Here is a 144,179-nt window from a genome sequence, read left to right on the forward strand (position 1 = left end):
TGTAAATGTCAATAAGGCAATGCTACATGCTAAATATCTATGTTTTAGACATTGTAGTTTTACGCATTGTAACATAAATGTTTACCCTATACAAGTCTATATATATCAAGTAATTCACGGTGCGGTGACAATTTTGATCTTGGGAAGTCCAAACTTGATTCTGCACATCGTATTGTTTTAGGTAATATTCCTGCCAAAAAGTTTTCATTTCTTTCTATTGGTTCAAAAGATACAGAGCGGACACAAAATTTTGAAATTGATACAAATGACTTAGTGTGGCCATGACTTTAGAAAGGTCAAACCTGCTCTCTGCATATCGTATCATTATGGTTAATATTTCTGAGAAGTAGTTTCAATTTCCTTTCATCGGTTCATGTAATACAGACCGGACACGAAAACTGCTAATAGACGGGCGGTACAAAGTATAAGGTTCTTTATAGGAGTCTGGATACATCAGGTGGTCTTAGGGTGTTGCGGTGACTTAGGCTAGGTTAAAGTAAGTTTTAACTCAGAAGTCTGTAGTCTACCAAAGAGGTAAAATGTATTCCTTCACTGTCACGACTCTGCTCTGGGTACTTTGGCTGCTGTTCAGCGATTTATTGGGGAGTGGCAAAAGCCTTTGATATGTGCAATGCAAACTTGTCTTTGGAGCTGGCCGTTGTTGAACAGTGCAAAGATATTACCCAAGTTTAGCTATGTCAAAAAACTTGTCAGAGATATAGAACAGGCATTTGGGAGATTATCTGTACTGTTTTTGTAAACAGGCTGATATCTGCTATTGATAAATCTGTATTTACAAGTGAAGCCTGTAAAGGCAGTTCTGTACTAGTTTGAAACCTGAAGGTACAAGATCTAGTACGGGCAAGACATCTTGTAGGAAGGTAGTTTAGAAAGGCAAGATAAAATCTCAAGAATCTGAGAGAAAAAGTCATATGTATAGAACGAGTCTTATTTTTCTCTATTTCAGTGTACGTAGAACAATCACTCCTTCATCAAACTTCATTTGTAGGGTGTAAAAATACGAAAGCTAGCATTTCGTGAATTTTATGGCATACTAGGGACATCTCGGAAGCTTAAGACCCTGAAACGTTTTTTCAGTTTGTCATTTCTTAACATCGCATCGCAAAATTATTTCTTGAACAATAACATGGGTGCAAGTTAAAAATTCTGAAAAACCTGAACTATTTGTTTGTTCTTTTCTCTCTCTTTTTCTTAATTATATAAACAAAAACATTTCAACACAAAAAGAAATGTGCATTCATATATTGTTTCCACTATTTAATATTGTGGTTCCAACAGTAAAGAGTGATAAAACAAACCAATATATAAATAAATTTTCAAAATTGAGTTGATTTGTACCGAGTTTACGTTTTAATTAGGGCTGAGCTGACCCTGATTCCATACAAACAATAAATTGTTTTCAAAAAAGATAATTAAAACAAGCCTGGTTATGTTTCACAGTAAGTTTGTTTTTCATATGATTTGGATCGTCTGCGTGCATTTAATTCTTTTTTCCCGCTGGATCCATACTTGATGGATTTTCTACATATGCATACAGTGCAGAAAGCTACGCCGGGAACGTCTGGCTTTTCCAGCCAGTTAAACAGTTTCCGTAGTTATCCCCGTTTCGATCACATACAGACAACCATTCCCATCTTCATTTATTTTTTGAGGTCTTCTCGATATCTTTTGTATTAAATCCTTCGTGTAGAAACTTCTTTTTGACTTACAAATTGTACAATTACTTTCTGTTTACATATTACTCTGTAGCCGAATCGGTAACGAAGCCGCTTTTTCATTGGATGATTATAATTAGCGCGCCAATCTAAATCGTTGTAATAAATTCACGGATAAAATTGCATGCTGGGATTAATAATACATGTTTTCGTAAACATCTCGTATATCTTCGGAAACTATCGGCAGTTTCCGCGAAAGTTTACTATTGACGCTTCGAGAACAACCGTGAGCATCCGCATGTTATATAGCGTTCTCGATTATGAACTTCTAATCGGTGGTACTTCTCAGTTCGAAAGAGTAGACCCACACCATACCCCTCCAAATATCTCAACGGATTTACGTGATTTGCAAAAAGGATCTCTCCGACACGTGAAAAACCGGAACTTCCGGCACATGCCGGAAAACTTGCACCCATGACAATAATACAAATGCTAATACATCAAGAAAACACTTCTCAGATGGGCATATTCTACATATGCGAGTTTGTATTATAGTAGAATCATTGAACTCTATGTAAATAGAGGGTAAAGTAACAACAACCAATTTACTTTTTTAAGTATTTTTTATTCCTGGTAGAATAGGAGCTGGCATTTGAATACCGTGAACACTTGTTATATTACACTTCATATAAGTACTTGTTGATTTTACAAGTGTCTCTGCGTTTTAAACAACGTCATATACCAACATTGAATGCTCTTTCTCATACATGTTTTTATCAATAACCTGCAATAACAATGGATTCTATTTAAAAAAAATTAATTCACAAACGTCACGTTATACATGTATGGTATACAAAAACAGATATAGAGCTCTTTCCACATAAACTCTGACCATATTTAACTAAAATCCTTTACATATATTTTTTTGTAATTGATATAAAAAATCTCATTGTACACAGGTTTATGGGGGAAAATGCAACAAGCTATTACATCAAAGTTTGTAAAACTCGTCTATATGTGTGAACATCTATCCATATTATAACAAAAGTGAACACAGTATTCTAATAACATTGGTACAGCAAGTGTTTTCTCAAACACTTTACAAATATGTACTTCATTTCAATCTGCACTATTTCAATAGTAAGAGAAATTTCAGTGTGATAATTTTGATATCATAATTAATGCTTGTAACAGAATGCAGCAATCTTTTATGTTACTGCAAGGTAACAGCATGTGGTTCTAAAGATATTCAATTAGTATTTCTAACCAGAACATGAAATATGATAAAGGGGTATTTATATGACAGAAACTGCCCAATTTGGTCTCCAAACATCAGATGTTACTCTACAAGACTTGGCAGTCTTATTTAGGATAAAAACCCTATATTGACAAAGTACAATTTCAAAAATAAACACTGAAGTGCAAAACCATTGCACATATACAAAAGGTCTAGCAAAAAATAAAATGTGGGAAATTAATGTTGTAAATACCCTTTTATCAGTAACTAGAAATTCAAAATTTAAACTTGTTTAATTATGACTTTAGACAGAGGAATTGTAAAGCGTTATTTATTTTGCTGTGATATAGTGTGAAATGAAGGGAAATAAAACACAGCTCAGATCAACCAAGAAATATTTAACTGAAATAATTAAACAGCTTAAAAGACAACATCTAAATGCTGTGCGACTAAATGTAAACATACTGGGTATATCCATCTGTTGATATAAACAAGTCAGACAGTATCAATTAAGGTAACAATCTATGTTCTCGATTTCAGTTTTCTTTTGCCAATTTACTACATAATTGCTCCAAACTAACACCATCTAGTCTTAAAGCATGTAAACACTCAACTGCCACATGATTTTAAGGTACATTAAGGTAGTCTAAAATAGAATGCAAAATCTTTCCCTCCCATTCTTCCATAATTTTGTATCAAAATGCAACAAGTTCTTCAGAAATGAATGTTAAGTAAAAATTCAGTTGTTTATTTTTCTTTTCTAATTCATTACAAGTAAATTACATTGTCAAGTTTTCAATTGAAATCACCCCTACTCCGTTAATTTAAATGCATATTTACCAATATAATATAATATGCAATAATATATCTGAACTGTAATCAAGAGTATACCTTGTGAAAACTACAAAGAAATAAAACCCAGAAACTAATGCTTTTGTTTAAGTAACCATGAAACTTAGCTATTTCCATTTTAAGTTATGGCTTTAAAAACAAGAAGAAATGCCTTTTTTTCAAAATATATCAAATATTACCAAATGAAAGCTGAAATATATACCCCCAAAAATTACCCCCACCCTTGGCAAACATTCTTACAAAAGCACAATAACTACTATATGTATATTTACTGCAGTAATGTTCAACCCATCTGGTTGAACTATTCAACTGTGTCAAATAAATGCAAAACAAAAGCAGAGGTACAAACAAAATTTTGTGTGACATCTAAATACGATTTTTACTAGGAACTTCAATCAGAAAGAAACATAAAATTAATTTGTATATCCATTGATTATACATACAATATTATTTGAAGATATCAAGTCAATAAACAAATTTCTAAACTATTTATCAACATTGATATGACATAGCAGTTTATGTTGAAATCCAAATCGTACCGACAAATATAAAAGCAAAATCAGAAATTTTGAATGTTCAAATTTGAATCCTACTACTATATTGTAGGTAAATATCTAATATTCCAATTAATATGATACCCTCAAACTGCTAAGCAAAATAGTCAATATTCTAAAATAAACAGTAAACCAACACAATGAAGGGTAAAATCATCAATGTTTATATATAACTGGTATTATATAGTATATGGTTACATATTTAATGGGATACATGGTCATGTATCAAACTAAGAGTAATACTTTCATTGCAAACTTCTTAAGATTCAGCATGTTTCTCAAGAATATACAAACACTTGTATCACATGCCAGAAAAACGCGAGAATTTGTCTCTTAATACTTCTTTAAATACATTGTTTAGAAAATGCAAAAATATGCTGAACATACCTTGCTTTTTAACAATCAGATTTGGATGTTTTTGTTTGTACACTAACTAAGTTTTAAAAAGTAAATTAGTTACAGTTTTATAGCATATTATCATAAATAACTTATTCAAGACAACATAAAAATCAAGTTTTTTTATAGTCATTTTTAGATCACTTGCAAGGTTTATCTTCCAATTTAATTTTGCAAGCAAATTACAGAAAGATCTACTTTTCTGTTAAAAGTTTACTGGAAAATATAGACATGACAAAACAATGGTAATTTAACAACACAGTTTTGGCTTGCCTTATTTTCACAACAAGATGCATACATAAAAACCAGTACAGAAATTAAGCTGTAAACACACTCACGACCTGTTGAAAAACTTAACCAACTTATTCAAGCTTTGAGCAGCAGCCACAAATATGCATGGGCACAAAGTTGAGAACTTTATTGTCTTGAAAATCGTGAAATACAAGAATTATGATGAAAACTAATCCCCATTTATACTGGTGGTACCCAATGTCAGCAAACCACTGATAATTTTTTGACAATCGATGACTTCTGTATATTCAAACATAAACACCAATCCATGCACGTTCTTTTTGTCTGAATTGTCTGAAGCTCGAGTTTTGTACTGCTTTTTTTACAAGTAAAATCAAAAAGGAACAGTTTTATATCCAATCTGACAGGCAATACACTGCATGAGTCAAAATAAATACAAGTCTGTCCTTTACAGAATATAAATTGAACATCAAAGATATTTTCATATATTTTTTTTTTGGTACTTGCAACAATTTTTTTCAAATAGTCACAACATAAACATCATCATCATATTGGTAACCATGAAAAATTGAGTTGCAAGAATTTTGCGGACAACATTTCTTCATCAACAAAAGCATAAAAATCTACTGAGCTATTTTTCAGGAAAAAAATATTTATGACATACTAAAGAATTTCACTGCTTTAATGTTACTACATGTCATTAAAAATATTTGAAAATGGAACAAGTTTTGACAAATGAAGCATACCAATAGTTTAGTGGCCACAAAAATATTTTCTTAGGATAAGCATGAAGTTATTTTGCCTCAACAATACTGCCTGAAAACTCGGCAGCATCATGCTGTGCTCATCTGAAATGATCTTTTACACAGAAAATAACAATAAATAAATTGTGTTTTAAAACTTTTACAATAAAAGAAGCAACTTATGTCCTATTTATGCTACTGTTCAAGGAGAAATCTTGCATTATATATTCTTTGTTAAATGTAGATTATATGTACAATAAATAGCTACATATGTAAACATTCAACTGGTCAAACTTACTATGTTTTTCATGTACCCAATCTTATTTCACCTTGATAAAAAAAGGTGTAACAATTTATATCGTACTGGAACTTACTAAAGTACAGGTGTCATGCCTGGAAAAAATGGTTACGACCACAGTAGGTTTGTTTGTTTGTTTCATTTTACGCCTTTTCCCCCCCAACAGTATTTCAGTCATATAGGCAGGTAGTTTCCTAACCATCGTTCCTGGAGTTACATCAGTACTAAACTACCTTCCTCCATGCTAAACTACCAAAGCATCTCCCTGGGATCAAACCCACGCCAGAGAGGTTACTAGATTAGAAGTCATCCACTCTAACTCCTCGACAAAGGAGGCGGTCGGCACAAACCCACAAATCCTAGCTATTTTATAACCCACAAATAGTAATCATTATCACATCATGTACACAAGTATCAGAAATATATTCGAAATAACAAAGCTCGAGTTAACCTACAACCAAGATGATGTTTACAGAGATAGCTATTCTATGAAATTTCTATAAAAGTAATGCCCAAATTAATGTAAAATCTTTAGTCATTCCCATTTTATCGACCTTTCAGTGTGCGTGTGAAAAAAAAAAAATCCGAAGAAATATCATATTTTTACAAACCAACTGAAAATGTTAACAATTAAATTTTTCAGTATATCAGATTGTATTCTAAAGAGAAAGAATTATAAATTAAACACGATGTACGGTTATATTATAAAGTTGGACAAATATTTCCCTAAAAATAAAAAGACCATATATTTAAGAGCATGAACTATTCAATGTGAAAAAATGAACAAATTCTGTTAACAGTAAGTCAAATAAAATCACCAAACACTATCCATGAACAATATTGAACTAATTTGAGCCGCATCATGACAAAACCAACATAATGGGTTTGCGACCAGCATGGATCCAGACCAGCTGTAAGCGAACAGCATGGATCCTGATCAGACTGCGCGGATGCGCAGGCTGGTCTGGATCCATGCTGGTCGCAAACCCATCATGTTGGTTTTGTCGTGACGCAGCTCATTTAAATATACATATATAGGTGAATGACTGAGAAACCATAGGTTATAACAGTAGCACTATTACACCTATCATTTCACAATCATCTACTCAACTTATCTACAGAAATAAAATTTTGTGAATAAAAACACCAGACAAGATTTGTTTTAATATAAATCTTTGTTGGAGGAGTGTTGAACCATAAATGTTGCACTTAGCTCAAGTCTTGACTCCACAAAGTAAATGATCTACAAGCATAAGAGTAAAGTGCATCATTTGATGGCCAAAGTTTTGACATATTGTACCAGGTAATATTACCAACAAGACTGGAGTCCATAAGATCCATAAAATAACTGTCTATATAGTATCAGACCTTAAACTTAACAGCAACTTTTAAATATATCTTATAAGAAATCTTGAAAATATTTTACTTTGTAAGTTACCTCCCCAGAGTCATTTAAACCAAACCAAAAATTCCAAAGATAAAATACAAAGAGTTTGCTTAAATGTTATTTCCTAAAGAAACAATATTTTAAAAAGTAAAACGTTCAATACTATTTCTCTCAGTCTGTTGCTTTAATACCTCATACAGTATATCAATAAAGGAATCTGAAACTTATTTGACAACTTTTTCAATCTATGTTGAACCCATATGTAGAATTCAAAGATTGAGTTAGTTATCAAATATACAATCAATCAAATCAATTCAGTTGAACCAATCAAGAACTGACAGGCATCTTGTGTAATAGATACAGAATATCTGTAAACTTCATCAAATCAGGTTTTTTTGTTTTGTTTTATTTGTACAGAGTGCTAGGAGCCAAGTTAAATGATGCCTGTTTTATAATAATGGGGAGTTAACGGGGACAGCACAATAGTTTCCCCACTGTTCCATGGTTGATTGCTTGTTCACCTTTTAAATAAACTTGGGTCTATTATAAATTTCTAGCAGGCAAACCAAGTTCTGCAGAAGCATAAAAATGCCTTCCCTTACAGCGATGAGATTGACCTGCAAGAAACATATTATCTTCTCCCATATATAACACAGGCGTCATTCAAACACACAATAATACTGTATACAATCTTTCTTACACCTAGTTACTGAGTTCTCAGTAACTTTCAGAAATAAGTAGATAATTCCAATATAAATCAGTATTTCATTATTTCTTGCAATTACTAGACTGTTTACTTAACACGAATTCCTTGTACTTTAACAAGTACTAACAGTTAGAGAGTTGATCACACTGAACAAAGAAAATCTGTGATTTTGAGGGTGTATTGAACAGAATTATGTATTTAATGTCTTTAGAACTTCTTTTTCGTTAATTTGTCAAGTGTAACTAATGTGTTGACAAGTTTATACACTCGGAAAATAAAACATCTTATACAATTATCATGGTTAAATGCCAGTTAATGCCGCTCTACCAGAAATTGCCAGGTACTAAAATTTAGTATCCCAGAATACTGACATGAAAATAAATAATATATGGCAGTTTACTCGTAACGCAAGGGCCTAAAAAACAGTACCCTCGTTTATCTCATTTTTTTTGTAAAAATAACAAAATAGTAATCAACAAGTATCAAAAATAAATTCTCACAAACTGGCCACGATCTGAACGTATCAACAATGACCTTTTCTTTGTTCTTTCATGTCTCCAAACCCCTTATAAATACACTTGTCTGGGGCCTCCGATCTACAAAACCTGATATAGATGCCCTTTAACAAACAACTTGATCTTAATGGTGGAAAATCTTTTGTAAAGATGCTTGTAAATAAAAAATAAAAAAGTCTTGGTCTTTACAAAAGAGTTTCTCAAATCTCATTAAAGCACGACTCCACAAAATAAGCAAGGACGAAAAACCCAATCTTAGTTTCCATTCATCGGTCGGCGCTGGTTAGGCGGTCTTTCCTGCATTGGAGGGCCCTGCATGGCTTGGCTGAGCAAGGCACGTATGCGTCTCTGTGCTGATTGGCTGGCATAAAAATGTCCATATATAGAAACAGGGACTTCCTCATTGTCTGGGAATGACTTTGTATCTGGTGTTTTCACTATGGCTTGTGTTACTCGCTGCATCTCCTTGACCTGAATTACAAATTTACACCCATTTTAACAATCAACAGTAACACAAATAAGTGAGAACAAATTCATTCATGAAAAACTGATAGTTGCAAAAACAAAATTTGCTGATAATCTGTTAGTTGGTTCAAAGGTTGTCTAAAGACCTTTATTATTTACCCTCCAGCTGCACTTCAAATTTAAAGGCCTATTGTTATACCAGTAAATAACAGAGGCCTAATCCTATACTGTACATGTAATTTGAAACTGAAACTGTCAAGTAATAAGGAATAACTTTATTTTTTACAATAACCATAATGTGCAATGTAGCTTGTCCTTAGTATACAGTACACCATAAAAGTACACCATATGTGGAAACAAACCAGTTTCTGTAAGCCCTAATTATGACACCAAAAGAACAACAAATTTCCATGGCAACACTAAGGCATCTCTCATATAAGGCAAACAACTTTCTTTTTACTACAAAACTGTTTAAAATGTAGATTGTCCTTAGTATACAGTACACCATAAAAGAACACCATATGTGGAAACAAACCAGTTTCTGTAAGCCCTAATTATGACACCAAAAGAACAACAAATTTCCATGGCAACACTAAGGCATCTCTCAAATAAGGCAAACAACTTTCTTTTCACTACAAAACTGTTGAAAATGTAGCTTGTCCTTAGTATACAGTACACCATAAAGTACACCATATGTGGAAACAAACCAGTTTCTGTAAACCCTAATTATGACACCAAAAGAACAACATATTTCCATGGCAACACTAAGGCATCTTTAAAATGAAGCAAACAACTTTCTTTTCGTTATGAAACTGTGTAAAATGTAGCTTGTCCTTAGTATACAGTACACCATATAAGTACACCATATGTGGAAACAAACCAGTTTCTGTAAGCCCTAATCATGACACCAAAAGAACAACAAATTTCCATGGCAACACTAAGGCATCTCTCAAATAAGGCAAACAACTTTCTTTTCACTACACAACTGTTTAAAATGTAGATTGTCCTTAGTATACAGTACACCATAAAAGAACACCATATGTGGAAACAAACCAGTCTCTGTAAGCCCTAATTTTGACACCAAAAGAACAACAAATTTCCATGGCAACACTAAGGCATCTCTCAAATAAGGCAAACAACTTTCTTTTCACTACAAAACTGTGTAAAATGTAATTTGTCCTTAGTATACAGTACACCATAAAGTACACCATATGTGGAAACAAACCAGTTTCTGTAAGCCCTAATTATGACACCAAAAGAACAACAAATTTCCATGGCAACACTAAGGCATCTTTAAAATTTAAGCAAACAACTTTCTTTTCGTTATGAAACTGTGTAAAATGTAGCTTGTCCTTAGTATACAGTACACCATATAAGTACACCATATGTGGAAACAAACCAGTTTCTGTAAGCCCTAATTATGACACCAAAAGAACAACATATTTCCATGGCAACACTAAGGCATCTTTAAAATGAAGCAAACAACTTTCTTTTCGTTATGAAATTGTGTAAAATGTAGCTTGTCCTTAGTATACAGTACACCATATAAGTACACCATATGTGGAAACAAACCAGTTTCTGTAAGCCCTAATCATGACACCAAAAGAACAACAAATTTCCATGGCAACACTAAGGCATCTCTCAAATAAGGCAAACAACTTCCTTTTCACTACAAAACTGTTTCAAATGTAGATTGTCCTTAGTATACAGTACACCATAAAAGAACACCATAAGTGGAAACAAACCAGTTTCTGTAAGCCCTAATTATGACACCAAAAGAACAACAAATTTCCATGGCAACACTAAGGCATCTCTCAAATAAGGCAAACAACTTCCTTTTCACTACAAAAATGTTGAAAATGTAGATTGTCCTTAGTATACAGTACACCATATAAGTACACCATATGTGGAAACAAACCAGTTTCTGTAAGCCCTAATTATGACACCAAAAGAACAACAAATTTCCATGGCAACACTAAGGCATCTCTCAAATAAGGCAAACAACTTTCTTTTCGTTATGAAACTGTGTAAAATGTAGCTTGTCCTTAGTATACAGTACACCATAAAAGAACACCATATGTGGAAACAAACCAGTTTTCTGTAAACCCTAATTATGACACCAAAAGAACAACATATTTCCATGGCAACACTAAGGCATCTCTCAAATAAGGCAAACAACTTTCTTTTCATTACAAAAATGTGTAAAATGTAGCTTGTTCTTAGTATACAGTACACCATAAAGTACACCATATGTGGAAACAAACGAGTTTCTGTTAGCCCTAATTATGACACCAAAGGAACAACAGATTTCCATGGCAACACTAAGGCATCTCTCAAATAAGGCAAACAACTTTCTTTTCATTACAAAAATGTGTAAAATGTAGCTTGTCCTTAGTATACAGAACACCATAAAAGTACACCATATGTGGAAACAAACCCGTTTCTGTAAGCCCTAATTATGACACCAAAAGAACAACAAATTTCCATGGCAACACTAAGGCATTTAAGTGCACTATGAAGTTTTTCTTTATAGTGACAGAAGCTTGTTCTTAGTATACAGTAAGTGGAATTTACCATTTTTTCAGGCAAGTAAAAGACATCAAATTACATCAAAAGTACATTTCCTTACACTTTAGTCTTTTAAGCATTTGCAAATCACGAGTCCATTGATACACTTAGTCTCAATATATTCAGACACGTCACCCATCTTAACATATCTTTATTTATAAGCTTCTGGAAAGACTTGAATTACCTCCCTTAGTTCAAGAGTGACAGTGTAATATTTGTACATATTGAAAATATTATATTCTTAGTTTTAAGCAGATATCCTCTAAATACCTTGAAAACTTTCACATACAAAACATCACCTCTGAAGGTAATTAAACTGTGGATTGTAACTATGTCATAATGATACTGAAATTTCTGAAATTGACACTCAACCTACTGGAGTTTTTTAAAAGAAGAGTAAAATAAAGCCTGGTCAGACTAAAGATGTCTAATCATAATTTGGTTCCTACAAGTTAAGGATAAAACAACATATTCTTCTTACATGCTGTCCCCCTTTGCCAATTATTCTGCCAATCATTGGTTTAGGCACCAGGATTTCTGCTCTAAAATGGAAGTCTTCTAAATTTGGAACCATGGTTTCTGTTTTGATCTTCTCAGCTATGTAAAATTGAGCCTGAAAAACAATACATAAAAATTTTAATAGCTTTTTTAAAAGAAAAGTGGCCTAGGGGACAGTTTGAACTAGTGTTGTATTTTAACATCAACTATCGAAGAAATAAAAAAAATGTCTTACATCTGTTCGCACAATAAATATGAAGATGTTCAAAATGTGATTTTGTTAATACAATTTTTATGTTCGTCTTTTTTTGCAAATAAACTGAAGAACAGAGTGCCTATTAACATCAGTAAACACATCCAAATAAGTGTTATCAACATAGCACTTCAGTACGGCTACCAGATTGTCATCATTTGTTAATAGATCACCAACTAATTCAACAAAATGAATATTTGACTATGAAACAATTTGAGTGCCTAAAGAATAGTGTGTGCATGTCAAAGGGTCTTTGGGTTCAAGGCAAGATGAAAAATCTAAATTATGATGCTGATTGTATGGAGTTTGCAGTTTTTCTGTTGTACAAGACAGCTTTCTTACACATACAAAACTAGAAACATACATGATCACAGCAATATGTTTTCTACCAGTTATCAATTTTTAATCATAAACTTGTTTTTCTGTCTGTATATCTAGATATTATGCTATAATAATTATCATAATGAATCAGAAGAATATATTTTACGTAAAAAAACAACAACAAATATTACTATGACATCAGTAAACACATCCAAATACAGTGTTATCAACATAGCACTTCAGTACGGCTACCTTGTGTCATCACATGTCATAAAGCACAGAAGAAAAATATTTACATCTTACTTTTAGCCAAGTATTTTTCCTTCATTTATAATAAAATCCAATTGATTTCATTACTTCAAGAACAAGGCATTGAATCTACAAGAAAATTTAGTACTGACCTTCCACTGTGCCTCGGCATTTCCAGTTATTATGACTTTACGTTGTTCTTCATTTCTGTGAGGTCCTCGGCCTTGTTTGTCACCATTATCCCCACCTTGATTTTGATCTAATATCTGTAACAGTTTTTATATAAGATTTACTTCATAAATCTGCATGTATTTCTATTCATTTATGCTAAGAAAAATATAATGAGTATCTAAATATTAGGTGCAATATGGATCTATCTTCTATTATTATTATTGGGTTTTTATGTCAAACAATGCACAACTGTACAATAACCATCTTACTTCATTTAATTGTCATAATTGTGTTTTAAGTCACAATGGGAATTTTATAAGTCACATAACAACTTTGCTGCTTTCGATGGTTGCATTATCTATGGCATAAGCAAGCAATTGGTGTAGAACCATAAACCTGCTTTAAGTTAGCTTTCTAACACACAACCACAAGTCCTAGGCAGAATTCATACACATAGCCTATTACGAAACAATGGCAAGTACTTCGGAAGCTAACCTTCACCACTCTGGCATTCAGTTCCTCCGGAATATAAAGTAACCAAAACTAATGCTCCATATTCAAAAACATGGGGAATTTTTTTCAAAACCTTATTTGAAGTGAGTAACATATCTGGGTAGTTCTCAAACCAATATTATTTGAGCAGACCAAAAATATTCATATATATTTTCTTTTACAATGTGTCTTTAATTAATACAATTCAATTCAACTATTGCAAATATTTTACTCCTTTACTTTCATCTTTTAAACTCTACTTCTTTATTATTATTTCAAGCTGATAATATAGATGAAAAGTTAACACCTGGCCTTGAGGTTATAAATATTTTTTCTAAGTTCTGTCTCAAATCTCAGGCTTTTCATTGGTCGAAATATATTCTACACCAGTGTCTCACCAATCAAATACCTGAGATTTGAGCTTAAGAGAATTTGTCTATAACATTGAACCCTGATCACGACAGAGTGTCTATTAACATCAGTAAACACATCCAAATAAGTGTTATCAACATAGCACTTCAGTACGGCTACCAGATTGTCATCATTTGTTAATAGAACACTTGAGAGAAAATCATTACACAAATTCTAATAAAAAATTAATCTATAACACAAGATATTCACTGTTGTTTAAAATTTATCAAGTGATTTTTACGATATTTTTAATAATAATACATCTACAGAACAAAGTTGTGACAAACAAGTTACCTTTATTCTAGCATTTGATAATCTCATAATGTTTTTTATATTGACTCCTTTTGTTCCAATGACAGCACCAACTGTAGATTCTGGTATATACAGGTATGTTATCTCTAACTGTTGAGGGGGCTGGGGAGGAGCTGCCCCATACAAGCCAGGTCCGCCCTGGTACATCCCTGGCCCACCCTGCTACAATAAAAAATATAACACAATAAAATATTTTACTTTTCATTTTTTTTTTTTTTTGGTTGGGTTTTATGTCACACCAACACAGAAGAGGTCAAATAACAAGACAGGGACAGTGGGAGAGCGAGACGAATTTACAAGTGCAATATATACATGTATGCCACCATTGCCTCCTGATTGGGGGCATAAAATCAGGAATGACATACCCCAATGTAATATCACATAAATACTAGTGCAATTCCTGACAAAAGCAAAGCCTATTACTGTAAAATTGTACATAATTATCATCTTGAACAGTAATAAATACCTTTATAATAAGTTTCTATTAATAGAATTGTCATATTAAATAACCAGAGAAATTTCATCAACATTAATAGCAGGAATTGAGAGATATTATCACTTCAAATGTGGATAATATTACAACTTAATAACTGGCTTGGTTATTCAGCCCTATACTCTAATCCTAGGAGAATGTATAATAGAGCTATGTCAGTACGGTGTACAACAGATTATTGACATGAATTAAGTTGTTTTACCATTTGGTATGGTCCTTGTTGATATGGTCCACCTCGTCCTCCACCACCACCACCAAACATAGGACCCATAGGCCCTCCAGGACCCATACCTCCATACACACCCATATTCTGTTGGGGAAAAAAAACAACATTATTTTAATATCTTTTCAAAGCTTACCTGTTAGTAAACATTTCAAGTCTTGAAAGACTTGTTTATCACAACAATCGAGATTCATACAGAAAAAAAATTAGTGATATTCTTTTTTCGTCAGAATATTTACAGCTGCCCGTGATTAAGGGCTATATAATATGACCTTAACATAAATGGTAGAGATAGACCTAAGTTGTTCTCTGTATTGTTTATAAGGCATTGATGTGTTTCTAGAACTATTGTCTATTGTTTATAAGGCACTGATGTGTTTCTAGAACGATTGTCTATTGTTTATAAGGCATTGATGTGTTTCTAGAACTATTGTCTATCATTTATACACAAGATGGCTTTATACCACAAAATATCAACTACAAAAGATTTCAAGACAGCTGAACAAGTAGAAACATAATTAAATCATGAAAATGCTGACATGTGTAGGCCTGTAGTAGTACATTTAACACCAAACTCATCAATACCTAGGTCACTTAGGTCATGACATTGCATTTTTTCCCATAACCCCGTCAAAGTGGCAAGTAGAATCACATACCTGTTGGTAGTTCTGTTGATCAAGCTCTGCACATTTTCTCATTTTTTCAAACAAGAGTTCTCCCCCTTTCTTGCAACTGTCAAGAGGACCAGTGATTGTTACGACTCGGTCAGTAAAGTAGGTAGCATCTTGTGCACTGGAAAAAAAGACCACATAGTACATAAAGAGTTAAATAGAATATTAAATTCTGAAGATTAACATGTATATTCCTGGCAATATATATGATACAATTGGAGATTTGTGATTTAAACAAAAATATGTTGCTTGAAATGTGTATTCCAGACACAGTATTTCAAGATCATGGTTTCATTAATCATAGAAACTTGGCTCTATTGCTATGCTAACCATATCTATGATATTAAATGTATAATTTAAGAACTTTAAAGCAACAGTGATACACACAATATATTGGTAAAATCTCATTTTGTTATATACTAAGAAATCACCACGGTGTTATCCATTAACAATACAACACTTGTCATATATAATAATATAATGAACAATTCAATCAACTAAAGCATCCCTGCATGTAATGAACAATGTAAAGCGTCAGACTGGGGTGGTACATATAATGGTTAAAATCTTCATTATACATAAGATATTACCAGATCATCATTGCTTTCAAGGTCACTGACTTAATTACATCCCAAATGAAAAGAAAAGCCGAAAGTGATCCCAAACAATAAATTAGTTTTATTCAGAAAACATCAGACTGGGGTGGTACATATAATGGTTAAAATCTTCATTATATATAAGATATTACCAGATCATCATTGCTTTCCAAGTCACTGACTAATAATGCACCAATAACAAAACTACATCAAAAATTCCAAATTAACGAATTACTTTACCAATGTAAAGCATCAGACTGGGGTGGTACATATAATGGTTAAAATCTTCATTATATATAAGATATTACCAGATCATCATTGCTTTATACATTAAATTATATACACTTGATAGAAACCAGCCACAACAGAAAATTAAGTGTACAAACTTCAGATTTGTAAGAGAAAGAACTTAACCAGTCACAAAAGCACAGCTTTTATGGAAAACAATTAAATAAAAGAAAATATAAAAGTCGAAATATCTCAATATGCCTTCAGTAGAACAGTTGTCAGTACTTTGTGGTGTGAAAATAAAACAAAAACGTTCACTTATATAGAGGTGCTTATTACAAAATTTACCATCAAATTATATTTGCAAGAATCTATGCTTCATTTCATGTTAGCACCTTAGTACACATCAACAAAGTACTACATACATATCATTTATCAAAAGATTAAGCATCAGACTGGGGTGGTACATATAATGGTTAAAATCTTCATTTTATATAAGATAATACCAGATCATCATTGCTTCATTATTCATCATTAAACTGACTTTTCTTTTCTTTTTTTACAGTGAGTAATATGTGACATTACAACATTTCAGGTAATTTTACTTCTTGCCTCCTTTAAAAGTGGGACAATACCTTCTTAGCCCCCTCTGTCATTTGAATAACAGTATGAAAGGAAAGAATCACAATTCTTCATCACAAAAAGAATCTAAGTACCCAGTGAAGTATAAGACGACATGCAACCAAAAAAACAAGATTGCATTTGAGAAAAATGCTATGCCACCGCATGGTTAAAATTTCATAGCTGTACATCAAAGGACAAGAAAGTAGGTCACATCATCAAAATCTAGGTCAGACAAGAAAGTAGGTCACATCATCAAAATCTAGGTCAAAGTTCAATTTTACAACTAAAACTGTGTACATGGTCAAAATGTCAATGCTGTACATCAAAGGACAAGAAAGTAGGTCACTGTCCCCTTGGGCAAGGCATAATTTTGACCAAAGGGTTTAATAACAATCTTGATACAGGTCCACCAAACAACATTTCAAGTCAAATATCTAAGCTATAGCTTTCTCCCATTCAGAAAACATTCGTTTTATTTTCTGTTTTTACTACGTGTACATAATGAGAATAACTGCCCCGGGCAGGGCCAATTTTTGACATTTGAACATTTTTGGTAGAGGACCTATAGATGATATTAATTATCAAACATCAAAGCTCTATGCCTTGAACCTTCAGACAAAAATTTTTTTTTTCACTATATGTACATAATGAAAATCAATGACCCCGGGGCGGAACCAATTTTGACCCCCAGGGCTATAATTTGAACAATCTTGCTAGAGGTTCACTACACAATGTTTCATGCAAAATATCTTAACTCTATCCTTTGTAAATTTAGAGAAGATGATTTTTTAAGTTTTAACTATATACATATAAGATAAACCTATGGCTCCCAGGGGCGGGGCTAATTTTGACACAAGAGGCAAAATTTGAACAACTTTGATAGAGTACCTTTAGATGATATAATTTAACAAATATTAAATCTCTAAGCCTTGTACCTTCAGACAATAAGATTTTTTGATTTTTTTTACAATATGTATATATTGAAATCAATGACCCCAGGGCGGGGGCAATTTTGACCCAAGGGCTATAATTTGAACAATCTTGCTAGAGTTTTACAACACAATGTTTCATGCAAAATATCTAACCTCTAGCATTTGTCAATTGCTAGAAGAATTTTTTTAAAGTTTTTACTATATACATTTAAGGAAAACCAAGGACCCCTGGGGCGGGCCAATTTTGACCCCAGGGCTATAATTTGAACAATCTGGGTATAGGTCTACCAGACAATGCCTTATGCAAAATATCTAACCCTAGGTTTTGGGTCTTTACAAGAAGGTGTTTTAAGTTTTTTCTTACTATATGTACATATAGCTAAAATCAATGACCCCCGGGCCAGGCCGATTTTGACCCAAGGGCTATAATTTGAACAATCTTGGTAAGGGTCTACCAGATGATGCCTTATGCAAAATATCTAAGCTCTAGGCCTTTTGGGTTTTTACAAGAAGGTATTTTAAGTTTTTACTATATGTACATTGTGAAAATCAATGACCCCCGGGGCGGGGCCAATTTTGACCCCAGGGCTATAATTTGAACAATCTTGTTAGAGGTCTACCAGACAATGCCTTATGCAAAATATCTAAGCTCTAGGCCTTTTGGATCTTTACAAGAAGATTTTTTAAATATATTCTTATAATTCCTTTTGGTTGCCATGGCAACCAGATTTCTGCATGGAATGAAATTCTTTGAACAACTCAGGAAGCCTTCACCCAAGGAACAATCCTGCCAAGTTTGGTTGAAATTGGACAAGTGGTTTTTCACAAGAAGATTTTTTAAGTTCACTATATAATCTATATAACACACACACACACAAACAAACACACCAACACACACTCGGGTGAATCGCTATATGCCACCGCATCGCAGATGCTGGGGTGGCATAAAAAAACACCACTAGAACAAGACTTACGGCAAAACAATGACACAAATTTGAAGATCAAATCCATTATTTTACCAATGTAAAGCATCAGACTGGGGTGGTACATATAATGGTTAAAATCTTCATTATATATAAGATATTACCAGATCATCATTGCTTTCGAGGTCACTTATAATGCATCAATAACAAAACTACATCAAAAATTCAAATTATGATTAACTTTACATATAATGGTTAAAATCTTCATTATATATAAGATATTACCATATCATCATTGCTTTGCACATTGATTATATACATTTAATAGAAACTCCGATTCGCTTGCAATTGGCGAAACAGATTTGTAAGAGAAAGAACTCAATCAGGCACAAAAGCACAGCTTTTATGGAAAACAAGTAAGTAAATGAAAATATAAAAGTCAAAATAGCTCAATATGCCTTCAGTAAAACAGTTGTCAGTACTTTTGTGGTGTGAAAATAGAAAAAATAGAACAAAAACGTTCTTATTTGGGAGAAGGTGCTTAATACAAAATTTTCCATCAAATTATATTTGCAAGAACCCATGCTCAAATTCAACTTAGTACACATCAACAAAGTACTACATCAATATATTATTTATCAAAAGATGAAACATCAGACTGGGGTGGTACATATAATGGTTAAAATCTTCATTATATATAAGATAATACCAGATCATCATTGCTTCTTTATTCATCATTAAACTGACTTTTCTTTTCTTTTTTTTTTACGGTGAGTTGAGTGAGGTGACTGAAAGTTGCAGATCAAATCTAGTATTTTACCAATGTAAAGCATCAGACTGGGGTGGTACATATAATGGTTAAAATCTTCATTATACATAAGATAATACCAGATCATCATTGCTATTCAAGTCATGTTGATTACGACATATTTTGCAATAATGGTAATTTTCTTAAGACTTAATATTGTAAAGTCAGCTGACAAATTTTAAGCCGTTACTATGGCTAAGTGACAACCAGGCAAAAATATGCAAACCAGATCCCAAAATACACAAAGCAGAGGATATTTGATTTGGCAGTAAGTAAAACAATGTAAAGCATCAGACTGGGGTGGTACATATAATGGTTAAAATCTTCATTATACATAAGATAATACCAGATCATCATTGCTTCATTCCTCACAAACTGTTATATCACCATCAAAATGAAAATTACTCTTAAGAGTTTTGAATAATATCACATCATAAAACAGGGATTGTCAGGAACCCAATCACCTTCGTGGTCAATTCCTACACATCTAAACTCCAAACCAGTGTAAAATAGCCGATAAACACGACTCAGACCAATGTTATTTCTAAATCAATCTTTTTTTAAAACTATGTCTAAGTGACAACTATGCAAAATACGCAAACCAGACCCCAAACAAGATTGCATTTGAGAAAAATGCTATGCCACCGCATGGTTCAAATTTCATAGCTGTACATCAAAGGACAAGAAAGTAGGTCACATCATCAAAATCTAGGTCACCTGATATCAAAGTTCAATTTTACAACTAAAACTATGCACATGGTCAAAATGTCATTGCTGTACATCAAAGGACAAGAAAGTAGGTCACTGTCCCCTTGGGCAAGGCATAATTTTGACCCAAGAGTTTAATTCAAAACAATTTTGATACAGGTCCACCAAACAACATTTCAAGTCAAATATCTAAGCTATAGCTTTCTCCCATTCAGAAAACATTTGTTTTATTTTCTGTTTTTACTATGTGTACATAATGAGAATCACTGCCCCCGGGCAGGGCCAATTTTGACACCAGGGGAAAAATCTGAACAACTTTGGTAGAGGACCTATAAACGATATTATATATCAAATACATCAAAGCCCTATGCTTTGTACCTTCAGACAAAAATATTTTTTTATTTTTTCACTATATGAACATAATGAAAATCAATGACCCCCGGGGCGGAACCAATTTTGACCCCAGGGCTATAATTTGAACAACCTTGCAAGAGGTTCACTACACAATGTTTCATGCAAAATATCTTAACTCTAGCCTTTGTAAATTTAGAGAAGATGATTTTTTAAGTTTTTACTATATACATATCAGGAAAACCTATGGCCCCCGGGGCCGGGGCTAATTTTGACACAAGAGGCAACATTTGAATAACTTTTGTAGAGTACCTTTAGATGATATTATTTAACAAATATTAAAGCTCTAAGCCTTGTACCTTCAGACAATAAGATTTTTTTATTTTTTACTATATGTATATATTGAAATCAATGACCCCCAGGGCGGGGGCAATTTTGACCCCAGGGCTATAATTTGACCAATCTTGCTAGAGGTTTACTACAAAATGTTTCATGCAAAATATCTAACCTCTAGCATTTGTCAATTGCTAGAAGAATTTTTTTTGAAGTTTTTACTATAAGTTTTTATACATATAAGGAAAACCAATGACCCCCGGGACGGGGCCGATTTTGACCCCAGGGCTATAATTTGAACAATCTGGGTAGAGGTCTACCAGACAATGCCTTATGCAAAATATCTAAGCTCTAGGCCTTTTGGGTTTTTACAAGAAGGTATTTTAAGTTTTTACTATATGTACATAGTGAAAATTAATGACCCCCGGGGCGGGGCCGATTTTGACCCAAGGGCTATAATTTGAACAATCTTGTTAGAGGTCTACCAGACAATGCCTTATGCAAAATATCAAAGCTCTAGGCCTTTTGGGTCTTTACAAGAAGATTTTTTTAATTTATTCTTATAATTCCTTTTGGTTGCCATGGCAACCAGATTTCTGCATGGAAAGAAATTCTTTGAACAACTTTGGAAGCCCTTCACCCAAGGAACAATCCTGCCAAGTTTGGTTGAAATTGGACTAGTGGTTTTTCACAAGAAGATTTTTTAAGTTCACTATATAATCTATATAACACACACACAAACACACACACAAACACACACACACACAGGTGAATCGCTATATGCCACCGCATCGCAGATGCTGCGGTGGCATAAAAATACAAAGCAGAGGATATATAATATTGCATAATTAAGTAAAACAATGTAAAGCATCAGACTGGGGTGGTACATATAATGGTTAAAATCTTCATTATATGTAAGATATTACCAGATCATCATTGCTTTCAAGGTCACTGACTTATTATGCATTTATAACATGAACATCAAAATGCATCAATAACATCAAAAATTCCAAATGAACAAATTATTTTACCAATGTAAAACATCAGACTGGGGTGGTACATATAATGGTTAAAATCTTCATTATACATAAGATAATACCAGATCATCATTGCTTTCAAGGTCACTGACTAATAATGCACCAATAACAAAACTACATCAAAAATTCCAAATTAACGAATTATTTTACAAATGTAAAGCATCAGACTGGGGTGGTACATATAATGGTTAAAATCTTCATTATACATAAGATATTACCAGATCATCATTGCTTTACACTAAACTAATCCTCATGTACTGAGTTACGTATAACTGTAACAGGAATGTCCAAATAGTGCTTTTGGTTTTTACAACCACAGAGACCGTGTGAACAAATCAAAATTACAGGATACCACACTATCATAACAAAAAATTTTGTATTGAACAACAAGAATAAGGACCAATATTTACGATATATACTTTTACCTATTCAACATCAAGTACTTCTACTTTTTCAACAGGTCTGAATCATCTTCATCTGCAGCCAACACACATTTTTCCTATAAAACTTACATTTAATTATAATTTTCCTACAAAAAAAATGTCATACCTGGAGACCACAATATGAGTTCCAGATTGCTCCATGAAGTTCTTGATCACAGAGCCCCCTTTTCCAATGATTCGTCCACAGATGTTGTTTGGACACAGTATCTTCATGGGATGATCTCTGAAAATGCAAGAATATATCTTAAAACAATATCTAGGGACACTTATTTCTATACAATATTAATACACCCATTCAACTAAATAACTTGTATATGAAAAAAATATCATGCAAAAAAAATAATTCAAAACTCTAACCTATTCAAACAACTTCTTTATATTTTGATCATATCCATTTCTTTCCACAAAAAAACTCTAATTTTACATACCAATTTCAAACATTTTCTAAGTCATGAAGTATATTACTTCCCAATTTGAATAACATTTTAAAAATTGTAGATTGTAAACTGCCATCTCCATTAAAATCTATGAATTTATACAGTGTTTCTGCCAGCTAAGATTTTCTGAGGGTCTTTTATGACCCTCTGTATGATATTTTAGGGGTCATTTCAAATTCATAAGGGTCATGCCAATAAATTTAACAAAAATGTAAAAAACAACAGGTAACACTTTATAAGTTTTATTTTCTAAGGCACTTTACTTCTTGCCAGAGAACATATATGTACCATCATGTAGTTCAACTATATGTGAATAAAAATATTGTTAAATACTTGTTTTTGTGTTATATTTTTAAATAGTTATTTTAATTTTTTTTGTCAATTTATTCACCTGTATATATCATCAACAAAATTACACCATTTATAATGGATTGTTTTTCTTTCGGGGAATTAGGGTCATTGTCAACATTTTTTTATATGATACTTCTTTTTGGTCATGGACAACAATATTTTGTGTATTTTTCGTAAAGAAATTGGTCAATCTCCGCTATTTTGGAGCAGACGGCATTTTCCAGCAGACAGTTAATTCGTTCGCGGAATATGACGACAACAAAATAAATAATTTTGTCTGGGCGCTTTCAATATATGCAGTATCGTATAAATGCAAGCGTTTATTAACTAGTTGAAATTGGCTAAATGCCGGACCACGGACCCGGTAAATTTCATTTCTCATTAAAATTATAGTGGAGCCCACGGTAAACATTCCGTACATTTTTATACTGAATTGACAGTTTATAGTCTGTATATCTGACTCGTGTTGAAATCAGCGACGGGGAAATTATTGCGTCACAAAATACGCACTAACTAAATTTCATTGCGTCATGGCCAAAAATAGTGCGCCAAAAACGCGCTCTGGCAGAAACACCGATTTATATAAAATCTTCAAAACACACCTTTCACATTACTTGAAAACTTTCTCAGCCATTAAGAGTATAGGTCACTTTTTTCTAACATTTCTGGTTTGAAACCTTATTTTTAAAGAACATTAAAAGCCCTACTTTGAGTATGTCACATCATATACATGTATATAATGGGATATGTACACATCAAATACAGTGTACTTTACCATAATTGTAAAATTTTTAAACATTTAATTGTACAGGATGTATATAGGATCAATATCAATATGAAATCATTATAACACATTTTTAAACAATACCTGTCATTCCCCAGTTGATCTTGAGGTCCCTTTCTGCAATAAAAATGACAACACTATGCTAAACACTACAACACAAAAGCTGCTGCCATGCAAACAACACAAACACACACATTACACGTTATCTATAAGATGGAAAACTGCCCGACACTGCTAATTCATTCGGCCACTCACCTGGTCAGTAACAAGATGATTAAAAATCCCATTATGTCAATGACAAAAAATAAATACATCTCCTTACATATACTCTGTTCTTCAATCCTATCTAGAATATCTTGAATATCATAGTCAATGAGAACTGTAATCCATAACCCATGCAATTATTTCATGCACATATGATCAATAGAGGAAACATCTGTATAAAACATGCTTATCTCCCTTGTACTTATTTGCAATGAAGTTCATATCTATAAAAACACACACATTCTGAGGAGTTTTCTCCCTTCCACCAATTTGATTGAAAATTTCATGCTGCTTAACAGTACAACAGAACCATGCTAGCCTTTCAAAATGAATACATCTACTTACCCTTTGACAAGGTTTTGTGCTTCAGCTTGAACAATTTTCATGATCTCTACACATGCATTCATACAGCTTTCTGGACTTCCTTTAATGGTGATAACCTGAAAAGAACAACATGTCATTGGCCCTTTAGATGTGCTATCTGAATAATGACTTTACCATTAGACAGCTTGCATGTCACCTCACTTGGTGGACCCAAGAGATGTATAGACTCCAGTAATTTGAACCTATTTAGTCGTTGAAACCATACAGGGTTAAACTGTGGCTGAAGTTCTGATGCCTCAACCCATAAAAGATTTGCCTATTCAATTCATTTGACTATCGTAGTATGAAACTCGCGAAAGCTAAAAACGGAGTTTTTCTTAGTAACTAATCATTAAATGAGCAATACTATAACCACAGCATCCCCACCCACTTTAAAAGAATATCTCTGCCAAAACACCTAGCTCCTTCTGAGCTAAAAATTGATCTTTCAAACCTATACTCAGTCATGTGAAAATTATTTGCAATTTGAAGAATAAAAGTGCTTTACAGAAATGGATAGCATTGAAAGTACACTTTGATAAATGATTTGAAAACAATCAACTAAACTGATAAATCATTCTTACTGTTTCTGGAGACATTGCCATTTCAGATCTGTGAATGTCCACTCTGAAAAAAAATAAAATAGAACAGTCACTCAGAGACTTCACAACAATAGAATGGCATTAACTTTATCAATTATAGGCGAACATTCCCAGAATCGGTTTTGTTATTTTTTCCTAGCTAATTGGACCTTGTGATGCCTGTGTTATTTATTCAGCCGGACATACAAACCTCAAACGGACTGTGGAAAGTCTGTGGCCTGCAAGTTACCAACTTGCCTCTTACCAACAAAGTTCTTAAATCTAGCAGACAAGATACTGTTTTTTTCAAGTGAGATCAACCTAAAAAGTAACTTGTGATAGCATTACACATTAAGTGTTTCCAAAACAGAATCTACCTGCCTCTACATAACAAAAGGATGTCTTGAGCCTTCCATATTAGAAAAGTTTTACTCAATATGTGAAAAGCAGGTGAAGTAATGTGACTGACCAAACCCAAATACCACACAGGGTTTACCGTCTACAGAAAATTTGAAGTGAAAATGATAAAGAATCTGGCCAACTTTAGTTTGCAAACAACATGAATGTTCTTTATACACTAATCAGCTAGACAATAACTTAATTCTTTGTGTATAACTTTACCTTGCTCTGCTCTGTGTGGTTATGTTATGAATGGTCTGCCCTTGTCTCCCAATAATAGCACCAATAAACTCACTGCCAACCACAATCCTGAAAATAAAACAGTATTTTCATTAATTCATCTCTCAAGTCTTCATCTATTACTCATGCAACAGAAATATATATATACTGTTTTAAGACCCTTCCATTTAAAATTTCAAGAAAATTATTACTATCAAATTTTTAGCAATGATGGTATATTCGATATAAACATTATGCAGGTTAAAATGCATCATACTATCTGTTATTTAAGGAGTTATTAACATCAGTAAACCCCAAAGTAACTCTCGCCTACTTTCCTGTTTTCATAATACCCATTTTTTTTTCATCACTCCTCACCCCCCCCCCACACTGTTACATCATTATTTCAAAATACCAAAATGGCAACTTATTAATGTGTTATCGAATGTCTGCTATCTTTAGTTGAATTAAGTCAGAACATGTTTATAAATATTACAAAATTAAGTGGAGCTGTCTTTCTATTTAAAACCATAATATCTTGAATTGGTATTAAATCTAAGGTCAAGAGGTCTTTAGCACAGAGCTAACCATACCACACACAACTTTACCTTAAAGGCAATTCTTGTGCCCTATTGTTCTGACCCCCCTGAGGGCCTGGTCCTCTCTCCATAGCCCTATCCATGTTTTGCCCGCCATAATTTGGTCTTGGTCTGCGCATTGTCTTGTTACTTGCAAAGTCAACCTAAAGGAAATGTTCAAATTAAAGCTAAACAAGAAAATGTACATCTATTCACCAACAAAATTGAAACCTATTTCTATATACACACTAATGCTGGCAAGACAGCACGCGCAAAAAATGACACCATTATTCAGTCATAAATATCATTTTCTACTTGTATAAAAATGCAGATTTTTTTTACAAGTTATATGGTTAATGATTTATAAAAATTTATCATCGACAGATTCTGAACCCATATTTTCAGTGTCTATTCTAGGAGGGGCAATGGGGGTATTCACCCATATTTTTGAGAATTCACCCCTATTTTTTCAGAGGAAGGGGGACAATTTTACATAGACAAAGAAGGAAAAAGATCAACAAATGTAATAAATTCTCACTTTTCGAGAAAAATCCCCCCTGTTTTTCAAATCCTAGAATAAACACTGTATTTTACAATATACATAGTTTTAACACTCCCATGTGTTCTACACACAGAAGATCTGAAGAAAAAAATGCCAATTTTTAAAGGCATACAGGCCATAACAGGTGATTACTTTCAGACAAAGGAAAAAATTTTCAGGTGGGAAAGTAGCCTTTGAACAGCTTACAGTTATATAGCATCCCTTACACTTTAAGTGGACAATCCTAAAATCAAAGCAGGACATAGTAGAGCTGTCATCGATATCGACAATATCGATGTATCCTTGATATTTTTTTGTCGATCAATAATCGATACACATTTTAAAAAATCGATACTTTTGACTTATAAATTAAATGTCTAGAAATTATACAATTCACTCAAAATATATGCAGAAACAATTATTTATATCAAATGTGATGCTTTTGTTATATAGTGGAATTATTTCATAGCAATGGTGACAAAAAATATTGTCTAGAAAAAATCATGCAGTGGACAAGACACTGTACAGAACATGTTTGTGACTGAAATCATTCAAACAGGTATGAAAATGAATGACAGACAAGTGAGTATAGGATATTATCGATATATCGGTGTATCGTTGATTTTAGTTACTTGATATCGATATATCGTTGATATGCTTTGCACTGAATCAATGACAGCTCTAGGACATAGCGATATCAACAATTCAGCAGGTTACGGGTTAAAGCTATATTAGTCAACATACCTTGATTGATGATCCCTGAAAGTCTATGCCATTTAAACTTGTAACAGCCCTGCAAAAAAATTAATATTGTCAAGTCTTTAAATCGAAGTGAAAACATTTCTCTTTGAAAAAATGGACATCAACAAAAGGTTCAGTAAAGCCAATGAGAGATCAGGGTTAAAGATTAGAGCTAAAAATGTTCAGCTGATTTCTAAAGCACCTTCACTTTGATAAATTGGTAATAATCAAGTAAAAACCGGTCGAGATTATAATAAATATTTGATTAACTATTATTTGATAAACTTGTTTACATTGCAATACTAGAAATACTTATAAAAGTTTTCGTAAATAGGTCTTTTTATGGGACAATAAAAAATAATCTGTATGTACAATTGTACTGTAACATACTGTTACTATACAATTACTTACATTTGAGCAGCTTCTGGATTATCAAATGTCACATACACCAAACCCTCTGCACCAACTGCAAACATAATGAAAATATTAATTTTGAAAAGTAATAAATTTCTCATTATCTGGAAACCAAAATTTGCTCTTTCTTTTTCAGTTAAGTCACAGCCAAATGCAGCAAATATGTTGTGACAAATTAGCTTTTAACTTGAAAAAAAATGTACTTAATTTTCTTAAGAAACAAAACTTGAAAGAGCTACCCTGTTCCTTTTCAAAGAACACATTTTGTCAGGCGATGACTTTTTAGTCTGACCCAATAGGAACTTATCTGACCAATGCATCATGGAAATTTAAGGTGACTGAAGAACCACAGACATAAATTGTTTGAAATCGACCAATGTTTCTTAATTTTTTTTAAACCTCAAAGTAAACATGTCTGATACTGCCCAATTTTAGTAGTTCTAGTACTGTTATGTTTCTCAATTGATTACAATGTATGAATTTTATCTGCTCACCTAATTCACACTTTTGAACAGGACCATATGAACGTACAAGCTCCTGGATTTCTTCAGCACCAATATGACTAGGAAAGTTGCGAATTTGAACTTTGTTTGAACGCCTGAAAATATAATGTAAAATGCCTGTAAGATATTTCTTAGCTCTGATGGAGGAGCTAGGCCTTTTTTAAGCCAGTTTTTATTTGGATTCTAGACGCACTACCAGATTTTCAGTAGAAAGCATTCATGACTTTAAAGGGACTCCACTGAGGTTAAAAAGCCTAAAAACATAACATTTGAATTTCTTACATAAATGAGCTGGGACACTTTAAAGTAAAACAGAAATACATGCAAGGATAGTTAAGAAATATACTTTGAAATTAATTGAAAATTGTATTTTTATGCTTTTCTAAACCCGATTAGAGTGAAAAGCGTTTAAACGCTTTTCATTTTGGGTCATCTTTTACAATTTGAATAATTATTCTGGAAAAACGAAATGCGCGAATGATCTGAAATTGATTAGTGGTCTAAACCTAAATCAAATGGTACATTTACCTGGAAAAAATATTTTCAGTCCAATCATGTCAAAAAACCTCAGTGGAGTCCCTTTAAGAATTCTTAGTGCTTGATAGTTAAACACAAGCCTAGATAATGTAGAATTTTCCAAGTTCAAAAAGGGACCAGATTCTATTCAAATCCATGTTAGAGTTATGGGCCTTGGAAAGTGACCTATGATGCTCTCAAGTGTGTGAAGTTTCTTTAAGCTAAAAAGAGACAAAAACATGTCACAATTTAATTGTTTAAGATGTATGGTTTGGGGAAATTAATTTTGTAACAGTTTTGGTTTGAAACTGAACCTTATAATCAGCGGGTAAAGTTAATCAACATTAAAAAATTTCAGACATGCTCATAGAAACTAATGGTATGAATAATTTACTTAGAAATTCATACAAATGTATGAAATCTTTGAAGATGTTTAGAAGATTCCAACATGGGCAGGAGATCATGGAGGACAGAGTGTCACTAAATGTCTGGTGTATTTTGCATACAGTTTCAAACATAAGGCTTTAGCTGTAATGTTGTAAATGCAAGTTTACCTTCTTCGTCCGACTGATGGCTCCACTTGCATCATATCTGACCAAGAGAACTTATGACCTGTAATAAAAATTTAATGTCGAGTTATTTCTATGGTGTTTAATGAATTTTGCACCAAAGCTATTAAGAGTTTGGCACTCTGGGAATGTTTATGCAATTTCCTGCATACAACTGACAGAGTGTGGCAGCGGAAACATAAAATAACTGCAAAAGACCCTAGCTGGCCATGCACAACCATTTGGATGGAAGAAAGCCAGAGCTTTATATAAGCATTATTCAGAATTGTATTTTCATTAAAAACATAACCTCACTGGCCTATTTCCTGGGTAAGATCCAAGGGTCAAAAGCACAAGTATAAACAAAGTTCATTTCTTTTGTATAGTTTAATATATATAAGATAAACAGTGATCTCCTGGAAAAGACCCCTATGTTTATCAGGTCTAGTATATCGCCAGATGAGTGTGTGATGCACAAACATGTATGATGCACCAATTTGTCTATTTTACGATGCACCAATTAGTGTTCGAGTATATCATGCACACAAGCAGTGTGTCTACACTTACCATAAAAGAATATTCCTAGAAATATCCCAACACAAAAAAATATCTTTTACCATCAAGTCTCAATGGTAAAGGGTCAACTCGGCCCTATACCAACTCGGCCCTCTATTAAGAACATATGTTAGGATATAGATTGTTTAGAGTGTTAAGTTAATAAAAATTTTAAGGAGAAAATTAATATAAAGTTTTTCAGAAATATGATTACTTACAAACAGAAATTGAAAAAGTTGGCAGTGTACCTGTACATATAGTCCAATAGAGGTCTGTTAGTGTGAAAATGTTTAACCATGAAAGTAATGATGAAAACATATCAAAAGTAATCATTACCAGTAATATATAATCATGGGCAGAGTTGACCCGTGTCGATTTGGAATAATTATTCTGACCCCGATTCGTCACAATAATGTAATGATTTGCGCCTAATAACCAGGTAACATTTCAACTTTTAACAATTTTACTTAACAAAATTTTCATTCCTAATAACAAGACCTATTCAATATGGAGCATAAAATATAACACAATTTTTTCTTTTCAAATATTATATTTCCAAGTTAATTAAATTCTACTTCAAATTCTAAGATTCTGGATGCATTAGGTGAAAGAAGCAAGCAAACTTAAAAGAAAATGTATCAAATTTTTTATCTCCACCCACTTAGCCACTACAAAATTCCTGATTTTCTACATAAATAAATTTGCATTTTATCAACATAGAACATTTCTGTAGGGAATAATTGGTTTAAGACTATTTGCCCTTGAAAAATAAGCACTTTCAAAGACAATGGGGCAGTCCCCTGGAATGTGATGTTACAGAAGCCAGTCCAAGCACGTGACTAAAACGTGGATCGGCCATCTTGGATTTCGCCGGTAAAAATGTTGTTAAAGAAATCGTTTTAATCAGCATTGCAGGCATGTGCGGGCTGCAAAAGAACAAATGCATTTCAATTTTCTCTCACCGTTTAATTTTTCGATAGCTTTGTCGACGTTAGCCTGATCCTCGCAATCAACGAAGGCGTAACTTCTTTTCACCAAAATGTGACCGACCTCAACACCGTGCTCTTCGAAAAGGAAGCGTAAAGTGTCTTCGGGACAATTTGGCATTAAATTCCCTACATATACTCTAAATGACGTTTCTTGTTCTGAAAGTAAATATATATTTCAAAATCAATTGCATTATGGCATACAAAAAGAAAATAAAGAAGAATTGCAGGAAAAAATATACGGACTATGTTAACGCAGACAACTTTATGGCCGCGGATTAATTTATTGATAAGTACCACTGTCAATATAGTGTAAAGTTGGTTTGATAATATAGTGCTGCAATTTCTTTTTTTACTCAATTTTACCATTATTTAGGTTATATAACCTTGTTTTATTAAACTATATTTATACTTTTTAATGTATAAATCGCTACTTGATATATTTCGAGGCGAATGAACCAGAAACATACATCGTGCAACCCCTACGCTAAATTGAATTGTGCTGAAAATAGTTCTGACTGGACAGCTGAATGCGCTGCCTCGTAAGGTCAGATGGTCCTATTGATTTTCCACAATCTAACACTGTATAGAATTTGGCCTAAAATTAAACAGGCCTCTCGTATATAGGATATACATTAATGTATGAGTAAAAACGGCTTGTACGCAAGTTCCCGTGGACGTGTCAAAAAGACTTGTATTCATCCAGGATCGGGTAAATTGTATATCAAAGTGCAAAAACAGTTTGGATTTTAATTAACATTCGATCAATGTTGGGTACTTAATTGCTAGACCAAAAAAATATTTTTATCTTGTCCCATGGCAAAAAACGGCGCGCATTCCTTTCAGGTAATCATACTCAGGTTTTATGTTATAAAATCGGCCTGCACACTTTAATTAAACAATATATAATCGGTGCAAAACACCTTGCACTCTAAGATTTAACCTGGATCATGCATGATCTGTTATTGTATGTCATGTTGAGATTCTATCAATTTCAGTTATATCTGTATGAACAAGTAGTACTGAACAAACAACTCAGACACTTTTACACCCGCCATTCGGACAATTTTAATATCCTAACCAGTTAAGCAAATATTTCAGGGGAGACAACGTACGTCTGTCCAAAAACAGCGCACGTTGTTTATAATAATTATGTTCAGGGACATATATGTATTTTACCACGGACTTCAATTACTTGTAATTAAAGTCCATGATTTTACCAGGTAAAAAAGAAAAATAAGAGGAAAAAAGAAAATATTCAGATTTATGGACAGTCCACTTTAATAATGATTTATGTAGGATAATATATGTTTTTCTTCTCGCGCACGTTCTTTAAAATAAATGCTTATCGCTTTTGTATTCCTCTACAAAGGGAAAGAACTGCGCAAGTTCTGTTGTACATTTATAGATACCAATTTATCGTTATGTTAAAATATGAGATATCAGAGAAAAGTTCGCACTACCTAGACAGTTTAAAGCACCATGCCGCCAGATTTTCAAGAAAATTTAAAAAAATGTATTTAAAAGTAAAATATTGTAAAGTGAACAAAGAAAATAATTTACATTTTGCAAACAGCTCTTGCAATCCACATAAATTACCAAAAAGAGGTCAAAATTAGCCCTTACTGCGTTAGTAACGCAATAGGAATATGGTGATAAATACCGCAAAATCAGCCCTTAATCGCATATAACATGTAAATAATTACTTGAATCTTAAAACCTTTTCCCTCATATAGACGTGTTTTGACGGCTTTTTGTCCCCATCCCGCCCTTTTTGAGGCCTCAAACAGTGAAAAAAATGCTCTATTTAGGTCCCAAACACTGTTTTTCGTATGAGAATGTTGTTAAAAAAAGTGACACTTTTTCGGCGCGGCCCCCATCAGAATAATACATCAGGAGGTTGCCAGAAGGGGGATATGCCCCTTCTGTTTGGGAGATTTGAAGAGGAGCGGTAGTCCCCCTCATCGCCAAGAAAAATTTTACATAGTGACAGGCAAAAAACTCTTAAAGTGTAAAACGCTGAAAAGCTTTTAATCTCTATATCATTGCATTGAAAGTAGACATTTGAAAATACTTTTTTGAAGAAAAAAAATGCCAAAAAATTTTTAGCATGGGTTTCAGTAAAAAATTTTAAGAACATTTGTTCAATTTTGTTTACACCATATTCCAAGTTTCAAGATTAAGCAATCTATTTTATAAACATGCGTAAAAATTTCTAAAAAGATTCACATAGCATGGGTAAAGGTAAACAATTTACTTTTTTAAATTTTTTAGACTTTTTCTTAAATTTATTTTACGGTTTAAAATTTGGTTTCCCTATCATCCTTTAGTCTTTTTAGCGCCAAACAATGAAACATGTCGCCTAATTTATTATACTTGTTTTGCATATTATAACATAGCTGTTCACAGAAAGAAAGGTATAACAAAATTTCTAAGGTAGAAAAGACGTAGTGAAGAGAATTACCATGCAGTCCGATCCACTTTATTATGTTGTTTGAAACGTTCAAGCTCTAGGACATGTTGTTCTAGAGAAAAATGAATTACCACGTGCAAGATCTCTTAGCACTGGGCATTAAAGTTTCGCACACATATATTTAAATGTGTTTTCATAACTATTGCTATGTTAAATAAGCAACACTCAAAATGCAACAAATTTTGACCACAAGGGCATGATTTATATAAATATTGTAGAGTACCATAAGGTGATGCTGAATGCCAAATATCTTAGCTTAGGGAATTGCTCTTTATGAGACGTCTTTTTTTAAAAGATTTTATTATAAAGTATAATTATAGATCCTTTGACATTCTAGTGTATCAGACTGGAAATATTTAAATAACACGTAATGATCAATCACGTGAAGTTTGGTCGAAATCCACAAATGTGGTTTATAGAAATTGTGGATAATGACGAATGACGACCGCAGAACGGCAGACGGAATGCCATCAGAAAAGCTCAACTGAACATTTTGTGCTCAGGTAATCTAATGAAAAAATGTTTAAATAGTCAAGAATAACGTTTTGAAATGTTACATGAAAATGAATAATTCTTCAAATACAGAGTTATGTTTATGTGCTTGTGGTTTAGAAACTATGAGGTAAAATCTTATAATAATAACAAATATGTTACTTAAAAATGATTCGGGCAACTCCTTGTTTGCTTCATAATATTTAGTCGAACAAAATTTACTGATAATCAAAGTAAAAAAAACCCCAGAGGTTATGAAAACCGGTTTGTGTACCTACATGTAGTTTGTAATAAATGTGCGCCTAAACCCAATACTTTCTGTATGTAGCTTAATCCCCCTTATCCCTGTATGTGGCTCAACCCCCACTACCTGTATGTGGCACAACCCCCTATTGCCTAAATGTGGCTTAATCCCAACTACTGCCTGTTTGTGGCACAAACCCCTTTTGCCTGTATGTGGCACAATCCTAATTACAGCCTGTATGTTGCTACACCCCCCCCCCCCTACTACTTGTAAGTGGTGCGACCCCTTTTTTCTGTATGTGGCTTTATACCGTATTACATGGATGTGACTCAGTCCATTTATTACCTGAATTGACCCCCATACAACCCTCCACTACATGAATGTGACTTGACCCCCCTGTTCCCTAAATGTGACCCAGTCCCCCTTCTTCCTGTATATGACTGAAAAATCAACTACCTGTATGTGGCTCAATCCCCTCTACTTTCTGTATGTGGCTCCATCCCCTATTACCTATATGTACTCAAAACCACTACAACCTATATGTGACTTAATCCCACTACTCCCTTTATGTGGCATAAAACAATAAAAATTCAGGGTAAGAAAATAAGGCATTGCTAATTAGCCATATTCCTCAATAAATAAAAACAAATAAAGCCCATATAAAATATATATTTACATTTCTATTGGAACAATGTTAACAGTTACATAACAACAGTCATAAAGAACAAATATGAAGATAGAAATGTTTTTATGCTTGAATCATTCAAAAGTCTATACGAATGTCCATAGGCTCGGTCTCTTTATTAACCAAGATCTATTTGTAGTTCAGGAATGGTTTATATTCCTATTTCAGAAAGGTTCTCGAATTACAGCAGGGTGTGTCGGAAAACATAAATATCTCGTGTCATACATCAAATGTTTATTTCCTTGTTCGTGTTTTTTTCCATCCATTGATTGTATATTCAACCTGCAACACAACGCTAGTAATGGATATAAATTGAATTAATATATGTTGGCAGTGCTTAGATGATCATAGATCTTTATAAATGTCACGGAAAGTGACGATTTAAGCCTAATATTCACAAGCCTATATTAAAGATATTGCAATAAACCTTGTCATACAAAATTTACGCCGGTACATTCATTGTCTAAGTGGCATATAATATTTTACAAGTTCCAGGTGTCAAATGACCTTACTCCGCAGCCACTTTTGCTACATTGACAAATGTGATTGTAAATCATACCATTGGGAACAAAATTTGACCATTTGAAACATTTCGTCGGCGCTATTATTGTACTTATATTTCTATACAACTAGTCGGCGCTATTATTGTCCATATATAATGATATTATGTAATACAACTGGTCGGCGCTATTATTGTCCATATATAATGATATTATGTAATACAACTGGTCGGCGCTATTATTGTCCATATATAATGATATCATGTAATACAAATGGTCGGCGCTATTATTGTCCATATATAATGAACTAATTAATATTCCTGTATCATGTAATACAAATGGTCGGCGCTATTATAGTCCATGTATTATGTACTAATATTCCTGTTTCATGTAATACAAATGGTCGGCGCTATTATAGTCCATGTATTATGTACTGATATTCCTGTTTTATGTAATACAAATGGTCGGCGCTATTATAGTCCATGTATTATGTACTAATATTCCTGTTTCATGTAATACAAATGGTCGGCGCTATTATTGTCCATATATAATGAACTAATATTCCTGTATCATGTAATACAAATGGTCGGCGCTATTATAGTCCATGTATTATGTACTAATATTCCTGTTTCATGTAATACAAATGGTCGGCGCTATTATTGTCCATATATAATGAACTAATATTCCTGTTTCATGTAATACAAATGGTCGGCGCTATTATTGTCCACATATAATGAACTGATATTCCTGTATCATGTAATACAAATGTCGGCGCATTATTGTCCATGTATTACGCACTTACCCTGTATTATGTATTAATATACTTCTCTCATGAAATGCAAATTTATGTCGACGCTATTATTGTCAACGTGTTATGTACTAATACTTCTATACCATGGAATGCAAATGCCGTTGCTTTCGTTGTCTATAATGTTATGTACTAATATTTTACAATTATGAAATGCAAATTGTCCATATTTGTACTCATATACTTATAACACAGAATGCAAATGTCGACGCTATTACTGGTATTGTCCATGTATTATGTATTATTACCTGATACCTTATATCATTTGGTAGTTTTTACTGTTTTCTGAAATTCCTAAAACGTCGCGTGCTCTGACGTCATAGAGGATTCCCCTTTGGAGCGTCATAAACCAGAACGGGATGTGACAGAGTTAAAAGATTGTAAAATTCGGAAAGTTTAAATATTAACATATTTGAAAAAACTATTTTCTTGTTCCTTTTTTCTCCTGCAAGTACTGTTAAAACAGTAATTGATCAGGTAATAAAAGTTATTAAGAGTTATTTCATATGTGATTTGGGAACAGTCAACCAGTTGTCCCTCTGTACGGCCTTGGGCAACAGTTCAAAACACTATCCCCTCCACTGCGGGCCAACAGTTTGGTTTCCTAACCACAAATAAAATAACTCATAAACTGTATAATAATATTCATCTACATTGAAATGCAAATGTCCGTGTTGTAGTAGTCACTTGTGTTATGTTTTATATATTTAACTACAATCAAATAATAATACTAGCGCTTTTATTGTGTTATGTACTAAATAGCACAATGAATACTATAAAGTTCACTTGATAGTTCATACCAACAAGATTGTTGTAACTACTCCATGAATCATATGAATGACTGATGGTTCAAGTCATTCATTCGTTTAAAAGTTCATAAGCCAAGATTTATCTAAAGGCGTGCATTGTAACACCGCAAAACGTCCGTACCTCAAGACGTTTTGCGTCGCATATCGTACACATGTGGACGTTTTGCGGTGCATATCGTACTTGGTACGTTTTGCGACGAGAGTGTGTATTTGCGCCGCATATCGTCCACAATTTCTGTAGTAAAATATATTCACGAATACTTCAAGGACATTTATTCATCTTGAATTATAATTCTACTAGAGGTATTGCATTGAAATTGAATAAATGTAGATTACGACTTAATGTAAGACAGTGCTTCTTTGATCGACGTATTATCACCAGACGAAATTGTTGCAACAGCTTCAACATTTTTGGACAGACACTTGAATGAAGTTATGGGGTTTCCATGACTCGGTTGCTTAATCCTTAGGCCATGCTAAGAAGGCAGTGATGGTTTGGCAACAGATATAACAAGTAAAATATAATTACTAAACTGCGTCCGCTTTGCCGCTCTATATTTCTTTCTTTCTTATACATGAAAATCTTTTCCATCAACGCCGTTTATCTTTTTTAAAGATATTTCTTGTTACTTGCTGTATTAACATATTGTCACGTGGTATGGTCTCCCTGGTTATGCTAAATTACGATGAGGAAGGTTTTCGGCGTGATAGAATCGTTAAAGGGTTAGATACCGTTATATACGGTTCTGTGGGTTGAGTCCCGTTATGGTTTCCTACAGAACCGTGTATCCCCGTATCGGGTCAGTAACTAACCCTGTAACTTTTAAAATATTTTCTCAAAGATGAGATTGTAATTTTTGAACATCATCAATATGTGGAAAAAAATGACGATAGTGCTTATTTCTGCTTGACGCAGCTCAAATATTTTGAACTACAAATCTAGTAAATGCAAGTTTGAAATTGTCATAAAATATAACTTTGAAAAATGATTTAATCTATAGGTTAGTCGGAAAGTCCGTCCCTTTACTAAAACCGTATTATTTTATCGCCTAAAGAACAAAACATTTTGCCTATAAGTTACATAGATACTTTGTAATAGAGTATATTATAACAAGCATTCTTCCGCATAGGAAATGATGAAAAAGAAGTTCAATGTGTTCTATTGATAAAAAATAAAGCATATTTTAAAATATCGTAATGTAAGCGTTTTGTTTGAATGCCATAATGTAATTTTATAATTGAACAATGTAATTTTATAATTGAACAAAGCAAAAAGGTCATGGTGGCCTTATATCGCCCACCTCCCTATAAAGGCTCCACATGACAAGGGTAGATAGCATTGAATATTACAAAAAAGCAAGTACATTTCATGTACTTGGTCAGAATCTGGGTAACTGATATCAGTACTCAATTCTACGTATGAAATGGTCATCAATATCCAAATATCTGTAAATGACAAATATATGGTAATTTAAGCAAAATTCAATAGTGACATTGAGGTCAAGGTCATTTCAAGGTCAATATTATATATGGAACAGAATTAATGCATTTATTCTATCTTGCTTGATGACATTGAAACTTGCATTATTCTTAATTCCATCTTGCTTGATGACATTGGAACTTGCATTATGCTTGATTCCATCTTGTATGATGACATTGGAACTTGCATTATGCTTAATTCCATCTGGCTACATGACATTAGAACTTGCATTATGATTGATTCCATCTTGCTTTATGATATTTAAACGTTGCATTATTCTGGATTCCATTTTTCATTATTTCATTCAAACATTTCGTAGTGACCAATTCTTCCATTGAGTGATAACTATTAAACTGGAACAAGCCATTTGGAATACTAAAATGTTAACGTCTTATACCTTTATGTATAAGCTACCTTTCTTCATGCTGTATACAAACTTTTTACGGTTTATTTTTTTTGTATTACTTTTATGTAGAAGTCATTTAAAATTGACTATTTTTTGTTCCCTGATGGATTTTGTTAAAATGTGACTTATTTGATTTACAGCTCGCATGGCGTGATTACTATTAGCTTTCGCTTATATCCATTATTCAGTGTTTATGCTTAATAAAGCTCGGTGTCTGAGGCTTTGTGGATTATGTTTGATCATCTTACATTATGATAAACAATTTAAACAATGTCTAGCGATTTGTGAACTGTTAAGGGGCGAGAACTCTGTTATCGATATCAACGGATTTTTTCCATGATTCGCCTATCATCGGAATTTTCCGTACATGTATATATTACGGAATACCGTTAGGGCCATCGTGGTTATACGTTAAAATACAGAGGGCGACAATGCTATAAATACGTACCAAGCGCTTAATACATAAATTGCAGTTGAAAGAATATAAATACAAGTAGTAAAGGATTATGCAATATAATTTTATATATGCACATGTATACAGTCTAATAGAAAAAATATGCTCGTAAACAGTTATTCAATGGGGCAGTTATACGTACAGTGGCGGATCCAGGCCTTGGCTTAAGGGCTGCACACTTACGAACTTTCGCTATACGTATATGCAGTATTTCGATAGAGCGGAAGTAAGTGCGCGAGCATGCGCTTTGCCATATCTCGTTCAGTTACCGCTCACGTTTTAAACTCGGTTGCTATGAAGCGACCGTTTTAAACTCGGTTGCTCTGAAGCGACACTAAGTGTACATGGCTTTTACAACTAAAATATCAGACAAACACATTAAAACAATACACATAAACTACACATAGCTGTTTCCATATTTATATTTTCCATTTGAAACTGACAGTCAAACAAATATCTCAATATTCTTACCGATTTAATGTATTGTTTACATATGTGATGACATAGATAACTTTCGGTTCAGAAAATTCATTTGTTTACCATCAAAACTCATATGTTTACCATAGGAACCATATATAGATAGAAAGCAAATTAAACAAAGGTAAAGAAAAAATTGTCCGTTTCTGAACAAAAAATCGATTAAATAAATACAAAGTCTTTTTAAAATGTCCCTTCTTTGAGTTCATTTGAAAGGGGAATAATTTGGTGGAATTTTAGACAGGGAGTTATCTTACATGGCTAGGAAAAATGGCCGACTGAAATCATGCAAGCAAGTTTGTAAGTGCTGCACCTACCCCCAAATATACGTTCATGAGCTGGGATGGAATATAATTACGTGTCAGTTTCATGCAATAGTCTTCTTAGTGTACTCCCTTACCAAAACATATTATGCTGTCATCCAGTTGTTAAGCACCGGCCTAGGTACTCCGAAGGTCTTTATCTAATGACTTGGACATCAAAAAGCAAAAATTATTGGCCTTTTAACTTAATGAATGCCTCAGAGTCACTAATAGTGGCGAATAGGTAACACATTAAAATATACATGTATAATAAGGAAAGAAGGAAGTTGTTTATTTTTGTAACATGTGCATAGTCAATTACAAATTCGCGCGGTCTGATCAGGATCCATGCTGTTCGCTATCAGTTTCTCTACTTGTAAAAGAGTTTGAAAGCGAACAGCATGGATCCTGATCAGACTGCGCGGACGCGCAGGCTGGTCTGGATCCATGCTGGTCGCAAACCCATTATGTTGGTTTTGTCGTGACGCGGCTCAAATGTTGGGCATATGTGTGTCTGATTATAGATCAGACATCCCGCACACACCACCACATTCACATACATTTTTGCTTAATGATATTCTATGCACATCTTTCAGTAACATATTTTTATCACAGAAATTTATTGAAATCTATAAAATTCTTACTAAAATATGTTTTATTTAAATAAAAACACATACACATAATGTATAGGAATCTGCTTTTCTTATTACGGGTCAAGTAAAGTTGTGCCTGTCTTTAAAAGAAACTTCCATACTTTTTTTTTGTAATAACACTATACATGTATATTCATACTGCCCACTTACAGTGTAAAGGATTTAAAGCACACATATTTATTTTATTTTACAGAAAAAAAATCAAGTTTGTACTGTACTAAGTCGTGGCCACGAGTTACTTATTCGTGGCCACGAGATAGTTAAGTCGTGGGAACGAGATACTATATCGTAGCCACGAGATACTATGTCACGGTCACGAGCTACTAAGCCGTTTAAGTCGTGGGAACGAGATAACTAAGTCGTGCAGACGAGATAATTAAATCAGATTACACCATGATTTTTTAAACTTAGAAAATTTCTGTTTAAAGATTAACGTGCAACATTAATCTTTGAAAATACTCAAGTGTTCACTTTGAACTTGATACATGTCTTTAGGATCATAAGGCCCATAAATCAGACATTAATTTTGACTAAGTTATAGCCCTTTGTTGGGACAATTCTATGATAGAATTGGTCATTTTGTACGTACAACGGCCTGTCAACATTGTTTGTACCATAACTTGAGAGGGACTTAGTCCTGGTTTATTTTATTGGGTAGGGACATTGCCCACGGACAGTAGATATCCTATAACGATGTTTGAGGTCACGGGTCAGATAAACATGACACTTCATGTAAATTCCTTGTCTGATGAATGATTTAGAAAGAATAAGCCGTAGTTTATATAACCTCAAAAAGATCAGTAGATGACACCTAATAATTTTTAGGCAATTTGGTCAGAAATCAGGGTCACAATGACGCTAAATCTTTGACCAATCATTAACTTTTATAAATGGCACTTTTACGGACAAGAGAAGTAGGGGCATCCTTGTTAGGAAAATTCATATAAATAGTGTAATTTGATTGGTTATTGTTCTAACGACTTATTTATCTCGTGGCCACGACTTAGTAACTCGTGGCCACGACTTAGTCATCTCGTTCCCACGACTTGATTATCTCGTGGCCACGACTTAGTAACTCGTGGCCACAACATAGTATCTCGTTCCCATGACTTAACTATCTCGTGGCCACGACTTAGTAACCCGTGGCCACGACACAGTATCTCGTGCGCACGAGATAAATAAAAACACACACATGTCACCTTTGTGCCACCGTAAGTTTGAGCATAGTATATCTTAAAATTCAATTTCACTATTGCTCATACGACTATCACACACGCTCAAAAAGAAGTGTAAACAATTGTATAAGTATGGAAGCTTGAATTGACCCCCTAGAAGCCATAAGCGTGATAACTCGTGTGTCGGCATGTCGACACATTTTCACGCGACATGACGCCTTCTATCATTGTTTGGTGGGATATTAAAGACGTCTTGACAACGTCTGTTTTAATGCATGTCGACATATAATCTTCTCCATTATGGAGTTGATGAGAATTGTGAACAGCTATGTCAACCTGTTTCATCTCGACAAGCCTTGTAATATCTCTGCTTTTGGTAAATATCACAACATCATAACACCATGGGTACTGTCGGGAAGACCTTATTAATATTCGGAAACTTAATCCCTCCCACCAAACCAAACTCTAAATACATCGAATGATTCATTCTTTAAAGAACATTTCTGTAGTACTATTCGCTACAGACTTTGAAAGGTCTTTTAATCTTAGTATGTGCTAGTTTGTATATGCGTGTTTAACAAGCAGTTTTACCAGTTAATAATTTCAGTCAGTGTTTGCTAAGCAACCTTCTATATTTTATATATGTATATACATATAACCTTCAAAAATGTTCATTTGAAAATTTTAGCCGAAAGGTTATTTAAAGAGCACTTAAGTAATTTAATTTGTTTTTGTTTCCAGAAAGGTTATTCAACAAAATGCTCTGCGCGTATTATACATGAACTCAATTGATATACATGTATAAAAGAGAGTAAATAAACATCAGACTGATATACTTTAAAGCTTAATAATAATGAAATCAACGATATAGTTATGCAGTACGTCAATCATTACTCGATGGCGGGTTTAGTTTCCGAATAATAATTAGGCTCCAGTCCTCTTTTATGATAGACAAAAGTAAAGTCGACATGCTCTGATACAGGTGTTGTCAAGATTATATTTTTTTCCCATCCAAACCATGTAAAAACAGCCATGTCGCACTAATATATGTCAACATGACCACATACAATTTATCACGGACCACGGCATCTCGGGGGGTCAATTCAAGCTTCCATATATAAGCGGTGAGTTGCCACTTGTAGGATGAGTTATTTAGAGACATCTATAACATTTTTTTTCCCACATGCTGGCGGAATCTTCAAAAACACGCACTTTTCGTCTGTCGCATCGTGTTCTCTTGTTTTTCAGTAAATTTTCCCCCAAAATAACACTGTTCTGTATACGCCCCTGTATAAAGGGGACGTAACTTTGTTTACTCCACGTGCCAAAATACGGGATCATCCGGAAAATAACGGGATGTACCGACAAAGCGACACCTGCTGTCATAATATGAACACAAATTATTGCAACTCGCATTATGCTTACTGCGAACTGCTTAGTGCGTACTGTCACATGCGACTATAATAATCGCTATCGTTGTCATCTTCGTTGTCGATGCGCAGTGATCATGTATTGCATTATATTTGTAATCAGTGAATATATTGAAAGCATATGAATGCTAAGACACATCAAATTCGCCAATTATTGATCAAAATTAATAATTTATTGTGACATAATGTCGACAATATAAGTGGCAGATTTATAGAAAATTAAAGGTACTGACAGAAACTTACCATGTTACATATAGTTATATCAAGAACAAGCAAAGAATGTTATCTTAAACACCAAAACATAATACGTTGTCCTGAATAAAAGATGCAATTAAACATATAGCATATTAAAATATGGTGAGTTTGATGGTTTAGTAGGGAACACATAAGGTTGCAATTAAATGAAAGTGCATTCAGTAATCACAAGGCATGATTGAATTCAGCAAAACGCAGGTTTTCATTGTCATAAAGAAGTATAGAAGCAAGCATAATGTAAGTCCCGATATCATAAAGCAAGATGGAATAAATGCACTAATTCTGTTCCATAATTATAGTTGAACTATTCAAGATGTCCGTCCAGTCATAAATGTATGAATGACATCTGATCATTGATAAGAAAGAAATGGCAGTTTTATCACAATTCAATAATTTGACTTTAAAATATGTCTTTATTTTTATTATTCAAAGGCAAATTACTCTTGACATATTCAGTCGTTTTAGCTCATAAATGAACTTGATCGAGACCTTATTGTTATACATATTCTGTATAAAATACTTTAAGAATGGAGACTAACAAGGTGATATATAGTGCGTTTTTTGTTGTTGTTTTTTGTTAGATCTAGCATATATTCTAACTTTGTTGAGATTTTATGGTCATAGATATTCTGTTGAAAATTGTCAAGATTAAAGAAGAAATGAAAGCGTTGGAGTGGTAACAATGTGAAATATAACAGATATTGTAATTCAAGGACAGATAACTCTTGACATATTGCTTAGGGTATGTGGATGCTAGAGTGGTAACAAGCTATATTTGGAACACCTGATAAATACAGGTCAAAATTAACGAAAATTATATAAACTTTAAAATGTGGACGTTATGCGGCAGACCAAGCCTTTGTACGTCAGAAAAATGTGGACGATATGCGCCGCAAAACGTCCATATACGTACGTTTTGCGGTACGGACGTTTTGCGGTGTTACAGTGCATGTCAAGTTCTTTGCCATTAAAAGACTGTTCCAAAATTATTGTTTTTGAAACACGTCAGTCTGTAGCTATTTGCGCGCAAGTTCATTTTGAATAAAATACAGTTGCTGGACATTTTGTTCCGAGTTTACGAATCTAACAGAAACTTCAAAAATGATGCTTTGTTGACTCCGCTAAATTGCGAATGGTAAAAACATTCGACTAGTAAAAATAGTAACCCAAAGACTGCTGGCCATGTGGGTTCAAACCCAGTCAGGGGCTAGTCGGGGTTTCCTTGAGCAAGAAACTTTACACACATTCTTAGTACTGGTGGTCACAGGGACGGATTCGTGTGTGATCTTTAAAGCTGCATGCCTCCAGATGAGTCAAAATATTTCAATAAAATCGAACTTGAAATATATGTACTACGATTTAAGGAAACGTAAAATGATTCAAGATTGAAGTAATAATTTACATGTTATGTGCGGTTAATGACTGATTTTTTAGTATTTACAACTTTATTTCTACTGCGTTACTAACGCAGTAAGGGCTATTTATGCATATTTTGACCACTTTTTGGTAATTTACATGGCTTGTAAGTGCCATTGATAATGTGTAAACGGCTTCCTTTTGGTAATTTCACAACATTATACATTCAAATACATTTTCAAAATTTTCATGGAAATTAGCATGAATCTGGAGGCGTGCTGCTTTAAGCTTAAGGTTGAACGAGACACTTTTCGAACTTTCGAGCGTCTTGAAATTTGGCATGTAAAATGTTGACCATATTTCAGATTAGATTCCGTTAGTTTTATTCCAATAGTTACAGCCATTTTTGTACATATTATGACTTCAAAGTTGACCACCAAAGCCCGTTTGCGTATCCTTGGCAACTTTTTACGGATATCACAACGCCATTGGCTAATATTTTCTACAGGATTTGTGGGAATTATTTTTTCCTCCAATAGAATTTATCGTTTAACACCGAAAAATGTTTGAAAAATAGAAAGAAAATTGTCAATTTTGAGTAATATTTGACGTTCAGTTTAGTTATAATTTTCGGCTTTAAATCGACTTATTAAAAAGTCCTGAAATCGAACTGATGTCTTATTGTGCTAAATATCAAATGCAAATCTTTCTGATACTTTTTACAATACTACTATATATATTACTAACTGTTGGTCGTGCAAGATGGACATTGCTGAAAACCAAAGCATTAGCCATTCTGTCATTTTAGTGACGTTCCGATTGTCGCAAGTTACTCTACTGGCAACAGCAATACAAAACACGATTCCGCGACGTTGTTATACGTAAAATTTACATCGTGCCAAAGGGAGAGAATTCAGGCTTACGAAATTCAATGGACGGACAAAAAATACAAGAGAAACAGGGATTTTCCGTTCCAGAAGTAATAAGTGCTAACTCTACATTGGATCTAGGCGTAAACTCTCATAATGGTCAATAATCTGAAGTGGCGGGGATTGAATTCATCGCCCTCGATTTGCAGCCAGAGAGTGATTTTGACCATTGTTTCCTCTGTTACTGTCACCGTATGACGTTAGATAATAATGGTGCGACACCTTAAAATATTAAGAAAAACTGCGATGAATGACTTTGATTCTTTTATATGGTTTCGCAATGAATTAAAGAAACACTTCTAGTACAATGACCTGTTCGACATTTATAAATAGAAAAAAAGCAAATAAGCCGCGTCACGACAAAACCAACATAATGGGTTTGCGACCAGCATGGATCCAGACCAGCCTGCGCATCCGCGCAGTCTGATCAGGATCCATGCTGTTCGCTTACCAACTCTATTACAAGTAGAGAAACTGATAGCGAACAGCGTGGATCCTGATCAGAATGCGCGGATACGCAGGCTGGTCTGGATCCATGCTGGTCGCAAACCCATTATGTTGGTTTTGTCGTGACGCGGCTCAAATGAAGGTTAATCTTATACAAATTGAGAACATTACACTGTTCACGGAAAACAACAAAGACAACCTTATCCAATGATTCTGTAGGAGAAAAATGATAATCTGAACATATTTCTTTAAAAAAATGAGTTTTTCATGCTTTTTAATTTAACAAAAAAATGAGAAAAATAAACAAACATGAATTCTGTAAATAATTAAAGAAATTTCTTTCACAGGATTTTCTAAAATTTTTGTATGTAAAATTTAATGACGAATTAAAAAATAAAAATAAAAATGTATGTTGACGTGTTTGATTTCTTGTTAAATGGCAGTTTCCATGGTAACCGTATATCTCAAAACTATCAAAATAGCCAAACTGTGCTATAAAAATGTATAAGACAGCTTTATACACACAAAAAGCATATTTTTATACAAAACTTGCTTTATCTTAGGGTTCTGTATGTATGAAACAAACGGTACTCTGAACAAAAAAATGAGTTTTTCATGCTTCTTAACTGAACAAAAATGAGAAAAATAAACATGAATTCTATAAATAATTAAAGATATCGAAAATTTTCTTTCATAGAATTTTCTACATTTTGATATATAAAGTAAAATTGTATGGTGAATTCAAAAATAGAAATAAAAATATATGTTGACGTGTTAGTTTTTTTTTGTAAACGGACAGTTTCCATGGTTACCGCATATGTCAACTGTGAAAATAAACACGCTTTCTTAAGAAATATCAGTGTTATACTAAATGCATTTTTATATATATAACAAAAGCATGTTGAAATATAAATTTCTATTTCTTTTGATGTTATATGAAGTACATGATGCTGAATAGTTTTTTAAAAGGCAATGTTATTTCTTCACTCGACTAACATGCAAGTATTCAGAAATATAAAAAAAAAATGAAAATTGGGACATTTCTTCAATATTATTTTTGTTCTTTATTCAACATTTTTAAAATATATCATTTTAAACTTCTTTGCCCACTTGTTTGCCAGTAATCAAGTGGCGACGCACTTTCGTCACTACCACAAGTAGGTGGGGTAACGCGAGCGGAATCATCATCAATGCTGTCTTACTAATGCTAGGAGAAATCCTTTATCTGATGATGTCTAAACGACCCTCTTATTGTTTTAAACCGGTCTCCTCCTGAACATTTAGAAATATTTATTCTGTAATTACTCATTATTTGTTTGTAGATGAAATTTAAACAGTTATCCGAGTTCTATTCAACTACCTTCTTAATTAAATCCGTGATAATTATCTTTCTTGGAAGCGCAATACGATGCGCACAAAAAACTACCGAAAACGTCGTTAAAATGGCGTAAAAATAAGATTTTTGCAATGTTCGCAGATGTGACCGTTTGGCGGTGTTCATGGAACCTATTGTGCAGTTCAATGAAATGCAGCATATGGTACCCAAGTAAAAGAATAGGTGAGTACCACATAAGATAACAATGGGCGAAACTAAATAAACGATTTTTAGCAGGATATAAAGCTTGGGTATCAAAAGACAAATTTCAAAAGCAGACAACATGTTCTTACAGATAGGGTGATGGGAGATTGGAACCAGACGAAAAAAGATGAACTTGAAATAACTACAAATACCACAAAAACAGGAATGTCGTGTTGAACGACCTTCAAGAGGATTTGAGACGATCGCATGTAAAAAAGATATCTAAAAATACACACTAGCAAAAACAAACAAACAAACAATAAATAAATAAATAAATAAATAATCTAAATAAAATGAAAAAAAGAAGAAATAATAAAAAGATTAAAAAACAACCCCCATTAACCCTTCAATCTGAGAGATCAATTTTCAAGAAAGGAACTTTGTTGCTACACACTGGCGATATGGGATTAGATTTATTATGAAAAATATACGTGCCCTGTTTTGCCATTTACATGTAGGTTGAAATTAAAGATACAAACAAACAAACAAACAAACAAACAAACAAACAGAACAATGAATGTTTCAAACAAGGATAGAACGATTGCTTAAATCTTTATAAATTTAACCTCGTAGGCTATATAAAGTTTTTGATTTTTTAGATTACTCACGAAACACTTTTAAAATTTCTAAATACTGTTTTCCTGGTATTGTTATATAAACCTAGACTTCTCCGTCGTACTCTTATAGAATTGGTCTACATCTTCCACATCTTGTATTTCCTTAACACTTCGATACTTACTTGTTCAAATAATTGTGTTAAGATTTTTATTTTTTATTCTCATGAAATAAATCTAAAATGATCCAGCCTTTCCTTATGGAATCGTTCTGAAATGTTTCGTTAAATTGCTGTTAAACTCTTACTTATTGTCTTCTTGAAAATAAACTTGTAATCTCGACACTGCCGCATAGCTCAATCGGTTAGAACTTGAGACTCAAAATCTCGGCATTGCGGATTCCATTCTTGCCTACTAAACTAACTAACCAACAGACTGACAGACTGAATGAATGAATGAAAAATTGGTGTTATGAAATAAGGTACTTTTATGCAAAAATGTCTCGATAAATCTTAGTTGTTAAACGTACAATATACTGGTTATCAGTCTGAGAGATGAATTTTAATGAACTGGTTGCAAGACAAACTGTTTCTTGAGACTGGTCGTTATGAAGCTTTGACAGTTAATGAGGGAACATGTTTTAATTGAAATATTAGCATTGAAGATGAGATGCATGTCCTTGTTAAATGCCAGTTATATATATTCGCAAATAAGAGAGGCGCTTTACATCGACGTATGTAAAACAAATGACATATTTGAGCCGCGTCACGACAAAACCAACATAATGGGTTGGCGACCAGCATGGATCCAGACCAGCAGTCTGATCAGGATCCATGCTGTTCGCCCACAAACCCTATAACAAGTAGTGAAACTGATAGCGAACAGCATGGATCCTGATCAGACTGCGCGGATGCACAGGCTGGTCTGGATCCATGCTGGTCGCAAACCCATTATGTTGGTTTTGTCATGACGCAGCTCATTTCTAATGTTAAGTGATAATGAGAAATTCATATATTTACTATTATATGAAAATATTGTAAAATATTCTGCCAAAGCCTGATTTGATATATTATGTGTAAGGCGCAAGTACATGTATAATGGCTAACTTTACTCTGTATACATGTATCATAGTCAAATTTTGAATATTTTTTAAATATTACTAGTATAAGTTTGTTTTACACGTGTAATATTAAATTTTATTGCTGCCACATATTTCAGCTTCTCATACTTATTTTAGAGTGCTTTTGAACAAGTATTTTTTTTTATCATTGTAATATTTTGTTAGTGAGACTTAAATATAAACAAATTTTCTTGTCTTGTATAACCAAGACACGTTATTCTAAATATAGTTTGTACAGTCAGGTATTTATTTCTATTTTAAGATAGATCAATTTACAGGTGAAAAAAAGTTTTGTCGGTGAGAAGGACAACGAATTATTTCAAAACAACTAACTAAAAACCAATTACACTGAAAAATAAAGACAAATTCTTAGAGTTAATCATATTTTCCAGGAAAGCTTGATTAAAAACTTGTTTCTATTGTTTCTAGTTAAAAGCTTTATTCGCTGTAATTTAATTTGATGCAGCGCATGCGCGATTTTGTAACGCCTCTTACTTGCACTAATTATTGTTAATTAAACCAATCTGCGCGAGAATATTCTAATTTGGGCGTAGCAAATTTGATTGACGTATAGTATATAGCTTTTCATAAAAGTCTGGGACATCTTGATTAATAGAGGCCCAATGGTCCAGTGGTAATTTTGTCTGGGACTACAATCCCAGGGACCGCGAGTTCCATCTCCATGGACTCCAACTAAAATTACAGAAACATCAGATGATACTTTAAAAAGCGATGTGCCTTATAACTTGCAAGTTATTCTTTTATTTTGAACGGAAATCATTGCAAGATACAGTGTGATATCTCAAACAGCCCTTTGGCTCGATGTTATCAGGGACTGTATTCCATGTTTGTCGCCCACCTTGTTGATCATTGTACTAACATAATTGTATTTCTTCAAATGCTGTTGATTTAAAGTTATCATATGATACGTAAGTACATCAACGTGCAGGAATTCGGTTAACATGTAGCAAATGTTTATGAAAAGACGTCATGAAAATGATCCCTCCTTTGTAAACAGGACTGGAAAAATGACATTAAACGTCCTTGTCTCTTTTTAAAAAAATGCTGTTGTTGTTTTTATAGGAAAAAACTAGGCAGATAGCATGTAATGTGCTCCATGACATTTCATGTTTATGATAAAGTTGAACATTAATTACGATAAATTGTGCGAATCAATAAACACAATTTTAGAAACACGCGCCTAACATTAAGATTACCAATTAAATATTTTCATTTTTTGTTAATGAAAATACCAATACGTAACTGTAATATCAGTGGTCATCACTGCCCCAAACTGTATAACAAATGTTTTACAAACGTAGAGACAAAATAAACAAGGATGCCGAGTGGAAGATGAATCTCATTTGTAACCACAACATCCAAATACTCTAAACAACCGGTTTCATACGGCGAAATACTGATAACAAACCCGGTAATTGCGAGGTCCATACTCGGATACTGCATTAAGTTGTGAGGTCCATACTCGGCTACTATAATTAATAATGAGGTCCATACTCGGCTACTGCATTTAATTGTGAGGTCCATACTCGGCTACTACAATTAATTGTGAGGTCCATACTCGGCTACTACAATTAATTGTGAGGTCCATACTCGGGGACTACAATTAATTGTGAGGTCCATACTCGGCTACTACAATTAATTGTGAGGTCCATACTCGGCTACTACAATTAATTGTGAGATCCATACTCGGCTACTACAATTAATTGTGAGGTCCATACTCGGGACTACAATTAATTGTGAGGTCCATACTCGGTACTACAATTAATTGTGAGGTCCATACTCGGCTACTACAATTAATTGTGAGGTCCATACTCGGGACTACAATTAATTGTGAGGTCCATACTCGGCTACTACAATTAATTGTGAGGTCCATACTCGGGTACTTCAATTAATTGTTGGGTCCATACTCGGTACTACAATTAATTGTGAGGTCCATACTCGGCTACTACAATTAATTGTGAGGTCCATACTTGGCTACTACAATTAATTGTGAGGTCCATACTCGGCTACTGCATTTAATTGTGAGGTCCATACTCGGCTACTACAATTAGTTGTGAGGTCAATACCCGGCTACTGCATTTAATTGTGAGGTCCATACTCGGCTACTACAATTAGTTGTGAGGTCAATACTCGGCTGATACAATTAATTGTGAGTTCCATACACGGCTACTACAATTAATTGTGAGGTCCATACTCGGCTCCTACAATTAATTGCGAGGTCCATACTCGGCTCCTATAATTAATTGCGAGGTCCATACTCGGCTACTACAATTAATTGTGTGGTCCATACTCGGCTACTACAATTAATTGTGAGGTCCATACTCGGCTAATGCAATTAATTGTGAGGTCCATACTCGGCTACTACAATTAATTGTGAGGTCCATACTCGGCTATTACAATTAATTGTGAGGTCAATACTCGACTACTACAATTAATTGTGAGGTCCATACTCGGCTACTGCATTTAATTATGAGGTCAATACTCGGCTACTGCAATTAAATGTGAGGTCCATACCCGGCTACTACAATTAATTGTGAGGTCCATACTCGGCTACTACAATTAATTGTGAGGTCCATACTCGGCTACTGCATTTAATTGTGAGGTCCATACTCGGCTCCTACAATTAATTGTTGGGTCCATACTCGGCTACTATAATTACTTACGGTGTACTTTATGCCAAGGCCCATGTAATGGCACATTTTACATTGTGTACGTAAAAATTATTGCTGCAAAATTTTCTGTACATAGCTTTCGAATGAGTGAAATGTTTAGGGAAGGGATGCCCATATGAGGTACTTAGTATATCTTCTGAAAATATTAGATGTATTACAAAAGAAGTTGTGGCTGTTTTGTGACTGCTTGATAGCTTTGTTGTTTTGCACAGACATTCAACTGTTAAAATTCAATTTTATACATAATCTTTGCAGTTCTTTAGTGCTTTTTAAGATACTTTTGCTATTTCTTTCATATTGTGAGTTGCCTCAAATATATATGGTTTATATTTATATAGACACCGTGTGACAACTTCGAAAAGCTCTTCATACGAACCGATGTAAGCAAAATTTCCCTTTTAATTTTTGATTACGCACAGGCATTGTTTCAAGGCTTTATTTCTCAATAAATAATTGAAATGCGATTATCATTTTTGTCACTTCAATTATTTTTGGAATGAGTATACTGGTGAAGATATAAGAGGTATGTAATATTGCATAAATTCTTCCTTTAGATAAACTCGTCAGAAAATAAATAAAAAAAAATATAACAGAACAAAATGCTCTTTTATTAGAAGTAGATGAAAAGTACGTCATAAATGGACAGATGGCGTGCATTATGATTATATAAACGTCAAGATTATCCAATGGAAAAAAAGATGTTGCTGTATCATAAAATGAGCCGCGTCACGACAAAACCAACATAATGGGTTTGCGACCAGCATGGATCCAGACCAGCCTGCGCATTCGCGCAGTCTGATCAGGATCCATGCTGTTCGCTGTCAGTTTCTCTACTTGTTATAGAGTTGCAGGCTGGTCTGGATCCATGCTGGTCACAAATGCACTATGTTGGTTTTGTCGTGACGCGGCTCAAATAAGAAGTATATAAATTTTAAAAATGTACATTTTAAAAATGTATCGCGTTTTGTCTATTGACCTTATTCACAAAACGGTGTCCGTTCCAAAAGAAGTGAGCGAGAGAGAAAGTGAAAAAGAGTATTGTGTCATTTTTAGACATTGTCTAATATTAGTTCAAAGGAATCTTGTTGATCGCATGAACATTTTATCATATAATCTGTGAAGGTTTATTTTAGGAGAAACTTGATTGAAATATCATATTATAACGTATTCTCATATTGTTTCAGAGCTTTTTATGTTGTCTTTTTATTGTGACTGAAAAAAAATCCACAGTTTCTAAAACCAAATTGAGCGTAGTAATTTCAGGTAGAACTTTTACTCTTTCAAATAAATATTGTCTTAATATAGATGTCGTCTGCTATCAGGGGAAGTATGCTCTTCAAGTAAAGTACGTTTTTGTTTATAATAATTAAACAATAAATGATTTCTTATTTCTTCAAATATAGATTGTACTTTAAAGATACTTTTCACAGCAAGACATCAATTAACAGGTATATGCTTAAGATCGATATTTAGATCTGCCCGCCCGCCCGTCCGCCTGTCAGCCCACCAGTCCACTTGCCTGCTCGCACGTTGGCCCACCTGCCTGTCCGCTGATTACACATGCGTTTATTCTGATCAAGCTTCTTCCGCATTATCGGCTGCTAAATTATTCGACTCATGTAAGAATGGCCCCTCGGTAAATGTTCAATTCAAATAAGGTGAGATCTCTTAAGGTCAATGCAAATAAAAAGACAAATACATGTAGTTCAAAATCGCGAGAGATAATAGATAATGCAACACTGTGCCCCCCCCCCCCCCCCAGCACCGGCATAAGCGGTATTTAAACTTTACCGCTATAAGTATTTGAATAAGGTCGTAACATAACAACGCAAGTCGTGTTTTATATTAACACTATTTATATTCATAGCACGTGTTTTGTCTGATATTTTAGATGTTTAAACCTGTTATGATACATTGTCTTATTTAAAAATATATCGTACTTTTCTTAGGGTTTTGATGTCAATTTTACAGGGGAAAAGGACCTATATTTAAGAATGGTTTCAATTTTCTTGTTAAATGACGTCATCTTGTAGATAATTAAAGCTTGTATTAGGTCAGAGTGAATACATATATAGATTATTTTATACTTATATATACAGAAACGCTGTTTTCCCGAAGCCGTTCACATGGTATTATGACATTTGAAGCAATTTAGAACTTTCTTTATGACGATTTACGATGCTTAGATAGATAATTATTTTTTCTTGGAATTTGCTTCCTTGTTTGAGACATGGTGACATAATCAGGCCACCAGTTGAACTTTTTTGTTTAAAACCACACTTATACTGTATCATATTCCGAACCCTATTAGAGATGTTAATAAATCAAAGCGCTGAAAGAACTAGAAGCCGGAGAAGCATAAGAGTTATATAATAACAACTTTTGAGTGTTAATACGTCACTAAGCTGCTTTGAAAAGTGAAATTCGTCATAACAGCGGTACTAAGCACGTGAATAAAAATAAACCGAAGTTTCCGGTAGTGATAAAATGAAAAAAATAATATTGTTTTGAAATGTTATTTTAATTAATTCTAAATGTGTTTTGTACTAATTTACTGGTACACATGTCACTTATATTAACAAATAAAATATTGAAAAGTACGGTCAATTTTGAATAATTTTAACATTCATCCGCATCTGATTTTCCTGACAGTAAGTGGGTTGGTTGAAAAATACTCACCTGTTTTCAAATTCGTTCCCTAAATCTAGTGCTTCCTGCTGGCTTTGCAAGTTTAACAAATCTTTTGAAGTTATGAAATAAGCGAAACAATAATATCCTCATCAATACAAAACAAAACATAGATAATGAACCAACCTTAAATGAACAGAATTTGCACAAGACAAGGAAAGAAATTGAATTTGAACATCACAGTATTGAACAAATGGCAACCGATGAAGATAGACAACAGTAGATAATTATAAAAGGAACACCGATGGATAGCATCTTGCGGCAAGCACCTCTATTACATTAACTATATTAAGGTGCAATATATGTTATCAAAACCTCCTTTTATGTGGGTTTCCCCCCTTTTATCATAGGGAACATACGAACGTGTCCCGTTGAAGCTTCACGTTGCACTACCGTTTACAATAACGTTACGCTTATTGTCAATATATGTATTGAATTCCGGGATTTGAAAAGCCGGCATTTGCAGGGTTTGAAATGTCTTCAATTGTAAATTTAATGACTGATCATGGATTTTTATGACACGCAATGGACTACGGAACTTCAAAAATAACCTATTGTTTTTGACTAATGTTTTTTACTAATTGCTTTAGCTGTTTGCCATGTGTCTCCAAAAGTAAGATATTAAATCGTATCTAAGACCTTGATATTTGCCGCGATCGACCACGAACCGTTTATCCTACACTAAACGTTATAAAGCTTGAGGTTGCTCATATTTTCATATCTAGTAAATATTTGAAATATGAACAAGTTGATTTACTATTGCACTTCAACAAACCAAGTGGCATAAATATCATATTGTCGTTTGACCTTCACTACACTAACCACTTACCGATCTAAATATACATACGTATACAATGTACTAATAACAATTATCTTTTACCAACTTTATACTATCAAGACACATCACACATTACTGATGAAACTAAACACACGAGTAAATATACATATGCTACAATAAAATCACATACCATTCACATATGAAAAGCAAAAGGTTTCAAAGATTTTGTAATCGAGAGCTTTGATACCAATTTAAATGGCTGGCATATGTATTGTTGCCATTCGCAATAATTTATCCCTATACTTAATTTTGTTTAGCAAGAAACAGCGTAAAAGCTGATAAAGAGAAAGTGAGTGTTAAGTGTTTTTTCCCTTTTTTCTATTTGGCTTCCATTTCACTGCTGCTTGGGCATTGGCAATAGAGCTCCTGTGGAAGCGTACCTATTCTCATAATAGGTATAAAACGATTCGAGCGACGGAAGGGTACGTGATATAGATTGACTTACCTTGTACATCACCTGGTTCTTGTGCTTTATTGACTTACCTTGTACATCACCTGGTTCTTTTGCTTTATTGACTTACCTTGTACATCACCTGCTTCTTGTGCTTTATTGACTTACCTTGTACATCACCTGGTTCTTGTGCTTTATTGACTTACCTTGTACATCACCTGGTTCTTTTGCTTTATTGACTTACCTTGTACATCACCTGGTTCTTTTGCTTTATTGACTTACCTTGTACATCACCCGCTTCTTGTGCTTTATTGACTTACCTTGTACATCACCTGCTTCTTGTGCTTCTGCCTCCTCATCGGAACCTTGCTCTTCTGAAAACAAATAAGTTTACAAACGTTTATCAAAATGTATTGAACCCTATATTATGTCCAAACGAAATTCTCTCACCTGGACATAACATAATCGGTTAAATATAAAAATAATTCTAAGAATTTCAGGAGGTTAATTGTTGAACGTTTTATAATTATTTGTCAAGCAAATTCAATTTCTTAGATGTTTGAAAGAGCATTATCTGTGTTATATGGTCATGCTCACTGATTTCGAAGGACTTGCATCTTAACCATTCTTTTCTACCACCTTGCCATCGTATATTATAGAAACGGTATAAGGACATCATTGTTCAGACACATTTATATTTTGTTCTAGCAACAAAAATGTGTAAATAAAAAATGAAATAAGTTTAAATGCACATTATAATCTGTCTCCCAGAGCATACATGATTGAGTACAATAAAACAATCATATCAGCTAAATTTCCTTGTTTAAAAAAGTGATCTCCGCTCCAAAAATAACATCATATCTCAGTTTGGTTCGATTCCTTTCAGTTGTTTTTAGGCCCCTTGACAAGCCATCCCATTTATCAAATATGTATGTATGTACAGTATAGATATATAAATATACAGCTTATGAACAGATATAGTATCATGCAATGATGTATTTTATAATTATATAACAGCTATAAAAGTATTCAAGCTAGAAAAAGAACCCAATCGTACGATAATTAAAAAAAACATTTTTATATATACATGTACACTCATTTACACTGTAATCTGCTCTTTTAACAGTTACCATTTTTGTATAAAAAATCAGTATCTCATTTCCTCTTGTTCATGCCTTAAAATCACAACAACATCTATACGTGTAACAATATAGTTTGATGCCGTTCAAGAAAACCAGGACGATATTTTTCTCACCAAAATGTATACCTGAGGACGCTTTGTATAGGTTTTAATGAATGGACATATAATATCAATATATTATAACACATCTGTTTTAACCTATTCATTACCGTCAATTTGACACCAGCATATCTTAAATTGATTTAGTAATAAGGAAAAAATCGCATGATGAAAACAATGCTTCAAAAATCAAAATTAACATTTTTGACTCCTTTTGAATATATTTGTTAACTTTACGAAACTTAATGGTTATTGTAAAGATATGTTTTTTTGTTGTTGTTTTTTTCTAAACATTTATATTGTTTTCGTAGCGGTACCTCTGTTTCTGAAATAACTGAAATTTTCACTCCTTTCAATATTTAAGTTAACAGTCGAATTATTAATGTTTTCTGTGAATGAAATGTAATGAGATGTGTAATAATGTGTAATCATGTTATGGATGAGGAGCGAAATGCTAATATCTAAAAAAATCATGTTCTGTACTGTTCTATGTGTAAATTGAATTTTATGTTATACTGGACAATAACAACCTAATAAGTTAATACGAGCCAATGTTCAACATTAAAAGTAACTAAATTTGATAAATTTCAAAATATTCGTAGCCATACATAATTAAAACAAGCAAATTCTTTGAATTTATATCCCCCGCCGAGTACTGGTTATTATTAACACAACAACTGAAGACATAAGGCTTTATTTATATATTAATCATGGCATAAACAGTAATATTCTTTGAACATGATAAATATTCAGGGCAAAAGCAGAGCCATAACTTTGTGTTAAATAGTAAAATCTGGAAATGCCAATGAGATGTATGCATACTACATGACTAATCAAGGGCCATAAATCTGAGTTATAAGTATCTGACTGGAACAAGGCGACTATATGCACATCTCCTCTTAGTATCCCATAAAGTTTCATTGAATTCCAGCCGGTGGTAGCAGAGAAGTAGCGAGATAACAAATATTTTTCTATATGGATACTGCATGACTAATCAAGGGCCATAACTCTAAGTTAAAGTGTCTGACCGGAACAAGCCCATGATATGCGCATCTCCTCTTGGTAGTGCGGAAACGATTTTTACTCTATATGCATACTACATAACTAATCAAGGGCCATAACTCTGAGTTAAAGGGTCTGACCGGAACAAGCCGACGATATGCGCATCTCCTCTTAATATTGATGATTCCTATAAAGTTTCGTTGAATTCCAGCCAGTAGTTGCAGAGAACTACTCCGGAAATGATTTTTACTCCATATGCATATTGCAAAACTAATCAAGGGCCACAACTCTGAGTTAAAGTGTCTGACCCGAACAAGCCGACGACATGCGCATCTCCTCTTGGTATTGAAGGTTCCCATAAAATTTCGTTGAATTCCAGCCAGTAGTTGCAGAGAAGTAGCGCGGAAACGATTTTTACTCCATATGCATACTGCATATCTAATCAAGGGCCATAACTCTGAGTTAAAGTGTCCGCCTGGAACAAGCCGATGATATGCGCATCTCCTCTTGGTATTGATGATTCCCATAAAGTTTCGTTGAATTCCAGCCAGTAGTTGCAGAGAAGTAGCGCGGAAACGATTTTTACTCTATATGCATACTACATAACTAATCAAGGGCAATAACTCTGAGTTAAAGTGTCTGACCGGAACAAGCCGACGATATGCGCATCTCCTCTTGATATTGATGATTCCCATAAAGTTTCGTTGAATTCCAGCCAGTAGTTGCAGAGAACTACTCCGGAAACGAAATTCGGACGGACGGACGGACGGATGGACGGACGGACGGACGAACGGACGGTCAGATGCGCATCTCCTCTTGATATTGATGATTCCCATAAAGTTTCGTTGAATTCCAGCCAGTAGTTGCAGAGAACTACTCCGGAAACGAAATTCGGACGGACGGATGGACGGACGGACGGACGGACAACGCCAAAACTATACCCCCCTCCCGATTCCATCGGCGGGGGATAATTATGGAGCTACCCGTGCACGCAGGAATATTTATCAACACGTCGTTTTCATTTGCGCTATCTTACTACTGGCATGTAAACGACCAACCAAGAACTTGACAAAGAAGGGTGACGACATTGCGTCAAGTAACAAGACACTGCAAATCCTTTTCATGTACAAGCAGGAGGAAAAAGTAAATGATAATTTCAAGACACCATGATCCGATGATCAAAGCTCGTGTCGTCCGCCGGCGATAAAGGACTGCTCAACAAAAATGCAATTTATTGTTTTACACCTGATGTTCTTTAACGGACTTTGTATGTACAATTTTTTTTAAAAAAATATTTTCAATTGTTTAAGTTTATATTTTATGGTGTAAGTATCTTATTCATATTCATGAATTGTTTACTTATAGGCCTAACGAGGCCGGATGTTGTTATTTGTAGTTTCCCTATATTGTACATAACATAATGTCACTCTAATTAAATGTCTCTATAATACAGGCGTGTATTTACAAAGTATTTTAGTATATAAAGAAATTAATTTCTTGAAAGAACTATTATATAAGGCGTTTAAAAAACAGCAACAGTAGCTTCTCCCGACTGATTTGAAGGGTAGGTAAGAATGTTGAATCGAGAAACTTTTTGAATGATTTTGGAATAATTGCTTTGATACTAACATAAACATTTATACTAACAAAATGACAGATAAATTATTAGATATTGCCAAAGATTGTATTCCTAATAAGATGATATATGTTCGCCCTACCGATGTTCCGTGGATAACAAGTACTATACGAAGTCAAATACGAATAAGTAAACGATATTATAAAAAAGCTAAAGTTAAACAAACAACAACTCACTGGCAAAAATTCAGACAATTTAGAAATAAATCTACGTTACTGATCAGGGAAACAAAATCAAATTATTACTGTTATATGGCAAATAAACTTAAAGAACAATCATTATCTTCTAAGGATTGGTGGAAAACTCTAAAAACATTTATTTCATCTACAACCAGTCAAACAATACCCCCACTTAAAAGCAAGGCAAACAAATTACATTTTTCTTACAAAGAGAAGGCAAATCTCCTAAATGAATATTTTCTTCAGCAGATACAAGTCGACAACTCAGATAAAGCTGTCCCCGATCTTGGTCCTCGATTGAATGGAAATATATTATCTGAACTGGTTCTTACTCCAGACGAAACACAATCAGTCCTTAAATCTCTTAAAAACCAACAAAGCATCTGGTCCTGATGGAATCATTACTACGATTCTAAAAGAAGCTTCTCAAGAACTTTCTGTTCCCTTATGTAACTTATTAAACTACTCTCTCCAAAGTTGTATCATACCATCTTCTTGGAAAGAAGCTAATGTAACTGTAATTTTCAAAAAAGTTGATCCATCTTTACCTTGTAACTATCGTCCTATTTCACTTCTTAACACCATGGAGAAAATATTTGTAAGACTTATATTCAAACATGTCTTTAACCATACGCAGGAGAACAACTTCCTTACTTCAGTTCAATCAGGATATATACCAGGCGATTCAGTAGTCAATAAATTAGTGTCTATTCACGATACTCTTTGCAAAGCCCTTGATAACGGGCTATTGGCTAGTACGAGTTATTTTCTTTGACATCAGTAAAGCTTTCGACCAGGTTTGGCATAAGGGTTAACTTACTAAATTGAAACATGCTGGAATTTCTGGAAAGGTCTATACTTTATATATTCCAATATTTAAGAGATAGACAATAACGTGTTGTCCTTTCTAACTCTAAATCATTTATTGGTTATCTTTCAGCTGGTGTTCCCAAAGGCTCAATTTTTGGTCCTCTTCTCTTTCTCATATTTATTAACGATATTGTTGAAGATATACAATCTTGTATAAATTTATTCGCTGATGACACTAGTCTTTATCTTGTTGTTGAAAATCCACAACCAGCTCCTATCACATTACAGTCGGATAAAGACATAATTTCATTATGGGCAGATACATGGCTTGTTTCATTTAGTCCTTCTAAATCTGAGTCTTTGTTATTCACTAGAAAGAGATATCCAAATCAACATCCAGAACTACAAATGAATTATCAGACTATTACTGAAGTTTCTGACCACAAACATCTTGGAGTTTATATTTCGAATAACTGCACATGGCACTCACATATAGATTATATAACAAATAAAGCATGGAATAGAGTAAATATTATGAGAAATCTTACATTTCGCCTAGATAGAAAATCACTAGAGACAATTTACACTTCTTTCATTCGTCCATTACTTGAATATGCTGATGTTATATGGGGAAATGCTACAAATTTTGAATTAGATAAACTTAACAAAATCCAAAACGAATGTACTCGTATTGCTTCCGAATGTACAAGACTTGTTTCACTCGAAAATCTTTCAAATGAAATAAACTGGGAATCTCTCGAAGAAAGACGATATATTCATAGAATGATCTTATTTTTTAAAATTCAAAATGGACTAGCTCCAGATTATCTTTTCACAATTCTCCCAAAAGCAACTAATGATAGGTACAACCTAAGAAATATTGACAATATTCTCGGAATATATGCAAGTACAACACTTTATTTTAACTCATTTTTTTCCGACTGCAATAAGGGAATGAAATAATCTTCCACACGATGTCCGTTACCTTCAAACTCTCACATCATTCAAACAAAATTTTAAGAAAAACAAACGACACACGCATATTATTTTTCAGGTGAAAGAAAACTTCAAATTCTTCGTACAAGACTTCGAACAAAGTGTAGTTCTCTAAACTACCATTTGTTTTTGAAAAACATAACTGCATTGCATTTATGTCTTTGTTGCCAAATAGAAAATACCGGTAACTTTCATTTCTTCTTCGAGTGTACACAATTTGACACTGCTTGACAAAAGTTACCTCGAAATTTGAATAATGTTGTCATTGATTTAAATGTTCACCATTTAGCTTTTTTCTCACGTACACACATCCAAGAGACAAAAAGATTCATTTAACACCCAAACACTGAATCATTATATTTCTATACGTAATACCTCATTATCTATCTGTCTCCCTCTTCACTACCTTTTCACCTTTCTGTGTTCTTTTCAAATACTATTCTATTTAGTATGTTTATATTTTTATAAATTTTAATTCGATCTAATAGATATATTTATTCTAAATATATTCAATGGAACAAATACTATGTTTCTTAAAGCATTTAAATACATATCAAATTAAGTGTTTTCAGTTTTCTAATATAAACTCGTGATTTTTGTTTTTTATATTATATTCGTCTCAGATTATAAAATATGTAATGATTTAAGCGCCTTTTACATGTCAGTTACTCACTTAGGAGAAGAATTTTATAAGACACATTGTCTTTCATTCTAATCCTGTTTTTTTAAGAATATTTGAATTGCTCTCTATATATTGTAAATTGTAACATGTATATATTTTCTGAGAAATAAAATTTGTTTAAACCAAACTAATGATTTTACCCGAATATATCTCTCCTAAGGAAATATGTCTTATTAGTGATAATCAAAAAAATATTGATAAATGATCTTTCATAATTCGAAAATCGCTTTTCATTAATACTTATAGTTGGTTTAAAAGCGTCACCGCGATGATTAATTCTTAAGTAAAGGAAATTTAAAGAAGCATTTCAAATTTGGTCCCCTAAAATTATTATACTTTCTGACGAGTCTTTAAATTGTCTCATAGGAACTTCAGACAACAACAATTTTAATACAATAAACGGCGTTAACCAAAACAAAATAACTCAATATCTTTTATCATTCACAGGAGGTAAGAATAAGGTCACGCGAAATGTCACTCGACAATGTTGACGTCAAACGCTTGCGAATCTGCCTCTATAGAACAGTTGATATCGTAAAACCAATATCCCTGGAGGCATCTTTCTTCATGCGCATTGCCAACTAACACATTATACAATAAATAGACGCAAGTAAAGGGAAGTTTTAAATTAATATTTGTGTAGATAGCAAAATTTCAAAATATTTCTCATCATTTTTCGTCCTCTTTTGTTTTAATAAAAATAATTATCTACGCACTGGCATTAAATGGTAACCGGCCCAGCATGTAATGTCATGTAAAATCTTCGCCATCAAATACTTTTTATGAATTATATTGAATATACCATTTTAAATGTCTTAAATAACAGTAATGTATCAGTGTCAACGGGGATGATGATTCCAAGAAAAAAAAACTATTGCCACGGCATTAGTTGCGCGCTAACACCGTGAGGCAAAATGCATGCGCGTAAGGCAAAACATTTCAGCTAAATCCATTATTATTTAGAACGTATAGGATGAAAAAGGCATGCACTCAACATACAGCAATTAATAACAACAATACTGTTGATCTATCGCAATTTACCAGCTTGTTGCTTCGTAGCCTCGGCTTATTATTTGTGGCTATAAGATATTGTCTCGTGGCCACGACTTATTATCTTGTGGTCTTGAGGCCTCAGGATATCACCTCGCGGCCACGACTAATAATCTTATGGCCAAAACTCATTATATTATGTCCTCAAGATGTTGTCTTGTGCCAACAACTTATTTTAGGCAAAGAAAAAAGTCGCTTCATATAGAAAGAAAGTTAATATAACACAGGTCATAGTTAAGCGGTGGGTCAAACGTGGTGCATTCGCAACAGAACCAGTAGAAAAATATGGCTTTCTGTTAAACCCCACCCACCCCTCCCCCGTGGATTCGAATCCCTTTAGAGACTTGTATTTAGATAATTTTTATTGAAGATAACATATTACGATGTTACACTGAAAGATACGTGTTTCAAAGACATATTCAAATCTGTAAGATGTTTCAATATTGTAAGATGTTTCTTCTTTGATTATGTTTGTTAATATTCCAAAAGTACGACTGTGACCTCTTCTAAAGTTACATAAAATACAATAAGATAACTTATTGTGTGCGTGTGTGTAAATGATTAAGATGACTTAAAGCATGGTCATTTATACATCAGATCTGATATCTTAACTTAATACATGTATACATAATACCAGTCAAGGACCGCAATGATGTAACCCATGTCCGCCATGCGGCGCTAAATACATCATAGTACATTGAATCACAAATTTTGTAATTCGTCATTTAACATACACAATTATTTTTGTCTAAAATGATGTTCTTTAATGGAAATCTAAATATTTTTTGTCTTAATAAAGACCCAGTCAAGTCTGTTTCTGCCATATATACCTTTATTTCTTTGACAAGTTTATGAGATAAATAACGAAATTTATTATCTTATAATGATTAATATTTCATTAATATATAACTTTGTTTATGTGAATGTCTCCACTAAAGATAAAGCGACCATTTTCATTGGCTAAAATTGTCGTGGCCTCAAGAAATAAGTGGTGACCTCAATATAATAAGTTGTGACCACAGGATAATATCTTAAGGCTATAAAATAATATCTAGCGGTCTCAAGATAATAAGTTCTGGCCACAATGTAATATGTCGTGACCACGAGAAATATCTTAAGTTTCAAGATAATAAATTCTGGCCACAAGATATGGATAGAGACCGATGAATGATATAGCCAGTAGATTGCAAAGACAGAGCCCGAGCATTCCCCTAAATTATTTAGCCAGCAGGGTCGTATAATTAACACACACTTTGTACCTATCATTTTTCCATCTTGTTATTCATTCATAATTTATTTTAACTTTTATGTGTTAAACTAATAACAATCAGTTGAACGAGAGAAACAAATGTCCCACTGAGGCGCAGCAATGTACGCCCAATGGCAATTTTACACGAAGGTATCATGGTTAAAGATCGGAGATAATTAAACATTGTTATGACTTGATTTCATTTGTTAAAAAAAGTTAAATAAAGGCTATAATTAGTTGTTTGCGGAGAAAACAAAATTTGACCTGTGTTTTGATATTGCATACCTGTATGCCAAATATAAATTCATAAAACCAATATTTCCACACAAAAAAAAACGGAAAAGGGGCATAACTCTTTATTTTTGCAATGCAAATCCAACATAACTTATGTTTTGATTAACTTCAAAGTTTTTCAGCTGAAACCAATAATTTCAAGTAAAAAATGCTTTAAAAGGGGCATGCGTCTATTGATAATGAGTTGATTGCAGCAATAATGAAATCTGGACCGTGTTTTGATATACACCTTCCCTGAATCCTCTGGAAATCAGTTATTTAACTTGAAAGTTACTGCTTTAAAAGGGACATAACTCTATTTATGTCATCTTTCTTCATGCGCATTGCCAACTAACACATTATACAATAAATAGACGCAAGTAAAGGAAAGTTTTAAATTAATATTTGTGTAGATAACAAAATTTCAAAATATTTCTCATCATTTTTCGTCCTCTTTTGTTTGAATAAAAATAATTATCTACGCACTGGCAGTAAATGGTAACCGGCCCAGCATGTAATGGCATGTAAAATCATCGCCATCAAATACTTTGTATGAATTATATTGAATATACTATTTTTAAATGTCTTAAATGACAGCAATGTATCAGTGTCAACGCGGATGATGATTCCAAATAAAATACTATATCCACGGCATTAGTTGCACGCAAACACCGTGAGGCAAAACGCACATTATTATTTAGAACATACAGCAATTAATAACAACAATATTGTAGATCTATCGCAATTTACCAGCCAAAACACGACTTAAATACATGCTTTGCATTTCATGGCACCATGATAGCTCTACGGTGGCATAGAGGTGACATTTGCAGTATTTTTTAATCGTGGTGGCCACAATTTGATATCTTGTGGCATCAAAATATTATCTTGTGGTCACGGTTTATTATCTGGACTGTGGATACAACTTATCATCTTGTTGCTTCAAGATATTATCTCGTTGCCTCGGCTTGTTATTTTTGGCTATACGATATTGTCTCGTGGCCACGACTTATCATCGTGTGGTCACATCTTATTATCTTGAGGCCTCAGGACATTATCTCGTGGCTACGACTGATTATCTTATGGCCACAACTCATTATATTGTGGCCTCAAGATATCATATTGTGCCAACAACTTATTTTAGGCAAAGAAAATGGTCGTTTCATTTAGATTACTCTGCGGTGCACCAAATGCTGCGGAAGTGGTGCATTTGCAACAGGACCAGTGGAAAAATATATCTTCCTGTTCGACCCCTCCCCCCCCCCCGTGGATTCGAATCCCTTTAGAGACTTGTATCTTGGTAATTATCATTGAAGATATATATTTCGATGTTACACTGAAAGATACCTGTTTCAAAGACATATTCAATTCTTTAAGATGTTTCTTCTTTGATTATGTTTGTTAATATTCCAAAAGTACGACTGTGACCTTTTCTTAAGTTAGATAAAAATGAAATAAGAAAACCTATTGTGTGCATGTGTGTAAATGATTAAGATGACTGAAAGCATGGTCATTTATACATCAGATCTGATATCTTAAATTAATACATGTATACATTATATCAGTCAAGGACCGCAATGATGTAGCCCATGTCCGCCATGCGGCGCTAAATACATCATAGTACATTGAATCACAAATTTTGTAAGTCGTCATTTAACATACACAAATATTTTTGTCTAAAATGATGTTCTTTAATGGAAATCTAAATATTTTTTGTCTTAATAAAGACTCAGTCAAGTCTGTTTCTGCCATATATACCTTTATTTCTTTGACAAGTTTATGAGATAAATAACGAAATTTATTATCTTATAATGATTCATATTTCATTAATATATAACTTTGTTTATGTGAATGTCTCCACTAAAGATAAAGCGACCATTTTCATTGGCTAAAATTGTCGTGGCCTCAAGACAATATGTCGTGACCACAAGAAATAAGTGGTGACCTCAATATAATAAGTTGTGACCACAGGATAATATCTTAAGGCTATAAAATAATATCTAGCGGTCTCAAGATAATAAGTTCTGGCCACAATGTAATATGTCGTGACCACGAGAAATATCTTAAGTTTCAAGATAATAAATTCTGGCCACAAAATATGGATAGAGACCGATGAATGATATAGCCAGTAGATTGCAAAGACAGAGCCCGAGCATTCCCCTAAATTATTTAGCCAGCAGGGTCGTATAATTAACACACACTTTGTACCTATCATTTGTCCATCTTGTTATTCATTCATAATTTATTTTAACTTTTATGTGTTAAACTAATAACAATCAGTTGAACGAGAGAAACAAATGCCCCACTGAGGCGCAGCAATGTACGCCCAATGGCAATTTTACACGAAGGTATCATGGTTAAAGATCGGAGATAATTGAACATTGTTCTGACTTGATTTCATTTGTTAAAAAAAAGTTAAATAAAGGCTATAAATAGTTGTTTGCGGAGAAAACAAAATTTGACCTGTGTTTTGATATTGCATACCTCTATGCCAAATATAAATTCATAAAACCAATATTTCCACACAAAAAAACGGAAAAGGGGCATAACTCTTTATTTTTGCAATGCAAATCGAACATAACTTATGTTTTGATTAACATACCTGCATGCCAAACGCATGTACATGTATAAACAAAATCATTGAAATACTTCAAAGTTTTTCAGCTGAAACCAATAATTTCAAGTAAAAAATGCTTTAAAAGGGGCATGCGTCTATTGATAATGAGTTGATTGCAGCAATAATGAAATCTGGACCGTGTTTTGATATACACCTTCCCTGAATCCTCTGGAAATCAGTTATTTAACTTGAAAGTTACTGCTTTAAAAGGGACATAACTCTATTTATGATGAATTGATTGCAGTGAAAAAGGTACTATACTTATGTTTTGATATAACATACCTACATGCCAAATTTAAACACAATCACTGAAAATCCTTTAAAGGTTATTCTACTGAAACCATTTTTTTTTTCACGTAAAAATTGCTTTAAAAAGAGGATAACTTATATAACAATAAGTTGATTGCGGCAAAAATCGAACGTTGCATAAGTTTTGACATAACATACCTACATGCTAAATATAAACACAATCACTGAAATTATTTTCAGGTTATTCTGCGAGAACAAATAATTTCACTTAAAAATCGCATGAGAGGGACAGTACTCTTTTGGTAGTGATTTAATTACAGTATAATTCGAACTTGACCTGAGTTTTTATATAACACACATGCCAAATACAAATCAAAATCACTGAAATCCATCAAAAGTTGTGCTGCGGAAACTAATTGTCTTCAGACAGACAAACAGACGGACGGACGAACGGACAACGCGGTACCATAATACGAGTACATCCCGAAGGTTATTGGCGTATAAAAAAAATAATGAAATTTGTCACTTTTCAACATTAATCAATTATTTCAATTGCCCTTTACATTACTGTGTCTCGCATACATACATATTTGATTTGTCTATCAATCTTTTTTTTAAAGTAATTTCTATTTACGTCAATACAAAGTAAGTAAAAACCTTACTCGTAATATATTTAGCCAATAATTGCTTGTTCAGTCACCTATACTTTATTTATGAATTATCAGATATTTTTACAGAACAAAAAATCGGTCAGACTGAATTGAACAGTTTTAAATTACTGAAAACAAACGAATCAATGTAGTACGAAAAGTAGACATTACCAAACTATAAACGATAAAACAATTTTGAGGTCATATAACATAACCCCGGGGACACATGCTTCTAGTGCCGTCGTTACAAATCTCCGTATCTATGCGTTTCTTTCTGGTGCTATTTATAACTCACATTTCCAATGCTAATAGTCAGTCTTTCATATTTAGCTTCTATATCGTCTGTTATGCTGCTGGATTTTCCGCTAGCGCCTATACAATCAATAGTCAGAACAACTTGTTACTAAAAATAGACATGTTGTCCGCGATTATTGGAAATTGCCTTCGTCGCCCACGCACGGGATTGAGCTCAATGCGCAATATTTGTAATAACGCCTGATATATTGCAGATATGAAATATTACAACTAATAACCGGCACAGGACTCCGAGTAGCAAACTTTTATTCAACGTTTTCAGATAATGGTACTTGTAGAAAAAATATTAATTATACATGCTAGAAGTCTCAGCTATAGACAGGCTATTTATAGATGCAAGGTTAAAATTAATTCTTTTTTTTATTAGGATACATATTTTATTTATTCAAATCACTCTTGGATATTTCAAGATATATTTAAAGAAGTTTTTTAAGTGATGGAATCGTATTAAGTAGATTTAACCAATTCTTGAGTAAATGAGAAAGATGAGACATGCTGCCACTTATAAAACATACTTTAAAGCGGCCTTCAGCTTTTCTTAAGGTTAAATATGTTATTTTTAGATACATCGCTTCAGTTAATTGTCAAATCAAAAGATTAAGGTGGGAAATGAATTGTGCCAACGTAAAATGCATAAACAATAAGGAAACCCCTCAATATCTCTAATCTAACGGTCCGCTCTCTAGATCAAAATTTTAGTAAAGAGGACGATTCGTTCCCCGATCTTCTATTTTTAGAAACGAATGTCACTACGGGTTATAAATAGCTCTCGGGACGCTGTTTTGAAGAAGGCTTAACAGTTATGTGATGCACTTTTCCAAAATGATATTGCTAAAATACTTAGTTTGAAACAACACATAATTGTTTTTCCAAACTGAAGGCCGCTTTAACGCCTACCACGTTAAATATATATAAACATGTACATGTAATATATCGAATGGACTTGTCGACGGATCTGCCGGCTGATCTTGGTCTGCACTGGTCGCATTGATTTAATATGTTTCAATCTGCAGAAAAAGGGTTAAAAAATGTGTAATTTTGTGAGGTTTTGTTTTGATTAAAGTGTTTATCTAATGAAAACAGCTTATTAATAAAAACACGTATAAAAGATGTGAAGATGTGATACCTTAATAGTGTAATATAGTATTGCTTGAAGTATAAACATGTATTTTACAAAATCTATCTTTGTTTTAACCGAAGGATTTCTTCCAAATATATTTTCAAAGTTCTAACTATTTCTCCTTCTAATATACATGTATATAATATATAGAATTATTTTGTTCATGAATTTATTTTAAGTATCATCTGTTAAACAAAATTTGGACAAAGTCTTATCAGTCCTAAAAATTGTGAACGTATTTTGGAAAAACATGTAAAAGAATTAATATATAAATGTGAAATTGATTACAAAGGTAAGGCTAGTTTTGGCTTTTTATTAAAATTATGCTTATGTGTTTTAATTTACAATAGGTAGAATTATGAAAACAATGTACAGCACATCTGTTATTAATGAAATTTCACGTTTTACTTTGAAGATTTTTAATTCAGAAAAAAAGACAAAATGTTTTATACTGTACATTAAAATATAAATCAGTATCTGGAACTCTTGTTAATAATTACAAAAGTTCGAAAAAAAAAGATGGGGGATTTTACAGATAACAGGCAACGTTCTATTTTAATTTGTTGTTGTTGTTGTTGTTGTTTATTGTTACGCAAAAAGTATATAGGGAATATTTTATAGAATATTTAAATATATGTTTTTTTTTCTATAAATACAGGCATAATTTTCAACAAGTGGTACGAAAATAAATATTTCCCTAGTGCCGGTAGCCAGGAGTGAAATATGATAATCTTTATACCATGAGATGAAAATAGATCCCGTATTTATATATTTATAGAAAAAAAAATCTTGAATTTCTGGTTATTTCTAGACAATTTTTCTGATTTTTTAGCTTACGATTTGAAAGAATTCTCCTTTAATTTTATGTAATGGCTGAATTAAGATGAAAGAAGTCCGGCAAGACACCAGTGAAAATACTGAAAATGTTTTACTGCAGTGAAAACAATACATGTAGTGACATTACGGAAAAAGAGAAAAAATGTATTTTATTTCATCAATATTTCTCAATATTATATTAGTTTATAATAATTGCTGTCTTTATTATTGTTGACCGCTTTCAAACATTTAATGTTTGCATTATCTTAACATAAATATCTTTAAAATTCATTTTTTTTAAATCACTATCAGGTGGGCTCAACTCAGTCATAAAAATAATTTTAGACAAGAAAATAATTTTTGAAAAAAGAGGAAATATACAAAAATATTTTTTATTTTGATCACGTACTAATTTTTTTTCGTTTAAACACAACTCTCTTAAATGTTTACAATACAATATTACAATACATTTATATTACAATCAGGATTGATTGGAAAGCTTAATAATTAAGTTAAATATATGAACATTTCCTAAATGAAAAGGGTCCACTCATATAAAGATCACAGTAAAAAGGTACACAATGTATTTTAAAATGGCATACCATTTACATAGGATTTATTCTATATTTCAGTGTAATGATGTACAACTAAACATTATTTATAATACGGACATAATTTACCTTTACTACCCAAAGTTAAAATCTAACAATCACAGGGGAGTTAAGTAAATTCTGAGTAAATTCATGTATTTTACACGTGATTATAAACGATGCTAGATAAACGTAACAATTTCTTCTTGCATCATCTCAAAAACAAGTGAATTAAAAAGTAAACATTCTTTCAAAAAAAACTTCAAATGCACTTTTATAAAGATTAAGACAATAAAGAACTAGTTTATTTCCGAGTAATTTATTTAAGAACCTTTTATAGTTGTTACTGCTATATAAAAAAATTCGGTTAAAGTTACGAAATATTAGGAACAGTGACAGAATTAGAAAAATAAACATTACATGATGACGTCATTATGTAAGAGAATAAGAGATAGTCTAGCATCAAGTCAGGCCACTCCTCAATGAAATAGGCGGGCCTGATAGTCAATCATAGGGATATTAGAACTTAAAATAAAATAATACAAGAATACAAGACGAAAATAGGCACAACATGCAATGTTTATTAGATAAAAAAGTGACATACATTTGAAAATAATTGTAGTTATTTATGTTGCTGTTGTTGTTTTGCTTGTTTTAATGTCGATCTATTTATTGTTGTTGATGATTTGTTGTTATCTTAAATGTTGCTTTACGTTTCATTTGATTCTGTATTTATGTTTTTTCTGTTGATCTGTTGTTGTTGTTTCGGAAATTCAAAAGTAAGGATAACACCACTTACTCTTACCAAAAATGGCCAGTAAAGGTCGCTATGCTTCTTTAATGCTGCTTTACGGTAAAATTGCTAATAATTTACTGTTGTTTTTAAAATATGAGATGATATATATCTATTTCACGTTGATGTTTAGAGTGTTTTCAGAAACTAATGGGCACATACAGCTTTTCATTACTTTTATTATTTTCAAGGCAATATAAGACTTTTTTTCAAATATTAGCAAAAAGCTCATTTCTTTTTCAGATTTTAACCCAAATTTCAATCAGCATAGCATATTAAGTTGAATTATTCTTGCATATAAAAAACAAGTTATTTATAGAAATTATTTATAAATGTTTTCTTTTCATTTTGGATCTATGCAATAAAGTGAGCTTTACTTTTATAATTATTTTTTTTCATCTTAAACAAACACACGTTTAAAACAGATTCCATTTTTTACGGAATGAAGAATTGCACCTTTAATATGTACTTGCATATGATAACATGAAATAAAACTATTTCAAATATTTACAAGTTATAAAAATATAAACTACTAAAAATTATTCAAATGCACGGACTGGAACTCAAACCCCGGATCTCTCACATTTTAAGCAAGCACCTTATACAGTTATAAGGAAAAGTCAAAAACATACCAAATGATTCTACATTTAGAATAAGCATGCCTCTATGAAAGTTGTGGAATATGCCAAAACATGCCGAAATGAGCGTTCTTATGTTTTTGCATTCGATATACAACTGTATTACAATTATTGTTGTTGTAAAACTAATTCAAAATATCCTAAGTTTAACAGCATTTTTATAACTTGAAAAATTGAAGAAGAAAAAAATGACCATAAACCTGAATCAACTCTACGTAAATATACATTCATCGTTTTATTTCAGATAATATCTTTTAGTACATTTAGCAATGATCGTTTGGTTCAGTTTACAAACAAGTATAAAATGAAATTTGGCTTCAATATCTTGCAAATTACAAAGGTGACACATATGTTTCTATCGTTTGAATCTATTCCTATGTGTGCACATTTTAATATGCTGTCTAGATTTGTCATACAAAACAATCAACTAACAAAAATATAACATGACGTGTACATACAAATTATTTAGGATATTAAAATCCCTTTTGTTTGAAAATAAAAATAACTCTTTGCTTAAAAATTAGAAAAACAATCTTGAATCATTAAGTTGTGGGCAATTTAAAAAATCAAAAACATCATATTTCTCAATAATCACTTTAGTGTTAAAAAGCAAAATATTTGTTGAAACTAAAACAACAAAACCGCATTGGTTGAAGTACTTGCTAAAACATATTAGATGACAAAAATGTTTTATTTATAAAATGTTTATTGAATAAGACTATTTTCAATAAATCAGAATTAACTTGTAACCTTGTGTTGAAACATCTTACTTTTTAGTTCCAGTTTTTTGTCTATCGTTTTTTGGAATTAGGTTTTCAATATAAGGCTAAAAAATAAAATCCTGTGTCCCAGACAACCCGACCCTACAAAGCACAAACCTGCCAACCAGAAAATGTTGAAATATGTTAACTTTGAAATATATTTGTCTCTTCCTTCAAACACACATTTATTCAAAACTAAAACATTTTGTTGAAAATGGTAAGACAGTTATTAAAGTTTACAATGACACTAATATGGGTTCATATTTATATATAAATATATGGAGTCACCACATAAAAGAAAATAAACATTTTGTCTCAAAATAAATTTGAACGAACATGTTTCTTATTCAAGGATTACTATAGAAGAATTATGCTAAACTGGTGTTTTTTTAATATGAAATTTCAATAATCGTCTTAATTAAAGAATTAAATAAAGATGTCTAAATAAAGAAACTATATATATATTGAAAAAATGCGATACATAAAGAACTACATTCAATGCAAACATACGAGCAGATAATAATCAAGGGGCAGGGTGTGAAGTGGTTGTACACTTGGTTCAAGCCAGCGAAATACATGTAGTTGCAAACTTGTCAAAAAGGCAACCGAGTCATGAAAATTTATAATGCCAACACAAAGTTTCTCCAGGCAATTGGGTTTATACGAATGTTATTTTGAATTTTTGAATATGCCCATTATTTAAGACAATGTTTATGACACACTCGGTTTTAGGGCCTAGCTTCCTATCTTCTTATTCGACGAAGTTTTTGAAGATATGAACTGGTCATGTGTATATTTTGAGATTTGACAAGCGACTTTTCTGGTCGGTTTTCTTTTCATTTATATATATTTGTTAGTTTTTAAGTTTATAAAAAAGACAAAACGTTTTTAATTTACATGCCCCAAATAAAGTTCTCATACACAAAAAATATCTTGTTCAAGCCCATTTTGGTTGCAAACTTGTACTTCAAGCAATTTTGGTGGCAAACTTATTTTATTTTTTTAAATCAAATATAACACTGCAAAGAGTTTCAACAAAGATCATGTTTATAAATCACATATATTTCCTTGACAAGTTTATACAATTGTGTTATTCTACTTGCTTGTTATAAATGTTTTATATATATACTGAACAAAGAAAGAAAATTCCCCTTTGTTGAAGCGGAGATATAGTGTTATTTAAAAAAAATCAAAATGCCAAATGAGCTTCATATATTTGGTTAAAATCAAATTTTACCTCGATTTTAACTCGTTTTGCAGGAGAAACCCGCTGAATGTGATAATCACGTGCATGCACGAACCAGTTAATTCTTGTATATGTATTATGAAACATTTCAGTGTAATTTTATAGACTTTCATGTCAAAAAGATTAAGACGTTTAAAAATCAGTTTGCTTTATTTTTGATATGCCTAGAATTAAGTTTTCAAGCAACATGGCGTACAGAAGATCGGAGGATCGGAATCGTAGTGGACGTCCTCGCGTCCCGACACGTGTCCAATACCGCTATAATCGGAATATCCACCGCAATCGCTGCCACACTGCCACAGCTACTGCTATTCACACCTCTTGTATACATAACAACCGTATAATATCTGCCTTAACTGTGCGAAATCACTTGCACGAGGGTGGGCTACATGGACGTCGACCATAAGTTGATTGTGTTTTGAGGCGACGTCACCTTTAATTTGACAGGTTCACACCAACACTGACTTAGACAACAATGAAATAGCGTTCTTTTCTCTGACGAGTCGTGGTTTTCCATCCATTTCAACATGATAGTCCCACAAGCCATACAGTTAGACACTGTGAATTTCCTCAGGGCGGATAACATTGCATTTATTAATGACTGGGCTGCCAAACGCCCTGACCTAATCCCGTTGAACACCTTTGAGATAATTTGAACCAGCACGTTAGACTCTGTCCTATTCCATCATCAAACGTCAAACAGCTAAGACAAGCCTTAATTCAGGAATAGAACCACATTCCATAAGCCGAAATCAATAAGCTGATCCGTTCTGTTCGCCAACAATGCCAGGCAGTCCTTTATATTGAAGGTGGTCATACCCGATACTAATTTGTGATTTTGTTGAGCGACACCTTCTGCAGTTTAACTACCATTTCATTACTTTTGGAATAAACCCTCAGCAATATTTTTTTCACAATCGCAAAAAATACTCTATTAACTTTCATCCTGATTTTTATAAATGTGTATATCTGCACCTAAATACAGGGAAAGTTTCTTTTTTGGTTCAGTATATAGGGCTTTGGCACTTTCAGGCGTTTCCTTAGTTCGTCATTTAGTTAGTAATCGTACGTCCACGTTTTGGCCTGCCTTTTGTGACCCTATCTGTGTTTTAGTGTCTTACTGGGTGCATTTGAGATGGTCCAGTGTGGCTAGATTTAGCCGAAGTCTGCATTCTTTAAACGTCGCCCCTGCTTTGATGATCTTTGTTCTTATATTTTTCCAGTTTCACAGCCATAATACAAATAAATGTGTACCCTAACTGTATGTTTCTCCTCAGTTCTTTATTGAAGAAGAAGATATTTAATAATTTAATGTTAAGTTATCAACTAGCTTAACAGAAGTTTTACAAGATCAAAATTGAAATGAAAGTTGACAATACTAGTATTGAAAAAAGTGTCAATAAAACTGCTTATAAAACATCTATCAAGAATATTAAAAGGCAGGGACATAATCGAGGTATGAATAAAGACTTTTGATGTTACTGGGCATTTTTTTAAATGTACCAAAAGCACAAGAAAAGTCAATATATTTGTTTGTTTGGTTTTTTTCGTATATCACATGTTCATTTTTATTTTTATTGTGAGCTACGCCACACCTGAAAATAGTACATCTGATATTTACTATTTACCAAGTCGTGATCTCGCACTGATACAAAACAAATATGCCTTATGTAATGTTTGTACATATTACTTATTTTGGGCTGTTTTTTTTAATTGTGTTGCAGAACGAAGAAGGAAAATTCAAATTAACAACGGATGGAAATTGACCATTAATTCTTATTAGATCAATTGTTTCTTAGTAATTTGTGATTTGAGTAATTATCTTTGACGGATATTACTTATTTAAAATCACTAATCTTGATAGTTTCATAGTTTCAAAGAAGAAGATCTAACATTCACGTTAGTTCATATTCACTTTTCTTGTAATTTTAAAACTTAATCAAAGATATTTATTGATACACAATATACTTTTCTAATATTTTTCATGAAATTTTCATTTAAATTCCCGCTAGAATCTACGAATTCTTAATATATCCACAAGAAGTTGAAATTAGCATGTAGTTATATTTGCTTATTATTGGACAAGAAATAAAAATACTCAAATATTACGGATAATTCTTTCATCAAAAGATAGTTCTGTCAACTAAATATAAAAAATGATGCTTAAGTTTGCAACCAAAAATGCATAAAGTTCAAGTTTGCAACCAAAATGCGCTTGAAAAAGATTTTTTTGTGTTTTGAAACTTTTTTAGGACTTGTAAATTCAAACATTGTTTATAGTATTGACAAATATTTTGTTTTGTTTGGTGAATTTCAAAACTTACAGATATAAATAAATTAGTAGAAAACCCGACCAGAAAAGCCACTTGTCAAATCTAAAACATGAACATGACCAGTTTATATCTTCAATAACTTTGCTAAATCAAAAGTTAAAAAGCTGAAAACCGAGTGTGTCAGAAACATTGCTTTAAGGAATGGGCATATTAAAGAAATCATGCAAACCCACTTTACTGGATAAAATACGTTCGGGTGTTATACATTTTTATGATTCGGTAGCCATTTTGCAACTATTTTGCTACGCAACCACTTCACGTCCAGCCCCTTCATAATACATATTATTTCATGATCTTAAAATAGCTGCTACAGACAACAAAACAATCTATAGCATTATTAGAAGATATTCACCGGGGTTTTGTTGACTACTGTTTGAACCAATGAGATTGCAGCTATTTTTAGATCATATAATAATTGTATATAATTATATGACTACCAATTTTCCCTTGTTGCAATTGTCGGTCAATAGAAAGGAATATTCACCTGGTGATAGTTTTCAAAACAAACTATGTCATAACGTCAAAAAGAGTGACGCGCTAAATTTAACCGTCTTTTATTAGAAACCAACCATTATGGCTTTACAGTATATAGAGAAATAAACAATAAAAATGTTGCGTTTGGTTGCCTAAAACATACATCATGTTCAGACAGCGTTCTTTAAAAAAACCGAGGATAAACTAAAAAGACGTCTTGAGAACATTTACCCCGTCAAATGCTGAAAACATATATTGAAACGGTGAAGAAAAACATGAAAACAACTTTTGCGCTTTCTTTCAGCTTATTTTTGGATTGTTTTTAATAAAATCAAAGACAGAAACCCCCTAAAAATTACCAAATGAAGAATTTTAAATTGGTCATATAATAAAACAGTTTTTGTATGAAGAGTTGGGTGAATATCCGTCGGCCGCGGTAAATATCACATTAACCAGGTCCATTATAGACTTTGATATTCACCTCATCATCATACAATAATTGTATAATAATATACATGTATAATGAGATAACATGATAATGTTTAGATCTATAAATAGATAACATTCTTAAAAAGAAGATGTTGTCTTGTCCATAGCAATGAAATATTGAGCATTGAAGAAACGTGTTCTGTTTTACTAATAATATGGATCAGAGCTAAAAAAAAAATAGACAAATGAGTGCGCCCAAATTAGAACAATAAGTCTTAAATTTTATTCCGTTTTTCCCCGAGTTGAGCAGAAGTTAATGAGGAAAATACTTAGAAAATAACCTTACAATGACCTAATTTTAATTAAGAACTCCATCCTACTTGCAATGAAGGTACAGAGCATAATATTTTATAGGCTTAAATAACAATAAATGTTCATTTATATATACATTGTATATATAAAATATATGTCACTCATAACTAAAACAATATCATTTTATGAAAAATTATTTATCTCTTGAGAAAAGTTATACAATTAGAATGGTGATTTGATATTTTGTTTTTTTGTGAGACTGTGAACAGTGCCATAGCTCTTATGCATCACATATCACTGGCTATAGCATTACCCATTTGTCAATAATCTAAATAAACTAAAAGTTTTGTTAAAGTCATAAAAGGCAAAATTTTAGTGTGTTCCTTCAAAACAAGTGAACAGTTAAGAAAACACCAGTTTAATTTTCTTTTCTAGCTTTACTTCTTTTCTGTAAATGTTTGACTGGGAAGTTAACCGTTTTCTATAAATATGCGAAGTCATTTGTTTGCCATGTAAAAATGTCCATTTCACATAATAAAACGATAGATAAGAACTAGTGAAGCAACATGTGTTAATTCAAAGAACCAAAATAGTCATTATATATAACACATAATGTGCATAAAATAGTTATAATAAGTGAAAACATATACGAAGCATTCATGAATTGCCTATGAAACCAATAAACCGCCAGGCGATCTTGCAAATGCGTACATGTTAAATAGACATATTGTCTGTCGCTTACATAAAAAAAATGCAATATGAAAGTTCTTTAAATCAACTATAGACAGTTCTAGATTCAAAGTAGGCCAAGGGAGTTACATAAGTTTAGTAGGTGAAGGGATTTTAAACACCGTCAACTCAAGACACCTGTGTATGTTCTATATTTAATCCTTTACAAATGATGCTATAATAGGCAAGTATAAGAGGTCTCCAGGAATGGAAACAGTCGAGATCGGGGAGTCATTAAGTGTATCTGTTGAAAGCAAGCTGTTTAATTATGGTATGTGTGAGACATTGCACTGTTTAGGTACAGAAATGTACATTAGAATCAATGGTATCGAAGGACTTAGATTGTGGCGAAGTACGGGTGAATTAATACAACAGTTATATCAAATATGTCAGATTTTTAGTGTCGTTGAGAAATAAAAGAATAAGAGTATTGTTGCGTCTTCATATGAATGCATTTTCAATACTGCACATTTGTAACGTTGCATTTCATTGTACAACCGTGACGTATCACGGCTGCTGTCAAATTATGAAGTAATTTCACGTTTTCCTATAAAAAAAATGGAAGTTTGCTGTTTATAAATTCATTATAAAGATTTTTGATAGGTTATATGGCCGGTTGTTTGCAATATAACCCTCACCTAGCAATTCAGGTTATATATAAATACAGTCATTTATACAGGGCCATAAAATCTGTCAATAATCTTTATAGCTAATATTATAGCGATGTTTTCCTTTGCTTTTTTTGTTCTTTTTTACTGACGCCAATACAGTAGAAAATCTTATAAGGCTAACTGGACGAGCACAGATATATTCGGCTAAATTTACGTCAATTACTGATATCATTCTATTTTTACATTTGCTTTGAACTCCATTTAGTCTTTTTCATGATATTATCATTAAAATCTGCAAAATAACGTCCACATGGCAAGCACTTACATTAAATAATATAAATTGTCTCTGTAATGTCACGGCTAGTTTGACCACTACTCTATAATATATAATATCTTAAAACAACAACGAGAACAAGAACGCAATTGCGAATTATCATTTCAAAATACAGATTATTATTCTACACCATTTAGAGCAGAATTTCTGGTGTCTGTAAAACAGTCTGTTGTGTATACATATCACTTTAAACCATCAAACGCCCACACTATCTAGTTTGTATCGCCCACATTATTCATCAATATGTTGTTTATATGGGCGAATCGTGTAAGACCGTTTTAATATCAGCATTCCTCTAGTTTATCAAATGATGCCGGTATTTGCAAATATGTTTCTTGTAAGACCAATACCTGCACTCTAGCTTCAGACAGTAGTGTATGTTCTAATGGTTCACTTTTTTATTAAAAAAAAACAAAACTAAACACATTGAATGTAAAGACCGTTTTATGCAATCATAGAATATAAAATCATAGCGTATTTTAAAACTATTATTTATTTTACAAGCAATAGCTATGTAAGGTTAAACAACAGGTTCATTTAATAAAAACGGTTTTATGACTATTAATTACTCATAAATAATGCGGGTAGAATCTATAGCCAATCCATTTTTTTCTAGAAAAATGTAATTCTAAACAAACAAAAAATGCTTTAAGACGGAACGCATCCAGTGATAAGTTACGAGATTTCAAGAATCTAATAAATCAGGACAATATCGAAAATGTGGACCAGCTGATACAGAAAATGGGACGACAAGGCAAGAATCGAATCGAGGTGACAATGCCGATATTGACAAGTGTCGAGGCTGCAATGTAGAGACAATGTAGAGAAGGCAATGTCCAGTAGGAGGTAGGTATCAAGCAATATTGACAAGTTTCGAGGAGGCAATGTCCAGTAGGCAATGCCGAGGAGGTAGGTATTAAGCAATATTGACAAGTTTCGAGGAGGCAATGTAGAGAAGGCAATGTCCAGTAGGCAATGCCGAGGAGGTAGGTATTAAGCAATATTGACAAGTTTCGAGGAGGCAATGTAGAGAAGGCAATGTCCAGTAGGAGGTAGGTATCAAGCAATATTGACAAGTTTCGAGGAGGCAATACCGAGGAGGATGAAATCAATCGATATTGACATGTGTCGAGAATGCAATGTCGAGGAGGCATGAAACAATCGATATTAACAACTGTCGGAGAAGCTGTGTCGAAAAGGCAATGCAGAGAAGGCAATGTCCAGTAGGCAATGTCGAGGAGGTAGGTATCAAGCAATATTGGCAAGTTTCGAGGAGGCAATACCGAGGAGGAAGAAATCAATCGATATTGACATGTGTCGACAGTGCAATGTCGAAGAGGCACGAAACAATTGATATTAACAACTGTCGAGGAGGCTGTGTCGAAAAGGCAAGCGATATTGACAAGTGCGAGTAGGCAATGTCGAGCGGGGGCATGTATCAACCGACTTTGACATGATTCGAGGAGGCAAGAATCAACCACAATGAAAGCTGTCAAAATCGTAACAATAAGTCAGTCTATTCGGACATAAAGTGTTGAAACGGCAACATATTAACCCATGTCAAAATCAGATTAAAATTGAAATGACCAAAACAAGTTTAATGCTAAGTGCTTTAAACCTTAATGAAGTTTAGTGTAACAAATGTCAACATAACAACATGTCAGAGTTTTTTTTACATAGTTTTCTTGTATAAATGAACAATAATGAGGTCAATTAACGTGTAACACATGTATAGGAAACAACGAAATGTGCAAATCATTTATCAACAAAAAATGAATGCATGATATTTTTTATTTGTATATTTACAGTAATACCAAAAAGGGAAAACAATCACCAAAACGACAAAAATCCGACATGAACTTCTGTATAAACTACATGAACATGTAAGTATTGTCAATAATCAACTGATGTCGACATGTATTTAAAGAAAACAATTGATTGTGGCTAATATGAAGAAGGCATTGATTTATTTATAATGAAAACTTACTAAAGATGTCATAATCAAGAAATTCCGACATTTTGAAAGAATTTCGCAATCAACAGATTGTGTAGATAATTAGAGAAAAACTACAATTAAATAATTCGAGCGAATACGCGATAGAATTTAGTACACAGAGGTATTTGTATTTAGCTCTTTAAGCTTATTTTAGTTATTCACCAAGACAAAAATACATTTCGACGATTGGATCTAAGTTATGTCTTATACAATCTTAGATATTCAGAAAGAAAACAAGAGGCACCGATGGGAAATCCTTTGAATATATATGATTATACCGCCTACGTTGGTTAGAAAATATCATACGTTTTTTTTCTAAAGAAACAGATAACCTTAGACTGACTTACTATTTGAATTCTCATATTGCGCAATTCCAAAAGTGCAAGGAACTATATTTGTATATTTACATAAACAACTTATTTATTAAAATTTCATGCAATCAGTATAAGGATCATTAACAAAAAAAAAAACAACAAAAATGAAACAAAAAAAATTCATAATTGGCATATATTCTATATTAGAACATATTTCATGGTTTTTCATGTCTTCACCGTTTCAAGATTTTAATGAACACAGAAAGGACATTCTGTAAGGAACTAGTATATGAAAGACTCATCGTATCCTGAATATTGAAAATGTGTTTATTTGTTTTTCTTCATCCGACGCCGTGAATAATCGACCGTCGGTCCACCTAACGGCTGCCCTGGGTATTTAAGCAGTAACTGCAAATGACCGACCACATAGCTCAATCGGTTAGAGCGCGAGACGTGTAATCTCGACATTGTGGGTTCAATATCCGGGCTGGTCAACTAAAATTACTTATCAGACTTTCGGATGAGACTTTAAATAGAGGCCCCGTGTATGGGTGCTTAAACACTGGGCACGATAAAGAACCAGGAGAAGCTTCTGGAATTGGGGCATCTTTCTGTATCTGTAACTGCACTATCCTCCAAAATCTAAAATGACTAAAACTCTTCTGGAGGACTCGCCCATATGGGCGACCGGTGGCGAGTATAAATAAATGCAAATACACACACAAAGACCGACTACATTATTTCTGAATTAGCTATGAGAGACATTTGTCCGAGAACAACTGTCACGGCGAAATTTCACCTCGCCCGGTGATCGAACCCCTTGTTACTTAACCAATGCTCTCCTTGTTTAGCTACGCGGGCGAATAGGATTTTAAAAACAATGTGTTGTATAATAAGAACAATTAAGGGTTTTCAAACACTGTAAAATATGGCTGAATTAAAGCTCCTCTTTTCCTTTTTATCATGTACCATAAGCTAGAGTTTGACACATTAACATCGAAACTTTTACGTGTAACGTACAGCTTTATTTGTGTTGTCAAGTTAATAAATTAAACCCAAGTTAAGTTTTGCATAATTTGTTTTTTGAGGTCCGAGTTATATACAGTCACGCCATTATGTATTGTATACATTGATATATAAGATCCGAAAAATGTATAGTCACTCCATTTGACATCAGTTTATACAACATTTATATTATTTTATTGACAAACAACGACTCGCGTCTGACTGGCAAGGCCCTTTGCATATATTCGTATAAGGTTCGAATATTCCGTTATATATACTAGTAGTCCAAAATCATAAATTATCTATGCATTATATTATCTTCTTAATTTAGACTGGCGCTTTGTGTATTCACTTTATTATTTTTATAGAACGTATTTTAGTATATGATGTCCGATTTACGTGCATTCACTCATTTATGCATTTCATAAGCATTGTTGTTGTTTGGTGGCGACCTTTTATGTCCTTATTTTATTATTATTCCAAATTGATTTAAGAGGTTTTAAAGAAAGGACGTAAAATGAGTGTTGAATTAATGTAAACAACACCGCTGGATATAATAAATAGTGTATTCATTTATTTTGTCAGAGCATGACATGATTTTTATCTTAGAGGTAAACACTTATTATTATCTCCACGAAGAACAAGATTTCATGATAAACATCACGTTGCCACGTGTTGATGTTTGCATATTTACAGTGGTATAAAAATGTTTGTTTATTGTATTATCAATCAAATAATATTTTTAGATAAACGACATTTAAATGGTGTAATATTTCGACATTAAGCACAACGGACGTTGTGGGAAAACATTATAAAAACACTCATGGGGTTGTTATCCTCTTTGTTTTCAATTAATTCGAATACAATTGTATGACAGTATGAGATTAGAAATCATTGACCGAGTTGGTTTTAAAAAGGTTATTGTCTTAAGCTTATATCTTACATAATTTGTGTTCACATGATTGTAACAACAATAAAAAAGATAAACAAATACAAACTAGCAAACAGTATTCGAGAAAAATACATGAAAATAATCATAATATTTAAAGTTATAACACAGAATATTCTAGAGTTTCTATTCAACAACCAATAAAGAAGTGTGAAATTGCCTACATGACATTATCTTTAATAATGTGATATAAATTGCAATAATGTGGTCAGAAAATGTTTAAATTTAGTTTAAGTTAAAAAAAAAAAAGGTTGGACTATTTCCAAACCTTAGTTATTTTAAAGCTAATGAACGGTCCTTGCATTAAACTTAAGAAACAAAATGGTTAAAATATCTTTGTTTTGAAAGTTAAACTTTGACAACAGTTGCAGATGAAAATATATTCAGTCATCCACAATGAAAGGCATTACATAGACAACGCGGCCATTTTCCTTTACAATTAAAAGTATACAGTCCGGAGGGCACCGTATACAATATTTGGGGACAAGGGGACAATAACGCTTCACGTCGTAAAGAAGATAATTGGGCAACGTTAAAACTTGCTATACAACAATCACTATAACAAGTCACACTATTTCATTAAATAACAAGAAGTATCTTTAAAAAAAGATACTCGGCCGAAGTAAAACTGGTTTGCATGCAAATTGATATTTCTAAGTTTTCAATTCAAAAAGAAATGTTAGCAGTGTTTGCATAACAATGACATAATAATTATTTCTTGTAGCGAAGAAAATGTCCATTTTGTAAACATTGAAATTAAATTATAGCATATTTATATGGATGACTTTTTCAAAGTTTGACAACATCTATTTTAGGTGTCTCTTAAACTTGTTTTACGTTTGACTTTATCAATTTTGTAATCTTTTACAAATTAACCAAAAAGCTATAGAACTATCCTCATTATTGTATATTTTCTTTTAAAAACATCCTTTACATTTTGTTTTGTAGTGGCAAAAACTATCCCTTACATTTTATTTTAGAGTTATCCTTAAAATGTTATGGTAAGAACTATCCTTCACATTTTATTTTAGAATGGTAAGGACTATCCTTTACATTTTATTTTAGAATGGTTATAACTGTCCTTTACATTTTTATTTAAGAATGACCAATGACCGATTTCAGTTTGCAATTCTAAAATTACCAATGAAAATTCTTTTTGTATTCAGCCTTTCCCTGTTAATTGTATCGAAAGTCCAACTGATAACAGACGGACTTCGTCCAAAAAACGTATGGAAATGGCATCTTTCTGAAAAATGAATTTATTTATTTTATATATTCATATTGTGTGTATCCCTGTGCATGAGTATCATCTGGACGCTAGAAAAAAATGAATTCTTTGATATTCTGTGAGAAAAATATGAGTTTATGACCATTTAGCATTTTCTAGACTGAAAGAATTTGATATCCCACTTCTCACGAATGCATCGTGTATCTACGGGCATTTCTGGAAAAATAAAATATATACATGTTGGTCCCATTTTTGTTTAAAAGCATGCAGTTTTCATATAACGTTGTTGTTTCATTGGATCTACCCCCTCCTTTCCAGATTTATTAACGGAAACATGTGAGCAAAAAAAATAACATGATATGTGTTTACCAGTGAATCGTAGCAATATTTTAAGGCCTCTCAGACAAAGATTATGTTTATTCGAAAAAACAAACAAACAAAAAAACTTTATTTTGAACAGAACATATAATGCTCTAAAACGTTGTCTATTATTTTATTTAATTACAATTATTACAAATTAGTTATTGTATTGTATTAAATACTATTAATATTATAATTGTATTAAATACAAGTCTTGCATACAAGTCTTAAATACAACTATTTTGTTGTTGTTGTGTTTTGTTTGTTTGTTTGTTTTTTTGTTTTTGTTTTTTTGTCGTCGCATTATGTAGATTCTAGATATGATTGAAATTAACTGATGCTCACAATGTATCATTATTAAAATCCATTTACTTACAAATCTGTCATATCATCTAATTGTTTGCTTTAGATTTGGCTTTATTTTGTTACAGTACTACAGCCAAATATAAGCAGAAAGTTTGAGAAAAAAATCTTACAATGTGTACCTTTCAAGACCTATAATTCAACTTCTACATATAGCAATTATTTCAGATTATTTTATTACTATTACCTTTTAATCACATTTCTACGATCAAATGTGCCACAACCTTCTATATAAGGTCTGAAATGTTTTTTTTTTATCTTGGTTTGACGTTAAAAAAACACAACAAAGGTGCCCATTCCCCCAAGACACTCGTATGCTATGGTCAAGCAAAGCTTGTTTCGATTTTACATAGTTTCCATTGCAGTAAAAAAACAACCACTTAACTAATTGTAATTGCAATAAAAGTATATAACAAGAATGTAGAAAACCTGCCAAATTCCAAAATTGTCAAAATGTGGAAACCTTAAATGCTGACCAACACGGCAGTGCTCTTGTACTGCAATGGTAAATACAAGTTACAGTTCTCACACACCCAAGCACCGTCTCAAGCTAATCTTAGCATTTAAACATGAAAAGACTTTGAGATGAATGAATTATAATTTCAATTTCAGCTCAGTGGTCAAAGTACGCATCTTAACTGAAGCTTATTTTTTTAATTGACTAAGATTTTAGTATTAAATATTATTTAGATAGATGCTTTTTTATGACTTCGTATTGTTAAATATGAAACCTTTGTACTTATCATAATATGCAGACATATTAGTAAACAATTTAGCTTTCATAATATCAGCTGGTCAGATATATGTAACAAAATAACTTCGCTCAAGTTTGTATCAAGATTGTTCCTACATACACGCCTTTATAAAATGAAATACAGAATGAAGTTAATTTCCTTATTTCTAGAACAAGTAGGATCCAATGACGTCATATAAAAAGGAGATAATCTAAATTCTATAAATAGAATACTTATACAAACGTGTTCTAAAATTGGAAATTCTAAAGCTATCTGTCTGATGAGAAAATGTTGTTTTACCATGAAGTTTTCTAATGAATAGAAAAAGAACTAATATTCCAGACTGCTAAATAAAACAAGGCTATTTATATACATTTATAGATATATAGACACTGCAAACTTTTTTCATAAATATTCATTGCTAATGTTGGCAAATGAGGTTCTAATTTTAGCTTCACACAGGTGGCGCCTTTGTAAAATTGTAGTTACCTAGGTTAACAACGTAAAATTATACGTAAGTATAAGAATAACCATGAATAATGATATAACTGTTCACTTCTAAATATATCTTTTATATAATTTTAGAATATATACCATTTGGGAGTAATATAGTTTATAAAAATGTCTGATTAACACAAAATCCTCGAGCTCGTAAATTTTTCAAAATCAAAAATGGCGGAAAAGGAACATAAATAAAAAGATAATAATTAAATCAATAAATACATTAATTTAATTAATTAATAACAATAATAAAAAATAATATTGTGTTTGCCTCATAAATTTGATTTTTTTAAAATATTTATTAATTTTTTATAGAGTTCTGTTAACGGAATACGTGATAAGTTTTGATAGGTTTATTTTCAATATTCCATAAGGCCATATGGCCCATGAGGATATACAATGCATGTAAATGGCAACTTTGCAAGACGGTTTATAGCATAAATGTACAAAACAATTGAAACAGCTGAGGTTTACAAATAATAACATGCCTTCCTAATTAGTATATGGCATCAGATATTCCTACCAAATTCTAATTTTAATTTTAAATAACTATAAAGCTACTTAACTATAAAAGTTTGCTTATGAACGATATATCAATGTGACATTAGAGTGCCATTCCATAAAAAGCGGCAGACAAGCATTTGTGTTCCCTAAACAAAAACGAACAATGGGTGAAACTAAATAAATTTATCAAATATATGAATCAATCTGTTCATGGAATTATAAATTTCTAATACAATCTCAAAATAATTCCAACATTTATTTTTTCAAAAAGTTTGTCATTCAATGAAAAGCAAAAAGTGAATTTATTTAAAAAATATACATAGTAACGACTTTATCTCATTTATGAAACATGAGAAATAGCGAAACATAATATCTCATTGACTAACATAAAATTTCTGCAATATTATTTATTTGTGTTAGAAAATACATTATATTTTCGCTTCAGATTACAATTTATTTTAGAAACAAGACCCTATCATATATTGTCAGTTATGATGGTATTTGCCCGATTTGTCACCAGGATTGGAGAAAGAGGATTAATTACATTTTACTGAAAAAGCCATGTTTGTCATGATCCTTCCTTTGATATTTATTTCGAGAAATAACATGTACAAAAAGCATTTAGTATCAGTATTGATTTTGGACGTTAATTATAGACGGAGTTCGACATTGATATCAATGGCATAGCCGGGACCAATGTTATCTTTTAAGTGTGAGTGCTAATAATGTAGAAAAGGTGAAATAAAGTCAACAGTGACCGCTCGGCCATGGACGCCCCCTTAAATGTCAATCGGATGAATTATATTCTCTTCAATTGATAATAAATATATTCTCATCACATAACATACAAATATATAAAATAGATAATACTACATGCTGTATCAAATGAACTATCCCAGTTACTATGAGGTTTATGTATTTGCCTTCCGTCTATAGCACAAAATGTGTTTATGTCAAATTCTGGCCAGACAAAAACAATTACAAAAGATTAATGTACATATATAAGACTATTTTACAGTATGACGTAATTTGGATAAGAATGTTTCAACAAGTGGCCGATAAAACGCCGAATAAAGATATTTATAACATACCAATTTATCTAAAGTATCATTCGTTTATTTGAACCGTATATGAACAGTCTAAATTAGTCTCAATTAAACCAGCACTGTTATATTGTCATCTTTGCCGTGCAAGATGACCGTGAAGGTTTCCATTTTTGTCTACCTAGCCAGTGTCCTATTTAAGTATATGGCTTTATTTCTGAGAATATGTACAGGGAATATATCCGTGGTTGTCTTAAGTAAGTCGTTTTTATAAGTCAGTCTTAAGAAGTTGTCCATCGTAATTTGTCTATAGTCCGCTGTTCATAGTAAGTTGTGCATAGTAAGTTCTGCATAGTAAATTGTGCATAGTAAGTTGTTCTATAGTAAGTTGTGCATAGTAAGTAGTCTATAGTTTATTGTGCATAGTAAGTTGTTTTTTATAGTAAGTTGTCCATCGTAAGTTATTGTGCATAGTAAGTTGCTATAGTAAGTTGTGAATAGTAAGTTGTCTAAAGTAAGTTGTGCATAGAAAGTACAAAAAGGAATATTATTTTTAACCTATGTCTGTCTGACATTAATGGAAATTAAACTGAACAATTGGACGCTTGTTTTTCAGGGAGAACTTCATTGCCAAAGAATATGTATTGTTAAATATGAAACCTTTGTACTTATCATAATATGCAGACATATATGTAAAAAATTTAGCTTTCATAATATAAGCTGGTCAGATATATGTAACAAAATAACTTCTTAAAATGTTTTATCATGTATACAATATTTATGCCCTTTTTATTGTATTGTGTTCGATGGTATTGTTTTTAACTCTTAAAACTGGAACTGGATTTGTCCTGACTAAGATCCCACTGCACGTCTCTATATCAGCAGAGTGTTATTATTTTATATTATATATCACGAGGACTGGAAAACGAAATATGAAACAACAAAAAGGTCAGAAACTCCAAAAAAAATTAATATACTTTATGTTATAATTGATACGAGTATGTTATACATTATTTTTGTATCTATGAAGGTTTAAATTAATATCTCAGTAATACGAAGGCAGTTCTTATGCAAAAGACAATGACATTATCGTTGCAATCATACAGGGCAGGTCAATTTATGTCATGCGCACCGTGCATTTGACCATTGGAATCATTGATTGCTCTTTCCAATCCATATTATCTTAGTTTACTTATCTAAACTGTGTTATTTCATTTAATAAAACCACCAAGGACGTGGTCGTCTTTTTCACTTTCGGTCTGATGACGCAACACGCTTGCATATGTATTTGTTTTTTTTAAAAATAAAAATGAATGGGCAATTACTTGTGTATAAAAAAGCGGGCGGTGTTGAAATACTTTTTTGGAAGTACAGGCCAGGACCAGCGGGAATTATCATGAGAAGGAAACAGATTAGCACTGACTGACTACAGTAAACCAAATTCGAAATATATCAGAATATTAACAGTATGCAATTTAAAAAAAATAAAAAGAAGCTTGAAAAATAATGCATCAAACGCAGGATAGACTAAATCAATCAATCTAACAGCTATTTACAGCTCTTTTCCGTATGAGACTATGTTTAGGGTTTCCCGTGTTAGATTATATTTGGGGTTTCTGTTTTATAACTAGCATAACTAGAACAAGACAGAAAAATCTTACAAAACAAAAACAATTTGGTTTGATTAAATTGCTCATACGACATATAAATGTGTAAACTGTCTAAGTAACGATAGCGGTATTACAGCATGAAATATAATTATACATGTATTAAAAGAAATGTAACTTTATTCAGAAGTACAAACCATATGTAAAACTAGGCTTAGAACAAAAAGCACCATCCAAACACAAAATCACCTTAAATATTTGTTTGTTCTTCGACATTGCATATTGAATCTACATGAGGATATTAGTTATCCTTAAACCTGTAGTACGTATGATTGTTTGCTTGTTTACGAAGGACTTGACCTTTTTCACTGTTAACAATTCCACTGTTTTTTATCCAAGACTTTAAAAATATGATATAGTATATTACTTACGCAGCCAAAAGTATAGAGTTTGGTCAGATTGCATGGACATTTAAGGCATTCTGACCATATACTGTTGCAATAGGCATGTCAGTTTTACAATAAGCTATCTATAATATATTACTTTTATAAATTTCCTTCCTGTTATATCCTTAAATAATAGTTTTACCTATGAGGCATGTTTAGTGTGGTAATATATGTTATACACATGGTAATATTTTGCTACCGTTATTTACAGATTGATAATAAATGTTATTATTCCAAATTGCGAGGAATCAAGAAAATTAGCAACAATTTCCCCTTAAATAATAAATTTGCATGTACATTCATTTTTTTCTGTTTGTATTTTAACATTTTATCACATTTAACAAGTCCGCCCTCATGTAAGGAATCACAAAATTAGTAATTTACAATTTGAAATAAAATAAAAAATGTATGTCAATGTACGACACGTTAAGACAGGGTAAGTTCATGCTTTTATTCTGAAAACTCAAAGTATCATTCATGGATAAATGCTCTCAAAACATGTATCTCGGGAGAATATGTGTAAATTGCAGATTCGGTTCATAGGAGATGATGAAAAATGCGGCATATGCACCGGTGATTACAATATTCAATTTTGTAAAAAAAAGTGTTTCTAAATTGAATAAAACAATAATGAGATTAAGTATTACCACAAAGTTGAATAAACATGTTTATTTTGTTAGAATGTCATTGTAAGAAATATCATCAAAGTATTTTAAACTTTGTTTCTATTACCCGTATCAGCATTTGAATTTATTTCAAAACGTTAAAACTAATCTATGATATATCTTTCATATTGTCTGTTTAAAGCACACACAAGCACACTCTATTTGTCCGTTTCTTTTACAAATTATTTGAAACAAAGGAAAAGAAAAGAAAACGAGAAATATGTTTTTGTATGAAACTATACATGTAATTCATGTTCAGATTATCAAAACTAATTAAGTAACGTTACAACTTGATATATGATTGACTAAAATACGATTTTTGTTCAAAGAAATAAATTGCTTTGTTTCATTTTTTCTTATAAGCTAATGATGACCTTTTATTTAACCATTTAAAGTAAACATTTAAATACACACATACAAGATATGTTACGTTTGAAATTCTACACACTATAGGTCTACAAAGCCTGAATACATTGTGTCATTAAATGAAAGACCTTTTTAAAAGGAAAGGACCAAATCAACCTCATCAGTAAAAGAGAAAAGAGCTTCCCAAACATAGTTTGTGCATTCCCTTATTCAAATAAGACATATAAAGCAAGACTTATCCTATTTTCACAAATTTCTGCAATACAAATAATTTACCCAAAGATTGTCATAGTCTATTTTTTGAAATATTACCATAAAAAGCGTAACGTGTTTAACTTTTGTGATTGGGGGTGGGGTTGGGGTGGGGGAAAGGGGAGTGAGAGATTGAGAGATGTTGCACTTTCAAATGTTTTATACTTCACAACAGTTGACGTCATGTGCCGAAGAGCAGCCGTACTTCACTTTAGTGTCGCTATATTTTGTTCTGGTCCTCCGGGACCAGAGATTCAGCACGTTAATTTTGAACATTGAATACCGCTTAAGCCGGGAGTGGGGGAAGTGTGGTGATGAACATGAGATACTTGTATATTGCACTCTTTCATTATCTCCCGTTCATGAACATACTCAATCAAAACGATCCTGCAGTTTCCATATAATATTGTATATTTCATTGCTTCCGAGACATCATCTCTTTTCCAGAATTTTATAAAAACACGTTTTTTTAAAAAAAAAATATATATCATGTTGAATGTCTTTACACATATAGCATGATGTTCTTTATTTATATGCTTAAACAAATCAAAGACAACCACAAATAAATACGGCGATTTGTTTGGTTGATCGGTTGGTTGGTTGGTTGGTTTGTTGGTTTTTATGCTGATTTTAACGCAGTTTTTATCATGACTCGGCGGCCTGTCCACCTAACCGGTTTCCTGGATAACTAGCATGTAATTACCTATTTCTCCGCAAGTGAAATACGCAGGTTACTTGTCATATAAAGAATTTAAGATAGCATTATCATATTGTCTGTGTCAAAACATGAAAGTCAGTCCTTGCGACTGGCAGAAAACTTAACAAATGTGTTTGTCTTTAGTTCCTTAATTAAACCTTAACCTGCTTCAATGAAAGTAGTTAGCCTTTGCCTTCAGTATAAAGTCCGGTTAGTTTTGCTTAATCGAACAGTCTTACCAGGCTCAATACCTTTGGCTGACAATCTTTAAATTTTCATGTTGCCATTCCAAACAGAAAACGAACATTTCACAATTTGTTAAGTTAAATAATAATAATAAAATAGTTGAATACATTATGCAACATATTACAAAAAGGACCAGAAGGCTTAAAAGCTATAAATTTTAGGCGTAACTTTTAAACACGTGTTGTGTATTTCAACTACTTGTTGAGTATTATAACTGCATGTGAAAAAGTAAATAAATACAAATACCTACACCTGGTATTTAGCATTCATATTCAGTTTTATAATAACAATTCATAATTTGATAGATATGAGCCACTCAAGGGTTTGTTTTAACTGGAATGATTTAGAATAATATAAAACCTGCATCTTCAAAAATTTTCTTTGGATTAAATTAACTGAACCCCGCTCGCCCATATCTTAAATCGTAAACAATATTTGATTAAAGCTGAAACACCTTTTCATTAAATCTGAAAGTCGAATGCGATGGTCATAAGCAAAAACGCTTGGTTTTTCTATGAAAAAGCCTTTGTTTATCAATTGTTACTTATGAAAATGGATTTCTGTTAAAAAGAAAATCTGTATTTTTTACAGAGAAAACCTTGATCAACCTATTATCAATGAATTTGATCATTATAAACAGTAAATTTATATGATATTATACCGAAAAAAATCTGTAATGTAAGCTTTTTGTTTTATTAAAAGTGTTCGATAAATGTAACAATTAAATGTAAGAAAAGACAATCAGGAATAAAATGAATTTATAAAGGCAATAATGTCATGATGTTGGTAAATGTATAGAATTACAAAGGTTAACCATGGTCTACATCTTCATTATTAACCTGCACATATTTTGCTTTATCACATACATAAAATAGATCTGGCAGACAGAAAATAAGTGTTAAGTGTCGTTTTCTTGTGGAATGGCGTTGCTGACGTAATGACGTTGTGGTTACATGTATGGCTTAAATACGCGGAGGTATATAAAGTAAGGTATCTTTGCAAAAAAATAATTTATTATCTGTATTAATCATCTGTTTTACAGATGCCGGCCTAGCAAAATTTACTTGAACCAAATACAAATACAAGTACATGTATTAAGATAATCTTAAAATAATACTATATCATCATACTTTAATGATAATTTAGACATATTTCAAATATATTTCAAATTGATCCATTTATTTCCTCATACTATTTTGTAATTTATTAAAGTGACATTATACTCATTTTCATTGTCAAGCGGAGCTAAATTGACTATATATTTCAAACGATTGACTGATATAATGGGAAATGACCAACAGTTGATGTTGGAAAATGTTAAGGATAAAATATCAGTCTGCCTAAAATATAAAAGACTGCTCCACGTATTTTATAAATTGAACGTTACAGGTAAACCCAGATGAATTTTTTTACAGTTAAATCCTTGGGCCACATAATTTATTTATCGTTCATGCGAAGTAAATTATAAAATTAAAAGGAAGTATGATAAACTGTAAACCTTATTTGACTTTCACCTATTCACTCACTATGTACCCTTGGATGGGCATAATATTACTTTAAGTTGGCTTGCATAAACCTGAGTAAAAATGTTATCATTGGGACTCGAACCTAAGCTGTAGTTTCTTACATAACGTTAGTCATACATGATTAAAATAAAACTTGAGAAACGCTGTCTTTTAGAAGATTGGTACTATTATATTCATTTTGGCAATCTAAGATACAAGTTGGTATGACTCAAAGAAAAGCACACTGTTTTAACAAGAAAATAGTTTCGACAATAATACAATAGTAAAAACAAAACTATTAGTAACACTTAAAGTTTGTTTGACTGGAACTTGTTTAATTAGGAATAATGATACCAGACATAAGTTTTTAACATCACAAACCAAAGAATATTTATAAACATGATAACTTTTGTAGTCTTTTTTCATGATTCATGATAAAAAGGAAACAACAGAAATTATTACAACAGTTTGACGAAGTGTTGAGCGTATTTTTTCGAGCGCTACACACCATGCTACACCCGATGTTGTAAGTATCATAATTATATCACTATTCATGGAAATACTTATTTTGATATCATTTGCTGGTACTTTATGTACAGTGTGAAGCGACCCCACATACATTAAGCAAACCTTTAGCACAATTTATTAAACCTGGATCAAAGGCCGACATCCGTGGTAAGAATAATACAAAGTACAAAGTATGCTTGAATTATTTATTTCTTTAAACATTACAAATATTTTTTAAATTTAGGTTATCCAAGGAAAATAGTGTATCTATAATCATTATAAATTTCAAACAATTTCATATATTACCCTTCAAAACTTTAACCACATTTAAAAAAAAAAGAATGTAATTTATCATCGTCATCATCATCATTATCGTTATTATTATCATTATTAATTATTATTATTATCATTATTATCATCATCATTATTATTATTATTATTATTATATCTTTATTACATATTATTACATCATCATTACTAATATAATCATGGTCATCAGTATTATTATCATTAATATCATCATCATCATCATCATCATCATTAATATTATTATTATTGTTATAATTATTATTATTATTATATCTTTATTACTTATTATTACATCATCATTACTAATATAATCATGGTCATCAGTATTATTATCATCATCATCATCAATATTATCATCATCATCATCATCATCATCATCATCATCATCATCAATATTATTATTATTATTATTATTATTATTATTATATCTCTATTACTTATAATTACAACATCATTACTAATATAATCATGGTCATCAGTATCATCATCATCATCATCATCATCATCATCATCATCATCATTATCATTATCATCATCATCATTAATATTATTATTATTATATTTTTATTATTATTATTATTATTTTTATTATTATCATTATTATTATCATGTTCTTCATTATCACAAGTTAACTATCAATACCAATTTCATTATCATAAAAAAATTCATCATTATCATCATCATAACCACAATTATCATTTCTGATCTCATTATCTTCATCCTAATCGTTATCATTTTTATCCTTATCATGGTTATTATCTTTGTTGTAGTCGTTATCACAATTTTTATTATCACTTTTATAATTATAAATATATTTATCCATTTTACAATAATCATTTTGGTAATTTTTGATTATCACGAATTCAGAGTGATCTTACAAGCTTCAAAGAAATGGCTTATAAGAATTTTAACTTTAACTAAGTTATAACTTTTTTGTCAATGTCCCTGGATAAAGTAATCCTTATGCATTACTCACATTCATTCTTATCTCATTAACATTTATAAGAAGTGGGATATAGATGTGTTTCTATTGAAAATTAATTCTCCCATTCGATATACACCTGCTCTCAACCTCTTAACATGTAATTTAAAAAAATAAGATTTATAAAGAAAGTGTAACTTTTTCAAATCATATACAGAACAATAAAAATAAAACCTGAATATTTGAAACAAAACATCAAATTCTAGAATCAATAAGATAGCGTTGCTTTTTTCCAAATAATATCAATTAATAAATATATCAAAATATAATAAGATAGTCAATACAAATAATAATTCTATTAAGAAAATGTAGTTTTTTTTTATCTAATTGTATTATATATTAATATGCAACAATAAATACATTAAAAAATCAAGTGGTATCAACATTTACTAGTTCTAGTCATAGAACAAACATTTATTTACTCGATATTTTTTTTTTAAATATTTTCAAATACAAAAATAAAATTCAACAAATACATAACAAACATTTGCAACTTCTTTCTTTATTATTCGATTGCTATTGTTGTATAATAAAACATGTCCGTTATTTTATGTCAGAGTTATAAGATTAAATAATAATTTAATACAATAGATTGCATAATTTTAAAAGGTAATATTTAACAGTATGATTGGAATTATTCTTAAGATTATACCAAATATATCACAATTACTAATTGTTATTATTGATTATTTAATAAATTTTAACTATAAATGAATATGGTGAAAGTTTTAATGTCTTACGTTTTTCTAATCAATGCAATGCATGCTTATTTGCAAACACTGAAAGTGCAAACAAAAATTAAAAAAAAGTGCAGTCATTTTTCATGATATAAAATATGATTTACCTTTCAATTCGAGAAGCTCATCTCCTCCCGTAGCCATCCTTCTACACTCGTCTGCAACAATTGCAAAATTCCTGACTATTTGAATTCAATGGTGTCATTAAATGAATATCCAATCGTCTGTATTTACCGGTATATTGCAATTATTTATAAGCCGGGCGAAGCCTTAGCTTAAATTTCACATTAAAGCATTAGTAAGGCTCTTGCATTTTCCCGCCCTTTGTGCATAAATCAAGAGGCACTAGTTTGACGTTTCGAAATGTCATGCTTTAACATAGTCTGACATACCAAACGTATATTTCTTCTTTAAGATGTAAATTATACACGTGCTTTTGCGGATTAACCTCTCGCAATGACGTCATTCGATTCCGGAGAGCTTGGCTGCCAAGCGACCTGTTGACGGATTTTCCAATACTACAAAACCATCGTATGCGTACTATTATTTGTAAAATATACAAACCATACTAAACTTTCTCATAAAATTCTACTCACCGAATAATCGAATTATTTGAAACAAAATATATAATTTGTCATTACCAAAACGATGCATTTTGCTCGTTCCGCCCACGCATTGTTATGTGTTTCATTCACTCAAAATGAATTGATATTGCAGAAAAAAATGAATGGAGAATCTCTCTGATGTCAATAGAATTGGAGTAATACGAGCTAATCGATCTCGCGAGCGTTCCGTGATGTCATCACCCGTAGACTGCAGACGACAATGGCTGGGTGCTCTGACGAAAGCTTTCAGTTCTTCTAACGAATTAACATTTTTTTCAGAACTCGTTCAAAGGTTGTTTATTGCGTCATCAAGTTTGTGCTTTTGCCTATTTTTTTTGTTTAATGTGCAAAAACATGACCTATTTTAGAAAAGTGAAATGATTCAAGTTTTCGTTGATATTTTATTGGTTTTGCTATGTTGCTATTTTTATAACGTTCCAGTGAAATATGTAATGTTTAATAGATCGAGGAACAACGTTTCCGCAAGCAGACGTCATTATATAAATAGTTTTATATCGATCATAAGAGAGTGTGCTTTCCATAAAACAAAGTTTCACCTTAATTTGAGCCGCGTCATGACAAAACCAACATAGTGGGTTTGCGACCAGCATGGATCCAGACCAGCCTGCGCCTCCGCGCAGTCAGATCAGGATCCATGCTGTTCGCTTTCAAACCCTATAACTGATAGCGACCAGCATGGATCCTGATCAGACTGCGCGGATTTGTTCGAACATATACACATATACTCTGTTTATCCATGTAAGAGTAAGGTGATATTTTTGTTTTCATTCCGTTAAGAATGTTATTGGTTTTTTGATGTATATTTGTTTGAAATAAATGTTTTGAACTATGGAACACTGTGATTTCTGTTTCCCTACAGTAGTCATGATATTTGTTTTTTTTATTGTTGTAGTTTTTTTTTTAAATCAAACATGAGTCAATATTCGTAAACAAAGAACTCTTGTTTCTGTCATAGATTATGCTGTTTATTATACTTTATTGTTAAATCATATTAAATGTTACAATAGGTGTACCATATGTTCCTTGTGACGTTTTTCTTTTCTAACAGTAAGTCTTCACATAGCAGACCTCTAAGAAACCATTCTAAATTAATTGTTTTTTTCTTCTATTCTATTCAAGAAAGTGCGATGAAATTATATTTATCAATATCTTTCAAAATGATAGAATCGTTATTTGTCATCCAAACATAACAAATTGTGTGCTAGTTTGCCTATAATATGCTGCATTTCTAAAAAGAAAAAAAAGTAATAATTTAGGAAATAAGTTTGGGACAATTTGAGTTCGGTAAATTAATTTTGTCCTGTTCCGGAAACATTTTAAAATTACAAACAAGTTATCAGAAAGATAGTTGTATCACATGCAAGTCTGTGTATCTGAAACTGTAGAAACATAACATTTAAAGGGAAGAAACTAGAATGTTCTACAAAATATCGAGTCTTGCAAGATTTACCCCGTAAATAAGTTACGTAATATCTATTTTTAACTTTATAGTAAAATTTCCTTATTTCAAATTAATACAAAGATTCCGAAGAACACTATCTATTAGCCAGCTTGGTTGCGCTTTTTTCGGATATATTTTAAGATTTTGCAATAGGTATCGCGTTTATATTAGTATTGTTTTCATGCATCTGAACTAGAATTTTGGGTTAACATGTGATAATCGAAAGGTTCCTAACATATGATCTTCTAACATACATGTATTTGAACACGTTAAGAAGCAAATTTACAATGAAAATATTATGTATATTTATAACAAAATTGCATATATAATTGTCACAATTTTACACAGACTCTTTGAGACGGTGCTTACGGAGAGAGTTTCTAAAAAAGCTTTTCAAGCTTCCTACTCAATACGTGCAATTTATTATTTGTCAATTACCATGTAAATGAAATGTTCATTAATAAAATATTGTTTAAACTTAACACGTTTGTATTATTTTTATAATAGAAGAGACGTTCAGTATTGTTTGATGCTTTATCGTGAGAATGCATGCCCTGGACATAAATACGTCCAAAATTAAAACTCTTATAATTAGCTTATGTAAGCAGATAAAAGTCTAAGGTCTCTTGTGAAAACCACATTTTAATAATTGAGCCGTGTCATGACAAAACCAACATAATGGGTTTGCGACCAGCATGGATCCAGACCAGCCTGCGCATCCGCGCAGTCTGATCAGGATCCATGCTGTTCGCTATCAGTTTCTCTACTTGTAATAGACTTGGTAAGCGAACAGCATGGATCCTGATCAGACTGCGCCGATGCGCAGGCTGGTCTGGATCCATGCTGTTCGCAAACCCATTATGTTGGTTTTGTCATGACATGTCTCATATGATTATTATAAACTATATTAGCACTAATATGACAAAAACGTATTATTAGAACTTCGATAATTACCGTCTTGACTTTAAATAAATGGAAATAATTGTCTTTCCAAGAAGAATTTCAAAGAAACTCGAATGATGATCTAAATATAATTCAGGTCAAGCTACCTTTAGTCCTAATTCTTATCTGAATTACATTGTTTTTTTTCTTAGTGCAATTATCTTAAGAGGACATGTTGAAAAGGGCAATTAACTGATTTTTTAATACAACGGTAGAAGGCTTTGTTTTGAAAATCAGAACGCTATGCATATGGTAATTATACTTTTAACAGACGTATTGTGTAATTTTTTTTCTTTGATATTAAACGAACGATTAAACGACCGGAAGTTAAAGATTTAAACATCTGAAAGGGAAACAACTGTTTTACCAGGTATCGTAATATAAAACAGTTTGCCTAAATTTTAGAATTCATACAAAGAAGTATAACAATCCAGTCTGAAATACTTTGTTGTGAAATATTTGTTAATGTTATTTTATGTACACTTTATTGAATAAATAAAGTTTAAACTAAGTATAACATTTGTAACTGACAACTTATGCTCCAATTTATAGTTTTATCTTCATTTCTGCTGGAAGCTTGCTTTTGCTTATTCTATTCTTAACACACTCAAATAAATCGGACCCACAATCATTTCAATTTTCTCCTGTGCGTCCTTTATTTTTCCTTTTTCACTATTCCAAATTTTTGTCATGAAGCAAATCATAATTTCATTATATTGGTTATTAATTTTTCATTATTTTTTAAATAAAATGCCTTTCTCTCAAACATTCGTATGTAACACTTTATGTAATGTTAGATTAAATTGATTGTAATTGACAGATACTCGTATGTTAGTAAAGTTTTTCGAGAACTGTTTAAATTAAAATTCTTTCAGATTTTTATAGTTTTAATCAAAACAAAACTAAACGGGATGAAGTTGTCTTATATTGCTAGAATGCATTAAACAGCGGCAACATTTTTAAAATAGTGATTCTGTATCGTATATTTCTAAAAAGAAATATTGAAAACCAACTCTTTCTTCCCGTACTTTAAATCATTGTGGCAGTAGACTATTGACCTCCTTAATGAAATCAAGGTCAACCATGACGCAAATAGCTCTGTAAGGTGCCGTGGTCACCATGTACAATAAGTCTAAATTAAGACGGATAAATGTTGTACAGCAGCGCTGTATTAGGTTCATTCTAAGGACGAATATATTATCCCTGCTCCTGGCAGAGTTTCCAATCGCCATACAGTTTACGATCATTAATGGATAACTGTAACCATTCATGGTATCGATGGATGGTTTTTCCCTATATACATATAGCGTGAATGGTTGTATCTATTATTTACACATCTGTAAAAACCCGTGTTCATTTCTGTTTTTATAGCAATGCTAGTAAGTATCGACACATTATATCTCAACATGTTTACTTTAACACATTTGAAAAATTAATGCTTCCCACTATTATTGAAAAACACTGTAGTGAGTAATTACATATATAAATGATGTAACAACAACATCAAAACTAAATTTAATATACATATTACATATTTATTTACTTAATATATAACAAAATGAGGTTATTAACATTTGACTTTATCAATACATATAATAATACCAAAATCTAGTTCATTCAAAGGTTTGCCTTTTCCATTAACAATCTCCATTAGAACATATAAATTATATAAATGTTTTATTTTGTCTGCTAGTCGTCACGTGACAGTTGTGACTTTTAATATTCCATTAAGAAAAGTTGAATGGCTTTGATATTTGTTTACTTCAATGTCTTTTTTTTCGATGTAATGACACAGTACACTATGTTTTTCACGAGTTTGTTTGTGTGTGGTGGAAGGGACAGGTAAGGGTTGTAGGAGAAATGCTAGTGACATAAATAGAGGATATTGAATGAGTGTAAGTTCAATACTGAATTTATTGCACGAGTTGAATAAAATTATATTATGCGAGCCTCTGGCGAGCATAATATTTTTTTATTCAACGAGTTACATTTATGACCTAGTATCTATTTACATAATTTATCAACAATGTGTTCGTTGCTGTACAAGATTCATGCAACGATTTATCATTATTAAATGCAAGCTTAATTGAATGATAAACAAATATATGAAAATGAAATGCAATGATGAAAAATCTGTATTATTTTTAATGTATCTTTTCTGTTACATAAGTAATTGAAGTTTATATTTCAAAATGCATTATTTCTGGCTAACATTGTGGATCACTTATTATGCTCGATTAATTAAGTTACATTCTGTTAATTGTTAAAAAAACTTTCCTTTGATATCACACAAAATTTTCATGTCATTAAATGGAGATTTATTTCATTGTTCCTATTAAAAGTGTTTATAAATCTATATTTGAACTAGTGAGAAAAATGGATAAGACCATATAAGGAATTTCTATGAAAATAATTTTATTGAAAACAAGTTCTATCTCCTTATCTTTTTAGGATGTTGGTTAAAGTATATGAGTCTAAATATTGACATATTTATGAAGAAGAAGAAGAAGAAATAGTTTATTTCGGTAACTTATACATTTACAGTATCTCGTTACATACAATAATTACAAATATAATAATTCTGTGGTCACATGACAAAAGCAAAGAAAAAATAATAATAAGAATATAAAAAGTTTTAACTGATGACATTCTAACGGAGAACAGACAGCTGCAAATAAAGGAACAAAAAGCATCACAATTTCATTATCATTCATACGAAATAAAAAGTCGTAAGAAGAAAAAACACCAAAAAACAGAAAAGACGTGACAATAACAGCGTCAAAAATATAATATTATCATGTTATCTTTTCTAACGATAATAAGGATAATAAGTTGAACCAATTAACATTTCAAAATGTGTTATGAATTAACAACGGAATAGTAAACAATTTTCTTGTCGCTTTTTATTAGCTAGCATCTATATATATTTTCCTAAATTTACAAGTATAGCTTTATTATCTGATTGTAGTAAATCTACTAATTATACATAATAAGGTCTAATATAGTAATAAGCTTGATAAATCTTCTTCGAATATCTTGATAAACATGGACAAACTAAAGGTAAAATGATACTCAATCTTCAATTTCTGGGTAAGTTAACGATAATTGGCATTTAATCTTTCATTTCTTTGTGTTCTATTATCGTCCGTATCTACCGTTTTCAATCCTTTAAGTTATGAGCAGCATATTCTAATTCTACAGCATATTCATACGATATACCCTTTACAATAAATATTTCTTTAAATAAGGGTTCAAAACAAAAGTCTTTTTTGATATACACTATACAAGTGTTTAGTACTAAATATTGTTTTCTATGTCTGAATGCCATTTTTGCCGTAAAACAATCAATATACTCTTTGCTCTAAATTCAGATAAAAAGAAACTACTTTTTGATATTTATTGGGTTTGTCCCACACATAAGAAAAGCCAAATTCATTTAATAAGGATTTTAACATTTTGAACCCATTATTTACACCAGTCAAAACTATTGCTTACTGTATATCTCATAAATTTCTTTCAGTAAATAATATTATCCGTCATTGACAAGCTTAAGCCAAAATTTAATGATTTGTACGTATCTGTTGATATGTAAGGGGTATCTAACCTAATTCGCCATAATACACTGCATTATTACTAGCACATTGTTTTACTCTCTAATATTGATTTGCAAACTTAAGGTGTCACCTTTCTATATCTTTAGATTTAGTAAAACCCCAAACCGGACATGCATAATTAAGTATTGAGCCAACAAAGGCATCAAATAATTGTAGTGAAACACGAGGATTTAAATGAAATTTGTTTATTCTTATTCAATAAAATGCTCATAGCTTTTAAACCTTTCCTACTAAGCCACTGCGTATTTAAAACAAAAGAACCTGTATAATTAAAAACAACCCCTAGATAATTAAAAATCGTTAACAACTTCAATATGTTTTCCATTATAATACCATTTTTCACTTAATTTGACCTGTCCCCTTTTACGGAAAACAACAATTTTGGTTTTATCCCGTATTGACTCAAGTCCCCATTTATTGCAATAATCATACAAGGTATTTAGGCGATTTTTGTAAGTCTTCTTGTGATCTGCCAACTATCACCATATCATCGGCAAATAATAAAACAATAATACATAATTCAATAAATATTGAGACCGCAATCCATTCGGTTTTGTAAAAATAATTCAAGATCCTCTAAAAATAATGCGAAAAGTGCCGGAGAATTATTTTGTCCCTGCCTTAAACCTATCGATATATTGAAGAAGTCAGAAAATGTATTTACAATGTTTTTTACACAAGATTTTACAACTTTGAATATATTTAAAATTTTGCCATCCAAACCATCTTAAATAATTTACACCATAGCGCGTTTCTATACACAGAGTCCAACGTTTTATTAAGATCGACAAAAGCGCACGGTAATCTTTTATTTTCAGATAACCTATTATACTAAATTATGTAAAACAAAATTGCTTCGACAGTGCTAAGCACTTTTTCTAAAAACGAACTGGGCGTCTGATAACATATCATTATCATCAAACCATTTTTCTACCCTTGAAGTTAAAATGCTAGTAAATAATTTACCAAAATTGCTGATTAATGTTATACCCTGTAATTTTTACATTTCTAGTATTCCCCTTTTTTTATGCAAAGGTACAATAAAACCTTGCGTCCACAATTCTGGAAAATAACCTGCGTTAAAAACAATATTAAATAAATCTGTAATATGCCCTACCAAGATATCAATAGTTTCAATAAAATATTCATTAAGTAAATTGTCACTTGGCGATAAGACCATATAAGGAATTTCTATGAAAATAATTTTATTGAAAACAAGTTCTATCTCCTTATCTTTTGAGGATGTTGGTTAAAGTATATGAGTCTAAATGTTGAAATATTTATGTTACCTTTAATAAAGAGAAATAGTTGCAAATGATATGTTATCATAATTGAGGTTCCTGCAAATGTTGTAGATGACATTTAATTGTGAGGATAAACATTGCATTATATTACAATTTGAGAGAGGACCACTTATGAATGACGTCTGAAATAATTCCAGTGCACTGACAACTACATTGAATCTTTGGCCTATTGAAGAAACAAACTCGGTCATGTTCATGGAAAAAAATTGTTTACTTGGGTTTGGGCATTTCATGGGTTTTTTTTCTTATATTTAAATGGGATGTTTTCATTTTTTTTTGATTTTCAAAAAAAAAAACAATTTTTTTTAAAATAAATATATACCTCAATTTAAAGGGGGTTGATTGTTAGGAAATCCCTTTCTGATAAAAATATTACATGTATTTTAAGGGAGGGTTTTTATTAAAATTTCTCGGGAAAGGGCATTGCTGTGATTTTTTTTTAATTATTTAAAAATTTTCATATCAAAAATGCTGTCGGTGTATTTTTATTGGCTATAAAATCTTCAGTCGAAATATGGCATTTTTTTTTCCCACCATACCCTTTTAAAAAAAAGATTTTCTTAGGTAATACATGCTTATTACGAACCCATTAGGGCTTTGACCTCAGTATTTATTTTAGATAAACATTCTTTTTACTTTCAGTGGACTTTGGAAGTAATGATATTTCAATTAAGGGGGTACTTTTAAAGCAAAAGAAGTATACAAAAGAATGCATTAAGTTTTTTTGTCCATATTTGTTCCTAAATCTAAACATTATTGTTTGAGCGTAATTAAAATTGTCATACGAGGTTTAAGTTTTTTTTTTGCTGACCCGAGCATTTATTAGAATTTTCATAGTTTCATAACTTACACAATCATTTTGTCAGTGTTTCACCTATTATGTAAACTGAAAGAAAAAAAAAACATCTTTTATGCACTTCACTCTTCAAAGATTGTGGATTGTAAAAATTACACTTTTATAACCCAATGCTAATATTTTTTTGTTGGGGTTTTCTTCGCATCAACGCATTAAAGATACATACGGGGCGATTTTCCAATTAAGTGGCTGAGGAAGACCTCAAATTCCCTCGGCGGATTATTTACCTACCTCAGTAGAACCCCGCAAACGTTCCGAAAGCTATCTTAAAGAATTTTACGCCCCTGGGGGGATTCAAATTTAGAGCTGTAAAAAAGTCAACGCCCTTAAAATCGTTTGGTGGCGTTTCCCCCGTGCTAATAGTAAAATAATTAAAAAATTAGAATTAAAATTTCTTTGGGGCTCAGAATATTCCTTTTACATCAGTACGTTTTGGTAATTTTTTTTTAAATTTCTTGAATTTACACTCGATAAAAATTAAAGTGCTAAAAAACATTTAATGTTGTATCTCTTATTGCTTTTTTAACCGCGAGTTCTTTTCAATTTTCTGGTATATCTTATCAAATTCGGTGGGAGATACGTTATTTTAGTTTTGTTTTCATGTAATTCAAATTTGATTTGTTTTTTTCTTTTTTTTATCAAAATACCAAAAATGAAAAAAATTATTTTTTTTTTTATCTAAAAGCATATAAAATTTTTAAAAATCCCTTTTTAAATCTTTTTTTTTTACCGTCGAGTTTCGTGCCATTTTCATGTATAATCTTTTTAAAACGCGCTAAATGCTTTTAAAACCCAAGAAAATAATACCTCGTTTTTATATTAAAAATAAAGTCAGTCTATGAATTTTTTTGAGGTCTTTAGAAATAAAAAATCTCTTATGCCCGTGGGTTCAGGATTAATGTTGAAAACGTTAATAAAATTAATTTTAAAACCCGAAATTCCTGAAAAAATGAAAAATTTCCGTACATGACCCCAAATCTCTCCCCATAGGTCAAAAAATTTTAAAGCGTTGAATGCCCCCTTTAAAAATAAATCTATAAAATCTGTATCGTATTTTTTAAATTTTAAGAAAAATATAAAAAATGACATTATTATCCTCTTTGCTATGTTGGAAATCATTTGAAAGGTGATCCTTGGTAGACAGTCTTGCAAACTTTTAAAGAGGAATATGTCTAAAAATGAATGAAAACAAAATGTTAAAAATATCAGTTTGTTCATGTGCGATAATGAAATTTGCCCCAGGCACCTGCATAAGTCAACACTTTAAGTATGAGAATAAATGATACCTAAGGATAAAGAACGTATTAGAAAAAAATAAACACCATTAAGATGAAGCATGGTGTAAAATGTTTTTGTCCAATTAATTTAGTGTGAAAATTAATAGTATTTTATAGGTTGAAGAAAGTTGAATTGACGCATTTTCATACAAAAGTCTTATCAATTGCGAGATTAAATCTAAATATTATTTACCATTTGATAAACTTTATCGCACCCAACGTAATTGGCGTGAAACAGTTTATAGTCCTAAATTTTTAGTGTTTCTAAGAAGCAATGCGTTAACACTTATTTTTTAGTCATTTATGTACCGAAAGTCATATTTAGATAAATTTGAGTCATTCACGAGGCGGGTTGGCCTTTTTTTAAAGTTGTATTTTTAATTTTTTTTCTCTCTCAAATGTCATATTCTATATTTGCCGGAACTTTGTTGATGATAACCATTTATAAGTTACTTTCTATATTAACGTGCGGTATTAATTAATGTCTTAATATCTGGACACATGTACTTTATCCACCCCCCCCCCCCCCCCCCCCCCCCCCCCCCCCCCCCCCTTCGTAAGAAAAATAAGAAAGGAATGCCGTTGTTTCTTGCACAATATTGTGCCAATAAGTTTATACATACTGGGAATAAAAAACAACATCCCCGCAATAAAAACAACTCTCAATAGTTTATTTTATGATTTATTCATTTGCTTTGGTTAAACTAAGATTTATATGCACTTTTAATAAAAAATTTACAATTTACAATAAATTTCCATTGATGCCCTAAATGTTTTGTGTTATTTCTGTTTCTTTTGAAAAAATTGTCAACAGGACCCAAACAGCTTTTATATGATCCAAAAATGCTTCCTGTTAATGCATTTTACAATATAAATTCTGTCACAGCGAGAAAATGTTATTTTTATAAAATGATCAGTTTTATCACTTTTGAATTTATTTGATAATTCTTTATTATTCTTTTTTGTTTATTTTGTTGATGTTGTGTTGTTTGTTAATTATACAGTCATATACTAGTATCCCTATACATGCATATGCAAAATTATCATAATAACCACCTTGATTAAATGTTATCTAAGGAAGATGGTTACAAACGTAAATGATCCAGTTCTGTCATGAAAACGAATCGGTTGTAAATATATATTGAAAATTGAAAAAATTGCATAAGCTATTTCTTCGCATGCCGTCAAAAGTTTATTCATGCGTTCCATTATTTGTACAAGTAAAATGGTTTTCCTGCGGGGAACATTTTTAAATGATATAAGATATTTCATTTAACTATTTTAACATTGTTTCTTTTTTGGAAACTGGTGACCGTTATGGGAGAAGGTCGTACAAAAACAATTATTTCTTTTTAAGAAATGATTAATAGGCCTCCTTTTATGAATAATTCCGAGCAAAAAAAAAGCAACGGTATTTATCAGGTTTCGAAAAGGGTCAATTAACAATATGTAGGTATACAGATCAGCGTGCTCCCATAATACCGAAAACAGGTCACGTGCTCCTCCATGCCTCAAAAGTTAAACGCGTACCAATACCCTGCGGTCTCCAGACCGCAGGGAATAATTATCATATAACAGTGCTTGTCCGATGCTTTCCACGTGCTAGTGCGATGTCATTTGAATATGTCATTTAACGTTATGTTTGATAATAAAAATACGTGGTCGTTATTACATTAAGCCATTTCACTTGCGCCGCTAGAATCAACCATATAATATAAACAAATCAAAAGGCTGCAAGCTCTGTGGTATTTTTGATCTTGTGCAATCTAAATCATACTGACTATCTTATGTTTTTCCTATTATAGTTTATCTTTATATACTTAATTCTATCTTACGCAGCGACTGCGTTAAGATTTTTTTCTATAACAGTTTGAGATTGGAATACACATGAATTTTGCATGACTAGAGTTTTGCATCAAAATCCCTTTTTTATGAAGGCACACTTTATATATCGTGGCTATTCCTTACAAAAGCACTTCAAAAAAAAGTTGCCTCGATTTAGGATTTGCCTTAGGCCTCTCCACCCTAAATCGGAGCGCGATACGAGCGCCGTACCCTGCACCACGGTGAAGTAATACGTAATATGTAGCCTGAATAAAAATAAATACATTGAATTCTAAATTGAGATTTTCCATTTCGTGTTTGTAATCCTTATCAATTTCGAGGTATTTTGTTCACGATAAACAGTCCGAATGTATTATTCACTACTCGGCAGTCAGATTTATTTGTGTAATCGCCCTGGAGTATTCAGTAATCGACATAGCTAAAAATAGCATTTTTCATTTGATTAAATGATATTCATGCCGCGAAAATTTGTGATTTTGTAACTCATATATTCTATTGACTATTTTGAACTTTCAATGCACTGTTATTTCGTTAAATGCTTACATTAAAAAATTATTCTCTGTTTTTAAATTGCTGGTTTTTTAAGCAGTTTTGAGTGAGAACTACTCTTGCGTTGTTAGGTCTGTTAGGAAATTTTGTGTTAAGACGCCGTGGAATGTTGCTATGTATTTACTGATCTTGGCGATCAGAAAATACAAAAAGAACGTTTAATGCATGTTTTGTCCCCCGTTACTGTATACCTGCGTGTGCAGTTTTTATGCTAAAAAGTTTAAATTGACCATCTGCAATAATATCAGAATCGTAAAAAAGAAATGGTCTACAAATTTAGTTTTGTAATGTATAAATAATTCGTTGAAACTAAAAAATCGACAAAAAAACAAATAGGGGAAATAAAAAAATCCCTTGAAAAATTTAAAAAGTTATGGACGTCTTTAAAGGAAATACCCTCCATCCCCCCGCCCGGTTAAGAGGAATTTAGTTTAAAAAAAATGGGGATTTTTGAAACATCCGCGTGTCTTAACCACAAAAAAAATTATGTATGAAGGGGTTTGGGAATTTATTAATGTTCCGATATTTATTTTTTTTATGGGGTTAAAAAGTTCTGGAAAAAAGCATTTTTTAAAATTTAAAAATTTATATTAAACATTAAAAATTTTTAAAAGCAAAATTTTTTTTTTAAAATCAAATAATACGTTTTATTGTTGAAATCAATATTTTAAATACTTATGGCAAAAGGTTGTTTATTGTAATAAATTATCATATAATCAGTATAAATTTATTTCTATAGAAAATATAAACAAAAACCAATTAAAAAAACTCGAGTGGCACTACGAAAAAAACATATAGAAATTGAGTCTATTAAGAAAATGTAATTGAGGCATTGGATAACAAAGCAATTTATCTAGTATTGCAAGCAATCCATGTCCCCTCACCGGTTAAGAACCCCATCAGCTTTTGAAGGGGGCCTTGGCCATTCACTATAATGTTTAAAAAATTTTTCTATTTTAAGTAAATTTTTGGAAATGTTTTTAAAAGTGTCAAAGTTAAAAAGTTTTTATGAACGACGACAGACGGACCTGAAGGACACTTAAAGTTAATATTTGAAACATCCCTGTTACCAAAAAATTAAATTTTAAAAAGCAAAATTCTTAAAAGAGGAGATAACTCTGGAATTAAAGATGCAATTTCATAAAAATTTTCAGCTCTTTTGACTAATCACAAATATTGTTATATTTGCATGTTTTAAGCCTATTTGTTGCCAAGGGAAACCAATATTTTTCAAAATAGGAAGAACAGATAAGACATGCATAATCCAAGACTGCCATCTACCCACATGTCAAGTTTCATAAAAATATTTCCGTACTTTTTGAGTTATCACTGGATTCAGTTTATGTGTAAATTTGCCATATTTTCAGTCTATGTGTTGCCTAGCAACCAGAATTTTCAACATAGGAAGAAAGAAAAAGACGTGAATAATCTCCAGACTGCCATCTACACATATTACAAGTTTCATCAAAAAATATTTCTATTACTTTTTGCGTTAACACTGGATCCAGTTATGTGTAAAAATTGCCATATTTTCAGTCTATTTGTTGCCATAAGCAACCAGAATTTTTCAACATAGGAGAAGAAGAAAAAAGACGTGCATAATTCCATACTGCCATCTATCCATATATCAAGTTTCATAAAAATATTTTCCAGTACTTTTTTGCGTTATCACTGGATCCAGTTTATGTGTAAAATTTGCCATATTTTCAGCCACTTTGTTGCCATAGCAACCAGAATTTTCAAAATAGGAAGAAAAAGAAAACGACGTTGCAATAATCTCCATACTGCCATCTATCCATATATCAAGTTTCATAAAAATATTTTCAGTACTTTTCAAGTTATCGCGGGATCCAGTTTTGTGGAGGACGGACTGACGGACTGACAGACAGACGGACGGACAGACGGACGGACAGACGGACGGAGGGTAAACCCAAAGTCCCCTCTGGTAAACCGGTAGGGGACTAATTATCGAAAGCCATTGAACTTTGTTAACGGAATATTAAATGCTATTAGGGTCTCGCGACGACTTTACAGACAAACATATAACGGTCATATGACTTCTGTTCTTATCGAGGTAATTAATGGCAACCAGCAGCTCTGTAAATGAACTACATTCTGCTATAACTATATGTTTTGATAAAGGCAAATGTTTATTACATCATGCGATTATACATGTATATTATGTTATGGTGTTACTCTAACTTTAAATTATCGCATGTCTGTGAGCTTTTTCTTTGTTCTTTCTAATTATACTCGGTACACTTCCATTAACGATTGTAAAACTAATATATAGAGGTACAGTTTGTTTTTTTCACTTGATTCAGATAGGAAAAAACTCAATTGATAGTTAGCAGTCCAGTTTTTCAGCACCTGCTATATATCGGTCGAGTTATTTTTTCGGAGGTTTGAAGGAGCATAGGGTCAAGGGGTACACATTCAAACAGGTTCTTGACACAGAGAAACTACTTCTTTTTGATATCTCTTGTAGTTTCATAGTCCCGGACAAAGTTGACAGTGAAAAACATAACAAAGGAAAATAACTCCAAAATTAGAAAAGGCAAAGTTACGGTTCTTTTACATTGCACATAAACCAAATGAGATATATCTACCTACAAAGTGTCTTGTTGATTTCTCTTATAGTTTAAAAGTTATGTCCAGGACAAATATCACAATTTTTAAATGAACAATGGGCAATAACTCCAAAATACGGTTCTTTTGCACTGCATATCTACCCAAGGAGATCTGTCTGCCTACAATTTTTTTTGTAGATATATTTTAGTTTCAGGGCTATGTACCGGACAAAGTTACAATAAACAAAGTGTAATAAGTCCAAAATTTGGCAAGGCAGTTACGGTTCTTTTGCACTGCACTTTTACTCAATGATATCTTGTTGATACCTCTTATGGTTTCAGAGTTATGTCCCGGACAAAGATCACAGTGTAAAAACGAACAAAGGGCAATAACTCCAAAATAAGGCAAGGCAGAGTTACGGTTCTTTTGCACCGCACTTCTACTCGATGAGATCTTGTTGATACCTGTATGGTTTCAGAGTTATATCCCGGATAAGAAAAGCGGACATCCGGACGGACGGACAAAGTGGCAACTATATGCTCTCACTTCAGGGAGCATATAAAAAGAAAACAGATTGATGAAATGAATTTTTTCTTATATTGTACATCTAAAATTTAAAGGTACAACCGCTAAACGAGTTGCTGCCGCTAAATCTGTAGTCTTGACTTTCTGCACAGGTTTTTCTTTGTACATTCCGACTCTATAAAAAGTGATGAATGGTCGATGATGTTGGTCCTGTTTCACATTATGGCTTCATATCTGGTACATTGGGGGGGGGGGGTAAGCTTACTGGATACATCTTTCAGAATGGCAACTGATGCTTTCTGATACTTTCGCAATGCGGTTGTACTTCTGTACTTCTGTGACCAGTTCGATTTGATATTTCTTGCTCGGGTATGCCAGCCTGATACAAAGCTGTTGCGCATGTTTTTTACCACTTCGATTTGTATTACGTCCTTCTAATCCAGCAAACAAACAAATGTCTTTCATAATTGTTTTTATTTATGTATTCCTACGACTTGTTCGCTGTAACATGGTACACTTAGAGCGTTAATGTATTGTTCGTAATAGTCCACAATGCAGCTCCTGGCATCATAATGTTTGATGTCTTTTTGATCTATACGCCGATGTTTCAATCCTCCTTTGTATGTTTTGGAAACAGTACCTTTAAACTCTAAGTTATTTCCATTCTCATCAGTCCCAATTGAAAACTGGTATCAATCTAAATCACGGTGCTCATCAACACCCCGTAATCCAAATAATTTACAATTATAAAAGAACATGGTATGTTGTAGAGCAACTTATGAACTATTTCCAAACACACCCTTGGACCAGATTGTTTTTTCGTCTTCCTCACTTACTGGCTTAGCTTTCCGACGAGAAATTCCCAAGCCATCCCCGGTAAGTTTCTTCATTTGTGCGTCCAGTACGTTACGAAACCTGAAAAATGATGGATTGGTTTCATCCATAACTTCCAAAGTCTGTCAGTTTTCTCAAAAGTCCACAAGTAATGTTATTAAGTGATTTAGGTGCATAGTAAGTACCATCTTGTTTTCTCGCTTCAACAACAAATCTGAAAATTTAAGGAAAATTCCACATTATTAATTTCAGTTGCATGATGACATGGGAACATTTGTAAAATTAAAATATTTTTTTATAAATCGAATAATAGTATAGTTTTCAAATTATCGTACAAATTGTTTCTCGAAAGGATTTCCACGACAAAGTATCTCGTGGCCACGAGATAAATAAAAACATACACATGTCACCTTTGTGCCACCATAGTTACCTTTCTGTTGAGAGAGATATAAAGAACTACACAGTAAAAGAAAGTAAGATTTTGAATAAACTGAAGAAACATCCTTTACATTTTTGACTTCTCGGATTCAAATTGTTTTATGATGATTAAAACTTTAGATATCATGAAATATAAATACAGACAGATGATGTATATTTCTAGCTTATTGCGAACACACCTATCAATATTTTAAAAACATTAACGACAAATTCGTTCATAACATGACTTGGGCAATATTATTACATATTTATTTACTTAGTATATAACAGAATGAGGTTATTAACATTTGACTTTATCAATACATATACTAATACCAATATCAAGTTCATTCATAGGTTTGCCTTTTCCATTAACATTCTCCATTAGAACATGTAAATTATATAAATGTTTTATTTTTTCTGCTAGTCGTCACGTGACAGTTGTGACTTTTAATATTCCATTAAGAAAAGTTGAATGGCTTTGATATTTGTTTATTTCAATGGTTTTTTTTGTCGATGTATTGACGCAGTACACTATGTTTTTTACGAGTTTGTTTGTGTGTGGGGTGGGGAAGGTGTGGGTTTTAGGAGAAATGCTAGTGACATGATATTAAATCTATGTTTACAACCGAGTCATTTTCATAACAGAAATGTTACATTTATGAACTAGTATCTATTTACATAATTTATCAACAATGTGTTCGTTGCTGTATAAGATTCATGCAACGATTTATCATTATTAAATACAAGCTTCATTGAATGATAAACAAATATATGAAAATGAAATGCAATGTTGATAAATCTATATCGTTTTTAAATGTATCTTTTCTGTTATATAAGTTATTGAAATTTATATTTTAAAATGCATTAATTCTGGCAAACATTTTAGATCACTTATTATGCGCGATTAATTAAGTTAGATTCTATTAATTGTTAAAAAAATTCTTTGATATCACACAAAATATACATGTCATTTAATGGAGATTTATTTCATTTGTCCTATTAAAAGTGTTTATAAATCTATATTTGAACTAGTGAGAAAAATGGATAAGATCATATAAGGAATTTCTATGAAAATAATTTTATTGAAAAACTAGTTCTATCTCCTTATCTTTTTCGGATGTTGGTTAAAGTACATGAGTCTAAATATTGAAATATTTATGTTACCTTTAATAAAGAGAAATAGTTGCAAATGATATGTTATCATAATTGAGGTTCCTGCAAATGTTGTAGATGACATTTAATTGAGAGAATAAACATTGCATTATATTACAATTCGAGAGAGGACCACTTATGAATGACGTCTGAAATAATTCCAGTGCACTGACAACTACATTGAATCTTTGGCCTATTGAAGAGAACAAACTCGGTCATGTATCATGGAAAACAAATATGTTTACTTGGTTGGGCACTTTCATGGGTTTGTTTACGTGAATACTTTAGAATAGGATGTTTTAAACATTCTCACAAAACAAATAATTATTTTTGCTTAATAAAATATATTAGCTCAATATGTGAAAGAATGGTGTGTATTCTTAGGAAATCACCTTTTCTGATAAAAAAAATTACATGTATTTCTATAAGAGGACGAGTTTCATTACAGATTTCTCAGGTAAGGCATCTGCTGCTGATGTTAACATATAACTCTTAATTAACTTCTTAACCCAAATACTATTCCTTTTCTCTCATTTTATAATTGTAAGGTTTCAATGTCAAAATGACTCTCAGCTGTTTAATTTATATATAAATCTATATAAAATCCTTCAGTCGAACATATCGGTCAAATTTCTTTATTCTCCCACCATGGCCTTATAAAAAGACTTCTCTTAGTGTAATACCATGCTATTACGAAACCAATTAGGGCCTTTGACCTCAGATTTATTTTCAGTGCCTTTTTGGAAGTAATGATATTTCAATTAAGGGTACTTTTAAAGCAAAGAAGTATAAAAGAATATATTAAGTTTTTTGTCATATTTGTTCCTAAATCTAAACATTATTGTTGGAGCGTAATTACTTGTCATACAGAGGTTTAAGTTTATTTTTGCTGACCCGAGCATTTATTAGAATTTTCATAGTTGTCATAACTTACACAATCATTTTGTCAGTGTTCACCTAATTATGTAAACTGAAAGAAAAAAACAACACTCTTTTATGCACTTCACTCTTAAAGATTGTGGATTGTAAAAATATACACTTTATGACCAATGCTATATTATTTTTGTTGGGGTTTTCTTCGCATCAACGCATTAAAGATCATACGGCGATTTTCCAACTTAAGTGGCTGAGGAAGACCTCAAATTCCCCTCCGGCGGATTATTTACCTACCTGAGTAGAACCGCAAACGTTCCGTAAGCTATCTTAAAAGAATCTTACGTCCCTGAAGGGATTCGAATTCAGAGCTGTGAGAAAGTCAACGACCTTAATCGCTTGGTCACGGACGCTCCTCCGTGCTATATAGTAAAATAATTAAGAAATTAGATATTGAAATTTCTTTAGGGACTCACAGTATATATCCATTCACATACAAGTACGTATTGGTAATTTTGTTTTAATATATTCATTGAATGTTACATCTACATCGCATCAAATTAAAGTGCTAACAAACATTTAATGTTGTCATACTCTTACTTGCTTTGTATACCGCGAGTTCAATCAACTTCATAGGTATATCAGTATAATTAAAGCTTCTGGTCGGAGGTACGTTAATTTTAGTTTTGATTCATGAATAATTCCAAAATTTTGTCTTATTATGAGTTAAGACTTCTAAAACTCCATTTTTAGTCTTTTTTGGCACCGTAAAAGAAATTTTTCTCGAGTAAGATCGTGCTCTTTTTTCATGTATATACTCTTTTTAATACGCGACTATAAATGCCATTAGCCTAAAGAATGATAACCTACCTCGTTTCTATATTAAAGATAAATGCCTCAGTCATATGATCATGTACTTTTATGGTCTGTTAAAATATAAATTATACTGTTACATGCCTGTGGATTTAGGATAAATGTTGAAAACGTCATATATAAAAGTATATAATTATATAAAACCTGAAAATTCCTGAAGACATGAAACTTTCCATGATACATGACCGAAAATGCTCTCCTCAATAGGTCAAATATTTAATGCAGTTGTAAGTGCCCTTAAAATAAATTCAATCTATAAGATATCTGTACTCGTATTTTTTAAATTTTAAGAAAAATATAAAAAATGACATTATTATCCTCTTTGCTATGTTGGAAATAATTTGAAATGTGATCATTGGCAGACAGTCGTTACAAACTTTTGAAGAGGAAGGTCTCTAAAATATATATGAAAAAAAAAATGTTTAAAATATCACAGTCTGTTCATGTGCGATAATGAAAATTGCCCCAAGCATATATTAAAGTTGTTTGTAATCTTCAACATTGTAAGTATGAGAATAAATGATACCTAAGAAAGTATTAGAAAACAGAAACGCCATTAAGATTAAGCACGGTGCAAATTGTTTCTGTCCAATTAATTAAGTGTGAAAATTAATACCATTTAAAGAAAATTTAAGAAAGTTGAATTGACGCATTTTCATATATAACTCTTATTAATTGCGAGGTTCAATATAAACTTTATCGCAATACGGACCCGACGTAATTGGTGTGATACAGTTTATAGTCCTAACCGTTAACGTGTTATAGAAGCTCTTACAATTATTCAATTTAGTCATTTTTTCACTGAAAATGTCATATTATAATTCTGACGTCATTCACGAGGCGGTCGGAATTTCTTTAAAATTGTAATTTAATGTAATGTTTTTTCTCTCCATCAAATGTCATATTCTATATTTGCCGGAACTTTGTTGATGATAACCATTTATAAGTAACTTTCTCTATATTAACGTGGGTATTAATTAATGTCTTAATATTTGGACACATGTACTTTATCCAACATTCGAAAAAAATATATAAGAAAGCATGCCGTTGTTTCCTTAAGCACGATACTTTACACTCATAGCACAATGCTGGTTTATACTGAATTAAAGCATTTTACAATATAAATTACTGTCACTCGAGCAAATGTTCCTATTTAATAAATGATTTTTAACAATTTAATTATTTCTGTATTTCATTTAATACATTGATTTATTATTCTAAATTTAATTTTAAGTTTGCATTTATGTTGAATCGATTTGTAATTGTTTAGTAAATTATCACATTATCAATATACTAGTATATATATATGCAAATGTTATCATAATGACCAAATTTATGAAATAATATGTAAGATGAAGATAATATAAGATGGTTACAAATGTTCTGCAATGAAAACGAATCGGTTGTAAATATATATTGAAAAAAATGTGCATAAGCTCTATTCTTGCATGCGTCCAAATCGTTTATTCTGCGTTCCATTATTTGTATATCGTATAACAGTGCTTGTTCGATGCTTTCCACGTGCTAGTGTGACGTCATTTGAATACGTCATTTAACGTTTTGTTTTGATAATAAAACTACCAGGGCCGTCATTGCATGAAGCCAATTTTACATTGCACCCTAGATCACACATGTTTAATTGGTCCATCGGCATTAATCATCAGACATACGATAAAAATGAAATAATACGTTGATAGCATAAAATATCAAACAAAACAATAAATTGGGAAAAAAGAAACCCTAAAGAAAATCCAAAACGGCAAAATTGAAAATGTTGATGGAAGGTACTTCAAGTGCAAACTACCGTCCACTCCCCCTAGCACCGGCTTAAGAGGAATTCAACGTTTAAACATAAAAATGGTGAATTTAGAAACATCCGCAGATGTCTTCAAACCACAAAACAATTATGTATGAAGGTTGTTGGTAAATTTGATATAAATGTTCCGATATTAAATTTATTTATATAGCAGGTAATAAAATGTTCTGGAACAAAGCATCATTTTTACCATTTAAATATTCATACTTAATCACTTAAACGTTATTAACAAGCAATATTTTATAAGAATATCCAAATAAAACATTTCTATTGTTTTAATCAATATTTAAAATACTTATGCAAAAGGTGTTTATTGTATAATAATCCATATTAAATAAAATATCATTTTATAGAATATATAACAAATAACAACAAAAAAACTCGAGCACAATACGAAAACATATCAGATGACGTCAATACTGAAGAAAATGTAAATATGAGGCATTGGAATAAACAATTATCGAAAGCCATTGAACTTTTGTTAACGGAATATTAAATGCTATTAGGGTCTCACGACGACTTACAGACAAACTATAACGGTTATACAACTTCTCTGTTCTTATCGAGGACATTATTGGCAACCAGCAGCTCTGTAAATGAACTACATTCTGCTATTACTATATGTTTTGATAAAGGCAAATGTTGATTATATTATGCGATTATACATGTATATTATATTATGGTCTTATTCTAACTTTCAATAAACAAACAACTATGTACATTGTAGCGAGGTTATTTTATTACGAGATCGTTATTCAGCAGGATATATCACAATAAAGTACAAAACAGGTTCGTAAGAAATATTGGCCGCCTGCGTAAAACCCCTTTTATTTTTTTTATTTTTTAATGTTAGAGGAACCGTAGAATCCGTGTGCATGCACGGAGGAAACACAGCATTGATCCTCCTCAGGCTTCTCTTCGAAATATTGAACAACGGACCGTGCTCAGACATGCTAACATACATATCAATATATTTTCCTTAAAAAAATTCTGTTCCACATATACAAACTTGGAATAAAACTATACATTCTAAAAAGTTTCCACTAAATTGTAAACTTAGTTATGTCTTTAACACTATAAATATTGAATTTGAATGCTTGTGATCTCGTAAGAGTTACCGCTAGAGCTGATTTTCATACTCTGCCGCGGGTATATATACCCGTGTATAAAACAGACATGTATGGGTAGCCCGCATAGCTCAATCGGTTAGAGCGCGAAACTTGTTATCTCGACATTGTGGGCTCGATTCCCGGGCTGGCCAACTAAATTTACTAATCAGTCTTTCGGATGAGACTTGAAATCGAGGTCCCGTGTATGAATTCTGTGGGATTCTCGTACAAAGCACATAAAGTTCTTATCATTAAGGTATCAACAACATCTTTTTTAGATGTTGGTGTAGAACTAATTCTTTTCGCTGTTTCTAACAAATTTGTTCAATGTTACTGTCAGTAGGATCTGGTTGATCATTTAACCTATGCACTCATTTAATTGTATACAATGCAGATGTAATAGCGTGATACGAATATCCTTTATCCAATAAATTGACCAAATACATGGCAACAATGATTGTTTGTGTGGGTTGTGCTCTAAGCGAATTCACTTTACAATATTTCTCAAATAGAGGTAAACAGTGTTTATTGTTTAGTTGTGGTACTATCAGCATGCGGATGCAGTACATAGCCTGCTATATAACTAGCAATAGTGTCCATTTCGCTGCTATAAATTGCGGCATCTTGCTTTTTACGTTTCAGCCATTACCTGAAAAAAAATTACCATATATAATAATCTTACATCACATACCTTATTCTTAAGGCTATCATATCAAATTTTAATGGTTCACTGTCAAATGTGCCATTATAACCATTCCAGACAACAACATTTGTTCCGTACAAATTTAGGACTTGTTTAACAAAAACATTAAATTTCCGTTTTTATCAACATTGGCCAAAAAGGAGCACTTTTCCATTTTGACAGGACCAATGTACATTTTATGTGCTTTCTATTTATCTTATCTATACAGTGTACAACTAATCTTGGTGGCGGAACAAGCCAGTTTTTTTCTTTTTCCCAGCTCTTGCACAACGAATCTATACCGTCTGTGCCTGGTACCCACCAACGGGAATAAATCTAAGAGTGAGAGGCACGTATGCGTCCCCATTAACGGTCATACGTAAAAACACACCAAATCATCGCGATCTTTGCAGCGGCTCAAATTATCATTGCGTTCCCGGCCATAAGATTCACAAAAATGCCTTAATCTAAGACCGTTTATAGAATAATTGGAATTTTACTTCCATTTAATAAAATGAATTTAGCATTTTTATTATCAGACAATACTTGAACTTGCTTATTCTTTAATACATGTACATTGCTCTTAATCACTTTACTTACAGCTTTGGTTTCTCTCTACATGGAACTTTGAACTCTCGTCCCACTTACCAATTACCTGTAATTCCGTCTCCGCAATTACTCCTCCCTTCCATGGCCTATTTGTTGTAAGCTTTGCTAAGTTGACCATTTTCTCATAGGCATAGAACGTACTTTCTGTACCCCAGTGATACCCATATCATTCCTGTTAACACCAGGAACACCTGAGAAAACATAACCCTCTTCTGTGGGCCCTTTAAAATTATTCCAACATTTTTTAACCTGCCATGAATCACTTTCTGGATATATTTTGAAACTAAGCTCATTTCCGGAGCTTGTCTTTACTTCCATGACATTTCGATATACAATCGGTATAAACGCTCACTTCGAAATTAATGCTCACTACCGGGAGTTTGCTTGTACATATATTACATATATACACTCCCGATAGAAAATCGGTGTCTGTGCTCATTTCCTGGAGCCCACGGTCATTAATGTTCAATTCCGACGTGTATTCGGAGACTAGATTCACTTTCGGGAATCCAACTTGACCTGCACATATATCTGATATACATTTGGAATGTACACTCAATATAGGAAGCATAGCTCTCTCACCTGAAGAATATGTTTCATCAAGCTCTTTGTCTTTTTTCTCAGTAAATTGCTCATTATGTATGAATCCACTATACCGCACTTGTATCTACATATATACTTACTCCACAAACTGACATATCTTTGAAATATTTCCCTTTAGGTTCCACCTTGCTCTAGACATAATGCATCTATACATTTCTCAACTTATTCTAACTTACTTCCCTATAACATTTTGGAGAGAAATAATTTTTCCCACCACTGATGCTACTAAAGTTTTCACATGAATTATACCAAATTTATCGATTTTGATTTGAAATAAATCAGAATCTTTTGATTTTTTCAAAATTATCTATTTTAGAATATGTTAAATATAACAATCAAGAACATGTACAAGCCAAACTACTCTATTTGTCGGCTGCCAATTACATTTTTCGTCAGCCAAAAGAAAACCGAAATTACAAAGTGCCACCCGATCTTTTAGCTACGTCATAATTGACATGTCCACCAATGCCGCCATCTAAACACAATTTGACTTGATGACCTTCACTTCTTAAAAATGACACAACTCTTAACATTTTTGTAGAATTATGTCCTGCAGTACCAAATAGTAAAGAATTGAAAAAATAATAATTTGTTTTACAATTACTTATCCGTGAAAGCGGTGTTCTGAAAAAATATCAATATGGTGATATGCCCCTTTCAAGTCAAATGTAAACACAAATGAGTTTTACTCAAACATTTTTTTCTGCTACCTTGATATCCTCAAATTTTACTTTGAATTTATGCAAAAACAAATTTATGTGTCTACAGTCGTATACAAATCTAGGCTTTCCCGATTTGCTATATGCAACAGTTAAAGGATTTTCTACGGGTGGTTTAACCTTATACCTAGATATAACCTTCTTTTCTAAAAGACGCCCTATTTCTTCTTCTACAAACTTAATATTATCTCTCGCAGACCTATTATTTCTATGCACTACTTCCTTAACCTTTTTAAAATGTATGCACTATCCGATGCCTCTTTCCATTTATTTACACATTTTTTAACCTACTTACGGATGAAACAACTGTGTCTTCTTGCTCCTCTACAGGTTGTTACTGTGAACACATGTAATGTTCTTCAACATATTTTGCATTTAAATATGGTAAATGTAATAGATCACCTTCACTGTTTGATAAATTACTATCACAACAGCTATCGTTAATATTTCATCTGTTTACGCATGTAAATCAATCATAAACTATCTCATTAGTATTCCTTTCTCGGCATTCCGACACCCCTCGCCAATGTGCCGGTTTGCCACATGCAAAGCACAGCCCAGGTCTACGACCTTGACGGGCTACCAATTTTTGGCTTTGGGGACTTGTCTCTGTAAGCATACGCTGCTGTTTCCGGTGTGGCTAGTGACATGAGGACTTACTTTTCTTTGATTTCTCCGCTTTGTACTTCGTAAAAGCCGTTGCTTCTGCTTTAAAGATAAGTTTTTCATCATCTGAGTCGCTCGCCAAAGGATTGGCTTCATATTCCTGATCGACTCTCCAACCCAACTCCGCTCAATCCTCATTTTTTATAAACTCTGTCGGCGAACCACCATTTCTTTTGCTTCTGCTATATTAGCCCTACACTCAAATTTTTGCATTATTATATATTTTTTGTCTTTTTTTTTGTCTTTTGTTCCTCATTGCTTTAAAGGTTACATTTTTCCACTGTTAATCATCATACTAGAAAATTTGCTACCTTCAAAAAGGGTCTCTGTTACCTTCAGCATGTCCTCCCTATGTTATTCTTAGGACGCCTTGACCCTATCCTTTACAACTCTGTGTAAATCTTCCATGCTAAGCTGAATGCTGGTGATCTCGTAAAACAAATATCGATAGATCTGATTTTCATACTCTTCCGCGGGTATTTATACCCGTGTATGAAATACGCATGTATGCTTGAACACATTCATGCCATCAGAACCGGTTTATGTTATCCGTTACAGTTAGACAAAGGTTCTCATCCATACGATGTAATGCGGAGAAACTAGTAATAATATTTTGTCCAAGTCATGTTATGAAAACTGATCAGTAACAATTATGTATTTAAAATCCCAATAATTTGTTTGGTTTTAGGCATCATATTACTTAATGTTGCAATTTTTTCTTTGGAAAAAAAATCAATACAAATTGTGTTACAAAATATTTCCGTTCTAGTTTATTAGGCTTTCTAATAAAAATAGCTTTTCTGATGTACATCATGTCACAGAGCTTTAAGTGGTTAGAATAAACATTTAACTGAAGTGATAGTGCCATTTTTGAATATCATATTCTTTTTATCGTTGTCTAATCTTATCTACATATTTAATAATGTACCAATGAGCCAGTCTATAGGAGATCGTTCTAAAACTTAACCGTCGAGAGAGGTAACGACTGAGGCAGTGTCACTGACTTCACTTGCTCCGCCTCTGTTAAAGTTCTGGTCCGCCTTAAATTGTCGCCAAATTTAATATCATGCTCCTTATGCTAGCATTTAGTCTTCGTTGACGGGGCGGAAGGAAACCAGGACAACTTTAATCAATATCACTTGTCGAATCATTAAATTACAAGTTACAAAACCTAAACCACGCCCACTATCAGAGAGGCGGTTCTTACTCATTCGTTAAGAAAATACGCCGGTTACACTACGGCCAGTAGGGGGAGATCACTGCATAACAGTTCGTCCTCAAAATCATTCGAATATTATGCCATTCAATATGAAAAACAAGATCAACAAGGAAAGGCGGCGTTCAATGAACGCAACCCCCATATGACCCAGCAACAAGAACCAATGGCAAGGAGCCCAGGCGGACCCCAAACATAAAAAGGACAGGGCAACGACACGTTAATCAATAAATGATAAATAATTTGTAACTGATTAGGAATTCAAAGAAATTAATAATAGGCCCACAAAAGGGAAGGGGACAGGAGACCGGGGGAAGGGGGGGGGTTAATCAAAGAAATAAAAACTAGAGGCAATGGGGAAGATACTTACCGTAGACGAGAAAATGGTAATATTTAAATGGACATTTTCTCGTCACATTTTGTCTTAAATTTATTTTATGTTTACCAATCATTTCAATTTACTTGTTCTCCGATTTATTTTGCTTCGACGTTTCAATCTTTGTCGCAACAGACAAACATTTCAGAATTTTAGACATGGCATTACTTTTTTGGAATTTATGAATGAGGTTGTACTTTTTTCACAAAAATATGCAACTTTTTTATTAAACAACGAGCACATATCAAGAACATGAAGAAAAAATTGATTTGTGATATGCAGGCTTCATAACCTCTGATCCCCTTTCAAAATTCCATTTCAATTAGTTCCGCCCATTGTTTTCTCGTTTAGGGCACACGCTTTTTATTACTTGGGGACCATACGCCGCTTTTCATGGAATGGCACGGAAGTGTCACATTGAAGGTTCCATGATAACCGCCGTATGAACACATCTGCGGATGTTTCTAAATTCAAAATTTTACTATATCATGTTTAAATGTTGAATTCTACTTAAGCCGGTGCTAGGGGGCGTGGACGGTAACTTGCACTTTCCAGTACCGTCCATGACCAGGCTCAATCAAACCGAGCCTGCAACATTTTCAATTTTGTCGTGTTGGGCTTTCTTTAGGGATTCTGTTTTTATCTATTTTATGGTCACATCCGTGTTATTTGTGCCGCATGGCGGCTGTAAAAAGTCTCCCCGTACATTTAATCAATGATGTTATATTTTCGATCCTTGAAGATCGTCCAGCACGACATTATTGTTGTGCTAGTGGTATTTTTAGTTTAAACATTTCGGCATTTTCTAGTTGGGTGGTTCCAATATTTCTACTTGAATAATGTTGATATGTTGCCTGCTTTTTAAATTTGTCTTTTGACGTCTTATCTGTGATATGCAGGCTTCATTACATCTGATCCCCTTTCAAAATTCCATTTTAATTAGTTCCGCCCATTGTTTTCTCGTTTAGGGCACAAGCTTTTTATAACTTGGGGACCATACGCCGCTTTTCATGGAATGGCACGGAAGTGTCACATTGAAGGTTCCATGATAACCGCCGTATGAACACATCTGCGGATGTTTCTAAATTCAAAATTTTACTATTTCATGTTTAAATGTTGAATTCTGCTTAAGCCAGTGCTAGGGGGCGTGGACGGTAACTTGCACTTTCCAGTACCGTCCATGAACAGGCTCAATCAAACCGAGCCTGCAACATTTTCAATTTTGTCGTGTTGGGCTTTCTTTAGGGATTCTGTTTTTATCTATTTCATAACCTCTGATCCCCTTTCAAAATTCCATTTTGTTTAGTTATGCCCATTGTTTTCTCGTTTAGGGCACACGCTTTTTATTACTTTGGGACCATACGCCGCTTTTCATGGAATGGCACTACTGGGTCACATTGAAGGTTCCGTGATAACCGCCGTATGAACATATCTGCGGATGTTTCATAATTCAAAATTTTACCATTTCATGTTTAAATGTTGAATTCTGCTTAAAGGGGCTCCACTGAGGTTTTTTGACATGATTGGACTGAAAATATTTTTCCAGATAAATTTACCATTTGATGTAAGTTTATGCCACTAGTCTTTGTGCAAAATTTCAGGTCATTCGCGCACTTAGTTTTTCCAGAGTAGTAATTCAAATTGTAAAAAATGACCCAAAATGAAAAGCGTTTAAACGCTTTTTACTCAAATCGGACTAAAAGAAGCATATAAATACGATTTTCAATTTATTTCAAAATATATTTCTTAACTATCTTTGTATATATTTCTGTTTAAAGTGCCTCAGCTCATTTATGTAAGAAATTCAAATGTTATGTTTTTAGGCTTTAGACCTCAGTGGAGTCCCTTTAAGCCGCTGCTAGGGGGCGTGGTTGGTAGTTTGCACATGACAGTACCGTCCATAAACAGTCTCAATCAAACCGAGCCTGCAACATTTTCAATTTTGACATGTTGGGCTTTCTTTAGGGATTCCTATTTTCTCTATCTTATGGACAGTACTGCCAAGTGCAAACTACCGTCCACGCTCTCTAGCACCGGCTTAAGCAGAATTCAACATTTAACATGAACTGGTGCAATTTTGAAACATCCGCAGATGTGTTCATATGGCGGTTATCATGGAACCTTCAATGTGACACGTAAGTGCCATTCCACGAAAAGCGCCATTAAACAATGGGCGGAACTAAATAAAATGGAATTTTGAAATGGGATCAGAGGTTGTGAAGCCTGCATATCACAGAAAGATTAGATTGCGCATTAGAAACATCATTTAAGATTGAACTGTTTTTGCACATTCCAAAATGAACAAATTTATTAAACATTTTAAAGTCACTCTGTTTGTTAGATTTGAGGATAGCGTTTCCACAGAATCATCACCGTCTGTGCCACTATCTGTTAACAGGATCTGGATTTGTAGAACAAACAGTACTGAGAAATGTCCCCTCCCAATCGGGTTCATCATAAATCTCTTCAGTTAAGTTTTTTTCTATTTAAGAGACACTTCTAAAATCGCAGTTTGGAAATGCATCAATAAGTTGATGAATTTGGACGTTATCATAAGGGTCATTTGTTTCTAAGCCGGACTGTGAGTGTCTCGGTACTTATAGAATCTCACACAAAACCTGATTTCTTAAACAACTCCTTTTATTGTCAACAGATGTTTGTTGCAAGGATTTGTTAATCCAATGCACAGCATCAATAGCATTGACTGATTTTGCAAGTTGTGTTGCACTAAGCACAGTGTCCATTTTACACAATATGTGTCTTAGCAGATATTTCGTGCTTTAAAGCATCTGATAATTAACATATCTAACGGTTGCAAATTTGAAGTGCAGTTTGGAGGAATGAACTTTAGAGTGACGTTGCTTAGGGTAACATCACTGCAGTGAGAAGTAGCATTATCCATGAGCAATAAAATGTTTCTGTTTTTGCGACGCATAATCCTCAAGTTTTGTAACCAGCCTTTAAAAAGAGCCGAAGTCATCTAAACTTTTTCGTTGGGTTCCCATTGTACGGGTAACTGGGTTTTATTCATGTTTATAAGCACCTTCGATTGGCAGCATTTCCTATGCTTTTCCACGCCTAAACTACAACACAGCATCGTTGTTAAACGCTCTTTTGTCAATTTCCCCCCTTTACAGTCATATGATTTGATACACAATGCCTTATCTTGCAATGTTTTAAAAAAAACAGACTCGTTTCATCGCAATTAAAAATTTCATTACCATCGTACGTAGACAGCATATCTGGCAAACGCTACTTATATTCAGCTTCTTCCGGATCAACATCGGTACTTTTACCTGATACAGGAATGTACTTTTCCCTAGCTTGCTTAAACCATTCATCCATTTGCACTTATAGTTTATCCTTTGCTTTTTCCAAGTGCAAAACTGTTCTTATCGTTCTAAATAACTTTGTTTTTAATAATGTCCCCAACTGTAGATTTTCCGATGCCACATTTTTCAGATAAAAGAATTTAGAGATTTCTTTTTGCAAAGTTACACTGTCTTTAATCAATTTAATTTGTCACTTATAGACAACTCTCGACAATTTTTTTTGACTATGGAATAGAACTTGGCGCTGATAAATGCCTATTCCGTGGCGTTGACATTTTTGAACTGAATATACAAAAACAACGCGGTATAAAAATTTCATTTTTTTACTCATACTTATTTTAACTTATCAATCCATCGTGCATTTTGGCATAAAAAACCGGTAACATCTATGCCTTACAATAAATCAAACTGTGAAAAGATACAAACATTAAATAAAAAAATCAGACAATCAGTGTCCCCTTACCGCTCAGTTAGCGTTAAGACACAATCAATTGAAAAGTGCACAAAGTTTCTATAACGGTATTGTCAATGTTTAATGCAATAGTTTAACGGACTGAATTAATTGTCCGATATAAGTATTTAAAGAGCGTTTCGATTTTCTCAGCGTCTGTTTTTAATTCAACTTTCACTTTTTCAGATTTTATATCTGTATAATTATCATTGCTTCAGATGAGGACTAAGAAAAGACCAATGTAGATTCCCGTGGGACTCTAATCTCTATTTTGGTAAGATTTTAGGAATTTCCAGGTAATGCCAAATCTTGTCTAAAGCTTACTTAGATATATAAAAATACACCTGTCAATAGTTTAAGGAAAGTATCATACAAGAGTATCATACAAGACAAGCTGATTTACAGTGGAACCACGTGCAATGAAACCCGATTGTATAAAAAAAGATTTTCTTCTAACGGAAAAGGAATATGCCCATTCAGTTATATTTAAAGTAGGCTTTGTTAGATTACCAGATTGTATCCGAATGTGAATGAAATATTAAAGTATAATTGTTTTATGGTAGTTTTATATCTTCTTATTGTTATCCTGTTAGCATTGAATCATTAACGTAATTTTGACGGTAGTGTCACAAAGTGAAAGTACGTTTGTAAATTTGCATTATATTTTCACGCCGAACCTCATTTTTACTCTATATTCATTGATGTGAGATTGCATCATCTTTTGTTCAATTTAGAGTTTTCGGGTGAAATTATTATTTAGAGTATTTTTATGGTTTGCATAAATTTCCATGTCTCAATTTAAACATCTTGCCGTTTATTTCACAAAAATCCTTTCAGTAATAAGAAAGTTACATTTTTGTTTTTATGAACCAGATATATGTATTATGTCTGAATTTGAAGGACGGGCCTTTATTTTACATAACTATTTTTTCCCGCCGTCCCAGCTTTATTTCGGGCAAATCGATTTTTCATGTTTTGCACGATCTGTTTTCGCCGCTCAGTACTCAGTAGTTTGCTATATAATGACTAAATTTTAAGTGATATATTGCAATGCACTGGACGTTATACAGGTCACTATGACGGTGACAGACAAATTATATTTGTCATAAAATTACAGCTTGTACAAGGTAAATTTAATTTTTTTAGTGATTTTGTTTCATAAATTTTTGCTATTTCGTAAAATACTATTTTCTATTAGAATTATAGTTTATTGATTCGGGTTTAGTTATTTGGTAGTAATTTATTGTTTTTTTCTAAATTTTCTAAATTTTTGCAGATTAAATTTTAAAAAGCTCTTTTATTCTAGTGTTTCGCTATTGCAAATTTATACCGAGACATGTTAATTGATGTATGTTAATTGAAGTTTTAATTATATTGTAATTGTATAGGAGCCATGAATATTTTATAGATATATATATATCTATTCATAAATAATTTATTATGGTTCTACCGTATTTGTGTAACTTTATGTAAAATGCTGCAGTATCGTAATGATTTGTTTCAATCAATTTAATTTTCGTTATCATCTTACTTCATTTCATTTATCATCAGTTTTTGTTATAAGTAAATACAACGTATCTCTAGAGAAGGATCTTCAGTGGCATGATTTTGGAAGACGTTTATTTATTGGTGGTTATTATGTGGCGTATGTGATTGAATTTTTGTTCCACGGAATGTATGGTGTACTATAGTGGACATTTTGTTTATGCAAAGAAGTACATTATTTTATTGGAAACCGTGAAAGATCGAGTCTTTTCCAAGGGACTTTATTATACCCTTATGTTTGATTATCATGGAACTTACCATGTTTTATACTTTGTAGCTTCTTATTTAAGGACACACCTGAAGATGACACGGGCCCTCCACACGTATGTCCATGGCTAAAGGGTGACGCATGCCCTTGTTCAGGATCCTATCAATTGTGCCAACACTGTAGGAAGTCTCGTACAGTTACGCTTGATAAGATTTTATACAAGATGCCCGCCATTGTGACGAATTTTGTCCAACAACGCCACCACTTTATTGAAACATCATGACAGAAACTTTACGGAGAAATAGACTGAGATACGTTGATAGTGTTTGGAGAAAATAGACTGAGATACGTTGATAGTGTTTGTTTGCGCAGTGATTTTTCATATATAATCATTTTTGGCCGGGTTGCACTGGTGCAAACCCGGTTATAGTATGGTGAATGTTGGGCGGCGGGCGGGCGGGCGTCCGGGCGGGCGGCGGCGGGCGGGGAAAAAAAACTTTCGTAACAGTTTTCTCAGCAACTACTTATCACAGCCTCTTGATATTTGGCCTACAGCATTGACACATGGTCCCATACCGTGGGATTGGATTTCAGGTCTGTCTCTCATCCACTTCCTGTTTATCCACTTAGTTAAATTAGTTAGATTTTTAAACATTAATGGTCAATGCTAGGAAATTTTTGTAACAGTTTTCTCAGCAACTACTTATCACAGCCTCTTGATATTTGGCATACAGCATTGACACATTGTCCCATACCGTTGGATTTGATTTCAGGTCTGTCGCTCATCCACTTCCTGTTTATCCACTTAGTTAAATTAGTTAGATTTTTTGACATTAATGGTCAATGGTAGGAAATTTTCGTAACAGTTTTCTCAGCAACTACTTATCACAGCCTCTTGATATTTGGCATACAGCATTGACACATGGTCCCATACTGTGGGATTTGATTTCAGGTCTGTCGCTCATTCCACTTCCTGTTTATCCACTTAGTTAAATTAGTTAGATTTTTCGACATTAATGATTAGTCAATGCTAGGAAATTTTTGTAACAGTTTTCTCAGCAACTACTTATCACAGCCTCTTGATATTTGGCATATAGCATTGAGACATTGTCCCATACTGTGGGATTTGATTTCAGGTCTGTCGCTCATTCCACTTCCTGTTTATCCACTTAGTTAAATTAGTTAGATTTTTCGACATTAATGATTAGTCAATGCTAGGAAATTTTCGTAACAGTTTTCTCAGCAACTACTTATCACAGCCTCTTGATATTTGGCATACAGCATTGACACATGGTCCCATACTGTGGGATTTGATTTCAAGTCTGCAGCTCATCCACTTCCTGTTCACATTAATGGTCAATGGTAGGAAATTTTCGTAACATTTTTCTCAGAAACTACTAATCACAGCCTCTTGATATTTGGCATACAGCATTGACACATGGTCCCATACTGTGGGATTCGATTTTAGGTGTGTAGCTAATCCACTTCCTGTTAACCTACTGAATTAAATTTTCGCCATTATTGGGTCAATGGAATTTTTTTTTCGTAACATCACAGCCTCATGATATTTGGTGTACAAATGCAATCCGGCCTTTTCTGTCTTTGACCCATTTTTCATTTATAAATATTCGTTTCTTGTAAATAAATTTGTATATATTTTCTGTTCTGAGTTGTTGGTTGTTTTAGATAGTAATTGTGGTCGGCCTGGTACTATTGTGACAGGTAGTAATGTGCACTGACAAAATTATTACAGTTACAGGAAAGACTTAGACTAACATTATGAAAGCAATATATGTACATGTAACATCAAATTACAAATTTCTACTGGACGGTCATGGTCTCTCACGCTAAACAAGTAAAAGTGTATGTAATTCTGTAAAAGGAGTCATATTGTATCTTTTTATAAATGCGTATGCTGACACGGAATATCTAAGGCTTCAGCAGGCTGCCTTGATAAGGTCAAACGGAGTAGAATGGTAGAATGGTGCATCATTAACCGACTGAAATTCCTCAGCAGTGTTTATGCTGCTGACCGTTCAAAGACCCACCCCCCTGTGGTCCTCAGATTTTAGACTATTATGATGACACTTGTGAGTCCCTTGTTGTTTTTTCGTCAACGGTTAATCTTCCCTTTGCCCCTAGTTTTGTTTTATTTTAATTTTGCTCCCACCCCTTCCACGACCTTCTAGTCCCCTTCCCAACACCGTTACGCTTTATGCCTTTTAATTAATCGTCTCTTTTCTTTCATTGTCGGTTTCTATTATTTCTTATTTATATTATTTTTGTAATCACCCCGTACGTGCATTGCAATGTGCCCTGTCCTGTTTATGGTTTGGGTCCTGCTGGGCTCTTTGCCGGTGGTTCTGTGTTGCCGGGTCGTGAGGGGGTTGCGTTCCGTTTATATCGAATTTCAAATTTTTAAGGGCAGAACGGTGTCGGGATAAAATGTTTAGCAATGGATTAAAGATAAGGAAACGAAATGCTCTGTGTTTGTTATTTGGATTATTATTCTATTTTAATATTAACCTCAATCACACGTACTTTAAGATATGTTCAATCACTACCTTAGATTATGTGGTATTTGTATTAGAGATAGAAGTCCCTATTTGTTAGTTAGTTTTGTATGCAGAAGTAGTATATAAAGGATCGTTCCGATGGCATAACATAATATTCATTGAGATTGTCACAAGTAAAACAAGGGTCAACGCCGTCGAATACGTTACAGCTGACAGAAGACATCTATACAGGTGTTGTTGCCGGGTACAAGGAACAACACAGAAGAAGAATTCAGTAAACCTATAAAGTCTAGGCAAAGTTCAGCTAAATTGAGATATTGTTGGCAAAATAAGATTTGGTTCAATTAAAATACAGTGTTTTTTCATTGACTTTAGCTTGTTTTCCTTTATAGAAAACATAGTTCTATCTGCTATTAGGTCTTTAGCTTGTGTTGAGTAATATAAGATGTACCTTGTGTTTTCTGTTTGTCTGAAAGCTTTCATTTTTTCAGAATACAAGTAGTAAGAAAATTTTGAACACGAACAATCTATTTCAAAATTGTATTTCTATGTATCATAAAGCTCAGATTACTAATCTTTCCCGGTGGCTGGAAAAAAATGTTTATCGACTAGCTTGAGGTATTTAACTTGAACAGAATAAATATCTGGAAAAAAGGGATCCATCGGAATCATTAAAATCAGCAAAACTACATTAGTCTGTACATACTGAGGAATAATGAAAAAGTGCAACATTCACCACATCCCCTAGCGCCGGCTTAAGCAATATTCAATGTTCAAACCTTTAAAGTGCTGGAATCAATGGTCCCGAAGTGCAAGACAAATATAACAACACTGAAGTTTTGCGTAAAAAGAAAAGTTGTTTTGAAACAAACTTAAACTGTTTATAATATTCACATATAACCTTAACATATTAAAACTTTTGTTAGAATATTTAATTTTCTGTTAATATTCTTCAAGGAAATTCATCTGTTGTGTTGTGTTTCTTGTCCTTTGTGATCATTGACTCAAACATAAAGTGTTGAGGAGCGATTACCACTGAAGTCGGTGCTATTGATGTGACATATGAAGCCATTTTAATTATCTCTTACGAACGGACTCGGTGCAACATAGCTTAAGGTCTTCAGCGTATCCGTTTATATACTATGACATGACGTGAACGCTGAAGATAACCCCGTAGGGAAAGTCCACCAATAATCGTGCCAGGAATCTGACACGCTCGTATTTATTCATCGAACATGCCATGAAGTAAAGTGAAGCATACCTTGATAAAACTATATATAATCTGTTGATAAGCCAAGGATGGACAAATAAAAATCTTATTACGAACATAAACTACCTAATAGTTTCCGATAGGTAAAAATTTCGGCACTTGGCCGCCATATTGCCAAAATGTTTGACCACGTGATTACGAGATTGACCTTTATGAACCCATGTGCCTCCAATATTTTTATAAATTACTTTTTTTAAAGATATTGAAAAGGGTGATTTACTGACTTTTATATTCAATATAATCATATTTAAGTACTAAAAATTTAATGAAAATAAATAAAAACGTTATCTTGAATAAAAATATCGAAATCATGTCAACAAAATGTTCTAAATATAGTTCACGACCCTATTCAAATCTGTTCCCGCGAATGACGTCATACGAGGTCTCGCGTTGCACCTGAATGTCATGGCCGACTGTAATCGGCGTAAATTGATGTTTTACAGTTAAATAGGCAATTTTAATGACTGTATTAATATTTTGATATTTAAATTGGTATAGAACGATATTAAAATAATTGTTTTATCGTAAAATGCACAAGAATTGATTGGGTCAAGTGTATTTGCAAGTGAAAAACAAGAATAAATCAACTTGTGTTATTCTGGTTAGCTTTCGTAACGGGTCTTATCCAAAACTTTAATGCCGCATCAGATGAAAAACAAAAATGTTAAAGAGCGGCTTATAAAGTTTTGGAAGCCAGAACTAGGTGCAACAGTACAATTTTTAACGATTTTAAACTTTTTGTTTTGTTTTCATTTTTTAGGGATATTCCCTTTTAAGAATTTTTTAAAGATTGTAAATTTTAGATAATTTTCAAAATAGAAAAATGGATGGATATGTATTGCATCATAAGAACTTTCGATCTTTTTTCTGTAAATATTAAAAAACACGGATAGGACATTTATTTCATAAACTAAAATAATTAATGTACCAAAAGAACAGCACTTAATCTTTGACCTATCAAAGTGAAAAATCTTGGTCATATATAATGGAAAGGAAATCTATTCTTTCACATCTTTAATGATATTCATATTTAATGTAATTGTACACATTTAGATATGACGTTTGAATCCACAGGCAAGTTATTATGCTTTGGTTATATGACATTGTGACCTTTAATTGATATCTTAATAGAATATTTCCATAAAAGTGCATAATCATACGTATGTGGCATATACCAAATATATCCATGTAAAAACGGGACAGGTTATCCTTCTATGGGTTAGTATAATTTATTGTTGAGTATTGAAAAGGACATGAAGTTTTGAAGTCATTTCGTTTAAAAAAAAAGTTTTGACATTTGAAGGTTTGAATTTCATTTGACATGAATATTCAGTTATTTATATTTATCATTTAGTACATAAAATATATCTATATATATTTTCTTGTTTCATGGGTACTTATTTAACATAGGTTAAGTATCAACTAATGAAGAAAAAAAGGGAAAATATTGAAATGATTAATGAAACAGAAATAAATCAATGCAGCAGCTCTGCCTTTATAACAGAAAGCTGTTATTACTATGTTGGTGATTGCGCTGCATTGATGCTTTGTCTATACCGGTCCAGCAAAAAAAACTTTCGTCCAACTTATAAACTTTCGCCCAAGTAATAAACTTTCGTCCAACTAATAAACTTTTGTCCAACTTATAAACTTTCTAAATGTTTGTACTGTTATAATAGATCTTGTATTTATTACTTGCAACTGAGATGTACCAGTCAGTGAATATATGATCAAACCAAAATACCATTATGTGTTTGCATGCGTATGATGATTATGACGTTTCTGGGCATCTCGGAATATGATCTACTTTTACAATGTAGTCATTTCGTTATAATTTTGCATGTGCTCATTAAATAGACAAAATAGGAGTCCCTAAAGAAAGTCCAAATTGGCAAAATTGAATATGCTTCAGGCTCGTTTTGATTGAGCCTGTTCATAAACGGTACTCGTTTTCATTGAGCCTGTTCATAAACGGTACTATCAAGTGCAAACCACCTACACGCCCACTAGCACCGGCTTGAACAGAATTAACATTTAAACACGAAAATGGTGAAATTTTTTGACATTTTTTTTAATTTTCACAATATTTATGTGAACACTGAATTAAACATATTTTACAACAAATGAAGAAATAGTATATATTTAAGACTAAATTGCATTAAACAACATATTTTTCATTCAAAGTTATATAATTAGCTATACACTGACAGATAAATTGTGGAAGTAATTGTTAAATAAAAATCTAATATATGTAACTGTTCATGTCAGCAAATCTAAATTTTAACCTTCCTGTGACAATAACACCTCAATAATATTTTATACCTATCCGAACATTAAAACGAAACACTTAATGTACTCTTTTACTTCATTATCTTAAAATTGATACTTAATGGTCAAACAGCCTTGAAGCATAATTCGTATCGTTCAATGTAATACCATGTCATTAGTGTTAGTGAAGTTATTTTAAAAGGTTACACTGAGTATAGGAATTGACCGATATATTTAGTCTTATGCTCGAAGTATTTAAATGAATTTACGGCGGTCGATCAACCTAACCGAATTACCTGGATAACCAACAAGCAATTACCAAGCAAATGACCGATAATTTCTTAAAACTAACATAAATCAGCGGTGAGGGAAGTTTGACCATTAGACTAGATGTCCGAGATCAATTATCACTATCACGACGAAAATAAGCCTGGCCTATGGATCGAGCCAGTGACTCTGTGGGGGTGTATAATAACTAGGCAAAATGCGTTGTAGTTTCCAGGTTCGACCTTTACTGATCAACATTCATATATAGTATAAACAACAATACAATGTTAAGTCGGAAGTGACGTTAACGTTAGCGCGGAACGTCACGTTATACAAGGCGCTATAAATGACGTTATCAGTTCCCGACATACTCGGGGCGCGCAATGTTATTTAAAGTTTAGTAATAAATCCATTATTTGAACACTACAGTTGCTATAGTATCTCATATAAGGTATTATTAATTAAGAAACAGTCATAAATATTGAATACAGTCTCTTATTTATGTATCACCTTTCCTTTGAAATTTTAGATTAATACATTTCGAGGGGGTAAAGTTTTACAATTGCGCGATTTGTGAGTCCATTTTGAGTTCGAATTTTAGCACTTCGAATAAGTCCATCTTTTCCTGGCACGAGTTCTTCAACCACAGCAAGTTTCCATAATAAGCGGGGAACATCGTCGTGGACTAATACAACGTCTCCAACGGATATCGTCTGGTAATTTTTGCCAGTAGTCTGATGACGTTCTCGTAAAGGTGTCAGGAATTCGTGACGCCATCTATCCCGGAAGTGGTTAATTAACTTTGTTTGTATCGTAGCCTGTTTGATAAATGACGAACGGTCACTTGGCGTAAGGAATGTACATGAAAGGACATTTTCATAAGGGAGTTTGGTTATTCGTCTGCCATAAAGTAAGTGTGATGGTGTAAGTACTTCCGGTTCATCTGAATTACCAGAACACACATATGTCAACGGCCTATCGTTAATCATTGCCTCGATTTCTGTGATTACAGTCTGTAAAGTTTCGTAGGTTACATATGACCGTCCTAGCACTTTCTTTATTGTTGTTTTCGTCAGACCTATGAGACGTTCCCACATTCCACCAAACCAAGGGGCGCGTTTAGGTATCATCTTCCACTCAATTCCTCTGTTGTTAAGTTCTTCTCTAACTGTGAGTGAGTGAAACAAATCTCTTAGTTGTTTTGAGGCTGATATGAAGGTGTTAGCGTTGTCTGACATCATGACGTAAGGGACAGATTTTCTGCTACAGAAACGTCGGAAAGCTTGTAGGAATGATTCTGTTGATAGGTTTGAAACAAGTTCTAGGTGAACTGCTCTCGTAGTAGCACATGTAAACAATCATAAGTAAGCTTTTATGTCTCTTTTGTTACAATCCCGAACCAATAATGCTCCAGAGAAGTCTACTCCTGTATAAGTAAACGGTTTGACGTCAGAAACTCTACACTTTGGTAATGGAGGTGGGTCAGGTGCTGAATAGGGTTTCCCAATAACCTTCACACAACATGTACATTTACGTAAAATGTTTTAACAGTTTGACGAATCGAGGGAATCCAGTACTTCTGTCTTAAAAACGTAATAGTTGAACTTACGCCGGCATGCAATAATCTTGAATGTGCGTCGTTGACAACTAACTTTGTAAATGGATGTTTAGCTGGTAGTAGGTACGGGAACTTGGTCAGCTCGTCTAATGGAGCATTGTGGATACGACCACGACACTTGAATATGCCATTGTCTAAGAATAACTGAAGTTGTCTACATAATGGAAGTTTGTTTCTTTTTGATTTTGTATCTTCTATTTCTGCTTGATATTTGGACATCTGGCAACTCCGTATGCACATCTCCTCAGCTCTGCGTAGTTCGTCTGTAGTTAACAAGTCTAATCTCCCAGTATGACTCCCGCCTCGACACTTGAATATAAAACGTAGGACATAAGCTGTAACCCTGAGCAGCTTTGTTAACGAACTGAATCTCGACATGTCTATGAAATTGATGTTGCTTAATGGTAAAATTGTATCTTTTGGCTTGGTTGCTGGGTCAATAAACGTTGTCATGGTAACGTAAGTATCTTTTTCTTGCCAAACTGGCCAACTGTCGGGTGTGGTAAGCCATGTAGGTCCATGAAACCATAGATTACTGTTTTTGAAGTGAGTCACAGAGATTCCCCTCGTAAGTAAATCGGCAGGGTTTTCTTTCGTCGGACAATATTTCCATTTCCGGTTTTCGGACAGCGCGTGGATTTCAATCACTCTGTTCCTTACAAATCGTGGAAGGGTTTTAGGCGTCTGAAGCCAAGAAAGCACAATCTGGCTATCTGACCAAAGGTATATCTGTGTTATGCTGGTGTTTTGCTGCAGGTGTTTACTGAGTCGGGATCCAATTACTGCCGCCATTAGCTCTAACCTAGGTAACGTTAACTTCTTCAATGGAGCAACCCGAGTTTTAGCCATTACAAGAGAAGATTGGTTGTCTCTACAGATGTAAGCCGTAGCACCATACGATACCAAGCTAGCGTCGCTGAATATGTGAATGCACGTGTTTCTTGATGCATTTAATGTATTTTCGAAGTAATATCTAGGAAACGTAGTTTTTGTCACGGAATTCAAATCTGTTATTAAACAACGCCATTTTTCTTGAATACTGTCAGGTAATGGCATATCCCATTCAAACTTCTGTTGCCATAACTCCTGTAGAAGTAATTTAGCTCTGATGGTAACTGGACTTAGTAAACCCAAGGGATCATAGATTCGAGATGTATGCTGCAATATTTCTCTCTTTGTTACAATCTGGGTATTTGGTATGTTTCTGACCGGATACAGTAAAACGTCACTATTTGTGTCCCATTTCATTCCAAGTATCTTAGGAGTTTGTGCATTATCTATTACTGAATCGTTGATTGCTTGTTTTTGAAGCATTTTACTATTTGAACTCCAGGACCTAAGGTTAAAACCTGCAGATGACATTAGCTCACGAGACTCGGTGTAGAAGTGTAGAAGTTGTTCTTCCTGTTGGAAACTTGATATCACGTTATCAACGTATAGATCTTGACGTAGGTATTTGCTAGCTTTCTTGTCGTTGTTAAGTTCAAGGTGCTTAAGTATAGTTGCGCAGAGAATAAAAGGGGACGACGTAGCCCCAAAAAGGACTGCTCGGAATCTATACGTTGTCAATTCGCTGTTGGGGTTACTAGTATCACTGAGCCATAGAAATCGCGTCACATCTCGGTCGTTCTCGTCAAGAGTAATGTTGAGGAAAGCTTTCTCAATATCGGTTGCTATGGCGTATTTATTCATTCGAAAACGAATAAGAATTCCAGTTAAATCATTCAGTTCAGGTGGTGTCGACATCAAGCAATCGTTCAAACTAGGCTGGTCACGTGACTTACAACTGCAGTCATACACGATGCGGATAGGTGTCGTGTTCGAGTCCTTCTTTACATAATGATGTGGTATATAATGTACAGCGTTTGATGTGGTAACATTTGCATCACATTTTCCAATAAAACCGCCTTTTAACTGATCTTCTATGATTTGTCCATAGTTTATAAGTATATCCGGTTCTGTTGAAAGCCGTTTAATTGTGTTTTTTGTACGCTTTCTGCAAATTTCGTAATTTGAAGGAAGTACGGAATGATCTTCTTTCCAGGGCAGTTTTGCAACATAACGTCCATCTTTGTACGTGATACAGTTCTCTTTATACTCGTTAAGTATACCGGAAGTAGATTTCTCAGTATCATCTTCTAATATCCCCATAGATTCTAACTTCCAGAATCTCTCAAGATCTGTGGCATTAGGTGGCGCTGTTACAACATTAAACATATTGCTAACAGACGACGCATTTTTAACTTCCGGAAGAGGTCCTGACAGTAAATAACCGAGCTTTGATTTCACTGCCGTAGGTCCGTTGCCCCTAACAACCTTATTCTGCACGATCTGCCAAAAATAGTCGGCTCCAATCAAGAGTGATATCTCGAAATCGTCGTCAGTGTCGGTAATAGGATGTGCAAGTTTAAGACCTTCGATATATTTCAGACATTTCACATTTCTCTGCAAGTTAGGTAATGGTACAGCAATGGTTGGTACAATAAGTACGTCAAGTGGTATGATCTCTCTATGTTCGACGTGTAGAAACACTCTGCCTGTGGGTATATGACGACACTGTTCTGATTTGCCACCAAAAGATGCTAATGATATAGTGTCCGAACCGTTGGGCTTTAATTTCAGTTTCTCAGCAAGCTCTTCCGTAATAAATGACCTTGAGCACCTTCGTCAAATAATATGTTTGTATTAGTTATGGTATGGTCTTGGGAGCTTACTTGAGCGATAGCAGTCTTGAGTAGAATGTTCGATCTTTGATGCGTAGTTGAATGAAGAATAGCAGTTCCTGCATTTCCTGTTTGACCGGAAGTAGAGCTTATAAATGATGTTGCATGTGGATTCAAATCGAAATTCGATGGTTGGTCACAAATACTAGTATGGTGCTTTCGCTGGCATTTCTTGCACCGAAACTTGGTGTTTTCCCAGGCAATTATAACACATACGTTTAGCTTTAATGATAGTTAGTTTTTCTTCACGTGTTTTAACTTTTTCACAATCAAGCGACTTGTGGTCACCTTCACAGAACAAACATAATTTCTTACCCTTATCATTATCTTTTGTGTGCGAAAATTTCTTAGATGGGTATTTTTTCTTTCCGGTTCCGGTGAATAATGAAGCCGTCGGCAAGTGTGATTCTCTTATTTCGTCAGTTATGCCCATTTCTAGAATGTTTATTTCTCTTGCGATAGAAGTTCTCAAATCTTGTATGTGCCATCGTACATTTCCGTGTTCTCGAGCTAATTTTCGTCGTACTTCGGAGGGAAGTTTTTTCATGATTATGGGTATCAATAAATCACCATAGGAACCCTGACTCTCACCTAAAGATTCTAAACCCCGGATGTAGTTTTCCATTTTGTCGTGAAACCTGCGTAGACTCTTTACACTGTTATCTGGAATCGGCAAATCTAAAAGCGACTGCATGTAACTATCTATTATTTTATGAGACTGTCCGAATCTTTCTTGTAACATATCTATTGCATTCTGGTAATTTCCGTTAGTTAATGGAAAACCTGCTATGGCGGTATATGCAGTATCTTGTAGTAAGGAACGTAAATAGTTGAACTTTTGGACATCAGATAGTGTTTGGTTCAAATGTACAGCAGCCTCATACGAGTCCCAGAATGACTGCCATTTTTCAACATCTCCATCAAACGTAGGCAAACTCAGTTTAGGTAGTCTGTGAAAAGATAGATTATCAGACGACACCCTATGGTTATGAATAGAAAAGTTCTCACTTGATAAAGTTCTAGCACTACCGTTAATGTCCTGTGAATTACGGATCACGCTGCCGCTGCCAGTGTTATTAGATTTGGTGATATCTTCCTTCAGTTTTCGTAGTTTCAAACGTAAATCAATAGAATATTCGTCACTCTCTACCAATTCTGTTTCCAAATCGTCAATATCTGCATGATTAACAATCTTATCGTTGAGATTCTTGATAATCTCGGCTTTTTCTTCCATGATTTCGAGTAGGGCTGACTCCTCCGAAAGTGACAACTCGTCGTTAAATTTCTCCAGTTGTCTAGAAATAAGACGTCGCTGGCCCTCTCTAGTAGAAATAAGCTTCTGTAAATTCATTGTGATTGTAGAATTTCTCACGGCACCAACAATGTGGGGGTGTATAATAACTAGGCAAAATGCGTTGTAGTTTCCAGGTTCGACCTTTACTGATCAACATTCATATATAGTATAAACAACAATACAATGTTAAGTCGGAAGTGACGTTAACGTAAGCGCGGAACGTCACGTTATACAAGGCGCTATAAATGACGTTATCAATTCCCGACAGACTCCTTGACTATTAATCAGATGTTCTCTCTATTGAGCTAGGTGGGCGGAACTTCAACCCTTAGGAGTTAAAACGAGTGATAACATTTGGTATTCCTACACGAATGGTTTATAATTGGTAACAGAAACATTGTAACTGGCTTGAAGTTTTTATAAAAAAAAACAATGTGTGGTTATCTAACATGCATATTGTTATATTTATTTTTCTTATTTTACTTTAATTTTGTATTATACTATATTCATTTTATTGTTTTGACTTCACATAAGACATAGCTTATCCTAAAATGAATATGAATACATTGTTACGAACACTATGAATGATGGACTGCTCGTGGAAAAGTATAAAGGTTTATGTCATTTTAAAAGTTTTTTTACTTTACTGAAAAAAGCGTTTCAATAAGCTTTACATATTGCATGACCTATATTCCATATTACATGAGCTAAATATTTTGTATTTCACTTTATTTCATTATTTTGATTTTACATCTGAACTTGCTCATCCTTGAATTATCATGTACTTTTACCGTATTCTTCTAAAATAATATTACTAATATGATATATTGTTACAAAAAACCAAAAATGATGACATGCCCCTGGTAAAACTTTCTTTATATAAGATAAACGTTTGCGTCATATTTAAAAGTCTATGATTTTAATTAAACAGAAAAAGCCTAAAGCAATCACAATCTCTATAAGCTTTCCATATTGTATGATGACACGGTTGTACT

At 32.7% G+C, this 144,179-nt stretch overlaps 1 protein-coding gene across 2 annotated transcripts; it reads right to left on the reverse strand.

Moving 5' to 3' along the window:
* Nucleotides 1-2,882: 2,882 nt before the first annotated feature.
* Nucleotides 2,883-98,353, reverse strand: LOC132714591 (insulin-like growth factor 2 mRNA-binding protein 2). 2 transcript variants are annotated; one of them, XM_060697479.1, is made up of 19 exons: nt 98,302-98,353; nt 57,065-57,118; nt 31,483-31,665; nt 29,972-30,029; nt 28,893-28,996; nt 28,396-28,450; nt 27,988-28,036; nt 26,733-26,866; nt 26,128-26,214; nt 25,510-25,552; nt 24,908-25,002; nt 24,383-24,415; nt 22,833-22,949; nt 15,729-15,864; nt 15,052-15,159; nt 14,339-14,518; nt 13,123-13,236; nt 12,131-12,262; nt 2,883-9,087 (listed from the first exon to the last, which is right to left on the reverse strand). In XM_060697479.1, the coding sequence occupies exons 1-19, from the start codon at nt 98,336-98,338 to the stop codon at nt 8,872-8,874; spliced, it is 1,935 nt and encodes a 644-aa protein (XP_060553462.1). In that variant the 5' UTR covers nt 98,339-98,353; the 3' UTR covers nt 2,883-8,871. The 2 variants fall into 2 exon arrangements, with proteins under 2 accessions (XP_060553462.1, XP_060553463.1); XM_060697480.1 differs by lacking the exon at nt 24,383-24,415.
* Nucleotides 98,354-144,179: the final 45,826 nt, after the last annotated feature.

This window comes from Ruditapes philippinarum, unplaced genomic scaffold, assembly GCF_026571515.1.
Source record: "Ruditapes philippinarum isolate M1 unplaced genomic scaffold, ASM2657151v2 ctg2797_1_1_1_1, whole genome shotgun sequence".
NCBI lineage: Eukaryota > Metazoa > Mollusca > Bivalvia > Venerida > Veneridae > Ruditapes > Ruditapes philippinarum.

What these genes read in the sequence shown, in the direction of transcription:
- LOC132714591 (XM_060697479.1), bottom strand. Translation starts at nt 98,338, where the DNA reads ATGGCTACGGGAGGAGATGAGCTTCTCGAATTGAAAG. An exon ending in GATCAACTGGGGAATGACAG is followed by an intron (nt 22,950 to 24,382) that starts GTATTGTTTAAA and finishes TTGCATTTTCAG; the next exon opens with AGATCATCCCATGAAGATAC. An exon ending in TTGGCAAAGGGGGACAGCAT is followed by an intron (nt 9,088 to 12,130) that starts GTAAGAAGAATA and finishes TTTGTAATTCAG; the next exon opens with GTCAAGGAGATGCAGCGAGT.